The 144,179-nt window shown below is 42.4% G+C and overlaps 10 protein-coding genes across 11 annotated transcripts; 7 read left to right on the top strand and 3 right to left on the bottom strand.

The window, feature by feature from the left end:
* The first annotated feature begins 64,537 nt into the window (after positions 1 to 64,537).
* Positions 64,538 to 66,995, top strand: LOC143344403 (myrosinase 1-like). Its single transcript, XM_076770433.1, has 7 exons — positions 64,538 to 64,600; positions 64,811 to 64,926; positions 65,006 to 65,139; positions 65,368 to 66,044; positions 66,125 to 66,275; positions 66,447 to 66,688; positions 66,812 to 66,995. Exons 1-7 carry the CDS (start codon positions 64,551 to 64,553, stop codon positions 66,930 to 66,932), a joined length of 1,491 nt encoding a protein of 496 aa, XP_076626548.1. The 5' UTR covers positions 64,538 to 64,550; the 3' UTR covers positions 66,933 to 66,995.
* A 1,836-nt stretch (positions 66,996 to 68,831) lies between these two features.
* Positions 68,832 to 84,296, top strand: LOC143344387 (myrosinase 1-like). Of its 2 annotated transcripts, none has more exons than XM_076770422.1 (8): positions 68,832 to 68,937; positions 69,126 to 69,241; positions 69,321 to 69,454; positions 69,551 to 70,227; positions 70,353 to 70,503; positions 70,699 to 70,940; positions 71,021 to 71,134; positions 84,239 to 84,296. In XM_076770422.1, exons 1-8 carry the CDS (start codon positions 68,888 to 68,890, stop codon positions 84,279 to 84,281), a joined length of 1,527 nt encoding a protein of 508 aa, XP_076626537.1. In that variant the 5' UTR covers positions 68,832 to 68,887; the 3' UTR covers positions 84,282 to 84,296. The 2 variants fall into 2 exon arrangements, with proteins under 2 accessions (XP_076626537.1, XP_076626528.1); XM_076770413.1 differs by lacking the exon at positions 84,239 to 84,296 and adding an exon at positions 72,028 to 72,382.
* LOC143342719 (uncharacterized) lies at positions 73,788 to 79,735 on the bottom strand. The gene is made up of 10 exons (XM_076766893.1): positions 79,222 to 79,735; positions 78,679 to 79,046; positions 78,398 to 78,617; positions 78,037 to 78,256; positions 77,608 to 77,900; positions 75,420 to 75,908; positions 74,988 to 75,358; positions 74,705 to 74,924; positions 74,415 to 74,634; positions 73,788 to 74,272 (listed from the first exon to the last, which is right to left on the bottom strand). The coding sequence occupies exons 1-10, from the start codon at positions 79,730 to 79,732 to the stop codon at positions 73,957 to 73,959; spliced, it is 3,228 nt and encodes a 1,075-aa protein (XP_076623008.1). The 5' UTR covers positions 79,733 to 79,735; the 3' UTR covers positions 73,788 to 73,956.
* Positions 84,297 to 91,085: 6,789 nt separating the features above from the next.
* Positions 91,086 to 93,121, top strand: LOC143345117 (uncharacterized). The gene is made up of 3 exons (XM_076771935.1): positions 91,086 to 91,296; positions 92,032 to 92,283; positions 92,859 to 93,121. Exons 1-3 carry the CDS (start codon positions 91,086 to 91,088, stop codon positions 93,119 to 93,121), a joined length of 726 nt encoding a protein of 241 aa, XP_076628050.1.
* A 5,116-nt stretch (positions 93,122 to 98,237) lies between these two features.
* On the top strand, positions 98,238 to 99,303 carry LOC143340193 (uncharacterized). The gene has a single exon (XM_076761871.1). The coding sequence runs from the start codon at positions 98,252 to 98,254 to the stop codon at positions 99,074 to 99,076; it is 825 nt and encodes a 274-aa protein (XP_076617986.1). The 5' UTR covers positions 98,238 to 98,251; the 3' UTR covers positions 99,077 to 99,303.
* Positions 99,304 to 108,225: 8,922 nt separating this feature from the next.
* Positions 108,226 to 109,005, bottom strand: LOC143345111 (uncharacterized). The gene has a single exon (XM_076771924.1). It carries the CDS (start codon positions 109,003 to 109,005, stop codon positions 108,226 to 108,228), a length of 780 nt encoding a protein of 259 aa, XP_076628039.1.
* Positions 109,006 to 110,594: 1,589 nt separating this feature from the next.
* Positions 110,595 to 111,326, top strand: LOC143340941 (uncharacterized). The gene has a single exon (XM_076763385.1). The coding sequence runs from the start codon at positions 110,595 to 110,597 to the stop codon at positions 111,324 to 111,326; it is 732 nt and encodes a 243-aa protein (XP_076619500.1).
* A 602-nt stretch (positions 111,327 to 111,928) lies between these two features.
* Positions 111,929 to 113,110, bottom strand: LOC143345106 (uncharacterized). Its single transcript, XM_076771910.1, has 3 exons — positions 112,955 to 113,110; positions 112,479 to 112,881; positions 111,929 to 112,416 (listed from the first exon to the last, which is right to left on the bottom strand). Exons 1-3 carry the CDS (start codon positions 113,108 to 113,110, stop codon positions 111,929 to 111,931), a joined length of 1,047 nt encoding a protein of 348 aa, XP_076628025.1.
* Positions 113,111 to 114,399: 1,289 nt separating this feature from the next.
* On the top strand, positions 114,400 to 115,314 carry LOC143345100 (uncharacterized). The gene has a single exon (XM_076771896.1). It carries the CDS (start codon positions 114,400 to 114,402, stop codon positions 115,312 to 115,314), a length of 915 nt encoding a protein of 304 aa, XP_076628011.1.
* A 2,944-nt stretch (positions 115,315 to 118,258) lies between these two features.
* LOC143343281 (arylalkylamine N-acetyltransferase 1) lies at positions 118,259 to 119,564 on the top strand. Its single transcript, XM_076768033.1, has 3 exons — positions 118,259 to 118,393; positions 118,751 to 119,253; positions 119,326 to 119,564. Exons 1-3 carry the CDS (start codon positions 118,259 to 118,261, stop codon positions 119,537 to 119,539), a joined length of 852 nt encoding a protein of 283 aa, XP_076624148.1. The 3' UTR covers positions 119,540 to 119,564.
* The last annotated feature ends 24,615 nt before the right edge of the window (positions 119,565 to 144,179 follow it).

Here is a 144,179-nt window from a genome sequence, read left to right as displayed (position 1 = left end):
CAACTTTACGAGTACCGGCGGAACATCCAATTTGAACGTTGCACATGACTAAAATTAGGAAAGGGCTGCGCGAACAGGTACGATCCTCGGATAATTCAGAGAAAGAAAAAGGTAACGTTGAAAAGTCGGCCAGTGGGATACGTTTCGAGGTCGCCACGGGTCCTGACTGCGATGGCTCGCAATAAATAAATAAACTAATAGAACACAAATTGGAACACGCAAACGGACCTTATAGACGACGTCGAAGGTTCGTTCGTTTTATATTTCCAACTAATAAACCTCGTCGGGCCTGTGCAAAACGGATCGCCTAATTGCTTTGAGTTTTTACGGTTACCGATCGCTGGGTCACAGTCGAACAACGGGGTAAAACGGTGCCAAAGGGCCATTTTTCGGGCCCGGAGCATTCTTGGGATCGTACTGCGTCGATCATTATGCGATATGATCATTCTAACAACCCTTTACCTGTAGTATTTTTTTTTTTTTTGTGACAGAAACGAAGAAGGTATGAAATGAACTACGCTTCCCATTTTGTACGAACGAAGGAAACAAGGTTGAATTCAGAAACATCTTAACTATATCTAAATCCTAGGATTAAGAAAAGTGGGACAGTTTCAAGAAATAAGGGAGCGTAGTATTTCGAAAATCTCGTCAAATTGGGCCAGTTTAATGCTCTTACGTTGACAATACCTAAGTAAACCGGGTTCTACCGTGGTCATTAACCTTTATGGATTTCGCTTATCAGCCGTTCACCTGCAACATCTTAAGAGGTTAGACCACTACGAAAGAGGGTAAAGTATGTGAATTTTTTGTGGCCAAGCTATACGCCAAAATGAAACTCTGAAGTTTTTGAATAGTTTGGAAGTATCCGATTTCTCATAAAATTTGGTTCGTTCTATTTTTAAAAAAGGCCACAGGAATGAAAAAATGGCACATTGTTCGTTCCGGGCGATTCAAGAAGTAGAAACTCGATACTGGGCTCCTTTTTGTAAAACGGCCGACCAGTTTCCCTGTATTTACGTAATCGATGTCCTTACCTCGTTGAAAAGCGAAGGACGGAAGAGGCCGGAAAAGGGAAAAGGGAAAAGCTACGGCCACCGATGTCCAAACCGTCGTTCGATTCATTCCGTCATCGAGAAATGGTCAAGCGTGGACCCGGAACGTCAGTTGAGTAATATTATATTTGTTAATTGTGAAATAGAATCCTGCGGTCTGGCCGGATTCTACCTGTGCGGCGTGGGAAGTCGGCTTGATCTCTAGGGTACAGCAACCATGCAAGTTTTCGACTATTCCTGTCGAGATCTCAGATATTGTCTCGTTCAGTCACGGACGAAATATTGGATTGCAATGTACGAAACGTCCGATTATAACGAGTAAAATAACACTTTGCCTGCTTAAAGAAACACTATCGTTAATTAGAATATACAACCTATATCAGAAGTACGTGTAAGTACTTTAGGGAGTTGAATCCACACGCCGAAATAAGTAAAAAGAGTCATATAAATGACTAGCTTTTAACTTTAGGACCAAGTTAGTTACAGACAAAACTAAAAATAATTAAATTTGCTACAAAAAGGGTTCCATACACATTCTCGTTAGATTCGAAACGCGTAAATCTGCTCAAAAAAATAACGCTGATCTCCAAATGTCCAACGTGTCTACACCTGTTAAGTCGTCACGATCGGTATCTTATGTTCGTTTGGAGATTCTCGGATTTTCGTTTCAAGAATGTTTTGTCATCGTTTCGAAGATTACTATCTTCATGTAGAAAAAAAAAAAACTAGAGAATCTTTTCTTGCGTTACTTGGTCCATGAGACGTCGAATCGCGACGGACAGAGATCTATAACGCGAAAGAAAAATTCGGCAAAGCATCCGTATAGCTGCACAACGTCATTCAGAAGAGTACCGTCAACTTCCGTTGAATGGTTCGCTGATTTTACAGATTAATCGTCGATATTCGTCGAGATGGTCGAGGGTATGTTTCTTGATCGACGAAAATCCTATTACGACCGTATATCGAGGACATAATAACGCGACTCGTTCGAATACCCTTTACGGTGCGGTGGACTAGAGTAGCAGAGAACGGTAGAAGGGAATTACGTTTTGAAAATTATTGGAAAGCGCCTGAAAGCCCCCTGTCCATCCTAAATGCTAAGCTACCTAATTTCATCCCCCGGTGTCTAAATACTATTTCATCTTCGGCAAATCCCTCGAACAGGTAAAAATGGGGGTGAAGCGCGTCGTTGGATGTTCCCACGCTTCGGGTTGCAAAACATCGATGAGCCATGAGTGATGGATACGATTATAGACCTCCGTATTGAGTGTCCACTAGACGATGTACGGTAGAAACGATTAGTTCAGACTTCGTGGATGCTATTGTTGTTTCTCGTGCGAGATAACAATAACACACCTTCCCTAGAAAATTGCAGATAATTAGTTTACCTGCACGCAGCGATTCGAGTCAAGCGTCACGTGACACGATTAATACATGACTTTTCTTTCTGCTCCTTTATTCAGATTATCCAGGGTAAAAAGCATTTTAATATCAGGCAACAAACAACCTGAAATTCATGCTGTACGACGTGTTAGGTTACTGAACTCTAGATAAGGCAAGTTCCAGTCACTGTACAACAAATCCCGGGTTCGATCCATCACGATCATCTTCCGTTTCATTCGGGCAATAAAAGGTTGTCGTAACCCTTTCCAGGTATACGGATCCAAAGGTTTCTCGTAACAGAGACGCTCAGCCTCTTATGTAAACGACTATTCAAATATCGTTCTCCGATCGTGTTACCTGCGTAGGTTGAAAAGCCGTGAAATGTCCTTTGAAAAATGCAATTTTTAAGGAAAGGATGGGCGAATCACTGGACCCTGGTCCCGTGTATGCGTGCATATGTGTACCGTGGGATCGATTGGTCCTCACTCCTTTTGGAATGTCCGTCGATCTTGCGCTTTTCCAAATCTTTCCCTATATTTGAATAGGGAACAACCGTGGGAGTTTCACGCGTGGGTTATCGTTCCAGAATTTCGTAATGTCCTGGCTGAATTTTCGCAACCGTGTTGTGGATCACCTGCGTCGAGCCAGGTAACGACAAGATGACACGATGGATCCGTCGATTCGAGTGTGGGAACCAATAGCGATCCTATGTATCAGGATTTTCGTCGCGCTAAGTTTGCCCCCTTTCTCTTATCGTTTGTCGCGTTCGAAAATATTACTCTGAGAAAAATTGTGTCAGAAATTCCGAACTCTCCTCTAATACCTCGACTACTCGGAGCATATAACAAAAAGCTTATCTTTGTTTGAATTTGTCTATTTTTACTATTGTTTGTTTAGTGGCGTAAAAATGAGACTGTAATATCGAAATTTCGGTTTCGTTGTTTATTTTCTTTCTGCACACCCGCTTCCGTACCGGCGCGGCGCTTCTCCCTCGTGGGCGTCGCGTCGTTTCGGTTAACTCGACACTGTTTACTGTTGGCCACTTGAGGCTGTAGGTGGCAAACGATCCTTGGACGTTTCAATTAAAACCTCGGGGGCTGGTGGAAATGTGTTTTCGATTTTAAAAATAGAATGTACATGTATACGTCGACCGGCACGGAACACTGCAAAGTTTCACACGGCGTGTCATGTGGCACTGGACCTGTTTCCACCCCCTCACGTCCATCCGGTCACTTTCACCATCGGACGTGTCTAACTGCGTATTTTCTCAGCAAAGGGATGTATTCCGGATAGTACCGGGAGATCGTGGCTTAAGTTGCGTCCTACGAGAAGATATTTTGTCTCGTTTGGCAAGGGAAGAAAGGATCGACATCGAACAATGGTTTTTCATAGTTTGCAAAATGCAAATACCAAATGAAGGAAAACATCATGTTGTAAGAAGCTACGTGTTTTGAAACAATTGGGATACGTTTCCCATGCGAGAACCACAAGATGAAACATTTAATAGACGTTCGACGCGATTTTACGGTACCAAGAAACTAAGAAATATTTTATAGTTTTTAATATGGGCCAGCATCTAGGCTAAGTAGCACTTAAGAGAGAAATAGCAATAAACGACCTTAGTCTTCTCTTTATATTGCTTCATTATCGACGCGGCTATTCTTCGCGCGAGACGATCACCGAAGGATTTTTACAACCAGGATAGAAAGATCGTAAGATTTTACGAAGAGGCTCGATCCTTGCGAGATGGCTTAACGTGTAGCCTGTCACGGAAGGAACAAACCACATTTCGCCCTAAGTAAACACCAACAGGACCCACGGCTCGCATTATGCAACCTGATGTGACCGGACTACGGCTATTTCCTTTCGCTTCTTGGGTACCAATATACTCTTTTTTTTTTTTCTTCTCGTTCGACCGTGCTCTCCTATCTTTCCCTTTTCTTTCATGAAAATTGCGGATACACGCTCTTGTGCCGGATTCGTTTGTTCAAGCTTCGTTTCATCCCTGTGTAACGCTATACGGAAGGAAGAATAAACACTGGGCATTCGAGGACGCAGCGAAATTGCCACGATTTTTACTAATATGCCAAACAAATTACCCAAACATTTTCCAAATGGAAAAAGCGTTCTCACACGCAATCTGAAAGAAATTAATATTTAAATATATCCCGATAACTTAGTAATTTTTTATCCGTTTCGACGCTCGTACATTTCTCACGCCTTCGAGTTTTTGAAAGTGAAACAAACCGTTCAGGGGCGAGGCGAGATATCGTGGAAACATCTAATCTCTTGTCGTAGGTTACGAACGTTAAATAAAACTCCGGCCTTGTGCGATTTCGCACGCAACTACGGTCGTCCAGTCCAGCTCTCGTGGGTGTGTCGACCTTCATTTCCGCACACGTACGACCATATTTTCCTTAACAGAGCATGAGCTTGGGAAACGCGACGCGTATTGCTCATCTTCCATTATTATTTGAACGACGCATTAAACGAATAGGGCGATAGAATTAAACGTGAAGTAAATAATATACCTCGGCAAATGATACGTCCGATAGAACGAAAGGGGAAAGAAAATTGTTGATGCGTGTTTAAAACCGCGGAAATTAATGTAATTTACGAGCAAATGAAAGGGTAGCTTTGACGAATGACGCACGACGAGACATCGTCATTCATTAATTCAATCCTTTGCTGGTATGCACGATCGGTGGGCAGGTCTCTGGTATCGGAATGCTCTTGGCGATTAATACGAACGCGTCGGCTTAATTAAAATGTATACAGCAACGAAACGAAAAGGTGTACTGATTACCATAAGAATATATTTAACAACCCCGACAACAGAGTACCGTGAACGCTTACATGGATATTAAGCCTTCATCATTAGGTACGTTAGTTTGACCGACTCTTAACTCCGTTATGATGTTTGTTTTTTTCCATTAGGATGAATTCGTATGCATTCAGAATTAGTAAATTGATATACGAACCGGTTAATAGTAAGATTCTTAGTAAAATACAATTACATTAAATTAATTCATTTTTTGCCAATCCTCGTAGATCATACGCTTATCCGAACTTTTCCGTTTTTCATTGTTAGATCCCTGAAGCGAATCTGCTTTGTAGTTTGTTATTATTAAGCTGCGAAGGAGTCGAGAGGACACTCTTTTCCGAACGTTTCCGAAGAAACGTTCTTCTAGTTTCTACGATTACCCTTCTAGTTTACGAGCAACTTACGCACGAAAATGGTTCGAACGCCTTCTTTTTACCGAATACCACGAAAAGTTGGGCGCGATAGCGAAGCGAACGAGGATAAGGTTTATCAGCTGTACATCCGTGCACCGGTGGAAATACGGTTGTACGCGCAAGTAACGCGCGGTTACTCACGCTGCTCGTAAAGTAGACAGATAACGGGGAACTTTAGTCGCGGTTACAGAGGTGATTTAAATGGCCACTTTGCCTAATTGCGTTATGTTTACGATCCTCGGGAATCGTAGGCCGTGGCGATAACAGCAACGCGCGTCGCGGAAGCGCTCGGCGAAATACGCTTTCAGCACGATGGGCGTTTTCTATTGTCCAGCGTGGCCGTATTAATAAATACTCAAGTATTTTAAACACTATTTCAAATTGCAACAAATAACATACTTTATTTTGCTATTAGAAATCGTTGTTCTCTTAGCTTTATATACTATGCAGTATACAGGGCCGTTCCTGGAAAAAATTTTAACGAGAGATTCTAGAGGCGAAAATAAGACGAAAATCAAGAATACCAATTTGTTGATGGAGCCCTCGTTAAAAAGTTGTTAACGTTTAAAGTTCCGCCCGTACTGAAATTTTTTTCTCGAAAATACGCAGGATTTCGGAGCTATGTCTATTCACCAAAAATGATTGTAATTGAATTACCGCAGCCAAAAATAATTTTTTTCAGAATGATTTGAAATTTTTTAGTTTAATTATTTAATAACTTTTCAGCGAAGCTTCAATCGAAAAATCGATATTCTTGATTTTCGTCTTATTATGGCCTCTAGAATCTCCCATTAAAATTTTTCACAGGGGTGCCCGAACACTCTGTATAATTAATTTTTTCTTGGAAATACAAAGATCTGCTTTTGGTCGAATCTTTTATCTTCGCGTCGACGCGATTAATTCGCCTGTTTCGATTCGCTCGGGGCTGATTTAAACGAACAATGACGGGATATGTGGTGCGAGGATACATTTTAATTATCGACTCTATCCATGTTTTAATCTCGTCGACGAGGTGTATTGAAAGCCGAACAGGGAGGAACAGCAGGTGCCGCTTCTTGAATTCTAAAACGCTCGATCGACGCTCGATCGGCCCCAACCTGTTATTCAAGAAAATAATACGCTCTAGTCCACTTTAGCTTTCGAGTAAAGTTTAACTGCTTCGAATGAATCAATAAGCCGTGGCAAAATAGAAAACATTTTCAAACACGCTGTAAAGAAATTTGATTTCCCGATTATTTCCCTCGATTAGGGTGGCTAGTTTGTTCATTCTTACGTGCTTATTATTTAAAGTGGTGCATCGAACGGTGGACACCGAATCGATAAGAGCCGAAAACATGAAATTGAAAGGTCTCGAAAGAGTGGTAATATAAAAAAAAAAAAGAGAGAAGGGACTATAATTACAAAGGTTCAGAGGGCTGTACGGGCAGCTGTGCTCACCCTCACCTGCCCCTCTCTTGCGTTGCACCAACGGCGACATCCCAGGCAGGAAGATATCGTAAGGAACCAATAACTCCAAGCTGGCTCGATGAAGATACCCCGAGAATACACAAATACTTAACGATGAGATAATTCTCTCAGGTTATTGTTTGTGCTGCTTTATCGGGCCCGTGCTCCTTTACGTATATTTTTGATAACGGACAAATTTACCGTGGATTCCCTTCCGTCCTATCTTTGTGAAAGCAACGTAGCTTTTCTCGAGAGGGTAAACAATAATTTTATGCTTTCGAAGAGAAAAAGAAAATAGGTTTGGAGAAAAGCGTGCGCTGGAAATGCTGAATGAGTGGAACCGAGTAGTTGAAGAAAGTAAAATGGAAGAGGTTTCCTACGATTACGTATAATATAATAACAAGGAATTCGGCCGAGACCGAGCAGACGCGTTTCCCGAGGGCAGATTTTATTAACATATATTCTTACAGGTTGCTCGTAATACGCGGGACCGACTTCAGGGGTGGATTTATTACTTAAAAGCAGCGATACAAGTACGTGTTAACGTACGCCCTATTGATCCTTATATTCTAGTTAGAATATCTAACTAGACGGCAATCGTACAAATTATGTGCGTGTATTTTTGTATTTCCATCGAGATGCGACTACAATCTCTTGTGCAGATAATGTATCTCGCAGGCGGCTAACGGTCAAACTCATAAAGGGTGTTGGCGTTGACGAAGAGGCTACATAAATCAACGATCGGTTTTTCGAAGTTTATCGGTGCAACAGACGGCGCTGATGCACATCTATTGCCTAATTAGGTGGGTTATCCGAGTGACACGTACCGGTGTTTTAGACCCGTTGCACATCTGCGTAACTGAAACAATAGATAGGCCGATGCAGCTGTTTGAGAAATGAAAAAGGCACGCGATGCACGAGCCCTCAGGAAGAAGAAAGATCGACGGATGATGAAATCATTTCATTAACTCGCGTCCCTCGTTGCAGGGCAATTAATGTAAAGCTTAAATTATCCGCCGACACGTGATGTAGCCTTAATCGATCCACGGAAGAATAAATCTATATTTCCCGAGCTATCAGCGTTAATTGAAACCGAGCAAACGCACGAAACCGTTTAAAGGAAAATACGGAATTATTTTTCGGTTCTAGGGTTAGGTCTGGTAAACCCTACGAGTCTCTAGAACCGCCATAAACAATCCATTCATAATTCCAAGATCATATTCTTCGCGTTGGACCCGCGCTTTTCCTTTCCGCGTCGACGACGTTCAAACTCGCGTGCATCTGATGGTAGAAAGTGTTGGACGACGGCTTAATACGACGCGCGAGACATTTAATCGAACTAGGCGTACGGGTGCTTCTATCTGTCTTTCGTGCCGTCGGATTACACTTCTTGCAAGGTAGCGATCGTTATCGCGACTTGATACCACCGCTTCCATGGCAAATTACACGGTTAAACACGGCCCGAAACGAGAAGGAAGCGATCGGCACACCTTTAAAGATTCCAATCTCTTCGGTGTAACGAGTTGTGACATGCTCCGTTGCCTCTTCACATTCTCTCGGTCCAATCCTTTGCCGCGACAAGAGCGGATCCAGAGGATTCTACTACTTGATTCGTCGGCTCGGATCGGTCCACGCTTTGGAAATCGCTCGGCCGTGCGATCGAGGCCTAGGGATAACGTTTCACGCGTTTAATGTCGCTACAGAACACGCGGAGGGGGCCAGATAATTGCACGGTTTCGACAAATCCATTGTGTCGGACGTCCGAGCGGATTAACCCCTTGAGTAACATCTTTGTAGAGACCGTGCCGATGAAAAAGATAATCCGCGATCGTGCCTGATCAAAGGAGATTCTTCAGGAGACTCTTGAGCAGCAAAATTTACGGGAATATTTTCCGTATATTTCAGTCATCATCATTTCATCCTTCTGTCTCTTTTCCACAGATTACAGACCTGTCTGCACAGGCTGAAAATTTTTTTCAGAAGCGCATATACCGCGTAAGATAGGTCATCTTGGCCAGGTAACAAAATGCCTCTCTTGGATAATACGTGTAGGCGATATAGTCCTAATTCTGGATAGACGGATCTTTCCTTGGAAGATACACATCGGTTCGTACTGCGAACGGAAGGTTTTGCAGGTACGCAGTGCCTTACATTGTATTGCGTCACAGGCATCAGGTTCGAATTCCTGCTTTGCTCTGCGAGCTCCTCTTTTGATAGAAATCCTACCCGTTTCGCGAGATGGTATCATGCTCGTAGTTGTGTTGCAAGAAACGAAGCTTGAAGCGGAGGTATCGTAACATCGAACGCTAACGAAAGATCGGAATATTTAAAACAACTGATTTAACTTATCGAGTTGTATAAATCTTGTTTTTAATATTTTCACATTGTCTATTAATCCCAATTTTCATTAATAGAATTTATTAAATTAAAATTAATGTTTCGAATGGTTCATCCGGAGTTAATGATATTCGGAAATGCTTCGCCTTGGAAGGATAAAAGCCGGTCGACGTTTGCACAGCCAGAAATTAATAATTCAAGCAAATCTCGCGATAATAAATTTATTCCAGTTTCTAACTCGGCGTACGTGGTATCAATGGCCGCGTTGCCGCGAGGTGAATAGCGCGGTGGTCGTTCCATTTCCGATTGGAAGCGCAAGAATGTCTTTTACACGGACGTTACTTTGCGGTAACGACGACACCGGGCCCTATAACTTACGGGAAGCCTTGACTTTCCGGCCAATCTAAAGAGCAGTAACGACGCAGCATCCGTGAACTAACGGTCTGCTGCCTGTAAAGAGTTTAACTGGTGGGACGCAATAATTCAGGCGAGTCTATGGTCAGTGCGGACCAACCTGAAAGGGCTAAGATATTTATGGGTTGCAGCTGATCGCGGTCTATGTAGAGTTTTTCTTTTCGGAGCGAGGGTGAAACTCGCCTCAGTCTCTTCCATGACCGGTGTCCTTCTGTTACAATGAAACTTACACGTTCCCCCTTGCTCTCTTTAATTTCGGTAAGCTGCCGAAGAACTGACCTTGACGAATGTGCTCTGCATCGTTCCCATTATAGTACAGACTCTCGGCATTAAAAAACCGTAAAGAAAGTCTTACAACAAGACCGTATTTAGAAACAGACTTGTTTTACGAATATCTCGAGAATGTAAAAACGTGCGAATTTCAATATATTAGTAATTGCACAACAAAGGGTTAATTAAGTAGTTAATTTCGATAAGTTACGTAAAAAATGTTCTATCGAATGCGTTCTCCAGATTCTAAATACAAAGCGTGTGGGAAAGGAAGTATTTAGTAGTTTCTGGAAGCCATCCCTCTGTTTACACCACGAAGAGACTTCTCTACGCCATTGTACGGGCGCATGATCGCGTACGGATACAAACATCCAGTAGTCGGCGGTAATCCACCCTCGGTATTATCGTGACTCGTTGTTGTGACGCGTCTATTCGAAGAAAACCCTTTCACGGGGAAGAAAATTCTTTCTTCGAGAAACCTAACCGTTTGCTTCGCGGAACGTGGCCAGAGGTGGTGTTCCTCGACCGAGCGCGAAACTTTTATGACGTAATCGCATCGAGGGCCAGGGAAGAGAAGCCCAAAACCCCTTTGAATCGGGGCGGCGATATTCGGAGGGTAACTTGTGGCTGACGAAGAAGCGAAAGGGAGGCCGTGTTTTGGTGGAGGCGCGACAGCGTCGCTAGAGAAAGTTTTCTTTGACGGGATATCGTAGGTAGCGCTAATGGAACTTGGCGCAACATTCGGAGGTGGTAGCTCGTGAAACGCGATCAGGACTTAACCCTCCGCAACTTCCTTCTGCCCACCACCGCTGCCACAGCCTTGCTACCCATAATCCGCCTACGTCGAGTGGACAGTGCCGCTCGAGCACAATATCGAAGAAATCCCTCTGGTTGGCCGGCTTGTTACTTGCACCATATGTGGTCCAGACTCGTGGCGGTATTACTATTTTCGTCACGTGTCGTTACTTGACGCGAGATCGAGTTTCCCGATAGTCATACGGCTCCTCCGTGTTACCCCCGTGAAATTACCGTCTGCCTAAGGATTCTTCGATTGAACGCCACTCGAAAAGGAATTCGCCTCGTTTCGAGGAAAGAACCAATCTTATACAATCACACTGGATACAAGTTTTTTAGTATATAGCAATCGTATCTGTTCTTCAAGAACAGATTCTTATTTTTAATTTGTAATATGACTGGTGTATTTTAAAAGTAAAACTTTTTATCTGAAAGCGTTCGAATACTTTTGTGGCTCGTTGCAAGCGTTATCGATTCTTCGTTCCGACGCGCGTGCTAAACACGGAAAGAAAGTTTGCGTAGATTCGTGTTCGTTTGTCCGTTTCCCTCCCTCGATATTTCAGCTACCGATACGCGATCCTCCGGGATTCGACACGTTCGAATCACATGTTGGGAGAACAACCACCGGTCTAGCCAACAGAGGACCCGTTTCCTGTCCTCCCGTGGCGCGCGCGACTCCGTCGTTCGACCTGATCGGACGCAACGTGTTTAGGTGAAATTGATGCATCGCTTCCTTTTCCGAGAAACTGGAAAATTATTTTCACGTTCGGGCACGTCTTAAAACATTGCAGCGCACGGATAATCTCGTTGGACGCAACATGTTTCCAAGTATTGTAACGGTTTCAAACAACTTCTATTCGATTACGTTGATTTTTATTTAACGATTTTATTCATCAAACAAAGACGAACAGAATAGCAATACGTTTTTGTCAAACCTTATGTAAATGTGTAAACGAGTTATCATTTTTTATAAAGGTATTACTATCCATTCGATTTTCCTCTTCGGTGTACGCCTGTTTCCGATTCACGACCATTCCGTTTATCCAAAAAATTACAATTCCACGAAAGCAAATGTTCCTGTACCAACAGAAAAACAAAAAAATGCTACCAGTTGACTATGAACGGAGTGGGAAGCAAGGAACTCGGTCGCACGGTCGTTTCTTGAGAAAATCGGGTTCCTCGGAAATGGAAGCACGAACGTAGCCCCGGATCTACGCAATTCTGTGCCACATGCGCGCGAGCAACAAAAGGACAGGTCGTGGCGGAGTCTCTTTCGTGCTGGGTTAAAAATGATGCTGCCCCTGTCCCAAAACTGGAGCTGCAAGAGGACTCGTTACAGCACAAACGCCGTGGACAACAATAGACTTCCCAAATGGTTCTCGTTATTGGTTGCGGTGGTTCTGGTCCGTACGTTGGGATGGGGCGCGGCGCGGCGCGGTACGGCGTCTCCGGGTTAAGTAAGGGTTACGAGAACGGTCTACAGCGACTTTTTGCCTGTGCGCCAATAAATCAGGCTCGCGTTAGCTCCGAGTCTTGTACCACCGACGCGTCGCGTCGGTCCTATCGCTACCGTCTGTCGTTTCCCCTGGGTCTTTTCAGAACAGTTTACCAAAGGAATTCCACTTGTTCGATTCTAATCTGTCGTGAGACACGAAATCACTGTGTCCGATGACGTCTCATTTCCGCGATTACGCTCGAATACCGAACACATGTAGAGGGAGGAAAGTGCCGCTAAGAGATGTCTTACTAACTCGCGGAACTGGTTTCTTTCACTAATTAAGCTTCGCCGAGGAACGTAAGGAAATTCTCGACCCTGATGTTTACTATCGGTCCTGCTTTTCTTCACGTGTTTTCGATGCGAATAACAGATAGAGTAATAGCATCTAATTTCGACACTTTCGAATTCGACGTTTCATAAATTAGAACAAAACGGACCAATACGTTCGGACCAATAGAAGCGTCGTCAAATTTTTATCCGTCTTCTCTTTGCATCCCTCGATTGCTTTCACCGATTAAAATAGTAAAAACTACTTGGACCACCGTGCAACGAGCCGCTGAAGCAACGACATTGAATCAGGGAAGCTGGAAGGGTTCGGTTCTTTGGAGGGCCTGATCGCGATACGACGCATGACGTCGCGTAAGTCTTACGGAACACGTTGTTAAGGAAATAGACGTTGATGAAATAACATAAAAGGGCACGCGTGTAACTCGCTGGTGGATTACGGTGACGGGAAACGATGGGGAAAACCGTCCTTTCCGGTGAGGATCGGGAACTTTTAGTCTCCAACCTCCGAACCAGACGAATCTAACGGACGCATGGGCGTGAAATATAAGCTGGAAGCGCGTTGCAATGGCCTAGCGTGCATATAACCAGTATTGCAACATCTGCCATCAACCACTAACAGACTGACATGCCGACCACGCATTTGCGCAACTGTCGCGTCGTCGCTTCGTACGTGAACCGACCGAGCCGTTTAGTTTTAGCTGTCGAATGCCGATGATAATGACAATATTAAGTTCCCGGAGAGGTGTCACCCAGATGTTCCGCGCTATCAAAACGTATTATCGGATGCATCAAACGGAGACAGCGTAATAATAATAAATTATGCAAGCCATTGTAACACGAGCCTGCAACAGCGGCACGCGTGAATTCGCGTTTCACCGAAACAATTATTCCGACGTTGCAAAATAGCTGTTGAAATAATTATTATAACTAAATGTTGAAGCTTTTTTTGCTACCAGAAGGTGAATGAGACCGTATTAATTATTCTCTTTTACCAGCGCACGAAATTTTTTGCAAGAAAAGCGTTGGAGACAAATGTATCTGACAAAAATTAGCCGTGTGCGAGACGTAGGTTTCAGAGAGAGAGAGAGAGAGAGAGAGAGAGAGAGAGAGACAGACAGACAGAGTAGTTCAAGGAAAGATTCAAAGCTGTCTAATGGTGTCACCTGAGATCATAATGGATGGTGGTCGAGAATAAAGTCTTACTTATGTCATCTAAAGACGCCGTTTTTATGTATTTCTCTCAGCTTCGTAATGTAATACGACTGATAAAAAATGGATGTTCGTGATTCTACTCGGTGATCGATTCAATGATAAAATTTTATCATTCCTGAAATTTATGTTTGAACGCGATTCAATTGGTTCGTTTCGTACAAACCCTTTAACTGTTTAAAGGATGAGCTTTTCGATATCGTATTTCTTTAAATTGCTGAAAAATAATGGTTTTTTAAATTTATTTTTGCACCATTACACTCAGCGTTTCGGATAATTTACTGCGTTTTTCGAGCACGGTCTTTGTCGTTGCAAAACGACCCCACGAGACTCAAAACTTGACTTATAATTTCCTGTTCCCTTTCTTCTGGCTCCCATCCCAGTCAAAGGATCCGACTTTCCTCTACGCGTCTACAAGCTTTTCTTCCTTTCCCTTTTTTTTTTTTTGTCTTTTCCGAAGACTGTCGTCGAAGAAATTAGACCTGACTCGTGTTTCGACCATGCGAACATCCGGTCCATACGAATCCCTGATCAATGTTGGCCTCGTAATCTCCGATGTTCGTGGAAAACAGCATTTAGCTACAGTGGTTAACTCGTTGGCGGAATTAACGTACTGTAATTCAATTACATATTTTTTAACGCGACTGGATTTCTACGGTTGATTTGGTATGTGTGAGCGAGCCGAGTGGAATGTTTTTCTTCAGATCCATAATTATGTGAGATACCTACGTGAGATCTTGAGATTCTTCGATTCGATTCTCCGAATCGTGAAGGAAGCTCGCTTTACGATTTTTCCCGCTAAGACGATGATATTTCACAGTGGGCCCTGAATGGGTGAGTCTCCTATCGTAAATGTGAAGATCAAGTGTGCGAGATTGTCCCTTTTTGCCTTCACCTCGCAAATTCTTGCTCTAATCTGTGAGTAATTGTCCCGACACAAAAGGGAAAACGGAGCGGGCCTCGGGGACCTGACCGACCTGCCAACGTGCCTTTTTCCTTTCAGTGCATTTTTTTTTACTTTGGCGATCAGCCTTGACACCCACACCGACGATTAATCTTCAATTATGGTACCGCTGACAGCCGTACTCGTAACACTTTTATAGCCGTCTCGGAATACGTTCGCTCGACTATTCTGAAATTTATCTGCCCGGACGAGGTAGGAGGATCGTGCTCGTCCACCGTGAGTTTCTGTGGATTCTTCTAGGAAACGATTTCACTTTATTTTTCTTACGAACATCGGAACGAAACATATTGAATAACGATAATAGTGCACAGGTTGATTCGAAATTGTCGATACTTGAGGTCCATCTAGATCAGCGACGGAACAAACTCCGAATGACTTTTACATATTAGAGAAAATCGCTCTGTAGAATGGTAACAAATTTATTAACCCAAGCGATAGCGCAAAAATGTCTTCGGAATCCAATAAAAGAAATTCTTGCTGCGAAACGTCCCTTTTCTCTCGCGTTCCTTGCATCAGCGTGGCCCTTAATCATCCGTTGACATTGTGTCCTCCGGTTAAGGGAACGGGTATTATTTCGGACGTGGAGGAGGGGAAGAGTCCTCGGGCAGCAGGGGCGATCGGGTCATGGATGATCGAAGGACCGCGAGGCAGGTATCGGTCCTCGAGATGGCGTTATTTGTATCGGCAGAAATATGTGACATCCGAACGCAAGGATATTGATGCGCATCAGGAGGGGTTGTCATTGTTGTGCTGCCACCCCCTCGAAGCGCGTTTGCCCGAAGTCTTCCTCTCTTCAGCAGAAACGAAAGAACTGCACTTGATATATTGGAACTTTTGTACCTTCTCCGAGGCTTTGCGCGACACCCGGCACACATCCTTTTATACGCGCCTCGAGGATCCGGGCGCACCGCGATCCACGGATAACTCACCTGCCTGCCACGGTTTTCCTCCAAGTTAATGTACCGTCGAGGAGTTCCCTGACGCTATCTCGCATAATCATTCATCTTCTGTCGCCAGTTTTTCGAAATTGCAATTATACAAACGCATTCTGTATTTACTAGGAACATCGAAAAGCTGCAAGGAAAAATCAAGTTGGTTCAAATCGGCCGAACGAGGCAGGCAACCAGTGTGTGGAATTTGGTGTGCCAAACCAAATTTATCTCGATACGTTTCCGTTACACATATGTATATCGTGTTCCCATTCGAGCGTTATGATCTGCTACTCCATACTATTGGAAGTATTTTAAATTGTATAGTAGCTGAAGCGAGGCGTTATCCAATAGAGAAGGCAGTCTGCAATCCAGGAAACGACGATATCGTTGATCCCCTGTATCGAACCTATATTTCTTTTGGTTGTTTGTATTTTTTCCAATGCAAGAATTCTCTTCGGTCCATAAAATTGTTTCAACACGTATTGTTCGAAAATTCTTATTATCGCTAGAGCTTTTATGGGTGTATCGATTTACACTTTCAATTGGGGAAAAAAAACTATTTGGACCAGCAACTAGAATCGAATAGTAGATCCCCTCGTAAAAATCATTTCCACCTTTCGATGCGAACTTGTTTTCTCTATCTCCGCGTGGTTCACTAATGGTGAGAGGGTAGGCTGACGAGACGGTAAATCATTTCGAAGATCATTACACTCACCCCTCTTTCTTCGATCTGCCTACTGTTGCTTCGTTCGGTATCGTCCCTTTGACGCTGGCGAACGAAACGAACGAAACGGCCACGTCGTTTTTGCGAGAAACGTTTTAACGCCGGCATAAAACGCATCGTTAAGGCGAGAAAAAGAGCCGGCGAAGAGAGGGCCACGCGTTTCCCTTCCCGCCATGATTCCACACGGCCATCACCCGCGTTCGACTAATACAGTGGTTCTTAACCCGTGGTTCGCGGCCTTCAAGGCGATCGTAGAGTAATTGTTCGAAATTTTTCTGATCCTGAACTCGCCATTACGTCTTCTTCAGAGAAATTACAATATATTTTTTTAGCTAAGCTACTGATATGGAAGACAAAGGTAGGGATTGTCATCTTTGGAAATTTTCAGTTTACTAGAGTTGAGATTTTAATTTAGTTTAAAAGGGATTTATTTTAATTTGAATGTTAATATTTAACCAGGAGCTCCATTAGACAGTCAATACGGGTTCGTGGAAAAAGATGGTTAAGAACCACTGGGTTAATAGATGGATGCCCTGACGGTAGGCAGCGTTGGACGTCATTATGAGGCGGTTTCGCGACTCGACGGGAAAGCGCCAAGTCATTCGCGTACCTTACGGAAGCTACGCTCGAGATTTTACGGTCAACATATGGCGCGTGCGCTCTCCATCGTGCAGAAAATTATTTCAGACCTTCGGAGACCCGTAAGTCGCTGGCTCGATATTGCGAATTACACGGGATAGGGCGCGATTAGTGACGTAAAGGAGACGAATCCCTTGCGTAGAAATAAGTCGAAAGTGTGAAATGAGGTTTTTTCACGCGCGGCTTCGTTTTCCGAGAAACTGACCCTGAAACTTCCTCGAGTAGAAACGAATGCTCTACGGAGAAATTTGTTACGTTGGGATCCAGAATACAGATCGCATTATCGAAACGTGGTCTAGCAAAATATTTAAATAAAAGCCTTTGCGAGAGGAAATTTTTATAAATTTCTCGTTCGAAAATTGGCTCGAAATTGATTATGAATGGGTTCGAAAACATACTCTTTGTAAGGCGTAGCTTTCGGAATCTATTAATGACAGATTGTTGGCCAGCCTGAAGCGAATTGCAAGTCAGTCTTTCGTGTCCCGAGAGTATCGACTGATTCGTCACCGAGCGGGACATAGATCCGCGTCGATCTCTGTCGGGTATCGAAGGTGGGATCGTAGCACGCGAAGGATTTCGAGAAGGCCCAACAATACGACGCGGCAGCTGCCTTTAAGATCGCGCGGGTGCGTGCAGATCGACGTGAGTGACGTACGTGGCGGGACGGAATAAATAAGAGCGCGTGTCTCAAGATCCTCGATCGCGCGGGGGAGACACATTGTGGCTCGTGGCGGTCTTGACGTATTCTTGCTGGTCCACTGATTCCCTTTCCGAAGGGATCTACGGTAAACTTCTCTTCCGGTTTTTACCGGTCTCCTCGAAACTGGCTATTCGATGTAACGAATCTTTGGGTACCTTTAAGAAGGGCTTACGTCGAAGGCGAATACCAAAAAAAGTCTCCGGTTCAAATAACAGGAAATACAGTGTGTTCTACGAGTAGAAACAAGACTGAAATTTTGATAAAACAAAACGTCTTGAAATTATCGGTACAATGGACACCTTTTCCACGGGTTCGAAATTCAATCGATAGAAAGATCTTTCGAAAAATATGCACAGATGGGTGTTCTCGACGTAGAAGCATTCGAGTCGAAGAGAAAGAAGAACAGGCTTAACCAAAACACATTAATAGAAAGTGCAGCAAGCTCGGGGGTCTGAAGTAGCCGAAGAAAGAAAAGATTACGAGGAAGCTCGAGTCAGGACTGTTCGAAAGGGTCGTGGCCCGAGCAATTATATCATCCGTTCGCAGCGTGGAAGTCGGAATACACTTGCGGCGCATTCCAACGCCGGATAATAACCGATCTTCTTCCGTTTCCGATGACTTCGACCTGGCCGGGCAGTAGTCAGTCAGTCAGCTTCTCAGGTAGAAAACGCTCGCAGAAGGCAATCTACGGATTAGTTTGAGAGCTACGAACCACGGACCGTGCCGTTTTCCCGTTTTCGCATGGAAGGAGTTAGAGACAAGACGGTATATCCTCAAAGATGCTCGCCGCGATTCCGTCCGCGCGGCGGGGAACAGACGCGGCGAACATGGCTCATGGTAAACAGCATATAGGGTTATTCATTTTGCACTAATATCCGTGAAGCGATTTGTCGGACGTTTCGAGGTTCGAGGCTCGAGGCACGGGATTGCTGCTGCTCTCCGATGCGAACACCCTGAGCCAAAACGATGACTGCGGATTCGTCGTGAATCGTCACAAGTTGTACGCATAATGGTCGGTTTAAAACGAGCTACCAATCGAGTATTTAGACATTTTTAAGCCTCGATACGCTGCAGGACGAAACGACAGCAACGCTTGAATAATCAATTTCCTTTTTTTCCCGGAGCGTTTATCGAAATTTTAATATATCAAGAGGATGATTTTTGGAGAGTTTTTAGTCCAACCATCATATCATATTTCTATTCCTGAACTCTTAAATAGATTCTTACGTATCGCATGGGTTAGGTTGCCGCATTAAAGGATTAAAACCATAAGTTCTCGCTCGCCAACTTGCATCGGACACACGTTTGTTTCTTTGCGGACACCGGGAATTCAATTACTTTCGCATGCGGGAGAAATCACCGTAGCGTGGCATGTAAACAGTACCGGATCCAGAATAGGTCAAAGGGTAGGGGGGTTAAAAAATCATGAAAATTTTTCGAGGTTTCGAAAATCCTATCGCTAAAAGTAGCTCAGATATTTATTCACGACAAAATAGTTACTTTTCTCGCGACTTCCTTGACCACCAACACATATTCCCGACTTTATATTATGTATTTTAGGACCGTGAAACCCAGTATTATCGTTTCCTTCCTCTTGTCCGGCACTTACGTAATCTCTACCTGTTCAACCTTCATTTTTTCAATTTCTTTCCTCTTTGAAATCTTTTTCCACCGGGTTGCCACATCTTTCAGAAACCATTTGTCAGAACGGGGACCAGCTCAAGCGAGTATAATGCAAGAACCTAGCAGGCTTGGTTCGCAGAAACCACCCCGTTATACGATTCCTCCTCTTATTCAACGTCGAGTCGAGGTTTCCCCGTATTTTGCATTCGATCGTAACTAATTTCGCCCCTAGAGCCAGACGTATACATTTTTATAACTACTGTATCAGCTGCATCCGTACTTTCTGTTCGCGTTTCTCTCATATCGTCTTGCGATATTCTGCAAAAGAATGGGACTCGTAAGGAAGGTATATATGTATATGTATATAGTATGTATAAGCAACGAAACTTCCATAAGAATGCTCTTCTAGTTAGAATAAAACCAAGGTACACGAACGCGAGAACCCTTTCACGAAGTGCCAAAGTCATGGCTTTCGATCGGTGCACGAAATCTCGAGACGCATCCTCGAACGAGAAACGAATTTAATCCCTCCTGTTCCAGAAGAGACGACTCTCGAGAGCAGATGCGTGTCCCGGAAAGATTCGAGACTCGAGATATCCCGCCAATTTCTCCTGCGGGTTGTCAATATCTGTAAGGGCCATGACAATGGGTGAGGGGTAGCCAAGGTAGGCTCTAAGATACTCACTCAAGCTGAACAATAACATATTGCACAAGTTCGTAGGTATTCGGCGACGCGAGTGTATACGTGTACGTGTACGCGCGCATACACGCTCGAGAAAATCCTCGATGAACAAGAAAGGCGAACGAGGGTGTGTCCTTCTGTATCTCGGCGTACCTGTTTCCACTCGAGTCGTAACTGCTATACGCGAGAGAATACGAATGAGAGCGATTCTGATTTTTGGAAAGAGTAAACTGTTAGAAATTCGAAACGAATACGACGCTGTTGTCGATACAAGCGATATATTCAAGTTGGTTGTATCCTCGTGTTGTTTCAGAACTGTCGAATCGAGCATTAAAAGTCGTTCGAACGTTTTCATGAACAACTGTAGATTTCCAAACGGATGTTGCCTGCTGGCGATTGCAGAGTAGTTTGCACATTGTGCGGCTTCGTAATGGTCAGGGTCGTAGGTATACCAGGACTGTTTATCGCGTCGTCGTCGCAACGCGAACGTTCCATAAAGCCATTGAAAATGTTGCTCCAGTTTTACCTAACCGGTAGATTTACGACAGAGAGGCGTTAAGGGGCTGCTCTCGGTTTTCGAAAGGTCCTTGCGCGAAATTGCATGGGTCGGGACTCCGTATTTAAAGTGCGTCATCGTATTCTTGTAAATCACGTCCCGAGAACTTTACAGCGTTGCTCCAGTTTCGGTCGCAAAATTAGGCACGGTTATCCTCTACTTCTGGCCGCGACACGCCTCGACCATGCGACTATCAAAACGGAGAATGTAAAAGGCGGCTAGTTGAGCGTCGTTCGGCGTCGCGAGAGGAGCTCGGTTCGCGCGGACGTCGTTGGAGGGATACAGACTTCTTAGACGAGCAGGAACGATGGACCTCGTCGGCGCGGCGGCGTCCTCTTTTCAAACAAACTTGTCGGCAACAGACGTCTTCCGAGGGCACGGGCACGAGGCAGAAACCTTGGACGAATCGTTAAGATTGCGTTCTCGACGTTTTTCTCGCCCTTTTATTTTTATGCATGCGGCGGAGTAACGAGGGGCTTGTCAGAGGGTTCGAAGGGGTGAAGGGCGAGAAAGGAAGCGCGGGAGGCTGAGAAGAAGACTCTTGCGAAGGAAGAAGCCGAGAGTTTAATGATATTCCTGATTACGCCGGCACGTGGAGAGAGAAAAGAAGGGCCGTGGGAGGAGATGGTGTGGCTGGGGTGAGGTGGGGGCCGAGGTGGGTGGTGGCGGAGAAGCCGCGCGGGGAGGACGACGAGACCGAGACTGCTCCACCTTACCGTGCCTACCCCGTACTCATCTGAACCAACCACCCCCTGCTGCCCCCGACTCAACCTCCTCCTCGGCCGTGGTTCTCGCATAAAAAGTATTGATCTGAGCTCCTTCTTGGCCCGTGAGCCCCACGAGCCGAGAGGGTTGAATCCACCCTAACTGCTTGCCCTGCCTTTATATTCATCATCCCTCTAGCGCCCCGAGAACGGCGGCCCTGTCTTCCGAGGGTGGTCGGACTTCCTCCCTTTTCTCTATCTTTCTCGCTCGCTCCCTCCCTGGTCGTCCTGTGGCATCCTTCTCTCCACCACCCTACCACCCCTCCGCTTCGTCCATCGCGAGAAATCCAACTTGTGCTCGCTACGGGGGAGAGGCTATTTTTTATACCGTCTACCACCGAATGCCAATGAGCTTTTCTTCCATTATTTCTCGACGTCACTTTACACGAGACGTAAATTGGCGAGCTCTGATCGTCGGCGAACAGCAGCACGTAACTGTTTCGACGCGCTGGTCGTCGACGAAAAAGTCTCGAGAATATTTTACAGAAATGATTCGTTAAACTGGACGCGAAGATCGGGGAGTGGGACCGAGATGCCATTTTATCGCGAGAATTTGCGGGAATTTCCGAACTCCGGTCGTGTTGCCGGAGCAAACAATCATTAGCATCCGCAAAGATCGCGATTTCCCTAATTTCTCGTTAACTTATCGCAGAGGGGATTCGATTAGAATGCATAATAAGTGGCGTACCGCCCCTTCCGATCGTTTTATTTCAGGAGAAATTGAAGCGAGTCAGTCAAACTGTTTCCGAAATCGGGGTCATGTTTGCGTGGAAGAATTAACGTCATTAAAATCCTCGTCGTTTCGAGTCTAGTTTTAGGATTCAGGAAAATATGCAATTACAGTAGCTTCGAATCGGTAATTATTTGTTTCTGGACAACGCCAATGATTTTACACCTGTCGATGCACATACGCGTTGCATCGGAAATTATTCACAGCCAACAACACGCTCGTTTCCCACTAGCAGGTTCTCGCAAGATGTTCCCCGGCCAAAAAAACACATCCGGGACCGTTTTTTGGTCAGCGACAATTACAGACACACTTTCTTTCGAAGTGGCATTCGAACCCGTACCCTTTTCGACGTAGATTAACCGGGAACCCACCCCTTTTGAGACGCGGTCGTTGCTATCTTTAAAAACATCGGAGATCCACTTAAATATTTCGAAAACGTGAATCGTCTGGTGATTTCGAATCCTTTCGAGGGTTCTCGTCGTCGGACTCTGTTGTGACAGGTCATCTTTGTCGTCGTCCTCTATCAGATTCGTTGTTATTTATTTAAATCGTGTCGGTCGATCGGCGCCCACACCATTGTGCGCGTTTAATGCGTTCTGTCGTGCGAACAATGATGCGCTCGATTCCAAAGATTCTAGTAAAGATTGTCGCTATAACCGCGACAAGGTGGACAAAAATACTATGGAATTCGTATTTAAGGGAACACAAGGGAAACATGTTGAGCTGATATATAAAACGAAATAGTGAGAATTATTTCAAATTTCATTAAATTATCTTATCGCTTGATACTCGAGGAAATTGATGCTAACGTTGGAGTCTCATCCGTAGAAATACAAAACTTCCATACGCCACAGTTTATGGGAGACTATTTCGTTGACGAAACAACTTACAAGCAACGATATCTTTTTCGCGGAGAGGTAGCATCGCTATCACCAGATTCTCAGTTGTAAAGGAACCACCGTACAGAAATACATAAACGAGTTGCGGTGGTTTATCGCCTTAGGGTCGTCGCCGTTGTCGACGAAGGGTGAAAGAAGACTGAGACGAGGGTTGAAGAAAGAACGAGGGTTTCGAGGAAAGTAACGTCACCTTTTATTAAAGTTCCGAATGCAAAATGTGGTGTTCGAGTTGTTGCGAGATCGGAGGTTCGTTTTTTATTAACCTTCGTTAGTTTCAAGGCCCCGTGACCTTTTAATTTGTTCGCACCGCCTCCGCGCGACCCAACGTAAATTTCGGGAATCGATCGGTTTGATTAAACGGACTTGGAAACGAAATTAAATTACCGGCGTGTACGGTTTTATGGCTTCCGGGCTGTCGCGGTATCGACGCTCGGAACTTTTACCGTCGAAAATTTGTAATTTAACGCGACAAATCAAAGTCGAAGACAAATGAAATCTTGTTCCACGATGAGGATATTGAAACTTGTACCGTGGACCAAAATTCTACCGTTCGCGGGTTAAATATTAAATTGCCCTAGGTCGTTGACACACTTAATTTCGCAGGAATATTGTTGCGTAATAGCTACAGATTAACGATTTAAATGGCTGAGCGCGATACACCTTGCCGACGATATCAAGTGTAGCAGACGAGCCTGTTGCCATCGAACGGCAGAACGACGGAAGAAGGGTTGGTTGCTATGACTACGCGGAAGGGTTAGAATTCCGACCCCTTTCTGAATTCCGCGTAGTGAAGGGTTAAGGAGATTGGGTGAGCTTCCCCTCTCCTCGTCCGGGATATTCTCTTTTTTATTACTTCGAACATGGCCGCCGCCGCTCCGATGGTCTAAAGCATCCTACGAAGAGCTTATTTACAGGTGCACCAGTCTCGATAGGGATTACTAAAGTTTTCGCGAAAAAACTTTCCATTTTTCATTCCATTATTACAAGGACAAAGAGCTAATTGAAAATTATTAAAAATCGTAACCCCCCTTTCTTTCTTTCTATATAGATTTGCTAAAAATGTTCTATATTCGTAGATGAATGTGACCTATGGGTACACGAGATACACGTGATACACGATTATGGAACGACACCGCCACCTGCGTTACTTATTTCTGCACAAAGCGTTTCCGATAATCCCGATACGCTTCTCTCAGAAGTAATCAACGCGGAACTAAAAACGATCGAGCACTCCGGGAACGAAAGTCATTCCCGAGAACGTCGGGTTGCTGCAACCACTCGATCCCGTGGACAAAACACGGGGGCCCTACGTGGGTAGAAGCTTTCGTCCCCGCGGTCCTTCTTTACGCGGTTCCTTCCGCCCGAAAAAGTATTTTCGAATCGTACCTGCGCCTGTTCGCTTTTTCTCTTTCCGTTCGACGCGCGTGTCTCGTTCCTTCTCGCCTACCTTTTCAAGTTCGCGTACGAATTTATATCGCGCTACGTGGTGTGACGACCACCGACACGCAAACAGGTACGCCTGTCTGCGTGGGTGCGCGCTTTTGGCGCAGGGAGCATTCTTATTTCCATACAAAGCCGTACGATTTCACCGGCTCGACCTTTGAAGAACGAGAGAACGAGGGTTCCGCTGTCGCCCATCGCCAGCCTCCCCCGCCGTCAGTATGTCGATTTTTGAATATTCCAATGCTGGGAAAAATTATGTAAACCGTGTCTACTCCCGCAATATGTCGAGCCCTGGATGCTGAAAAGGGTGTAACGGGAGGCATGTGAAAGTATGCGAAACGGATCGTCCGTCTAAATGGACTGTTTAAAGTCTCTGTCCCGTGTAGGTACGCGGCCCCTGTTTACGTAAAGCGTGGGAAACAGGTATTATTTCCGTAAGGGATCATTTCTATTTCCGCTATGATCAAGGAATGCTAGCGATCGTTTCACAACTCTGCCAGATTCTAAAAACAGTTTTTCACGCGACAATTAGTCTAACGATATTTGTGTTTCGTCCGACTTTGATTTTACATCGCTTCCAGTGCCCACATTTTTCACCCTAATAGAGATCAATGTGGACTTTCCTTTGTCAACATTGTGATATTAAATGCAAGAACTACATTTAGATATGCGGGCCCTTTATCGCGTAAAGAAATTACCAACGATCACACGAGGCTTACACTGCACAGTAGTCATAATCCACTTTAGAATTTTATTTTACGTTCCATGGGATGATTTGTCTCTGGCATCGAAGTCACCGTTCATGATGAACGTTTGCCTTTCTAAATCAAGAGAAATCGAGTCCCGACGACTTGTTCGTCCTCGAGGACCAAGATGTCCTTCTCTCGATGTTCGGTGAGCCACGGATGGTTCCGGCAAAAAAATCGGAAGGCTCTAAGGGCGTGGCCAAGTATTTAGCGAGGGACTTTAGTCGGCGTCCACGAGGATGTCCTTCTCGGCCGAATAGTGTTAACGCCTCTGGACTCGGTTTTCTCGTAACAAAGACCAACTGCCGGCACGATTGTTCCACTCTTCCGGTCGGACGTCTAGCGTGTCCCTTCCTCGAGATCTGGTTTTCCTCCGTTTTCGGTTTCTTCTCGTCGCGACGCCGTGCCGCGCCGCGCCGCGCCGTCCCACCGATCAATCTGTACAAACGTAGGTCCACGACGGAAAGCAACCGAAGGAAGTCATAGTTACGCCCTGAACTGGTCAACTTACACCGGGTAGCCTCTGCGAATGCTCTGTACTCAAATCGAGAAAAAAGCGAGTTTAAGGCCGGCTCTATTATTGCGGGCTACGTTAACGCGCGAAACCAAGATCGATAGGCATCGGTGAAAAGGATTGTTAAGCTCTGAAAAGAACCGTTATGTTAATAGACGGAACGATTCTCTCGACAACGCCCTCATAAAGTTCTCGTTTGTCGACAATGCGAGGACGACAAATCGTTCGGAACGCGAGGACGCAGCCGCGAGTGACTCGATGGTCAGAAAAAGAACGTTTAGTTATTGGTTTGTAATGTACGACGTTTCGTGAATTAAAAGCCAATAGTGTTATTGTTACGTTGTGTGCGGCGTGGCGCGGCGTGGAGAAGATTGGAACGCTTTTCTCGGCTCCAATGTTTTCCGCGGGAATCAATTTCGTCCTCCCGCATCTCGGTTATCGCGATTACATTCCATCATGCCTCGATGTCGTATTTTTATTAGCGCTCCGATTCGTAAACACATTACAGGTTTCTCACATTAGCCGGTAGAAAGCGATGGTAAAGAGGGGGGAAAACGGAAGAACAACAGATCCGAGCTAAGAAACTCAAACAAGTCCTCGTTGCCGCATCTATCTTCCCCGAAAAGTTGGACCTTTCGATCATTCGAGCCGAGAGAATCTCGCTGGTACTGTACTTACGAAGATTCTTTTTCAATCCTCGAGTTCCCCATTTTGCCGCCTCGTCCGAACGCTCGCGTGAGTGAAAATTTTTGCGTGCACAAGAACGGTGAAATTATGTGCAACGCCGAGAAATGTACGAGACATTTGAAATGACATTGCCGCTGGAGGATTACGTGTCCTCGCTTCTGACGATTTACTTCCAATAATACGCGTTGCTCTCGTATTTGTCTTCCTCTCGTCCTTTCCCCCGTCTTTTGTTTTTTCTTTCGTGCATGACAGATCCCTTCGAGGGTGGAAATTGCCAGTATCCCGAGCGAGATTTATTATTGCGCGATATTGGAACTATCGCGATCGGTATATTAAATGTTAACTATTTGCGAGTCAAAGACCAGACGCGTAGTCTTAGAATTGTGTTTAAACGTTGCGTCATCGTCGTGTTAAGCGGATATTCTATTTTCGAGATGAACGTCGTTTCAATCGGGTGCGAAATTTCGTGAGGCCGTATATCCCGTCCTAGCAGCGATTCCGTCGGAGTTATGTAAAACGAAAATGTCCGGGGATCGAGCCCCACCTTCTCCGCACCATTGAGGTCCAACAATGAAGTTTTCTGCATAATACGGTGGAGTGAACGAAGGACCAAGATTTGACGAGTACGGATGGAAAAAGGGGATCGCACATATGTATGCCGCGGGCTCAATGCCCGTTTACTCAATACACTCCGAAACTTTGAATGGCTCTGGCCCAGTCGAATCATCGATGCGTTTGCTCGCTCCTTGCGTCCGATTCTCATCGGGCCTTCGAGCGAATAAGTTAATGAACTTTCTTATTGACATTTGTACCCGCGTCTCGGGAAAATTTACCTTTCTACAATGAAAGAACGCCCGTTCGATACGTACAGAAGTAATATTATAATACTGCGATAGTCGTTTGATCGTGTTAAACGCTCGATGCCAACTAAATTTAAGATACGTATAAAAGAGTTCCATCGACCGGTTAATTGTTTACCAACAATTTTAAAACACCTGTATATCGTCCTCGTCATTGATTGTAACCTTTGTAGCGCTCAGTTTTTGTGTCAGGTCGATCTTTATTTACTTCTGCGTGTCGAAGAATTACGTAACTTGTCTATTTCGTCCGCGTCACTGAACTAATAAGCGTAAATGTGAGGTTCGCGATCGAGAGGTGGAAAAGCATGGAGGGGAAAAAAGAGACATGTAACGCCTGTTGCTAGCAGTGGTGGTTGCAGCATGATAAAAACGATGAGATGGGAGCGTCGGTGGAGCTTGCGCAGGAATGAGAAGATGTTTACGAGAGCGTAGCTTTGTTTCTAGAGTGGTAGGTAGTTTATCACGAATGGTTGATTGTTCCTTAAATGTACGGTGACGGCTGCAATCGTACCTTTATTTTATTAAATTTCTCTCCAATTACAACCTTGTCGAACAGCGAATACTTTTCAAAATAACGAAGCAATCTACACGAACGCACAAGCTTCACCTGTTACGTAAGTTAGACATCCCATGAAATATACTATTTTCAGTTCCTGTGTATACAGTTTCAATAAATTTAGAATCCCGTTTTGTTAGATACTAACAAACAGAATAAGACGGCCATTATAAATCTGATGCTTTATTAAAAGCAGGCCCGTTTGACTTGATTTTATTTCCAAATACGATCTAGTCGTTAAGCGAATTCTTTCGACTAATGTTATTCAAGCTCATGAAACTCATAGGATGCCAAATCAATACCGTAAAATTTCAAGTGTTCGTAACTTGGAGTGCTACGTCGAATTATTCGTTTAAAGATAGTAATTCCGAGTTCCGAGCGATTCGTTCCATAGCTGGAATTAATGATTTTAGGAACCATTTACTTTTTTCCCGACAGGTCGGTGCTTTCAGTTCTACCAGACACCGATACCGTGGCGCGCGCGATACTATTAAAGAGCTTTTCCTTCTGCTACCGAAAACGCAGAGGGCCCACCCACGCGGACGAAATATATAAATCAGTCCAACGCATGCGATTCTCCATGCTCGGAGGACACATCTGCTCGAAAACTTCATTATTTTTAATAACTGTCACCGACGAAACGTTATTATAGACGATTTCTTTGAATAATTAATTTGACTTATGTATGCAGTTCCTGAGACAGACTAACGAGACTACGGAAAATCCATACACGATCGTGCAATTATTGGATGTGGATTGGATTTAATTTTCATAATTATGAATATAAAGAAGAACTCTCCGTTTTCCCAATCGAATTTCCAATATTTTCTACGTCGAAAGGTATCGTTCTAAGAGTGCAGATGTTCGATGACGGCAGCGGCATGGCACCCGAACCGGCACGCGTTAAAAAGCGTGCCGCGAAAAGACGTTGACCGAAAATCGAAATAATTTAGATCGATTTAGATCTTTAGATTTCCCTTTTCTTGTCCAAGAACGACCAGATGTGATTTCGACTCTTCAGGAGTGCAGGACAAACGACGCGTTATACCGCGTCCGTAAAAGCCGCGAAAATTGCAGATGCTATCTTGAAAAGCGAAAGTTTAATGCTCGACATAAGATTTTTAGAGATCGTCGATACCGACCGTACGGTCGGTGAAAAGTTTTCCTCGCGAGACCGCGACGCGCCATTAAACGGCCGGGATTAATTGAAGAAAGAAGATGGCCCTCGACTATAGCGAAAATATATGAAACTAGGGCGGAAGGGGGATGGTCCGCATTAATTGGTGCTTTACCCACTAAACGAGCCAAGTTTCGAACTGATCAAGTTTCTTCTGGATGACGTCGTCCACTCGCCGACCCTCTTCCGTTCCTTACAAGCAGTCTAATGAAAGAATAAATACTTGATGCGCGGCGGACCTAATTACGCCGCTGCTGTCGTGCCTGAAGCGACGCGACTACGGCCGATGAATCCTCGAGCGAAAAATTCGGGACACCGAGAAGGAGGCGAAAGGAGGATGCCGATTCTCACACTTTAGGAGGGGCTTGAAAAGGTTCGCGCTTTCGACCTGTAAATAATTTATGCCGTTGCTTCGCGTGGATCTCCTCTTAAGAGCGTTCGTGGCTTTAATTTTTCGCATAAAAAGCGGCTGTCCGATAAACGCTAAGCTTCACGAGGGTGTAGTACTTTCGTTATTTCGCAACCATGGAAACGCGCTTATCGAAAGAAATTTTCATATTTTATCACTCTCGAATCATTGATGCATCCACGATCTCGGATATTTAGACGAATATCTGGAAAAGGAACCATTACGACGCGGACGGAAAATATTTATTTACCGTGTGCCCGCGTGAGAATTAATTTCCAGTTTCTCTTCTACGTTACTACGGTATGATCAAAAGGAATATTAGATTTTCGTCCAAGCTCAAAGGACAAGAGCGATGGCCGTCGTAGGCACACGGAACCCTGGCACCCTTCATCGTTCCACCATAATTTCCGAGAATGAGATAAGCTACATCACCCTGGACCCTCTCGGACGATGTTATGGGGGCTGCAACCCTCTCCCTGACGCAACCCCCTCGGTTCTTCGCGCTGGGGTTGTATCCGAGAAGCTTTCGTGCAACTGACCAATGCGCTATTGGCTGGCCGTACTAATCAATAAATCGTTCTTTACAGGGACCAAGCCAACGCGCGCTTAGACACCCTTCGCTCTAACATAAGAACGTCTTTCCGGTTCACCATTATCGCGGACCAGGGAATGGAACCCACCCGCCATTCTGTCGTCCACGATAGTTCACTAGTCGTTCGTTCAATTTCAACCCTTCGATACTCGTGTCGTAGCCTAAGTAACGATGGACTCTAGTGCGCGAAATGGCGAGTTCATTTAGGACCAACATTTTTTTTACAAGTAAAACGTTACGTTACAACCCCTTTTTCTCGATGTAAAGCGTTGCTGAATGTTTACACGAACCGAATTTCTAAGTGCAGGCAAAAATAAATCTTTTATCTGGCGAAAGTAGCGACAGTCTTTGAAGACGCGGAGCAAAAGATGGGTAGAAAATAGCTTACGGATAAGGAAAAGTATTTGACTCCGTGAAAACATCTCCTTTCCTATCGTTCTGTTCCGTCTTTACGAAAACCCCGAGGCCATTGATCGATGGTGATGGAGATGCGAATAAACAAAAGTTTGCGGCAGGAAGAGGGTGGCTGGCATCATCAGTCATTGGTTTTGTCATGTGTGTTTCTGATGCCGGCAGTATATAGCACATCCTTCGAGAAAGCCATCGGCGGTATAATGCGAAAGATCTGCTTATACCAAGGCAGGGATAAAACGGACAGAACGTGTCCTTCTTTCGTTTCTCGAGTCATATCGAAACCAGCGAAAGTCCTTCGTATCCGAATATTAAACAATTATTTATTCTCCACTCGATAGGAAATTTTTCGAAGTTTAACCTTTCTTCCACGGCCCGGAAGTTGAAAGAATCATAAGGGGTGGTTTCATCGTATCGTCTCGCAGTTGCACGTGAGCTCGGTTTGCACAATCGGCTGCGTTTTCTTGGAAAGTGGAGGGTCAACAATAGATTCTGGCTACACCCTGCCAGGTAAAGCCATTTTGAATACGCATAACGATCGCTCATTGTGATCCCCGGTACGGTTCTACGGCGTTTCTTTTGAGGCTTCTGGAAAATTGCGGGAACATTACGCGATTCGAACGTTTCCGCGATCATTCCTGGGAAGAAAAAAAGAAGAAGGCATCGAACAAATCCGGCGAAACTTACGAGGTATACAGGCAGTCTGAACTTTCGTGTGACACGTGGGTGTCCTTAAAAAAAAAAGAAGAATTGAATGATTTTCCGAAACACCTTTTGCAAATCTTTGAGAAATTGTTGAAACGGTTTGAAAAGGTCGCTCGCGCGCATTCGTATAAATATAAGAAAGACGAGAGAGTGTTCGATTGTTTCAGAGGGCGGTCGTGTGCAACGTACTTATACATAATTCAGTGAATTCTTGCTTCTTCGTTAGCTTTCTATTTTATATACCATTTCAGAATTAAATTCTTCCAAGGTCTGTAGACGATGGAAGATTTATAATAATAATGTCAAAAATCAAGATAAAAATTATTCTTGTTTCACAAGCTATTATTTAATACCGAAGTCTTTCTAACGTAACACAAGCTAATGCTCAGGAAATCCTTAAAAGTGTAGCCGGTAAATGAATTATTCCGATCGTTATCAGTATCCGAAACATCGATCGAACACCGCTGCACAAATAGGACACGGGCTTCCAACATTCCTGTTATTCAGTTTACGGGTACTATCGATCGAAACACCATTGGGCATCAGCTTTTTCACAAGAAATTTCGTTCGTTTCTAACCGTGCTGCTCTGATCGCGCTACTCGAACGTAAAACCGATCCGCCTACATATGTACATATGCGATTGAATCGCGCAAAGCGAATTTTACGTCGACGGAAGCACGTTTGTCTCACGTGGAAAGGCGAGTTCCTCCGATTTTAAGGCACTAATGCACTTCTGATATATACGAGTAGTTGCCCTCTCCCGCAAACTTCACCCCGAGAAAAACGTGAAAGTTTCGGCCTTTGAAGTTTCCCCGTGGACTTTGCGAGCCGTCTGCGAAAGCGCGGGCAAAGGAAATAATGAAAATGGCGTCTGCCAGGTTTCTCTTTTGTCAAAATGAATGTCGACGGGATAGAAGGATCGTCCTCCGAGAAGAACAATCGCGTCTTCCTAATTCATAGAGGACGAAATCGATTGAAAATAGGGTGAGAGTAGTCTCGCGTCGGAACGCGAGAACGGCTGGTTATATGTATACCAATAATACCGCAAGTTTTCATATTCGGCAGAAAGTAAACGGGTAAGTAAACGGTGGAAGAGGATTCGACTTGGTATCCAGGGCAACCGGACCCTATCTCATCCTCCAAAGTCCTAAGAGCGTTTCTAGATGTCTTCTTAAGTTGCCGGAACAAACTTGGACTCGGTGGAACAACGTGTAATGCCCAGAGGGAGATGGCGGAACAGGCGAAAGAAAAAACAGGAAGCGAGAAATTTACTTACAAGAATGGATCGGTGTTCGCCCGGAGCTACTCTTATCGCTTGATATAATGTCATTCTGCCCTATTCAATCACTTTACGATTAATTAAACCCCTGGGGACTTATTAATACGTTCACTGTCGCACGACATTCCCTTTGAATAAATAACGAGCAACGAGCTTTCGAAAGAAGAATCGAAATTTAAATCGATCAAAACTATGGTCGCTCTTGGATCAATTCTTCGTTAATAAGTTAATAAGTTTTAGGCATTTTACGAGAGAAGAATCGTACAGCTATCGAAAAGAGAATAAAATGGCATACACCAGATTGATTCGCTTAACTTATTTCTAAATAAAGTAGAGACAATTGTAAAACCGGTACAGATACGCGACGAATGTATTACGACATTCTTCGAAAACATTCATGGTTTGCTTTTACCCAAAGCAAACGCTGAGACGTTTCTCATCGAGAACAATTACAATCCTTCGTTAAGATAGCGCGGTATAAATGAAAAATAAATTAAAGTCTTTTCTTTCGGAAGACAAGGGACGAAATAACATCCATTCGTTCCCTCTGCCGAATACAATTATATCGCCGGGTGCAGAACGTTTTCTCTTAAGAGGGAAGACAGGATGAACTTGATAGAACTTTAATGAAAAAATAACAAAGATAATTACGCTGGTGTAACTGCAGAGGTAAACAGTCAGACTTCCACAGCTGAACGATCTGCCGCGCGAATAAACGTATACCTGTGCATTATCGAAATGATTGCGTCGCAGAGGTAAGACTCATCGAAATAAACCTTATTTAGAAAGTATATTAATATTCTGTTCTGGCGAAAGAAAAATTGTTTCGTGTTGGTAGCTGAACGAATATCGTGTGCATCTGCTCGATCCTCGGGAGCAGTATGATCGGTCATCCCCCGAGCGTGATCTTGTCGGTCAGTGGGCAACGCACCGTTCCTCCGTTTCCTGTGCACTCCGGTGGTGGCCTTCCGAGTTTTACCCTCTTTACACGAGCGCAACTGTGGAGGTCAAGGGTTTAACAGCTGCAGGAGGAGAAACCATTTTCACGTAGCTGACCGCTCCACGACGCGACGCGACGGGGAGCCACGAAGAGGACCGAGCGGCAACCCCTACGTGAACGTACAACCGGGGTAAATTACGCGAAGGGTAACGTGCGAGCAGGGGTTATTACGCCAGCAATGGCGAAATTGCGCCATTTTATAATAGTCTGCATGTTTCTGTCCATAAATCATTCATAACGACGATGATAGTAATCGTCCGTTCTATACACCTTGTAATTTCTTTTCGTCCAACATAATGGCGTCGCTTCGCTTTGTTGATGCAACATTTAGGATCGTCGCGACCCGTAATATTGATCTAAGTATTACTATTCAATTCAACGATGTAAAATTGATAATACGGTGCGACGGTAATTTGTCGAACGGGGATGAATTTTTAAGCGCTCGTAGGCTTTTTTATTTTCTCTTTCTCGTCGGTAAACGTTCAAGTTGGTTCGAACTTTACGCCGTAATTAGTAACGACAATCGCTTCCGATTTCCGGAAACGTTCTCGCACCCTCATCTTTATTTTCACTTTGCCCCTGAATCTGTGGAGTAAAAAAAAAATCTCACCCCTCGGGGGCAAACGTGACGACAAGCAGGGGTATCACGATGAAAATACCAAGAACGGTCGTGTAGCAACAACAATTGTTTCCCTCCGGGCATCCACGTGACATCAATCCGACAAAAAGCCGCAAGAAGCTGGTCTCCCTCTCTTTTACCCTCCGCGTGCGCATAATCTGCATATTTTTAACGGGCTCATTTTTATCGTATTTTACGTACCATGAGTCGGCCTGCCCATAATAACATACAGTCAAAGACGAAATGCTTCGAACGTGTTATCTTGAATAAAAACTGCACGTTAGAATTATCCAAGGTACGTAACGGGGAGGTTGCAACGTTCAATCGTTAAACAAACATTTTTCAGGTAATGTATTTTCGTTGCATTCCTGCTACATCTCTCGCGCCACGAATTCAACGTATTCAACTTCATGCAAATGCATTTCGCATTGTGCAGCTTTGAAAGACAACCACGCGGTCGACGTTTAATGACCAACTGTCACGCAAATGCATCAGAACGATCACGCGCGACCCATAAATTGATTCTTACGCCGATTCTCACGCAATATACCATATCGAATCGCTACCAAGCAGACCATCGAGACGCGATATTAACCGATAGAAACTCCCCCTTATTGATTATGCGGTGCTTTACCCAGGCAATAAATTACGTTCGTTAATCTATCGAGCGGCGCGCGAAACATGCGACTCTCAACGCTTAATATCTTTTTCTTGTTCGATCGTACGAGCTAACGAAATTTTTAGGAGAAGGTAAACAGTTTGTGGGAAAATGATTGTTTTCTTTAACTTTCACCTAATTGCTTCACACGTGTAACAGACGTGTCTACGTTTCTACGTATTGAACTTATCGACGTTTGCTAAATATCATTGTTGAGTAAAATCTCTTGTTAGTATGGCGTGTCGTATTCAGCATATGAATGGTGAATGGAATTAGATTTCTTCAGGACCAAAATATGCCATTCTAGCAATCGATTAAACTGTAACTAGGTGGTTGCATGGTAGTTAGCGTGGATCGTTGAAAGGACTTGCTGCGTGCGAAACGCAAGTAGTCGACGAGACTCGCCGCAAAATCCTATTTTACAGTCCAGTATCGGCACGACAAAGAGTTTCTGGCCGCGGTCGGGCGCAAAATTACGCCAAGTAAAATGCCGGCCACCTTCTGTCAGAGGTGGCCTTCTGCCATTAGGTGGGTATTACACTGACAGTAAGAAGCATTAAGGATCGCGAGAATACCTTCTCGTTTGGCTACTGGAGCGTGGGCACGGGGAGACTAGCAGATTTCACAGAGGGATCGAAGGAAGGCGTGAGTGCAAGGTAGGAGAGGAACAGAGGACTTTTCCTTCGTGAGACGTCCTTGTTTAGGAAACACGGCGATCCTTGAACGCGCGGCTTGCCCTCTTACTACCGGCCGTCCTCATTGTTCTTCCATTATTGACAGCAACCCAGGCGTATACTTCTTACACCTAATCCTTTAATCTCTCAGGAAATGGAGCTGTTTGTAGCAAACAGATCGTAAAACCATCATTGTCCATTTTCTTGCAACGGATGCAAAATCGAGCTGCCCCGAGAGCTCGACACACCCGCGCCCCGACCTTCTTTCAGGTTTCGTAATGCCAGTCTGATCTGGCGCGCACTCCAGCAGAAACCCTCGAATCGACACTCGTCGATGAAAGACAATCTAAAGACCAACTATTATAGTATTTCCATTTAGATGTAACACGAATATTTCGAGTAAATCCTCGACGCATTTTCATTCACATTCGCATTTTCACATAACCGATAAAGGAAAGAGGAATTACACAGATACCAAATCGAGATAAGAGAACCGCGCGTATTGTGGGCGGAAGGAGTTTTGTCGACCGATCGCCATTGTTACGTCACAGGTTCGAATTTCTGCGAATACGAGCGATTGATCGCGGATTGTTCCCAAGTAAGACGAGAAGGGTCCGTGGCATCGTCAGGTACGTCCTCGTCTTGGAGAAATTTCGTAACCACCTGGGCCTTCTAAGACTAAGTCGCGCGATACGCATCGTCCGGCGGATCTTGGTCTTCTTTGGTCGAACAAATTCCTACGCGGGACAAAAAGTTGTCAATAAACGGAGCTCGTTCCGAAGTGGTTAAGAACCGGGCTACGGAAAAGTACTTTGTAGCGTTGCGTAACCCTGCCCACGATTCCAAAAGTAACACGACACGCGCGTAACGTTACCGCGTGCGAACCACAATGAGGAACAAGTAAAAACGCGAGCAATTTGAATCGAACCGGTACGTCCGTGACCCTTCGCCCTTTTTCCCTGTCGTTTTCCCGGGAAAACCTAGTTTTTATCGGCGGGGAAAAAAGATCTCCAATACAGAGCCTCGCCTTTGATGCTGATTACGTTTGACAGCTTCCGCGTACGCTCCTCTACATATTTTTTCTCTCTGGAGAACCCAGCCAAAACCATTTCTGAAACCCACTCCAGTTTTTCTCTTTTAGTTTTCTTTCTTTAATTCTGGTTATAGAAATGTTTTCAAGGAATATAGACTTTCTCGTTGCTCTCGTATTTGCTCGCAATACGTTCAATTTAGCGTACAACATGCAGAGACTTGAAATACGTAATTATGAAAAATCCAACCGTTGTCTCAAAACACGAAGAATCATAGGCGTTAAATAGGTTATCGATATTTATTTGTTGATGGTATCGCAGAAGAATATACGCGAATTGATGCGAATACGGACTAGTATATAATAGTATTGTAAAAGCAAATGTCTGGAAAAGTCGTTGTAGGATCAAGAGAATTTCTTACAATTAGTCGATTCTAAGATATAAACGTCCGTTTATAAGTAAATTCATTATTGTATATTGTTTGAATGTAGGGTGGTATTCTTTCCAATTTCTACAAGTCACGATAGCTTTAAAACAGTAAATAGTTACATTTCTTTAAAATACGGATATCTCACTGTAGAGTGATAACTATTATGTTGTCGGTGGTGGAATAAAGGAGAAATAAATGATACGAAAATAAAATTTCTATCGACGTATTCTTGCTTCTTGATAACTTACGCGTAACTTGATAATTGAGTATCGGGGATTCCGATGGAGGCGTGCTGTTCCTCCGTTAAAATTATAACCTGGTTTCTTCTGGCGGATTAGACGAGAGAAGTTGGTCGAAAAGTCGTTACCGAGAGTGGTTTCGCAAATTATCGTGGCCACGCAGTCATCGGCGGGCATATGGCGCGCGTGCCTCGGAAGCGTGTCGAAGATTGCCTGGCGTGTGCCGTGCTACGTAAAACGCTTCAGAATGTTTCACCAACCGTGAACGATAGAAACTGAACGCGGCCCACGGGCCATCTTTTTGTCTTCGATCAACGGAAGCCGTGCGCGCACGTAAACGCTACGAAAGCTCCGAGAACTTTTCACCTCGATCGATATCGAGGCCCTTTATCGGGCCTCTACAACTTCTTTCACGTTAGATAACGGCAAATTGCATATTCGCCGCTTAAACCTGCTGCCGTTCTTCTTTGTGTATCCGGTGTCATTTGATAATATTTCGTACGTTTCTATTCGTCCCAAGTATCACGTTCGAACGATTACTATGCTGTATTCCAAGAGAACTTGAGACAATGTTATCGAACGTTACAACTCCATACTTGGAAAAAATTCAATCCTTTCGCTGGCTCGCAGGGTTTGGAAATTTTTCAAGTTTTACGTTAAAGCGGGACGAATGAGGCTCCGAGGGGCAAGTGTTTGCGCGGGAACGTTTTGTGTATCGGATTATCGGGACAACCAAGTGCACGCTCGCGAAGGAAAAGGGAAACGCAGCCGGTCGGTCGACCGGGCGCATTCGTCGTCCAACGAGATAAACGACTGTTTATTTGTTCCCAAAGGAAGGTAAAGTCCAAGCCTTTTTAGCCGTGTGTCGAAACATCGGCATTATACGCGGAAAGGAAGGACAAGAACCGACGGGGCGTGCAATGATTTCAGTGACTAGGGCCGGTTCTCCGTTTGCCCGGAAAATCATCGAATCCTCCGTTGGTAAATCTTACGACTCCTCGTCACTATACTTTGGCGAGTGTTCGTGAATGCGGAAGGTGATCGGACTCGCGGAGTTTAAATGAAATTACCGATTGAACCGGTCGCCGCGCCGGCCGGCCGGCCGGTGACATCAATGGGGACTTGGAGCCGGATATTTGCGAGCTCGTCTTATTCCAATTCGATTTGCCCGCCGCAACGACCCGTCTTCGGGGCACGTCCGACTTTCGCGAGGATCAAGATTAATTGTTATTCTTCGTGCTTCGTGCAACTACCGTCGGGGTTTCGTTTACTGTTCGTAAATAGCTCAAGGATAGACTTTTTTTTTATGAATAAGAATGTTTTGTTTGCTCGTGGGGTTCAACCAGTTCGCTTAAATCATCGATTCTCAGCTATGGTACGAGTAATTATCTCTTCTTGTATTTTTCTTATAATTTTTTGTCATATCGCATAAATCGAACTAGATATAAAAATTATGTTGGTTTCTTAAATGCAGATTTAACCTACTTGTTAAAAGCAACTATTTGTCGCGAGATGTTCCTAGAGGAACGGAGAGCCACTGTAGCGTACGTCTTCCTTTGGAAATCCAGAGATTTCACCCGGTGGCTCGTAATGTCGCTTTCAGACTTTAACTACCCTTTCTCGGGCCCAGCGCTGCCGCGCCGCGCCGGTTCGAATTCTTCAGCAATTCACAGTAACCACGGTCCATGATGAGTTTACGAGGGAGCGTTTTTTTTAACTCCAAAGCACCGGCTTTACGATATTTTGACGGGGTACCCGGTAACGGAGTTCATTGTGTCTTTGACAAAAATTGTGCGATGCCTCTCGTTTGGCCGAACCAGTGAATACCGTCGTATATTTTTGTTAATTGTATCGTTTTTACATACATTTAAATCCTTCGACGTCTCGCTTTTCCCCAAATTTCTGTTAACGCGAGGAAATAGAAACGAACGTTTAAGAATTTCTGCGAATCCGAAAGTCAATTCTCTCGGTATAAAGTGCAGTTGAATTCATCGATGGAGACGCGACGAACCAACATACGAATAGAAGAATGTTTTTTTCTTTACAATTCAGGAAGAACAAATTCGCGTTGAAAGATTAGACAGAGCACGGTCAAGATTTAAGTAAGCAGTTAAATGTAAACGAACACGACAGCTACCGCAATTTTATTCTTCAAGGGCCGTCCCGTGTCCATAGTGTTCTTTTTTTCGTAAAACGCACAGTCCGCCCTTTGTCTAAAGCATTCGAGCGCACTGGCAGAGGGAGGAGGGCAAAAAGGAGGACCGTCTCGGCAACAAAAGGAGCCAAGGGCAGAAAAGGGAAATTTATGTATGTACCGTGGCGCAACAACGCCATCTGCGTGGAATTCCGTCCGGTCCGTCAGTTTTTCAGTTTCCCGAAGATTTGGGTCAACCGGACAGTTGCGAGAAACCGTCGCCCCTTTTTGGGGTTGAACCGACCGACCGCCGTGCGCCGTGCGCCGTGCGCCGTGCGCCGCGCGCCGTTCACCTAATGATCCTCGATTTCTCGGTGAGTTAAGGTACAGCCTTTTAAAACCCGCCGAAAGTAAGCCGGTGCCGTGAATTGTCCATTAACTATAATTATACATGTTTCTTCGGTCCTTGGATTCTCGGATTCTCGTACGCGCGTCGATCTGATCACTCTTGTATATGTATACTTTCACGACTTTACAACTAATAGAGCGGACCACTTTCCGAAATGCTCTTCCCTTTCAGAAGTTGCATAATACTGAAATAGCAGATAGGAGAGGGGGATGCTGGGAAATTTTCCAGATCCGCCACATCTACCGTTCTTCTTCCTTTACCGAGGCCTTGCTCCCGATCACAATCTCTCGACGATAAAGACGTGGACTGTGCCATCGTTGCAGTGACAAGTGGAAAATTTGCGTTCATCGACGAGCGCGCGAATCGCCAAAAATTTATGGTGGACAGTCCGATGACGGAAAAGAAACGGAAGGAAAGGAAGACGGCTCCTTGGTCTCCAACACCGGCAGAACATTTATCTCGAGTGTCACTTTACCCAACTTTCACCGACACAATGTCACTCGGTTTCTTCCTAGCTCGCCTCCTTTTCTCTTCGCTCTTGTCCACGTCGAAGGGTGTCCTCGAAAATCGTCGTAATGGAGCTTCATTCAAGCGGCGGAGTACGTCATTTGCATTTCTTGCGATTTATCTTCGTCGTGCCTCGGTGTTCAGCGGGAAGACACTTTTGCTTCTTTGTCATAATAGGTCGCGCCGATGCCACCGGCGAGACCAGTGATCACGAAATTCTCTGACCGAGTCTTCAGAAACAACGTCAAGTCCAATTCTTCGGCCAAAGTTGCAACTAATGTTCGTTCTCTCGATGCTCTGTGCCTTATAATCCAGGTTTATCCAAGGACGATTATGTTGGATCTACCGGATCTAAGTTCTGACCATCGTTTTAGTCGAGACAAACACGCGTACACGCGAATCACAAGTATCATTATAGTATAAAATTATATTGTACTCTTAATTTTCTCACTCGAGTCGTTTAAACAGAGACCTTGGAGCGTTAGAAGAAATGAAAATTATCACATATCGAAGAGCGTTCGGTGTTTGTCGCGATAACGATCGTGAGCGAAACGATTCGTTGGGACGTAAAATTCCGAGTGTTCGGGGCAGCCTCTTTTTGCAAAATAAATGCAAGAATGTTGTGGAAAGCGTGGCAAAGACGTCGTTTGGCCACGGCCACTTTGCAATGATATATCGGTCGCTTCATGAAGAGGTGACCGACTCCAAAGCATTGTGACACCGGTGTAGAGTCATGACGAGCGACCTAGCTCCGCGTTAGTTACGCGTTAGACAATTCGTTCCGTGGAGAGCGACCGAGATCGCTGCCTTCATAAAACGCAACCCTTTTAGTCGCCGCGCCGGTACAGATGAAGATAGAAATCTTCGGGTTTGGGAGCTGTACCGTGACCTGGAGAATTTAAATGTTCCGTAGGACGACTATGTGTTAGTAGTTGACTATTTAAGGGACGATTGGCACACCAATTTATAATATTTCTGACAGTTTTTCTCGAAATTTTCCATAAAATTTATAAAAACACGTCGCGATCACGAGGGCTGTTTGATAGGTAAAGAGACAGACCTTGCGATTTAAATAACATAAAAATTAGGGTTCTTTCTCAATATGTATTTCGTCCTTCTGTATCAAAATACAAGTTTTATGACAATTGCCACGAGACAAAATGGAAAAGTAGTGTGCGAGAAACAGATGTATAAGGAATCGTGTCGTTTGTGCATTTGCATAATTTTCACGTAAGAAGAAGAAAGGAAAGACAAGATACGAACGACCGAAATCGCAGAGAAGCAAGCAAGGCTAAGGGCACGACACAGGACCCTCGTTCTGCAAAATATCAAAGGCTCGGTAGGGAAATTTAAAGGCTTTGTATAGAAATAAGAATGTATCGACTGCCCTCGACAACCACTCAGTCGGAGACAAGACTGTCGAATCTTAAACTTGTCGCGACGAAAGAAAAATGCGGGAATTTATTTTTCACGATGAGGAATACGTTTAGACGCTTCGTTGAATCGTTTGGTGTATACAATATCGTTTATATTAACAAATAATATGGCAAACATGAACCTATAAAATAAACAAATTTCATGTTTATTTTTACGAAGATCAATTCTTTAACTAAATTTAATCGTCATCCAACTATTGTATTCTTATAACCTTGAATCGAATCTACAACTCTTACTACCATCTATCGAAGAAACCAATATTTATAAAATTACGGTTTTCCTATTTTCCTCTTTTCATAATACATATCCCTTCGATTTAGGAAAGTAAGTATATTGGTGCACTTTACCGACGATACTTGAAGAGGAAACCACATTCTGTGATTTTATCTTTAGTCTTTGACAGCCAGCACAACTGAAGCATACTCTTCACCTAATAGCATATATTTCCGAATTTTCAGGTCGGTATGGAAGTCAGATTCGGCCGCGAAAGTCCATAAGGTGAAAGCACAGACGAGGTATACGAGTAGACTTTTCACCTTATGGACTTTCGCGGCCGAATCTGACTGCTATACCGACCTGAAAATTCGGAGGTGATTTTAGCGTCCTCTTCTCACGGATGGCGGTCAGTTGAGAAACTATTTACTGAATTTGTACTGACGGGGAGACGGCTGCAATGTGTAGATTAATAAAAAAGGCAACCCAGTATTATCAGACGGCAGTCTAGGGGCAGAAATTTTTCGACAAAAAAAAATTTTCTCAAATCGTTCTAACAAAATTATTTTCAATTGCAAGGGTCAATTACAATAATGTTTGGTCAATAAACATACCCCCGAAATCCTACTCATGTTCGAGAAAAAATTCTGATGTAAAGTCTACTCGTATACCTCGTCTGTGAGACAAATGCCTAGACGTGACAACTAATGCATTTTTTAGGTCCATGGGATTCTAGAGCCCCATTACCATGTCGGTATCACTCGCAACCTTACCAACGGGCTATAGAAAAAGATCGCAGCACTTAAAAAGGTAGGAAATTAAATGAGAGGAATTCCTTTCTTCTTCAAAAAACTGAAGCTATACCACAGACGAGGTATACGAGTAGACCTTTCACCTAATGTATTTTTTCGGCCTATTTTTCTGGGACTCTAGAGCCCCATTACCATTTCCTTGTCGCTCGCAACGTTATCAACAGATTTAGTAATGAATGCGAGAAGAAGTGAGACAGAAAATGAAATTACAGAAATTTTATTATTTTTTAACAGAATGAAAGCTGTACGGTCCATCATTGGATAATTTATATTATTTTGCGATTTTAGTGACGTAGTTTACGTATCTTTGTTAGAATCCTGTATAATTTACTGATAAGAAATGAAAGATTAAAACTTATACGAAAGAAAGTATCGTATAAAGGACAGAAGGTCGAAGAAATGAATATGTGATGTACGACCTTGGTTCTCGACAGAAATTCAAAGAAACTTTCAGTCTCCTCGAATTTGTCCATATTTTCATACCTATTGTTTGCAATAATTATTAATTAACATCAGACAATAGTTGAAATAATGCTCGATAGCATGGGTTGTATAAATAATTGTTTTTAATACCATTTTGCGTAGAATATTCATTTTTCGGTCAAAGGCACAGTTAACCGTTAATTGATTGGTGAACTCGCCAAGGACAGTCTTCCCCACCCCTTGAACTCTTCCGCCTGAGGCTAAGTTACACTGCCGGTGCCGAACTCTTTCTCTCTCGCTCTTTCTTTTCTAGGCTGGCGGCGGTGACGGAACCTCGTGGATCTGCGCTCCACCTTTACTCGCCACTACTGACCACTGGCCGAGCACTGGACAACTCTAGTGACCAATACCGACCATTAGTGACCAGTAGTGACCAGTAGTGACCAGTAGTGAGTGAGTTCTGAATCTCCCCTGTCTAATTTCTTTTTCGAGCTTCAAGCGTCTGTTGGGCTTGAATGTGGGGTTACATCTTGCTTTTACTTTTCTGGTCCCGTTCCATATTTTACTACTGGTTCCTTGTTTGGTTTGTCCGATGTAAAATCTGTTTCATTGACCACTATCGACACAGTGATGAGTGATATCTCAATCTCCAATTTCTTACTTCTTTTTCGACATTCAAATGTTTACTGGGCTTGAATCTATCGTTTTGCCTCGCTTTCATTTGTCTGGTCTTCTTACATATTTTACGTCTGGCTCTTTGTTTGTGAAAGGGGTTTGTTCCTCTATTCTATTCTGTATATGTTGTGTTAACTAATCGCAAATGCAAACTTTTTTAGTTTCAGCTTACTTACAGGCCATCGTGGGACGACAACGCAAGGACATCGATCGGTCCATTTATTTTATTTCAGGGCTTCGTGTTCCCCAATTTATTATATTTAACTAATCGTAAATGCCGCCTGTTTTAGTTTGTTTCAGCTTACTTACAGGCCATCGTTGGACATCGCGGGACATCGTGGGACGACAACGCAAGGATATCGAGGGATTTTTATCTCTAAGGCCCTTAGGATAAATTTAGTTTTAAGGCCGCGATACCAAGCAATTATTAACTTAGCTTCTCGCTCTCTCGATCTTTCGTTTCTTGAAACATGATTCAATCCGAAGATCTGCTGTACGGTACAGCATCGCGTCGCGCCGCGTCGCGTCTCCCATAATTTAGCTTCACCCCTTTTTAAACAAAATAATTGCTTGGTACATTTACTCTATTGTATGCGTCTGCGTATATGCCAAGTAATTCTTTACCAACTAGCTTCTCGTTCACCGGTTCCCTCGTTTTTCGTTCCGATCACCACTGCTTCCATGTAGAAAGCAAGTGATCGGCCGTTTAGCTCGTCCGAAGGGTCAGTTGCCGTCCTCTAGCGAGACGATCCAAGGGAAAGGGTATTTCGGCCGTAGAGGGGATCAGGGACTGTTCCTGTCTACGGTAGCCCCGACACACGCTCCCTCTCTCTGTCAGACATCCCGAGTTGGGTCCAGTTGGCTCCCAACAGGATGCGTGGGAGAAATGGGGAACCTCTGTGTCGGGTGCGTCGATTCCCTTCCCCTTCGATCGGACTTGCCAAGAGGCAACGAGCTGACCCTTTTGACCAGTTACTCGGTTCGGGTGTCGCGTCTCTCGTTCCTTGCACTATTGCATGGTGCATCGCGTCGTATCGCGTCGCGTCGCGTATCCCACAATTTAGCTTCACTCCTTTTTCAATAAAATAATTACTTGGTACAACTAAACTAGAAGATCGAAGGAACATTGCTTCCTTTTATCTCTCTAGTTTAGTAATCTAGTTTCTAAGGATGTAAAAGGGAGATCGATGGAACTTTGATTCCATCTATCTCCCTTCGGGTCTCCACTCGCAGCAACCTCCACGTGGTGAGACCTGGTAATCGGTGTTACCCACGATAAAAAAGCTTTTCTATCGTGAGTAACACCGAGCTAATGGCTGCGAATTTAGAATTGTTTCTTGATATAATAAACGAATTTAGATTTATAGTTGGGCAGGTGTTTGGTTAGGCATTATGTTAGGCAGGTTATTTTTATTTGAAGAGAAATTCTTTTGAAAACTCTTTCAACTCCCTTCGTTGGTTGTGCATCTTACATTAGTTGCACTTTCGTTTGTTTCTTCTTCGACCAACGATCGTTGGCCACGGAAGACCTTAATTAATGGAGGGTGGTTGGGAATCGGTTAGTGCGGGTCTCGATTCCCAGCAACCTCCACGTGGTGAGACCTGGGTAATATTATTTACCGTTTAATTAATAATCGTAATACTCTTAGCTGGGTAATGCAATTATTAATTAAAAACTAAATAATATTAGCAAATTGACTGCGATCCGCTTTTCATAGGTCATCATAAATATAGAGCTTCTTCGCTAGATTAGTCTTGATTCTCATTGATTCATCAAAGATTCTAGAGTATTGTCAGACGAGGTATACAAGTAGATCTTTATCTCAATGTATTTTTTTGGCCCATTTTTATGGAGTCTCGAAACCCCATTACCATTTTCGTGTCATTTGCAACATTACCAACAGATTTAGAAATAAAATTCAATCCCTGCATAGTCAACTCACATGTATTTATTGCACACACTACAGTTGTCAGCCCATCAATACTAATTCAGTGAATAGTTTCTCAACTGACCGCCATCCGTGAGAAGAAGCCGCTAAAATCACCTCCGAATTTTTAAGTCGGTATGGCAGTCAGATTGGGCCACCACCGACGAGGTATACGAGTAGACCTATCACCTAATGTATTTTTTCGGCCCGATTCTCTGGGGCTCTAGAGCCCCATTACCATTTCCGTGTCACTCGCAACGTTACCAACAGATTTAAAAATGAACAAAAGAGGAAGTGAGACAGAAAATAAAATTTCAGAAATTGTATTATTTTTTAACGAAATGAAAGCTGTACGGTCCATAATTGGACATTAATCGATTAATTTCATTGGAATAATCAATCGATTAAGGTTATTTAAAAATTTCAAGATTATTAAAATATCTAAGAATGTATCTCATTGATACGTACACCGCAAATCTTCTATTTTTTATTTTAAATTGTAATACATCATTTATTTAAAAAATAACTCAGCAAAAACATATTTGCGACTCGAAATCAGTATTATCAAACCGCGCATCGGGGGCCCCAGGAACTCCTTATTCCACTTTCGCACACTATGCCCAATTGCGTATACGTGAGCTCGTAGAGTTTCGGAAGAGGCGAGAAGAACAGACTGATACTCGCTTTCCTCCTCGCTCTTGCATCGCTGACGTCGCTTACATTTCTCAAAAGCAGGCCTGGCATCGCCAATCACCACACGTTCGAATCGTCAGTAAACGGCAAAAGCCATCGTGACTGACAGACCTTACATTTCTCGAAATCTGACCTGGACGCTTTTTGAACATTTATTGACTTTCCATACGAAGCGACCACGCACTATATATGTATATAAAGTTATATAGCTTTCGCCGTATACCTACTTTCTAATAATATGGGAAAATTTTAAAATATAAAAAAATGTAAGAATACTGTAGAATTTTTGCAATGGAGAATTATTGAAGGAAAATGAATTGATTATATCCATATGTATATTTCGGACACATCCCTCGCAAACACGCTGCAAACAATGAGAAGAAAAATGCCAATCTGTCTTTTTTAAAAACCCTGCAACTGGTCTTTGGCTTGCAACTCGTGCTCTTTATTTAGCAATTATTATAAACGTAGACTCATTAAAATTCGTAGAAGTAACAAAGTCATAGTCATTTAAAGGGAAGAGTACCCAGCGGTTAATAATCATATCAGAAATTTTAAATGCGTTTTTCTTGAAACCATTTTTTTGAAACTGGCTGACATAATATCACAAATTCAAATTGATTAATGGATTTGAAATTTATAGAAACATGCCTGTAAATATAAATTAATTGGAAATAAAACAAGTTAATCTACATTCAAAGAAGAAAGGCTTGATGATGAATGTAGAAGACTGAAGGTGATTTTTCAAGTGCTTGAAATAAATTGTACATAAAACAGTTAACTACAATTTATCCCTATCTTCTGCAATATAGAAAAATTTTATATTGTATATTTAATTTTTATTTTGATTTTAATTTCAAGCTTTAGCCTTTGGATGACTATGTGGGGCAAACAAAACACGCATGCTGTTGCTAGGGGTCGTGTCTTTTTATTTCATACGGAACCTCGCGACTCTCCGTTATCCAACTAACGCGTTTCGCGTTTTCGATCGCCTCGCTCGCGTTTCTGGAAAACAAAAACCGATCCCCTATTTCGGGGGAACGTCCATGCGTCGCCGTCCAACCATTGTTGCCGTGGCGAAATCGACTTTTTCACCTTCGCCTTCGAAAAAGATTAAGTAAAAGAGTTTCCTTCATTGAAAGAAGAAAAATTTTCCAGTCTTTTATTTTAATATGATTGATTTTAACGAATCAGCGTTTTTTAAATTGCTAAACAAAGAGGACAAATAGGACAGTATTTCCAAATTTTTTCAGATTTAAAAATTTAAAATTACATTGAAATTCATTCGGTTGTTTAGACTCAATCGCATAAATAGTATAAATATATGAACGCACGTCCATAAGCATAGTAAAAAAATGTCTTTTTTTTAATAGTTAAAATATGATTAGGGAGTCTTGAAACGTGTATTTCCGTAAAAAAAAATTTTGAAATTTTTGAAATTTTTTTTACATTATGGTATTTTGCTTATATGCGCATACATAGGTCGGAAAGTAAAAAATGCCTGGGCAGTCGAGATTCGATATCGCATGCCGTGATGCTAGGTCGAATTTCAGTTGTGTTGAGAGCAAGAAGGGTAGACTCACATTCGCCGCCTTTCTCGAATCTCCGAAGCTATACGAAACGCCAGAACTCATATACAAGGTGGTTGTGCATTGTGTGTGTAAGTGGAGGGGCAGTTTCCTTTGGCCACAGGCTTGCCGTCTGATAATACTGCACTGCCAACTCACATGTATTTACGCACACACTACAGCTTTCTGCCCATCAATACTAATTCAGTGAATAGTTTCTCAACTGATCGCCATCCATGAGAAGAGGCCGCTAAAATCACCTCCGAATTTTCAGGTCGGTATGGCAGTCAGATTCGGCCGCGAAAGTCCATAAGGTGATTGGTCTACTCGTATACCTCGTCTGTGGGGCCACTTTCAGTCCATAAGGTGAAAAGTCTACTCGTATATCTAGTCTGTGGTGAAAGGTCTACTCGTATACCTCGTCGGTGGTTGCATCCTCCTAATTCTTTTGATTTAGGAAATTGCATTGTATTTACCAAATTTTGCGTATACTGTGATTTATTTTATATGTTCCTTGGAAAAATTGTTTTTTAATATAGATATCGTCCGTGTTTACAGATGATACGTTGTCATTGATATTATCAGTCGTTGGTAAGACTGTACATCATTTTAATATAAGATTTCGTTCTTCGACACGGTGTGGTTCGCGGGATTATTCAAAGGGGGAGACACGGCACGTTACCTTGCCAATTCGGTAGGTCGGTATTACAGCAGCTATTCTCTGCACAGAAATGGTAATACCATCAGTTGCTTGCTATTGCCACACATCATTCTGATTGTGTAAAGATAATGCTCAGCTATTGTATATGAAACAATGCATGCTGGTATTTATACAGTAGGAATGATAATCGCGAAATTACAAATTCGCTAGTTTTCATTGCATTTCGAAGATTTTAAGCAAGTGCTTTTTAAATGTTTTCCATCCATGTTGTGTATACTAATTTTAAAAGTATTAAATTATTTTTTAGATTTATTAACAAGTACGTTCATTTAATAACAACCTTCTTCGGATGGCACTTTTGATCTTGTACAACTAAAAGAAAGTTCTGTGTGTTTCTTTCGGAAGCGACATTGTTTAAAAAAGAATCATATTCAGAGGACGACTATAACGACGATATTATGTTATCAGCGAAAAAGACCACTTGGAGTTTGACATATTAGTAGTTAACTGTTGGTAATGGGATGAGGGATTTGCAGGATCGAAGACATTTCCTTAAAATATGTATTTCCATGTTGAACTAGCAACTGAAAAGTATTAGAAATCGAGTTTATCGATATATGTAGAATTCATTTGACGAAGGAAGTAGAGGCCAATTTTTCCGAGCACGCGCGACAATACGTGTCGTTGAAGAAAGGAACGTGTACGGGTAAAATTGTTCGGTATCGTTCAAAGGAAACGATCATTGATAATTCAGTTGGAAACGATTCGACCGTCGGAGCTATATTTACGCGAACTATACGTTTGCTCGAGCCAAACGGAGACATAGTCTCGAATCGATATGGTGATTCCAAGAAGAAGTATCGTAGAAATGCCTTGACACACAGTGTTTTTGCGATTGAAATATTCAAGCACCGTCGACCGTTATCGTTTGTCGTCTTTCATTTCGCAGATTCGCCACGCTCGAACGATCTACTTTGCATGGTGACGTATGTTTTCACCGAACGCTTTTGTCACACGCACACGCACGAGTCTCGACGGTTAGGGAAACGGGAATTTCGCCTAGCGGTTGATGGATGTCTCTCAATACCGGAAGTTGTAAAGGAAAATTGGTGTTTCACCTTGCTACTTTATTTCGTAGCGAGAAACAGAAACCACCGATCGAATTGCTGGATTGGGATTTCAATCCACGATTTTCTCTCTGTTACGTAGCTTTTACTTTGACAAAATACAATAATCGAAATATTGTATTCGTCACTGTTTCCGTTCTAATATTTATTGTAATTCTCGTAAACCAAATATGTATGTATATACGTTCTCCTTTACTCTTACGTATGGGTTGAAGAGTAGTTATCCGCAAAATTGAATTTCTTGTTCGTTCAAAGTACAAGTATGGGATGACTAAGAAGCACAACTATTCCTGTTGACTAGTAACAAGAATTTAAAATACATTAAAAGAGAGATAGCGGCGCGGTCTAAGTATTATTAAAGGCTGAAATTTGAATGTTCGTTGAACGTAGTTGGATAGATTATCGGTACAAGTTTGAGCGGATAGACGGTATTCGTATTTTCCCTTGTTCAGCTTCGCAGGCAAAGCATAGTTTGCAACTTCCTGTGCAAGTAGTCGATACATATTTATTTACAGGACGCGTAGTATCTGAATAAAACGATCGATCTTTTCCCCGAGATACTTTTGATGCTGTTACAGTCGATCTTAATGTCTTGTAACGAAATCGATATACATACGTGAACGGAGTTTCATGTTATGAATTTTTCTGGTTCAGCGTTTCTCAAACCTGGGTCCGCAGCTTCTCAAACGAGTAACAAACATATTCGAACCGTCGATATCAATATTTCATGGTAACGTTAACTCTACTTTGTACAATTTTCGTTAGTCGAGCACTGTTTGCGAAACAGAAGAATTACTTGGTAACCCGAGTTGGCCGTTTTGCATTAATTTCTCCTTCCTACGAGCCGAGAACACGCAATGCCTATATCCCGACTAGGAGTTTCGATGCTATTTAGAAACTCCCTGAGAACGGGAACGAAAACTTCCATTAGGTTCTTCGCGAAGGTGAAGTTTCTCGCGAACTTACATATTCTAGAGCTGGCACGGAATTACGAGTATAATGTGTACTCCTGTTATGTCGTGTGCATTTTCTAACAGCTTGCCACCTAACCATCGGTTGTTTGACGTAAAAAAAAAACAAAAAAAAGTAAAAAATATAGAACAAAGGGTTCTCATACCGTGAGAATAGGATTTGCCTAGCGTGTCGTTGTTTCTACTCGAGCCGATGTCCAAACTCGTACTCGCGTTGGTCCATCGCAAGAAAAAGATTCTAGACGCAGGCTGTCTCTCGCTAGTCGGAGCGGCTAGGATTCGTACAGATGACGCGTTCGCGCGAGCAGCCACGTTCGTAAAATTAACCCGCTGTCGCACACGTTTATTCCCCGAAGCCCGTGGAAAGGAACCCACGAGGGCGCGGCGGCGCCAAGGGTTTCGACTTGGTTTCCACAGCCGGTCGATAGGAATAAATACATTTCCGATATTCCTGGCCGGCCCGTGCCCGACATTATTAAGAGCGGCCATTTAATAACTGCTTGATGAAAACTTGAGAAGATTTCTCCTCGGATTGTCGAGATTAATAACGGTCGATATGTATCCGGATTCCCGAAGGAAGAGTCCCGTGGACCGGAGGCGAAGAAGAATGGACACGGACGGGAGGAGAAACGAGTCGGAGAAGCCACTCGGAAAGTAATTTGCTCAATGCTTGGCCGAACAGGAGAGACCCGTGTAGAAGCCGTTGGGATACGGGTTCGTAGATGAAGAAAAAGGAGGAAACGGGCTGGCTGGAAGGGAAGAAAAATTCAGCCAGCCGCGAGGGAGGAACGAGAGAATCTGTGTAGAGAAAATCGTCGCGGCGCAGCGCTCACCTGCGAGAAGGAAAATGCAAAATGGCTTTATAGGGCGTTCCGATAAAGAACCATGGCCCGGCCCGCGCTCCTTTTCGCGCCTGTTCTCGACAACGTCTTCGTTTTCCAAAGTAAATGAGGACGGTGACGTTCGTTGAATGCGCCGCTGCGAAAACATAAACAGCCCCCGGGATCGCGATAAAAGGAGAAAACGAACGAACTGGAGGACTGAAAAAGAGCTCATCTTAGCTCTTTGCGCTTTGCCGCCTGGCCCCGTGGACTGAGCGCGACGACAAAACCACCGATGGACGGGTCTAGTTCTAGTCTCCGACACTCGAGACGCTTTTCTACTTTTCTATCGGTTCGTGTTTCCTTTTATTGAATCGGGAACGATGCACTTTAAAAGCCGAGAGTGCGCCCGCGCCCGCGCCCGCGCCCGTGCCCGCGCCCGCGCCCGCGCCCGCGCCCTTGCGCGACGTCGTCGCTTTTGATCGGCCACTTGGCCCGTTGCGAGCTCGTTGCGCTTTTCTTCTCTAATAGCCTATTAAAAGTTCTCGTTCGATGTCTTTCTTTCCTTCTTGCCTTCGTCGCATCTCTCGCGATAATTACGGGCCGCGCATTCTTTCAATCTGTGGCGGTTTTATCGTTTTTCCAGCCCGAAATATACTTTTATCCGCTCTTTATTCAGGGGCTTTTACAAACATACTTGAAAGGATTTGCAAGAGGAAACGAACAAGGAAGCCAAGCGATAAGGGAGCTTAACGAAAATAATACGAAAGAGAATTGCAATTGCCGAATAAAAGGAGAAAGGGAAACCGTTTAAAAAACGACGCGACGGGAAACACGACGGGGAGCAAAGAAACGAGGAAAAACAGGAGAAATTTAACCATACGGCGTGAAGAATTTGTTCCCTGCACCTGTTAATATTTTTACTGCGCGTCATATTGTCACACGGCAGGCACCCCTTTTACCACTGAATATTAACCGTAAAAGTTTCTCAGGAAGTTCAACAGGATTTCGCTTCGGTCTACGGTAGCGCAACGTGCGTTGACATGCCAGCGAACAGAATAATCTCATTACGAAACTGAAACTTCAACTCTGGAATAATAAGGGGATATAAATGCAAATGAAAATTATGAAAATGAACGATTAAACAGCCATTTCGGATACAAAACTGTCGAATGAGGTTCAAAGTTACGATCGACTTCTCCAATAATGCCGCGCGATTCGGTAAATGCAGAGGAGCTGGAAAACTTTTCACAGATGCTCGATTATGTACATAAATATAAAGGGTGCACCGTCAAAAATAGAATACTCTTTCGTTGAAACGCAAAATCTCTCTTCGTACCGAAGAAATAATAATTATTCAATTACGTAAAATAAAAAGTAAAAGAGATTAAAATTACGTATAATTTATAGTTTTCATTCTTCTCGGTCCAAGTAAAATCCTTGAATGGATGAAAGAAACGGTGAATGGTTTCGTTGCGTAGAACGCGAAAAGCTCGGGCTGCGTAGTCTTCCCGCGATTACTGTCACTCACTTTTACCCACGCAATCAGGAACGGTTTTACCGCGCGCGCGCGCGCGCGTATCACAGACGTAGAACCGCGGAACACCATCGAGGCTGAGAGGTTCTGTCAAGCGTTCGACAAATACGCGACGTGTTTGCCGTCATCTCGCGTTAAAATTTGATTACTTGTCCCCCGCGTTGTCTGCCGCTTGGTCGGCTTGCTTGACGTAAATCTTCCTCGGCCCGTCCCTTTGCTTCTAATGCGACAACTTATGAAAAGTCTTTGCGTTTACCGCGGCTTTATCCGTAATCTCTTTCCTCCGCTAGCCGACCGAGCGAAACGCAACACGACAAACGCGAGGAGAACGATCCACGACACGCTCTACGCCATTCTTAAACCTCGTCTCATCGATTTTTCGCCACCGACGATTGAAACTAATGCAACGTGAAGCGAAACGCTTCGACGAACTTGAAAATGTTGCAACGAAAGAGAGAGGGGAATATCGGAAACCGACGAGTATGTTGTGCCACTTTTCGAGCATTCGAGCAAGTATTTTCTAGGTGGGTTAGGTTTCAGATTCTTCTTTTTACAATTATCGAAATACTATCGCACTGTCACGGCATCGTCAACGATCGATACATTCTGATTTATCGACGAGTTTTAAATTTTATTCAATTAAAGGAGTTGATCGTGTTCACAGATTTGTAAATATACATATGTACGTAGATCCCATCTCTTGCCTCTACCTAATATTTTCGAGAACAATTTGACGAAAGTGTGAGCAGTCAGTCGAAAGAGTGGATATCATATTCAAATGAAATACAGTAATTTTGAGAATGAACGAACGAATATACACTTACGTGTAGCCCGCAATATACAGCCGACAGCGTGTACAGGCGCACCCTTGAACGATATAGTAGAAATTCTGTCTCATGCATTATTTAAACCAGAAAAGTCTCGTTTCGTGCGTTCGGTGCGCTTGGGAGAAGTCGATTCTTCGTGTCTGCGTTTTCTTTTGTTTCCAGTCGCGAGCATGTGCTGCGACAGTGATATACGCACGCATGCACCGCTAATGCACCTGTAGATTCTTCGTCCGTAGGTGTAACAACTTGGATTCCCGAAAGAAGAGTATTCCGCTGGAACAGCGCGGTTTTATTAAAATACGCGCGAACCAAGTACCGTTGTTTATTCAAAGATCCAAGAACCGATAATCTTTGCTCGAAAGTAGACCGACTTGAAATACGATACGATACATTTCGCTCGTACTTGATTTTAAAGTAAAATCGTTTACGATATAATTTCTCTGAAATTAAAAATTGTTTTCTTCTATACGAATTTTCTATACACGCGCACGACCAACTTTTATTTACATATAAAGCGATTTCAACGCGGTTGAAACGGCGAATAATGGCTAGTATATCAATATTAACGAACAAAATAACCCGATAAATAATGACGAGCGACAAGTTCCGGCGCAGTTGTAAGGGACACGGTCATTTCCAGTTTTACCCTCTTCTCTCGTATCCATTTACGTGCCAGAACGTAAGTTATTGCGCGACGAGTTCGCATTCGAATTGCCACATCAAACCCTCGCAAACGTCAAGATTTTCCGCACGTATATCATCAGAAATTCAGCCCGCTAATATTCAGCGCCAAATACCAGTGGCACTTTTTATGCAAAGCGTAAAATTCTTCTAGGGTGAAGTGGAATCACGAGGGGTGACGCGTACGTTCCAGTTCAGCCACGTACGAATCTTATATGAAATAAACATCGGGTACCCGTCATCTTCTCGCGCGCGTCCTTTTCCTTTTCTAGTTTCTCTTACTCGCTGTCATTGAATTTTCATCTTTTTTTTCGAAACTTTGCTCTTTTCCTTCGCCTGGATACGACTCAGTGTTTCATCGTCGTTGCGTAATTTAACGGGGTTAATGGCGAAGGACGATGCAGTTTATAAAGGCAACAGTTTCGTAAACAGGATACGCGGCGCGGCGCGGCGCGGCGTCGACCCTCTTTCACATTTATATCTAGTTTTTTTTTATGACGAAAATTTATATAGGTATAAATTATCCGCGTATCTTTTTAGTTCCTGCGAGTTACGCGAATGGAAAGGATACTTCGGGTTTATATGTGGATAAGAAAGAGGAGAACAAGGAAGTGCACTTAACGGATAAAGGCGTTCCTATATTTTTTCTCGTGGAAATAATTTATTCCCGTATTTGTATGCTACAAAGCTGCCGGATAACCGACTTTTCGTGGAAATCATTGTCCAACCATAGTTTCTATTCCCTTCGAAATATTAACGGCGAATTACATTGTGCATCATCGCGCTGCAAAATAATACAATTCGACGAAAATATTTGCAGTAATCAACGCGATCGAATTGTTTCTATTGACCGCAAATACTCGAAACATCTCTGAGAGGAACCGAATAATCTTTTTTTTGTCCCGGAGTTAGATCCGCGAATGCGTTTAAATTTATTTCCTGCGGGGCCGGATGTATATTGCGTCAGATTTGAAAAATCTATCGACGATCGAACAAACAAAAAGTTGCACCAACTCGAAGATCGATGGCTTTCCGACAAAGTCGGCACGTTAGCATTCGTAAATTTCGCCAAGCCGATTACAATGACAAAATATATTTGCGATCGCAACGATATTTTCTTAATAACAGCAAGATAGACGAATAAAAGTTGAGATTTCACGGTGTGTCTCCCAAGTATACATATACCTACATGTATTAGGATTGATCCTTTCCTAAGAATGCCATGCCCGCGATGATCATCTAAATCGAAGAAATGTAAATTCGACTTTAAAATACTATTTTTACGGTAGATCGGAATAAGTAAAAAGACTAAATTTATTACGAGGAAACCCGCTTAACACGGTAAATAGTGGCGATTTGGTTCGCATCGGAGCTCGAACCAGCGATTCGCTGGTTTATCTTATTAGGGGAGGAAGACGCGACGCAGTCGTCACGATCTTGAAATCCAGAATGTAAATTGCGTCGTGTCGACAGTAAACGAGATTGGATGCGGATACATGCGAGCAGTTTCGTTTCCCCGCTTCGGAGACAGCACAATCGAATTCTAGTTTCGTGTGCACGATCGAACGGTGGAAACGTCTCGACTAACGAACGTCTGCCAGCCACCGAAAGGGGGGAGTTTAATAGGCGCTGGTGGTTTTAATTGTCATTGCAGCAGAAAAACAGTCGACCCCTTTTTTTGGCACGATAATTCAAAGCCGGTCTCGTACGGTGGTGTTTTATCAATTTTCAGGTCAGGTAGGCTCTAGCTTCGTTTCGAAGGGAGAAAATTTTGATTCGATAAATGTTGTCTGTTATTGTAATATGTAGATATTCTCAACTTCGATGTTTCTACGTTGTAAAAGTGCTCTGGTTGTTCTTTTCAAGAGCTGGCACGTGTTACCAGAGTGCCAGCGAAAATAAGGCTGGAGAAGTGAAAAAATATCGGACAGAATCGTTTTAATCTGTGGGTAGGAGCAGCCGTAACTGCCATCTTATTGGTCCTTCATATTGGCCTTTCCTACAGCCGCGTCTAAACCCGGAGCTCACGGTAAAACTCAGGATCGATCGTTCTTTGTTCCTGCAGAGAGATCCCGGAGGAGTCTCGGTCTAGCGGGATCTAGCAGGTTTCTTTGTTGTTCGTGGTGCTTCGCAATATCGTAGAAAAATAAAGTATCGACATCTTTCTTGATATAATCTCTCGTGCTTTTGAAAGGAGAAGAGTCTTCCACTTCTACCCCCATCAGTGTACACTTACTGACTTCTCTGAAACTTTAAACGAATCCAGTTTGATCCGTGAGGGGTTTTTCTCTACAACATATTTCAACTCGTTTGAACCGAATTTGTACTGCATTTCGATCAATCTCGTTTTTACGTTACAAAGTAGCATCGATTCAACTTTAATTTCAGAAATACGTAACAACTTTTAAAACCTATCTACATTCAATTTGCTTCTTTTTCTGGGAACATTAAAAGGAAACAGTTGACCGGTTAAAAGCAGAATAAAGCCACTGTCGATCACAAGTTTCCTCTATTTAAAAATGAATAACGAGACGCTAGACTATCGCGGACACGGGATCGTTGTCACCGTTGAGATTCTCAGAACGATTCGAAAGGTGCGCAGGTCGATCTGGCAGGGAACTATGTTTAAGTGGTTGTTATCGCGTTTGAACACAAGCTGCCAGGCGCGTTCCTGACCCATTCCACCGAAGGTCCTGCGGGATGCAATAATACCATTCCCTGTGTGTGAGCACGTACCACGGATACCCGACAGCAGTGCAATGAGAATTACATTGTGCATTATCGTAAACGCCTCGCCTCGTCCCTTTGCGAACATCTCCCAGATAATTGTCGCGTTGGTTCAACGGCGAATTCAATGGGATCGAATCCTGCCGCGGGACAATGCTTTCTTTTCTCGATTAATTTTTCCGATTGCCGGCATCGTTCACCGTGTTTTGCGCTCCTCTGTGCCAGCGTTTCACGCGTTTCTACGTTTCCGGGTCACGTAGACGAACCAGGACGTTTTAAAATTGAAATTCGTTCGCTGCTCGTACGCGCAGAGTGCACCGCGCGATTCGATTATCTGCGTTTGTTTGAAAGCTTTCGCGAACGCGTTTCTCGAGACGCGTGCTGACCTGCGAAGCAACGATCTCTTCCGAACAATTATTGTTTTTAGTAACCCCTCAGAGACCAGGGTGACTATCTTTCAACAAAAAAGAAACCCAAAACAAATTAATTGGATACTACACCTAATAGGAAAACCAGAAATAAACGTTAAACTTATTATTGTACCAATTATAGAGCCGGGCCAAGATTTACTTATTTTAATTCCAATTTAAACGAAACAGAATGTTACATGTTGAATTGAATTCCGTTACAAGTTGTAAAACGCAATATCGAGCAATGTAATTGCGAATAAAACTAGCGCAATAGCGGTTCTGCAGGGATCGTATGCGCGATACAGCGATAATGACTGAAATTTCAATAGCAAGTCCCACATAGTCGACATTAGGAACGTTGCTGGTATCATCTAGGGATACGCGAGTACCGTGAATATTAAATTTTACCGCTTACGAGCTTCTATCAGAGGCGAACGACCAAAAGTCACTTTAGCTCAACTTTAGCGTATCGTGGAAACTGATAAAGCGATGTGATTCAATTCTCTCCGTGAATCTCTGTCGACTCGTTTGCGTAGTTTACGCCACTTTTCAAACGAATAAAAAAATTCCAATCGTTTCTTTATCTTACAGAGAATTATTAAATATTCATGGACGCGTCGTGTACAGTCGATTGATTTCATTATCATTTTACGTGTTCTAAAATTGTCGTTTCATTTCGTTTTATGCGTTGTTGGATATCGAACATTTTAATCGAACGTTATGCAACAGATACGTAACAATGATATCGTATTAAAACACATTGGTCAGTATGCAATTGGTATAATAATGTTACAGGAGTTATTGGAAATTTCAAAGTCGTTTAAATTGAAATTCCTAATTCTAATTTTGTAGATTGCGCTTTGACTATTTCATTGATCGAGCAATGCAGTAGTTATTAAGATTTAATCGCTAATGCTGCACTCGGATAATTCATTCGATTTACATACTGTACGTTTCATACTATTGACGAAATATGCTGGCACCACCGATGTAGCATATTATCGATAAAATATTAATCCGATTTATAAAAGCGAATAGATAGTAGTAATCGTATCAGCGTCTTTTTAATGAATATAAATGTCACTTTGTTATTCGAGATATAAATAAATAATTAAAGTTAAAAAGTTCCATTTCCGAGAGATGCTATTTAAATCCCAGGCGGTTAAACCAGTACCGATACAGTTGACAGTACATTGTTTCGAATGTACCACGCTGGACTAGAAAAGTATGTTTGCGCTGGTTTTAATAATTCGCCAGGTAGCGAAATTCTTGCTTGTACGACTTGAAACAGCATAATTCTCGACTACGGTAGAAAAACTTTTTTATCGTGAACTTTTATATGTATATTCTTTTATGATATTATCGAAATTATTCCTATCTATTTTGCGCATTCTTAGCATCGTAACCGAATATTCTGAATTTTGTCTATCTTATTATACGTATACTCGGAGTCTTATTTATCGCACCATTTTATATTACATGTGTTCCAGCCGGTTAAGAAACTTTTCCCAAGATAGATAGAATTTCTAAGGATTAATTAATTCCAACGATGCGTTTCACCGCGAACACAATTTCATAATCCCATTATAAAATTATTCAGAGTTGTTTTATCGAACTCGCAAATCGTCTGTCGCGGAAAAAGACGGGCCAAAGCTGCGAAAGTTTTTCCGTCACAGCGTGCAAACCAACGCAAAACAAAACGGAAGTTCGATAACAACTCGGCGTTCTTATTTTCCGTGGTCCCATCGATCATCAATAATTCATCGCTTGTAATCAAATTCCCATTGGGAACCGCGGCTTTTTGTCACTCCCGCGTGCATCGAGGTTCGTGGAAATCGTACAGAATTCGAGAGACGAGAAGAAATTGACAGGAAGTTAAGGGTGGTGACGCGAGACAAGCACCGTCAAGAATTTCTCGATGCTCGTGTTTGCGCGATTTTATTCCTCGTGGGTACCGTAATTCCGTGACCGGATATCCCGACTTTCGGCTACCTTTTGTGCGGGACCGCCATCGACGAATCGGCGCGTCGCGGCGCGTTGAAAACGCGAAAGACTCACTCATCAGCCTTTTGTGCCGTGCGAGAAGCTTTTCACTTTACCGCGAGGAACCGAGCATTCCGGGATCGACGACCACCCTCTCCACCGCTGGCCACGGAGAACATTTTAGCCAACGACTGTTGGCGTCCTGAAAACCAATGCCAATGAAAACAAACGCAATGAAAGAAACACAACTCGAATAACTTTAAACTATTTTTCGAATATTTTACAATGAAAACCGCATATCGGAACGTTTACGGAACTGAAATCGATAATAAACCACAGTGTGCCGCAAAATGTGGGATTCGGTTCGTGAACGAATTTAGCGACTCGTTTGATTTAATTAAAAGACATTTGTCAATATAAAATGGTCTAAACGCAATCAACGAGTCTCGTTGAATAGTAAGAACAAGTGTTTGAATTTTTTAGACCAGTGGTTTCCAAACATTCTAGAAGGCACGTTATCATCGATTTACTTTTTCACTCGTCTTTTGTACCGTCCTCCCTCCTTTAGACTGCTCTTCATAAGCAGCTCATCTTCGGGCGTGTTCGAATATGCGATTTGCGATGTGCCTGCAGAAACCGCGAAATGACAAACCGTGCGATTCAAGATTATTCCAGTCGACGCGATAGGGTGAGCAACGCGACTTCGCGACTCGAAACTTCTTCCTCGATAACGGCGGCCACAAAGTTCGATGGAATTTTACCGTCGCGCCGCGCCGTTCGATTGAATTTTCCTTTCATCCATGAAAGGTTAACGCTAATCTAAAACTACTTAATCGATTATTTATTGGGAGCTGATGGATTCCTGCATTATTTGAGGATAATAAAAGGAACATTACGCGTTTGAAAATTACCACAAAATTAGAAATTAAAACTTACGTGACTTATCTACACCATCATAGAGATATCTTTCCGAGGATGAAGAAACATTCAAAAAATAACTTCAGGAAGGGAATTTTCAGAGTAAGAGAAATGCTCGAAAGTTATGGTAGTCTGTTTAGTTAGACGGTTTGAAATTAATTACACATTCCAGCTAAATTATTTCAGATTCCTAACACCGTGATAAAACACTTTTTGTTGCTTTCTGCACCTTGATGTTTCGATGATACGAAACGCCAGGGGTTCCGCAAACTTCAAGGGTGAAGAACTTGAACCGTGCAGCGTCGTCTCAGACACTTTCAACGAGACTATCACTTCGTTGGTGATTTCCGGCAAAGTACAGCCTCTCCTGCTGTAATTAGAAGTGCCAAACATCGTAGATGCATAATCACATTGTCGGGTTACCGATAATCCCAGCTTTTAAAACAAGAAAATTAGTAGCCTCGAAAATCGAAAATTACGTCTTTGTAGTTTAATAGAAATTTGGTACATTTTCTTCGAAGGATATAAATACGGTTTTACAAGAATCCATAATTTATTTATCGGATATCCATAACTGACACTTTAGCTTAATTAATTCTATTAAACTGTTTGCGTACAATTCTCGATAACTTGTTTGCTCCTTGTTTTTCTTAATGGCAGATTATTAATAGGTCAATTATCGACGGAATATCCATTAGATGTTAATTGTAATCGAACACGATGTATAAATGGGCTAGCGTCTTTTAAAATAAATAAATACCGGATTCGGTGAAATGACCGAGTGAAGAAATTGTATAGTGCGAATGGGAGAGACAAGACAAAAGATAGAAGGAAGTCTAAAGTGTCTCTGATTTCACTTTGACTGAATACTGTCGAGGCATTAACATTCGCAGCGTACATTCAATCAGAACTCTCGTTGTCAGGGATACGTAATAACACCTATTACCGTCTACACGTGCTTCCTTTGTTTAGCGTGGCTCGTGAGCACGAGCCAGCGAATATCGCGGACGTGGAGGAGTTTCGTCGCGAAGAGTCGAGGGATGGGGGTAGCGGGTTCGCGACACAATAAACCATTCCACGGAAGGCAAAACACAAGCCACGGCGCCGCTATAACCGAAGCCCAACGTGCTGCTTCATTATGCGGTGCGACGTGGCAAAGTGCCAAGGCCTTTGATAAAGGGGGTGGCTACGTCCTACCAGATTCTCGCTCCGTTCCGCCGCCTCCGCATTTCCGCCCTTTCCTCGTAACATGGGGCTGCTGTCCACCCTCTGACGCACATTCTTGACACGCTCCCTTCCTCCGCGGAGTCGAGTTCGGAGAAAGAACGGAAAGCTGCTGGGAAAACACGTTCCCAATGTATGTTCCGTCGTGGCGCGACGTTTCTCTGTTGCTATTCGACCTGGCTTCCGATCCAAACGGGTGCTCGCTGCTTTCTTCAAGCGCGCACAGTTTAAGCAGATTTAACTTCCTGGAACGTGGAAAAGCAGCGTGGAAACTGGAAGGCTGTTGCACGAGCTGATTAGCCATTTGTCGAGAACCGCTACGGGGAATTGGGTTTAAGCTACGAACGTGACCGTTCTGTTGTTTTTTCAACCTACAATCAGGGCAAACAGGATGTAACTATGAATGTTGTTGGTGGTTACCGGTGACAGGTAGTATATACATAGTAAGATATTAACAATGTTACAAAGTAAATAGTCTTATTGAACAAAATCGTTTCGATTAATAGGAGATCTTGCGTTTGAAGGTGTTGATAAATGTACTCGAGTTGACTTGATTGTAGGTGACGCGGGATTCGTACGGCAATAGCCACTTGATCAAGCCACTTAATTAATAAGAAAGCAAAAGTAAGTTCACCTGATAGCTAATTTTCGTGTAAATAAGATACCTCCATCGTATCGTAAATCGACGAGTAAAGTATCGCTGATTTGATTATCATGATGGGCAACGTAAATTTTCCATAGAGACGTTCAATTATATTATGTAGGTAGAACTTTTATTTAGATTGTGTGATAATATGTATACATATGTATACATATACATAGAATTATACAGGGTGTTCGGACACTCATGAGAAAAATTTTAATGAGAGATTATAGAGGCGAAAATAAGACGAAAATCAAGAATATAAATTTCTTGATTAAGGTTTTGTTAAAAAGTTATTAAAAAGTTAAATTACAAAATTTTAAATCATTCTGAAACAAATTATTTTTCGCAGCGATGATTTGGTCATAGATTCTTCTAATCTTGAATGCAGTGTGTCTATTGATAATCAGGCTTCGTTATTACAGGTTATTTAGTTTAAACTTGAGCTTATATTATCTTTTGCACATTCTGCGTTGATTGCATGTTTACGAGACTTTTTATACATATTGAAAGTAAATGATATATGAAGTCTGAATTAGAGAAATTTCGAATAAGCTGTTAATACAGATAATTAATGCGACGATAAATCTCTATTTATGAGCAGACGTGTTATCGCTGATGTATGACTGGATTTCATAGATTTTGACAATGCGAATATAACGTTTCTTGATCTTTGATTGAATTCGACATAACGATTTTTACCATACTTGCAATAAATTCTGGAAGGAAATATACATATACAAATGAGGGGTCACTGATGGAATTGCTTTTATCGTAAATCATATACGATAATTTTTACTTATCCGCAAGAACATTTAAATTCAATTTTATAAGACAATTCCTGAAAATTACACCTTGTTCCGTTTAATCCAGTTTTCTTTTAAACTTGAAATAAATTATTTGCTGTTTTCGCTCAAGTTAAAGAATGTAATAATAAGAATCGCGACTAGACAGATTCGACAGATTCGTTTGATAGAATTCTCGATTAAACAAGCCTGGTTATTCGTTCGTATATACATATATGTATATGTATAAATGTAACAATGTCGCATTATATACGTTTAGCGTACAATACGAATGTAGGAGCTACGATAAGGGTAATTTTGACTGCAGCCCATGTGCACGATAATTGGGAAATAAAGCCCAGCTTAAAGCTATCTTCTAGTCCGATCATATGTCCAAGTAACACGTTGATGCGTTCAATTCTCGTAATTTCGAACCCCGTTATCGTTTCGCGATACACGTGAAATTGTCAGATTTTTTTTTTTTAATTGGTCGTTTATAGCCGCATAAACCACTCGAATGGGTCATTAGAGATATCGATATCGATTGATTATTGATATCGAGAAATAAAATACGGAATGAAAGGAAGGGCATCTTATTCGCAAAAAGAAAGTTTATCGTACCTTCGCCTATTCTTCTGTCTCCCTTATTGTATAACCTTGAAGCCGAATGTTTCGCGGAGATTACCTGCCAGGATACGTGTTCCTTGGTGGCAAGATTTCCTCTCCGAGCCCAGAACGTCGAGAATCCTTCAAAGTGCCAGAGAATACATCTTAAACGCGTTCGTTTGTCTTATTCGTCTCTGTCGGTCATCTTCTCTTTGTTATTAGAGTTGTTCGTTCTGAATTTATTGTCCTGAAAATAAAGGTGAATGCTATAAAAATGCATAGTAACGAAACTTTATTCTCTTATATCTGTTAGGATTGGGAAAAATTTAATTATGATTCGAGACTGTAAAGTAGCGTCTAAAACTTTCCAATAAGAGAGCGCTTATATGTTCAAGATAAGAGATACTTTGACAAGTAGTATGGTTAAATCTTGATAATTTGAGCAATGATATTCAATTAGTAAAGCAATGTGTAAGTTATAAAATTGTCTAGTGGATAGTATGCGTTTGAATCGCGAATGTACTCGAATAATTTCCATTACGATTATATATCATACAAACATCATTTGTTACTTATTATCTATATATTTGATAACATACGTCAGTTAAATATATATGACATGTACGATTAAAACAGTGTCATAATTTCTAAGCAGATATGTTCGCCACTCTGTCGCTGAGATTCTGCGTTTTCCTCTTCCTTGCAATGTGAGTATATTTCGTATAACAAGGAACAATATAGAAATAAAATGTTTAGAGTCTCATAGTTTTCTATTATTTAAATATGTTGAAATTATTATGTAAGTGGTTCTCCTACACTAAAATTTGACCGTGTACCGGAAATTCATGTAGAATTACTTTAACCCGAACTGTTGCTCATTACTTTAACCCAAGTTTCTCTAAACTTGTCCTTTCTAGCGCCGCAAATGGCGAATTTGCAAAGAGGTATGAGGAATATCTAAGCTTTCCAGCAAACTTCGTTCTGGGAGTTGCGACAGCCGCATACCAAATAGAGGGAGCTTGGAACGTGAGCGGTAGGTTCCTTAAATTCAAGTTTCCTGCTTTCGAACTGCAAACTTTTCTAATGTTGCCCCTCGCGTCTCGAAAATGCAGATAAAGGAGAAAGTATTTGGGATCGATTCAGTCATTACAAGGACGGCCGTATCTTTCACAATGATACCGGCGACGTCGCTACAAACTCTTATTACCAGTATAAGGATGATGTGGCACTCGTCAAGAAACTTGGGGTAAATAAGCTTCGTAAATATAATGTAAATTACCATTTTACGTCTAATATTGATATAGCCTGACATCGAATTAAACGAAAGTTAATATTTATATTCGTGCGAGGAATGTTAATACATATATTAGTGTTTGTAGACCGATGCAGTCCCTCTAGAAAAAGAAATTTTCTCACCTGTTGCAATAGCAGTAAATTCTGTGACGTAGTGAAATTCTATATTGTTTGTCGACAGTTCACGTCATACAGATTCTCCGTGAGTTGGCCCAGAATATTACCGACAGGATTCGCGAATAATGTTAGTCAAGATGGCGTTAATTATTATCACAACCTCATCGACGAGCTATTGGCAAACGGTATCGAGCCACTGTTGACGTTATATCACTGGGATCATCCTCAAGTTTTGGAAGAAGCAGGTGGCTGGTTGAATTCGGAAATGGTCGACTGGTTCGGTGATTTCGCGAGGATCGTGTACAAAGAGTACGGTGCAAAGGTGAAACGATTCATTCCGATAAACGAGCCCACCTCTATATGCATAAATGGCTACTCTACCGGGATCGATGCACCCGGGAAAAAATTGCACGGTATTGGAGAGTACTTGTGCATCCACAACACAATAAAGGCACACGCGAGAGCTTACAGAATATACGAGAAAGAGTTCAAACCTAAGCAGCAAGGCGAAGTCGGATTCATGTTCAGCACGTTCGCTTTCATGCCCCAAGATCCTAACGACGTGTTGGCAGCTGAGATTGCTTTTGAATTCAACGCTGGTTGGACTTTGCATCCGATCTATTCTCAGAACGGTGATTATCCAGAAATCATGAAGAGTATAGTGGCTGAAAAGAGCAGACAACAGGGTTACACGAAATCTCGTTTACCGGTGTTTGAGCCCGAATGGATCGAGTACATACGGTAACGAGCAATTAAAAGACTTTAATCTCTTATATTTGTCTTGCTTTGTTTTAAATCGAGTGTTGTTATTTTTGTATTAGCGGAGCCTCGGATTTTTTGGCGGTAAATCATTATACCACCAGGCTAGTTAAACTGGGTGAGTCAGGAATAGTTCCGTCTCATGAAAACGATCAATCCTTCGTACAATTAATTGATAGTTCTTGGGAAACGTCAGCGTCAAACTGGTTAAAGGTGAATATCACGAGAATTGTTTTTTATTTCAAATCTAAGGGTAGATATATGTAGAGCTTCGCAACAGTGGTCTATTTATTTTTTGTAATCATCGATCAGATACATAAGACAATTATTGATATGTACTTGAACCGTGCACAATGATAATGTGCGATCGTATTTATGTAATAGGTTGTACCCCAAGGTTTCCGATATGTTCTTGGGCAATTGGCAAGTAAATATGGAAATCCACCAATGTACGTTACCGAAAATGGTTTCTCTGATACTGGACTGCTCAATGATTTCGATAGAATTAAGTATTATTACGAATATCTGAAAGAGATGCTGTTAGCCATGTACGTTGACGGTGTTGACGTTCGAGGATATTATCTGTGGTCGCTTCTCGATAATTTCGAATGGCGACGGGGTTATAGGTAACTTATTCGTCGAACTAAAATAATTATTTTTACTGCAACGCGTAAACGATAATGATGCGAGTTTGGGTATATATCAAATTTAAGGAATTATTTTGTTAATGTTAATATTTGAATTCGCAGCGAACATTTTGGCATCGTGTCTGTCGATTTCAACGATCTAAACAAAACACGTACCCTGAAGGATTCTGCTGTTTGGTGGCAAATCGTTTTAGCCGACACAAAACTTGTACCTGCAGAGTAACCAACTAATTCAATCTGTCCAGTCATTGACCATAAGTCCAGTTACTCTAAGATTATTGTTCCTCTTGTTCCTAAATATTTTTACGCTTTTACATACTCGAGCAAACATTTATACTATCTATACTATAAATTTAAAAATAAATTAAAGTGTTTAGAGAATCGTTATACGATGTTATGTCTGCATGTTGGATTTGAATCATTGTCCTCGCACGATGGAGTAATCTTTGTACAGATCCCACAGCATCCCGAGCATCCAACGCGTAATAGTTTTCTATCTATCCAGAGAGGGGATATTCGCTGATCCACTTTCTTCGAAAACTGTCGTAAACCTGCGCCATTTGGAGTATTATGGCAAACGTACAACGTGTCTCGTATCGGAATATCGAGAAACAAAGCACCGAATAAAAGGAAGGACGACGTTTTCGCGAAAGAAACAAAGTTTTTCGCGCCTCCCCGAATTTTTCTATCCCGTTTATTGTATAACCGGGAGCTGAATGTTTCACGGAGATTACCTGTCAGGACTTGGATCCAGATTACCTGTAGCCGTTTTTCCCGCGGTAAGATTATTTCTGTGAGCCTAGGAGCATGAGAAAGAATACCTTTGCCATAGAACACGCCTTAAACGCGTCCGTTTCTGTTCTTCTTCTCCGCAAATTCCCCTTTTCTGCGTTGTTGCGAACGCTTCGACTTTACCACTCTGTGAATAAAGCTGACAGCGATGGGAGCACAAACCGCAGAAAATGTCATTATCTTGTATCCGTCAGAGTGGGATGAAGTTTAAGAAGGTTATCGATGGAGTTCCGAAGATACATACTCGTAAATGGTAAACAAATATGATTTCGCTCTTTGGCCTAAACACGGATACGTTAATTTTACATGGAACAGCAGTATGTATTCAGGTCGTCCCGAAAGTTTCCGCAGTTTTCAATTGTTCATTCTAAACAAACATAATTTAATATTTAATATTCAAAATTGAGATCGCTGAAATTAATAAACTCTTTAAATGCACATCGGATAGGATAATTTTTATTTCCTATCACCGGATACAATATTTCTATTAGATATTTTAACGGAGTACGAGCGTGAATATGACATTAGATATTTAAAGCTGAGGTTTTGTAATAATAAAAGTATGTAATATCAAACCCAAATATCACAAAAATTACAGAAACTTCCATGATGTAACAGAATAAGAAGGCAATATTTTTAATCAGACGATAAGAGGATGGTATAGGTTTTGTGAAATTTTGATAATGCAAGCAATTACTAGCAATTATCGAGAAACTGGATGGTAAATGCGAAAAAACACACGGTATATAAATTTTGAAAATATAAAAAATAAATGAACCCTGATATATAATAGAGAGACTTTACTTAAAAACTGAGAGTGAAACTGTAGTGACTTGAGAACTGATCTGTTCAAGTGACTTTGCTCGACTAAAAATTTCGGGATTGATAATCTTTCTCGTTGAACCGATCATGTTTCTTTTTCTTTTCTTACATCTTCAGAGCGACTTTCCAAGGGGCGGGAGTATCGGATTCATTCTTATTTTAGCGCTATGACGGCGAATTAAATTATCATGTAATTAGCGACCACTCGAAGCGCAAAGAAAAGTCGAGTCGTTTCTCAAAATCAATCTTCGAATCATCGAGAGTCAAAAGGCATTAATATATTTTTGTTTTATTCGAGGATCCGTCGTTTCTTTTAGAAAAAATTCCTGACGGAACGCAGTTTCTACTATTTCACGAATGGTGAAACGGTGGTATAATACGTCCGTTCGAATTGCGGAAGTATTTGTAAATTAATCATGGTCACAAAAAATTATACGCGATTAGATATCATGTTAATAAAAGACATCTTTCAAACTGTATTATCAACTGATTCGATAACATATGGATCAGAAATATATAAATGACTCCAACGATCGTAGCTACTTTCACAGTTTCTCAGTCAACATGTTCGCCACGCTATCGCTCACATCGGGCATACTTCTCTGTCTCGTGATGTGAGTACTTACTTTCTAATCGATCAAATAAAAAAGTATTTACGTGTCAAAGTTTTTAAAAATTTCTCAATTTGGAGAAGCGAATAGAAAATTTCTTCGGTGATATCTAACTTTGATAGACGATTTCGATTTTAATTGGAAGGCTTTTTCGCACAATGCTTAAGTATCTGTAAACGTGTTGGTTGTAGCGCTGCAAATGGTAATAGCGTAGAGGAGGATGAGAAATATCTAACGTTTCCAGCAAATTTTCTCCTGGGAGCTTCGACAGCCGCATACCAAATCGAAGGAGCTTGGAACGCGAGTGGTAGGTCGGTCAAATTCAAATGTCCTGCTTTGGAATTGTAAACTTTTCTAACGATTTTCCTTCTACTTACGAAATTTAGATAAAGGAGAAAGTATTTGGGATCGATTCAGTCATTACAACGATGGTCGTATTATTAACAATGAAACGGGCGACGTCGCTGCGGACTCCTATCATAAATACAAAGAAGACGTAGCCATACTAAAGAGACTCGGGGTAAATAAATATTGTTTCTGGACAGAGCGGTAACAGTTGTTAACTGTTAAAATAATGCCAGAGGAATCGAAACATTTCTATATTGTTTGCCAACAGTTCACGTCGTACAGATTCTCCGTGAGTTGGCCCCGAATATTACCGACAGGATTCCCAAATAATGTTAGTCAAGATGGCGTTAATTATTACCACAATCTCATCGACGAGCTATTGGCAAACGGTATCGAGCCACTGTTGACGTTATATCACTGGGATCATCCTCAAGTTTTGGAAGACGCGAACGGCTGGTTGAATTCGGAAATGGTCGACTGGTTCGGTGATTTCGCCAGGGTTGTGTACAGAGAGTTCGGTGCAAAAGTGAAACGATTCATTCCGATAAACGAGATCGGTGCTTTCTGCAAGAATGGTTATTCTTACGGGTTCCATGCTCCCGGGAAAAAACTGCACGGTTTCGGCGAGTATCTTTGCGTTCACAACGCATTGAAAGCTCACGCGAGGGCTTACAGAATTTACGAGAGAGAGTTTAAACCAACGCACAAGGGTCAAGTCGGATTCATGGCCAACTCGCACGCCTACATGCCTAAAACTCCGGAGGACGCAGTGTCGGCGGAGGTCGCTTTTCTGTTCAACACTGGCTGGACCTTCCATCCGATTTATTCAGAGAAAGGCGATTATCCAGAAATTATGAAGAACATGGTGGCCGCCAAGAGCAAACAGCAAGGTTACGCGAAATCTCGTTTACCGGAGTTTGACTCCGAGTGGATAGAGTACATACGGTAACGCGCAATCATATTTTCGTTTAATAGTTGGACAATTTACACGACACCAATTATGTAATATCCGTTCTATTGACTTACCAAGATCGTATTAAATCGAATCTTGTTATCTTTTCTTACGATAGGGGAACTTCCGATTTTATGGCGGTAAATCATTATACTTCGAAACTAGTTGAACCTGGAGAGGAAGGGGAGGTACCTTCCCATGACAACGATCAGGGTGTACAATTATCCGTGGACGATTCTTGGAAATCCTCAGCCTCCCCGTGGTTGAAAGTAAATATTACCCTGTAGAATTGTTTTGCTTCTGTCATCAAAAATTTAATAATCATTTTGTTCAAAGATTCAAGAAAGAATTTCGTAGAAGATGACAGTTGTATGAAAAATCATGCATAAATTAAAATGGACCGATCGTATTTACCGATTATACTTTGATAATTAAGGTTATTAATGTTTTATTATGTTTGGTAGGTTGTACCACGAGGTTTGCGATACGTACTTCGTCAGTTGTCATCAAAATATGGAAATCCACCAATATACATCACCGAAAATGGTTTCTCTGACTTGGGAACCCTTAACGACACCGATAGAGTCGATTACTATCGCGAATATTTGAAACAGATGCTTCTGGCCATACATGTTGATGGCGTAAACGTGCGAGGATACTATCTATGGTCTCTTCTCGATAATTTTGAGTGGGAACGGGGGTACAGGTATGACACTACGTTATTAACACTATGCCAATACAAATTTACACGTGTTTGTGTAAATAATACAATATTTGAATTTTTAGCGAACATTTCGGCATCGTGTTCGTCGATATCAACGATCCAAATAGAAAACGGACCTTGAAAAAGTCTGCTACCTGGTGGCAGCAGGTTACAACCAATAAGAAAATAGTCCAAAAGTAAGTTATTGTGTGTTTGATCATTGACAGGACTCGGATGTATACGTATATGTACGTATTGCCTTTCGGAAAAAGAAAATCGCAGAACAGTAATTTTCTCTCTAATATTATCCATCATTTTTATACGTAAATTTTGTATTCGTCCGTTTAATCATTTACATGAATAACGTAGAAATTAACTGACGAACGAAAACGATATATCGTAATAATTTATTTAAACGTTATTTTATTCGGTCAACGATACCTGTTATCGGCGTTAATAGCGTTTAGCGTAATTCTTCTGATTTTCTTCTTTTTAAACGGAAAACACGTCCAACGATTTTACGAGAGTTCATTCGCTGGGCGTTCATCCGTTCCACGTTTAAACCCCATCCGTATTGGAAGATCGAATTGGCCGAGGGTGAGATAAGGCGTTAGGTACGAAGGGATAGAGATAAGGGGAGTTGTAAATGCCCGAGTGCCTATCTCGTTTGTACAGCTTCCTATGCAGTCGGCAGACAGCAGAAAAAGAAGTGCTTCAGCGAGCAGAATCTCCTGTAATTATCTGGAGGCATTGTGCGTGTAGCTTCGGGGGATGCTCTCGAAAACGTACGAAACAATCGAATACAGATACGCGACGGCATACACCAGGGATCTCTTTTCGAACGACACGATCATTTATAGGGAAGATACGTTTCATTCATCGATAGTATCTAACCGAGAAATGCCGTGATTCGTACGAACTAACAAAATTTCAAATCGATACAAGTTCGTTTAATTCGATTTTAGGAAACAAAACGGTACGTCGTTCCTATTTTACATAAAATACTGCGACTCTATTTCTTCCGTTAATCTATGCTATCCTTTTTCGGATATTCCGGGAGGAAATATCAATATTTGCATACTTTTAACAGCAGATTTACACAGAGCAGTGCGTTCACAGCCCTAATTGGTCGTAGCATGGCGCGGAGCGTCGCTTGGAATAAAATCAGTGAGGCCTAAAGGCGGTTTGGAGATCCTCAAGAATCCTTGTTCCCTAGAGTAAATATTACGTGTGTATAATATATGCAGAGAGTCCGGAAATCCGTGCTTTGGAATCCCATGCGAGGGATTAGCTATCCACCAGAGCTGAGGAAAAGGGGGAACAGCGGCCCGAGAAAGCGACGCTATATCCGGTTAATTTTATTACCGGTGCTGGTAGAAGGAACGAGTAAACGCTTCGAATGACACGAGGCGCAGGAACGAGGACGACATGGACGGACGGACGAACGAACGAAAATAAAGGGGAATTACGGGGAAAGAAAGTACGTCACGATGAATGGTAGGCGCAAGGGATGAAAAGGGATGATTGTCGCATTAAATATTTCGCGTATATGTACATATATACGCTCGTTAATCTCTTTTGTAACGATTGCAGACTGGATTTTTACTTGTCTTTGATATCGCGCAACTGTCTCTCGAAGGAATGCTTTGCTCGAAAAATAAAGTTACGTCACTTTTATCTTTCTTATCGTCTCGACGTTCTCTAACACGGAAATAAGATATTTAAAGCGTTATTTAGATACTACGCGCGCGTCACTTGATAACTAATCTAGACTTCCGTGTTTAATGTTATTATACCAGTTCGTACTTACTGCATTCGGTTGTTATCCAAATAAGAGGATAGTTAACCGAAATAAGATTCGATACGATAAGACGATAATGTAGAAGCTTACGTTAGGTAAATATTACGATTGTATGGTTTGCTTATGGTGTTACGAACTTCCTCTCACGTTACACGAAGATGAGTTATTCTTTTGTTCTTTTAGATATAGGATAAAATTCTCTTTGTCCCCACCAAAGTGTCCCGTAACGTGTACGAAAACGCCGCGTTACAGAATTCCGCGGTTCTATAGAAATTCGGAATTTATTATTCTCTTTAAAGTCTAAAGCACCGTGAGAAGTCTTTTCCGTAAGAATCGTTCTTCCCTCGTTATCTCACGAGTCCGTAATAATCGGCGATTCGATAAACGCGAAGAGACAGCATCCACATGGAAAGACAGTCCTTTGTGCCGCGCCGGTATGAAACGCTCGGTAAAGTGTGCAGCAGAAACCGAAGAACGGCGGAGAACAGAAAGAAAGAGCGGAAAATCGTCGAGACGTCGACGGTGTAATTGTAAAAGTTCGCGGTGACGATGTACGAAACAATAACTGCCGGCAAATCATATGAAACAATGGTGGGAGCAGATTGTATCTTCCCTTCCTCGCCTCCAACCTCCTTTTCCCTCAGCTTTTGTGTCCTCCGTTACTCGAGCCGGGTTCGACGCGTTCCTGACAAACAGCTTCGCGTCACTATCGTTCTATAACATCGTGATTCTTAAAGGCGTTTGCCTTTGCCGGATCGAAAGGAGCTTGAAACCGTCGGGAATGAAGGAGGCAAAGGGAGATGGCGCGTTATCAAGCTGAGAAACAAAGAACCTCCCTGTAGCATCAGCTCCGAGAACTGAAAGAAAGCACTTGAAGAAAAGGAAATCTCCTCCTCTATCGTTTTCTGATAATCTCCTTGGTACGTCGCGATGAAAAGAGTTTTGATTCCGTCCGATTGTGACCTGGCTGAGACCAGAGGACTGGTAAGTATCGGGAAATGTTAAAGCGATCGGTGATAGTGGAAATTAAATGCTCCTTCTAGTCGAAATTCACAGTCTACGGTATACGCGTATATCAGTTTACATTTTCGAATAGGCTAAAGACTAGCAAAGCCAAATTTAAATACTTAGGCTCTAATAAAACGATATCGAAACATAATCAAAGTGTTAGACATCACGAGTAGATACACGTGAAAGTATATAAATTGAAATTAATTTTTAATTTATCGATCTAACGTTAACTGGACAACTCGTTTTCTGCTTCTTTACGTGCAGTCGTCGCTTATACGCGTACGCGAGAAATTTTATAATTAAACCGAGTGCATTTGAAACCGCTATGCACGTAACGATTGTTAAAAATATCACAACGTCCATGTCAAATCGTTGATACCAAGGTACCCAAACCAAGTCTGTATGAAGGTGCTTAGCGCCTTTGTGACGGATCACAAATTCGGTCCACCAAGCAAGGTGCTCCACTAAATCGTAGGGCTGATCCTGAACGAAACTCCGGATTTCAAGCATTCTTTCTTTGTACCTGGAAAAACCATAAAAAAATCACCGTAAGAGAGAACGTTCTATCATTCGTATTTGCGACGAAAAGTTAATTAATAAAAAACTAAAAGTTCATTTTATTGCCTGTATCGTATAGCATTTAATACTGTTATAGTAATACTTAATTTTTGTTCGTTATGATATCCTGAATAGTAAATGCCAATTCATCCTTCGTCAAAGTCACAAGTTCTAAATATTTCCCAACACCAAGGGCTTCCATCCTCTGCACTTGATAGTCTTGATCCCCTAACACTGGGAACCCTAGTAAAGGTACCGCGAAATGAACAGCCTCTTGGCTGCTTTGGACGCCTCCTTGGTACATAAACAGCTTGATATTTGATTGTGCTGTATCAGAACAGACATTGATTGACATTGATTACAAATCGTAAATATTCGATAAAAATTACAGCTGTACCAAGAATAGTTTGTTGAGGGAACCATGTTGTGGTAAAAATATTGTCAGGTTTTCCTGGAAGTTCCTTCTCTATTTTCCACAAGATTCTGTACGGCAACTTGGCGAATACATCCAGAAACATTTCTATAGTTTCGTTAGGCATAGACGAACTTTGTGCATTGGTACCAAGGTTGAAGTAGATAAAGCCATTTTTTGCGCCTTCTACGAAACGTTTCATGTCCTGCGACCAAAAGTATCAGCATAAATTATACAAGTTTATCCGACGAAGGATACTGGAATATACCTTTGGAAGTGGGACCGTCTTGTTAGAAATGTGGAACGAAGTGAATGTTAGCAAATTCGGAAGTTTTAGCTTGGCAGGTGTTAGGACTTGGTCATGGTTGACAAATATAACGCTGATGTTCTTCAATATGTTTATCAGAGGCGGTATATTGGTTCCGAAATACTTTTCAGCGATCATCTGTTGATGGGGGAACAAGTCACGATAAATTACGTATATGTAGCGCCACAAAGTGTAAAAGTTTCGCATTCTTTTCCAGAATGATAAGTTTGATCCTGTATTCCTTCCGTTTTCCCACGTGGATTCATGCGAAGGCAGTATAAGTCCACCTAGTGCGTGCTCTTCGATGGAAGATAACGACAATGGGCTCAAACCTACGATAACGTAAAGCATACTGACTCGAACGAGCGGTGATAGCATTACAGTAAAGAATACCTATTAGAGGAGCATTAAATCTGTGGGCGAATGCTAATAGCGATGAAACGGTAAATAGTTCCACTATAACCACATCGAAAGTTGCGTTACTGCAAGGTTCGTATAGCTCTTTCATCTGCCGATTAGTGAATACGGCGTCTACAAATATCTCGCTAAATTCGCATGCGTTTTCGTGAATAAACGTTAACCAAGGCACCCCTTCGAATCGTTGACGAACGAAATCGTTATCTTTTATGTAACCGTTAGAGTCTCTGATGTGGATCTGTGTTATGTTCGTCACGTTTAAGATGGACATAGGTTTCGTAGTGGCGAGCACAATTTCATGACCACGTCTGTTCAATTCCAACCATAATTTTGTGTACGGGATTTGATGACTATAGTAGGGCGTCGGAATTATCGCTAGGATCTTTGCACATTCGAGCTTCGTCACGGAACACAGACCATGCACGATCATTAGTATAGTCACGTTAATGAACTTCATCATGTCGCGTTAAGAAGAACCGTTATTAAAACTAATAACGAAACTACCGAAGGTACGAACGATTTGTCTTTACGTTAACAGTGAACTGTAGAGAGAATGACTGATACAATCGTTATCGACGAAAGATTTCCAATTTTTTTGCATTCTAATTACTTATTATAAATGTAGAATTTCAAATCTATTTCTGTACGATGAAGTTGACCTCGTTAAAATTCAGCGAATATCATTTAACCGAATTGCATAAAATGATTAATGAATGAGACCGTCAATATGTTTAGATATTTGTGAAATTTAAGGGGTGACAATTCTGTAAAAATTAACTACCAGCAATTTATTGTATTTGAGAAAACGATAGAAAAATTGCTATGTGAACAGACGTTTTATTAGTATTTCAAAGGCAAATGTTAAATTTATTTGCCGTATACCTTTGAAATTTGTAATGAACATTGGAATCTAGTTCTCGCGTAACGATAACGTTTATGCATACGTATCGATAGAAATTTGTTTGGCATCCACGTTTCAGTTAGCAACCATAATGCACATTGTATTGTTGAATTATGCAAAACTATTCGAGCATATATTATATGTTAAAACTTTCAAAATTTCAGAATACATATATGGCAGCTGGATAGATTAGAGGGTTGATTTATTTCTTAGATACATAGATTATGACTGTTATGTCATGAATTTTCTAACTCATTCTTCGTTAAAGTCACAATTTCGAAATACTTCCACATGCGAAGAGAGCTCAGAATCAATAATAGGGAGATTCGAATGCGTAGCTACGTTTTGCCTATTCTTTATTTTAAAAACAGAAAGAACGGACATGACGGGAAATCGTTCCTTTCTGGGCATGGAGACCAGTTGGCTTGGCTTTACCAGCCAACACGGAAAGACTTTCAACGTACAAGAATACTTAACGAACAGAGTGATTGAGATACAGCAACGTTGAGAGAATTTTGATCTACTTTACATTCGACTGCTGTTGATAGTTGAGACCGATGATGGGTGACGGTATTGAATTTGACTAGAAAATTAACATTTTGGTTTCTATATTTTCCTTAGAACGTTATCGGAGCCTTATCGATTAGCATATGCATTTGGAAGTAATAAGTATCGTACTATCTTGAAAATAATTGAAATCATCGATGTTTAAGAAAATAAGTCTCGAGCATTTATTATACGTATACTTTCTGACCAACGAACGAGTATTTTTCAATTTCCAATTATGTACTGCGAAGTTGTGCAAGTGAAAACATAAAATGAAATTAGATTACGATAATAGAATTTTTTTGAAGAAAATTTATTAAACTAGACTTTTCTAGAAAATGTTGACAGGTAACGGAACTTTCCTATCAATCGCTCAACTTGAAGAGTAAATGAAATTGAAACTCGAACAAGCCCAATCGACTTGTGACCGAGTAAGGTTGGTTCGCGAAGAAACAAGGCAATACGGAAATCACCCTTTGAGCCACGGACATTTTATTTCTAAGATTATTCCATTTAGTTATTGGACACATTGTTTTTTTATATAATATTTTCATATTAAATTATATACATAGAACATACATACGTATTGTAGAACAAATCATTACATTATGGTTAGTAGATTTGAAAACGAATCGTTATTACAAATTAATATACACATAACTATTTCACTAACGTAAATTAATCGTACACTTCTTGTTCTGTCGTTAAGTGATTAACTTGTTTTCTGCTTTAGATGTACAGAATTAATACGTCTTTGTTTACAAGTACGCAAGATAAATTTAATAATAAGTCCGAATGTACATGAAACTAATATGTAGGTTAATATTGTGAAAGATACGACAATGTCCATGTCGTTCCGTTGGTACCAAGGTTGCCTGGTCACGGTGGAACGAAGATGCGGAGCTCCTTTGTAACGAATCACAAATTCTGTCCACCAAGCAAGGTATTTCGCGTAATCGTATGGCGTGTCTTTAGTGAAATTTCGGAGTTTCAACATGTTCTGTTTGTACCTACATATACATATAGTGACGGTAAAATTGCCACGAAAAAACACATATATAATACATATGGCAGATGTCGATAATAAGAAGAGTAGCGTATCGCATTTCTTTAGCCACTTTCTGTTCAAGAATAACATGTACTTACTCTTTGTTGCTTATGATCTCCCGAATGGCGCTTTCGAACTCATTACTATCCACAGTAGTGATCTCTAAACACTTTCCGACACCGAGTTTTACCATTCTTCTCACTTGGTAGTCCTGGTCCGCCAATACCGGAAACCCTAACACAGGCACTGCAAAATGTATAGTTTCCTCGGTACTTTGTATACCTCCTTGGTAGACGAAGAGCTTGATGTTCGGGTGTGCTGTGCAACAAAATTATAAATGCTCTTGTAATTTAATTCACGCGTGGGACAAATATATGCGCGCTAGTCAGTAGAATAAAATAAAAGTGTATGTAGGCATAGAATGTGAAAAAAGCAATAGACATTCCATTTTTATTGTACCAAGAATAGTTTGTTGAGGAAACCAAGGCGCAACGAAGACATTATCTGGCTTCTCCGGGAATTCCATTTCGAACTTCCATACCACTCTGTATGGCAACTTGGCGAACACATCGCGGAAAATTCGTATAGTTTCGTTAGGTAGAGACGTGGACCGTACATTGGTGCCGAGGTTGAAGTAAATGAAACCATTTATCGCGTTGTCCACGAAATGTTTTAAATCCTGTGATCAGAAGAAACAATTGTACAAAATAATATCTTTATACTTGATAGATGGAATATACCTTCGGCAGGGGTATCGGGTTCTCAGAAATCTGTAACGTGGAGAACGTGATGTGGTTTTGTGGTTTCAATCGAGCGGGCGAAACAAATTCATCGTTGTTGACGAACACGAGGGTGATGTTCCTTATTATTTCGATCAAAGGTGGTATGCTTTTGCCCAAGTATTTCTCGACCATCGAATGCTGACGAGAAATTGTCTCCCGGTAACAGATGTACACGTGACGCCATATGCTCACGAAATTTTTCACTCTTTCCCAGAATGTTAGATTCGTTTCGGTATAGCCGTTTTCCCATGTAGATTCGTGAGAAGGCAACACAAGCCCACCTAAGATGTACTCTTGAAGAACGGGTAATCCTAAGGAGCTCAACCCTACGGTCATATAAAGACTACTAGACTCGAGACACTATCGAACGACGATGTTTTAGAATTTTAGAGTAAATGTATTAAAACGACTAACAAACTTTGACAAGGATCGTACAAAAATTTAAACTCAAGTTTAATTTTTTACGAATAGACGAGCATAATAAAATTATACGTAGAATACCTATAAGAGGTGCGTTAAATCGATGAGCGAATGCATAAGCGCCAGGCATGAGAAACATCTCTGCCATAACCACGTCGAACGTCGCGTTGCTATTGGGCGAGTACAACTCCTTTGTCATTGGATGTTCAAATGTGTTTTTTAAAAAACCATCACCCAGCATCCGTATGTTTCTTTCCATAAATTTTACCCATGAGATCCCTTCGTATCGGTAACGAATGAAGTCTAGATCTTTGAACAACTCGTAACTCTTTTCAATATTGATCTGAGTAATATTCGTCACATCCAAATCGCGAATGTAATTTGTGGTGATGAATACAATCTCGTGGCCACGTTTGTTCAGTTCCAGAAATAATCGGTTATACGTGATTTGATGACTGTAGGATGGCGTTGCGACAACTACCAGAATTCTGGCGCATTCAAAACGTTTAAGGATACAAAACATACACAAAATCGAGATTACGATGAACTTCATGTTGACACGACGAAACGAACCGTTACTAAAATCGATCATAAGACTACTAAACAAAAAACTGCAATTGCATTACCGATATGATTACCAAGCTGTGGGTGTTATCGCCTAAATTACTATGTGCATATATATTGTCAAGTATCAGAAGTAATATAGAGGCAAAATATATTCGAGAAATAAATTTTTCAGGAGTTAAAAGTTAAAGTTAATTTTTTTGAAAAATATTAATATCAAAAGCATAGAACAAGTCGATCAGCGCTTAAGAATATTTTCAGTCCATGACGATGCTACATCATTTTCATAATCGTCCAAAAAAGTGAGCCAATCGTTTCGAGTTTTGATACCATTTTGCACCGATTTTTCAATTCTTCAATCGATACGTAGTCTAAAATTATCTAACAATTTCTTGTCTTTACGTCTCATTACTAATGTGATATATTCACCATTGGATAGGAATTTCATTCGATGATAAAAAATACAATCCAATTCTTCGTTGGCCTTACACGCAAGCTCGACTGCTCGAAATCGATTTTTTGGCAGACGCTAATATCGTCGAACGGACGGGAAATTTAATTTCACGCCGCGAGTGAAATGGCCTCGGCGAAAGGGAGGATATTTCGAAAAGGACGGAGAAAAAGTTGGAGCAGTTTTCACGAACATCAGAAGGAATTTGGTCGTTTCGTGCGAACCGGTATTCCGGTGCGCAGCCTTTTCGAATTCATTTGCCGCTTAAAATTGCGCAGGAAATCTGCGCATGGATCCGCTCCCGGATTGGAAAGCCATTCGCAGCTCGGCTGTACGATAATTCGACTACTCCATTACGGCGTGTTCCGTCCGTGTACCTTTCAATTCGGTGCACGGTTTCGCGAAAACGGCCGAGAGAACGGAGGGTAGAAAGGGGTTTCGCGATCCCACGTACACGCGACGCGTCGTTTGCCCACGGGCTCATCAACATGTACGAGACAGTTTCGATAGTTTCGAATAAATACAATTCCGAAAGGAATGCCGCGACTCTGTACCGGTCACCAGCATATAATGCGTTCGATCGAACAGAATAAAAGAGAAACAAATCGATACACGAGACTTATTTCGTTTATTTAGTGTTAATAACCGCGCGGGATTAGAGAAATGATTACTCGCAACGTCGTCGTAACTAATTCGCAGCGATGGTTCTGATCCTCGAGGAGATGGCCTCGAGAACGACCGATAGAGACAGCTCGATGGGATGACGATGGAAAGACGAGCGGATTAACGGAAAGAAAATCGATGGCACGGAGGTTATCAGGATGGGAAGCGTGACAAGGGAGGGGAGTAAAAAGTGTGAGAAAAAGGAACGAGGCTCGAAAGCTCTGTAAGTACCGGTAGTCGAGGAGGCTTCCAGAAGTTAGATCCCAAGGAGCAGGTTCGGGTTAAAAAAGTGTTTAGAGTCGCGGGTTATGCTCGGTTGCTCTGGCAAATGAGATTGAGTGAAAACTCCTAGCGAATCATTTCAACCGATCCACCCGCTGGAATGTATCACTTCGGTGTAGACGCGCGTGATTAATGGCTTTCCCATGGAAAAGAATCTCGTTTACGTCGGGAGAAAAGTACGAGGAAGCTCAAGGTACTGGGTTACAATTGATTCAACCTATTCGAATTTCTGTTTTCCTTCAGTCAACGGAAGACTTTGGTCAGAAAGCGCAACAACTTATTCCGAGAAGTGGAAAATCGCAACTTATCAACGCGTTCTTGACATTAATTTGCATTGCTCTCCTTCTGGTTGGGAGTATCGTTACTGTCGCGAATGTTACGACCATTGCTCGTTTCACATTTTATGTATGAAATTCTTTTTTCTTTTTTCGTTATCTTGTTGACAAGTTTGATGGGACATTGATTTTTGGTATTTCAAGTTTTTCGAGTTTCAATTTCCTGAGCAGCACCGAACACATACACGCGGTTGGAACGTTTACGTAGTTTCAAATGAACCAGTCTAAGGGACGAACGCTGTACGTTGTAAAACTAAAAAGCGATTTTAAAATGCTCAAAAGTCTTTTACTTTCTCCATAATATTTTCATTTACGCCGTTAGCAATTTTGACGGTTCTTTACTATTATATATCCAGTGAATCCCGTAACGTACCGTATAAGAAGAATTTCTTCTGATTCCAAGTCCCGGCGAAAGCCCGAGTCCCGGATCGTTGCGTTAAAAAATTTACGAAATATCTTCCGTTGCAATATTAATCCCTCAATTTCGTAGACGTGGCGCAGAGCTGTGGCCAAGTACGCAACTGAATTATCAGCGTAGCGCAACGCCAAAAAGTCTTCGCCTCGTCATTGATCAAATAAAAGTTTCACGCGCAAAAACGGTTGATAAAGAGGCAGCGGCGGCCGACGGAAAAGACTGTAGCGAGATGCGCCGACGGGGCTGAGGATAAAATAAGTCGAAACCGGGCGTGCGTCCGTACACAAGAAGCCGGCTGAAACAGCGAAAGGATCAAAGTATTGGTGAACATGATAGAGGAGCGTGTCCCGGAGAAGCAGAGAGCCAAGGCTAGCTCGTTGCTCACTCAAGAGACGAAGATGAATGGCATCAGCTTGAATCCCGACAGAATCCATCCACCTCCGACTTACCAGCCTGCAGGAGTCATCTTCTTCTTCTGCTCTTCTCCTTCCTCGCTCGTTACGATTAACTTCACCTGGGAATTTTCACTTGGACTTTTTGCTAGCCTCATCGCACAATCATTCCACGAATTAAGATAACATGTTTCGTCGAGGCTCGTGTACGCGTTAAAGTTATTTTGTCAAACTTGCAGGAAAAGTAATTTATAATGGCCAGTTAAAAAGTCTAAGAATACTGCATAAAATTAGGAATTGTAAAATTGCTCGCATACGCGATACGCTGAGATTTTCGTAAAATGCCTTCAAATTGGATTCGTTCGACATTTTCCAGCGAAAGTATGTCCGAGCGAACTATCAGAAAGAATTTCTCTGGAACGCTTCCCTGGAATTTACTTGGAGGAAAAATTGGAAAGATGTTCAGTTGATCGGGGAATGCAAATCTCGGGGGCTTTTAATTAGCTGCCCGTCCCCGTTTAAATGCAGCCTAACTTGTTCCGCGACAGGTTCTGAGATTCAAGTCGAAATTGAATTTCGCCCAAGAATGAGAAGAGTTCTTCGTGAAATCGAATGAGGGGCCAGATCTCCTGACACCTCGTTAGTTGGAAAATTTCATTGAATATCAACTACGACGAGAACGTTCGCCCTGGATGTCACGTTGCGTTATCTTCCCCTGTAAAAAAACGGCAGAATTTATATTAATATAATCCTAAGTTAGCCAACTGCTGTCGATACTACGAAATCGTATCTTTTTTGTTCGTTTAAAATACCCTCGTACAAAAATGTCTAGTTAGCTGATGGAAAGCTACAGAGTAGAGAATCTTTTAACGTTCAGCCGAAAAAAAGACCGTGATGTTTGAAATCTGTTGCCTTAGAGTTTTATACCATTTTTCTGTCTCATTACGAGTAGTTGTTCAATTTATATTTCAAACTTGCCTTGCTAACTGTTTCCTAAATGTATAATGTAATACGTTCATCCGCAGACCTGGATACAACAACGTGATACATCTACCAAGCATGATATGTAGCCGAAGGCAACTAGAAATGAACCAATCCTTCCGCATCTCATCAAGACTGATGGCAGTATAAAAAGATTTCAGAGGCAAAAGTGCAGCTTTTTATCGCGGAAAACTACCCCATTGTGGGATCTCTGTCAAATAAGTTTACTATCTTACCCGTGTGTAGCGAGAGTCGAGCAGATTTCTGAAAATGGCGCGGGGAAGGAATGTCGGATAACAAGGAGGAATAGAGTCGTATATGGTCTACGACAACATGATCGAAGAGAAACGAGATGATTCTCGAGGGAGACGCTCGGTCGAATCAGTTTCCGCTGACTTTTATTATATTGCCCTTCACCGCAACGGCAGATACGATAATATTCTTGATTGTCTAGGGTTTCCGAACGAGATTTTTCATTGTTTATTCAATATGTTTGAAAGCTCACCAAAGTAAAACTTATTTTCCCCAACAAGTGACGTTTTCTGTAATTTCGAAAGATTTTCAAAGCGAAATAGTACGGTCGTTCTTGTAGAATTTCAAGTTTTTGTTTCTCCGAGTGGATTTTCTAAGCCTTTCAGGATTTAACTCCAAAGTAGCGCAAATTATTTATGCTTCTCTCAATTATAGTATGAAACACGATTAGTCATATAACCAGGTGATTTAAATGTCGCATTAATAAATTTAATTAACTTCGCTGTATTTGTTCGATAAAATTAAATAATACACGGCTCCCTTATCAGGTTAATTAATATGTTCAAACAAATAACAGTTTATCCGAATAACTGTTTATCGAGTGAATATTACAAATAAATTGCCGCGCAGAGTTTCTATACTTCATCTACTATTAAAACAACATTCTGTACCTTTTGCCTTCTTCTTGCGATTATCGTTAATATCATCTTGTAGACCGTCGCGTCGGTAAAAATAGTATCTAATCGCGAGATTCCACTTACAGCACTTTAAACGAGCTGAGATCGATACCTCGAGAGATACGGTGATGCCCAGGCCGGTTTCCTCAGAATCCAATCAAGCTTTAAGGGGTTTCAACGTGACAATTCCGGAGATTGTACCATGGTAATTTCAATTCGTCGCTTCAAATCCTTGATCGTAACGAATCTTCGCGTTTAATTGTTAATCGTGTCGATATCGTGTCAGAATCTCACTTTACATAGAACAGAGCGAATGTTCCATCAACTGTTCGCTTAATAATCATGAAAATACGTACGAACTTTGACATTACGTAGTAGTTGGCGCAAATCAAGAACAAGTTAATTAAAATATTAATTAAATATTATTATTTATAATTAAAAGCAAACGTCAAGATACATTTAACAACGTGTAATGTTATAAATTCGAGTAAATAAAATGAATTATTCAAACTTCTTTCCTTATTGTACCAATAATTGTTCAATGAGCATAAACGGAATCAATGGAAACTATTCCTCTTTCATCTCTTTGCTTTCCCTTCCATTTTCTTTCTTTTACTCTTTTATTTCTACTTTCTTCTTTGATCAATTTGCAGGTGCCTATATTTAATTGGATCATTAATTCGTTCTCTTTAATTGATTTCGTTTCTGATTATCGTATTCGTCTATATATGTAATTACTTTTCGGATTCATATCACCGCGATCACTTTAGAATCAGAAAAAGGTGCAAGTTGCCTAGTAATCGAAGAAAAATACGAATCGGTTTCTAAGTAGAAACCGATACGAATAATAACATAGTAATCGAGAAGTGATAGAAATCACTTAGCAAGCGGAAAGGACGGATGTTCGCACATTTTACCGTGACGTTCGATAGTCGGAATTATCGACAATGTACGTCATGAAACAGGAGGAACTAAGTTCCTCGATAAAATCTCCGGAATCCTTGCCAGAAATGAGGCCATTCGAGTGGAATCGAACTTTTGTATCTCCTGATTTCCTTACGCGATTTATATCCTCGATTTCTCGCAAAAGAATGGAATGCGTTTCACTGTTCTCTATTATCTTTCTTCTTTGCGACGCCGAATATCGCGAGCTGTGAACCGATAGAACCGTTACCGTCAAGTGTCCAGGAATCGTTCAATTTCATAACTCAATCGTTACCGTTCGTGCGCGAAGCTACCCTCAATGAACCGGATAAAATCAAGTCCCACGCTATAACCGTAACTTTCTCTACCTTAAAATATTACAAAGATGTACATTAGAAAATCTGTACAATTAACGGTTTCTTCTAGTAAAACTCGAGCGTCTAAATTCACAGTAACGACGAATAAACAAAGGTGTGTAGGATGGAAACTGAATGTAACAAAAGATATATTCTCCAGGTGGATAGTGGATAAGAATGAAAAACACCATCAAAAGTTAAGATTATAGTATTACACCGGGTAGATACTATGTTTCCATTCAACAAAGTTACTGTCACGGAGAGCCATTGGAAGCGAAACCTGCATATGCGCTTTCAACTGCATTCGCATGATGCCAAGCTATTTGCTAAACTTGGCTCAACATTGTTTAGGACCGCGACGACGGTAGATGGAAACCAGAAATTCGAGAACGACGACAGTATACAGGGTGTTCGACCACCCTTGGGACAAATTTTAATGGGCAATTCTAGAGGCCAAAATAAGATGAAAATCGAGAATATTAATTTGTTCGTTAAAAAGTTATTAATGTTTAAAGTTCTGCCTGTAGAATGACAATCTGCGAACAGTAATTCTCACCACAGACAAGGTATAGCACCAGTCCTTATATTCAATGTATTTTTTCAATGGGCTCATTTTTTTGCGGCTCTAGAGCCCCATTAATACGCATTGTTTGCATTTTGAAACTTTAAATCCTTCAAACCGTTCAGAAATTATGACGTTTTAAAGATTCGCATGAAAATTCGGGTAGACATTTCTGGCCAGAAATTAGATTTTCGGTAAGGAATTTTTTTCTCGAAACTGAGTAGGATTTCGGGGGTATGTCTGTTGACCAAAAATGCTTGCAATTGACCCCTGCAACTAAAAATAATTTTTCCAAGACGATTCGAAAGTCTTTTTTTCACCCAAAACTTTCAGCACTTACTCAAATTTTGTTCTCGAAACTGTGAGTAGGAATTCGGGGGTATGTGTATTCACTAAAAATGCTAGGATTTTAAAAGTCTACTTCTACGCCGATAAATTTGACGAGTACGGTCTTCGAGAAGTGAAACTTTACGGTTGCGGTTTAACGGATCGCCTGAATAGCGTCTCGTGCTTAGCTTACAATTAGTTTTAAACGCAAACTGAAAAGTCGGTGTTATTAACACGGTGAGAAAACGTTTGAGTGGAACGATCCTTTGGTGCGTTTATGTTCAAGTGGGGAAGTTTCTATGCGCGAAATTCCTGAGACCGTAAACGAACAAGAATAAATAAGAGACGCGGTAAGTATCAGAAAATCGATGAACTAAAAGTAAAAATGGGGGACTGCAGCATCGAGAATGGGAAGTTTCTTGGAGAATATCGGCGTTAGGCGACCGGTAAATCGCACGGGGTGCGAAATATTCAAAGTATGTACAGAGATTTGACGTATGTAATCGATAGCAGTGGGATTGTTGGCAGGGGCAGACGTCCTAATGTATTCGGCGCCTCGAGTATCGACGTACACGTGTCGTTATATATACAGATGCTCGATACGATTCTCGACGTCGTGTCAGGGTTGCGAATCCGACTGCGAGAAATACATATATCCACGGGGGTTGGCTCGCGTTATTTCGTAAGAATGGCTGTCGTTTTCCCGGCTGGTGCGTCGACATCCGAGCCTCGACGTGTGTATACGTGTACGTTGAGCTCGATCAGCGCAATTTTTCTGTTCGGTTGGCTCTACCGAGTTTCGGTGCCGGGAAAACGCGAACACTGAAACGGGAGGACCGGTTGCGGGGGATAAATCGCAAGCAACGTTTACTTTTAATTTCATTACACCGACACGGACTTGGCGGCTTTAATAAAGAGCGCCGTTCCTCGTAAAAATTGCTACGCTCTGTTTTCCCGCGGACTTGACTTCCTTATTTCTGCCCGTACAGAGCAATTTTTATCGTTTCGTTTCATCTGCTTTCGCTTTTCTCCGATCATTCTCGAAACGCAGTTACACAAATGGAATATAAACCTTTACCGAAAAGTTTCCGAATAAATGGACAAAAATGGGTTAATGCACTTTAATTACGCCACTGTCTGTCTTACACTATATTGCGTGCATTCTATTGATCGATTTCACCAAGGAATTTGACATTCTAAATCATAACTTGTTGCTGACGAACCTCGGTAATTTAGGCATTCGTGGTACTGCTTTAAAGCGTATATCTTACGCTTCGCTCGCAACAAGTTACGATACTAATCCAGATATTTGAGAAGATAATTGCACATTGAACTACAGTGATCTAATTATAACCGAGGATAGGCTTTTTTATCTGGACACGAATTTAGTAGCTTACGGAGACGTTATTATTACGTTTAATAAAGGTGAAGTCGTCAATTTCTGAGGATTCCTGCTGACAAACTATGGGAAATCATGGTCTTGGCACGAGCAAGAACAGTCTGATTAATGGATATCCTTTAACGGGTTTCCAGCAGGCAAGATAAGCAGAAATAAAACACGGCCCTCAAGATAAACTTTGATAAGACCTAGCAGCTTGTTTTGCAATGCTTCCCGATATATCGATAATATCGTTGATGAAGAAATCGCGTTTTATTTATATTTATCTTTCGAGCTGTTTCCCTGTCTTTCGTAAGATTGATGAAAACTCATTAGAGCGAACCCTCCTCTAGAAAACATTGTGCTTTACATTTTCTTTCGGGTTCCGAGCGTTTATAGCTGCCTTTCGAAGAGGCGCGTAATATATCATCCTGCCGCTTAAAGGGAACCGTAGCTTAAACGGTCGTAATAAATAAGAATAAACGTTGATGAGATTTCTCTGCCAATTTGATCATTTCTTCTCTGGTCCTATGCAATATTTCTCCAGTGTATATTATGCAGAATATTCTCTTTTAATATTAAAAATAATTGACGATACGCGGTATCTATTACCTTGTTTCGCAAAATATTGCGCACTTCATAACCTTAATTTATTAAGCAATAAATGCATACAAATAGAATTTCAACCACGATGATTTATGATCCTCTGCTATCGTCCTGAAACTAATTGCATTTCTCTACCAACCCTTGCAATTCTTCTTCATTTCTCGTTAAAAAAATGAGTTATTAATTTTACCGTTTACAGACACCGTAACTAAATCCATTAATTATCATATAAAAATTTCTCATATTATTCCATATTTAAAATTCTCTAAAAGCATTACTAATGTTCGTCCGTGCCTTGATTCTGACGCGACTCCTTTCATTAGTTCGAATCGCATTCCACGATGGTACAAACAAAGGTCGAAAGAACGAGGATCTTACCGCGGACAAGACGTCGGGCCGTTTCATGGAGTTACATTCCATCCAAGATTTTCAAATTACCGGATTATCTCGATGGAAGCTGGCGTAGCAAGCATCTAGAGCGCTTAGCGTCGGCTTGCGGCGAGCGCCGCGGTTTTCAGCTCGATTATGTCGACGCTTCTGACGCTTCCGTTCCTCTTCCTCTTCTTCTTCTTCTTCTTCGTCTACTTCTCCTATTTCCTTTAAACAGAGCAGGAGAATTATGCTCGTGACTCGGCGGATAGTTGAAATTCCTTCGTCCCATGAACGACATTTTATTCGCGACTAGAACGATCCCCTGTCACGCATACTGTTCGAAGCAGAAATTCTTAATAACTTCGCGTCGAGATATTTTAGAAATCTTTTCGTGCAACGTCTGCATTACACGAGGCGAATCACTGAAATGTTAAAGGTTAATATTTTCGAGATATCAAATTCACGAGGCGAAAACGTGTGTCGCAGATCACAGTTTTGCTGTTCGACCAAACCGCATAATCTAAAAGTAATTGTTGTCCGTTGGAAGAATCGAGTTCACTTTGAAAACCTCTTAACGAATTCGGTTAGAGCAGTTACTTGAAAATAAGAATTTCGCATCTCGTTCGGTTTAATGGATATTACCCTGTAACAATTTTAGCGACCTATCCTGCATAACACGCGATATCGTTGTCATTTTTCATCATGACCAAGAGACAGGAGTTTAAAGCGATAGGAAATTCGATTCGACCGTAGTTTAAACGTCTTTCACGAGGTGACCCTAGGAACTGGGTCGAACTTGATGCTCTTTTCCAACCAGCAAGCAAGTAAAGGCTTGCAAGCGAGATAAGAAATTGGTAGAGAGAAATATTAAATGGTTTAACGAGTGGTACCTCCTTTATGATATTGTATTTCTAGAAGATGCAACAACGCACTCGGAGAATGCAATTGCAAATTTTTATTTAATAAAGTTACGTAATTTACTTCGACATCGAAAACGCTTTACGATGTTTCAAGCCTAACAATTGCGAGATTGTATTGAATAAAAGTCCGTGTGACTCGCTTCGCTTGCACAATTTCCTACGGTACCTAAGCTTGCTTGAGAAAAACGGCCCAAGAATGGTAATTCGCGCCGCTTCTAACGTTCAGCTGACTGAAACGTCTCCGTAACAGACGTGAGATAATGCACCACCGAAAAACGATCCCTCGTAAGAAACGTCGATCTTGTGTCAATCGCTGGCAACTAAAAACGGAAACACTTTCGCGGGTGCAATGATCTCGAAGCCGTTATATCACTCGATTTTCTACCGATCGATCTCGACGTAGATTTTTATTCACCGTCGTGGAAAGTGCGAAGTCGTTCGTGCGGCACGCGTCTCGCGGACACAATTCGTCCGCGTTTTAGCGAGTGTTTCCCTTGTCTCTCCTCTCAACGACCGTCGGATCTTATTCTAAATCCTTTCGTCGAAAAAACGAAACCGTACGACGAGTTACTCGAGCAGAAAGCAATTTCGTGACGATAGAAAGTTCTGTCATTGATACCAGGAGCGACACGAACTTTTATAAAGCACTCCATCGTCGTTCAAATAAGGAAAATTTCTAGCAACTTTGAAACGTTAAATATAAATATTATTTATCCTGTTGTACGCGCAATTGTATATTTACTAAACGGTATGTCGTCTCTCGTCGATTAAAAGCATCTGATACCTGGGATTACAATTTCCTACAAAAGTACATACCATCGAGCGAAGCGAAAACATTTAATCGTTTGAATTTCATTTTACGGATTCGGTAAATACAGTTAACCCGATTACGCGAAAATTCAATTAAAATATTATTTTTTACCCTACGTAGCATCGCTTTCGTATTATATGTATACGGTATGGTGTAGAACTGTTTGAACAATGCTTGCAAACAGTAGACTTTTTCTATCGCGTCAGACGATCGTTTCAAGTTAAAAATACAAACAGTCTTTTAATTACGTAAAAGCATTTAAAAACTGCACGAACTTTTATAACTGCTTCGTAACATTCTGATCGACTGTATCTATGCGTGCAATTAATTCGAACACTTTTAAATAAATTACGTACCTTCTTTCGTTTCGTCGTACGATCTAACAACTGTTCGAACTTGGAACCAGTTTTATTATCCCGAGCAAATTCTGAGTCGAGTATTTCCAGTTCCAACTATGTCAGTCCGCGAAACGACCATGCTGAAGTCGTTGAAAAGCTCGATAGCCCGAGGTTGTTGCGAAATTCGTTCAGTCTCCGTCATCTGCCTCGACATCCCTTCTGCCGCGAAGAAAATTCGCAGTCAGAGTTTGAGTGGGAGGAGGCGGATAAAGCAGTCTCTGCTCAAGTTTAGCAACGAACGATCGACACCAATATCGGTGAATCAGAAACATCGACGATATGTGGCGAGGACCGGTCCTTCTTACCATTTTCATCTGCCGTGGCTTCACCGCGCCTTTAGGCCACGACAAACTGCTGCTGTCGGTGCGTCGTCGGAACGTTCGCGAATTGCCTCCATTAGCGATCGCTACGGAGATCGAGGATCTATTAAGCGCAGAAAACGCTCCGGGAAAGGATCAGGCACCTAAATCGCGTATGAAAAATGCATCCGGTACGTTGTTTACCATCCAACTAATTAAGTAATTATTAAATCGAACCTTTCAATGTCGAAAAACTAACATTTCATTTTAATATTAGCCAGAAGTTATATGTAAAGTGAACATAAATTTTGCTTAATTTTATTTCTACTTACGACGAAATTAACATAAATTGTAAAGTTGTTGATCGCACGCAGCACGAAATTTATGATTAAAATTCTCCTGTGTTTTAAAGTTTATAATCGATTCTACTTAATGAATTAACGAATTTTCATTAACTGATTAAATTCGTGGTTTATTTGCGTCCGAGAAGAATAAAATAAACAACGGCGCGGCGCGGCGCGGCGCGGCGGTAGCTTTTCAATTATCGCATAAAGTTTGATGCACGTTACCGCGATAGAATTCTACTAATAATACGTTTCGTTTCCAAGCAATCTCGATAACGTTGCAACAAATACAAAAATGTACCAAATTGTCAACAGCCGAGTGAATTTAATCACGAACAGTCATAATTAAATTGAATAGATTCCCTGGAAATTAATTTAGGGAATCTCTTTTCAGCTTTCGTTTAAAAATTGTTATTTTCTCGTTTTGCGTCCGAATTCTTCCACAAAAAGGAACGAAAAACAGAAACGGCAACGCATTCGGCGACAAGGATTCGCAGAGAGGAAGCCTTAAGCTCTGTCTCGAGTTTTTGCGAGGTTGGGGGCTATCGTAAGCGATAACGAGGAATAACATGGTGGTTTTAGGGAAATCAGACGAGGGAGGTTACTACAAGACGTACGGCAGCGACGCCGAGGGCGAGAAGGGTTACATGAAGGCAAGCTACAGCAAGGGTAATCATGGTTATAAGACCCTCGACACCTTCCACAAGCAGGATGGCGACAAGTACGCATTCGAGAAGCACACTGCCTACGGCGGAGCACGAGGTGACAAGAAAAGTAGCCACCACGACGATGCCGACTCTCGTTCCAGGAAAAGCGGTGATCACGAGGGTGCAGGTAGAGCGAAATTGTACAATGTAAAGCACGTAATTGCACAGCAACCACGGAGAACAAGGGAACCTGGGAAACGACGTTCCTTCCTAATTTGCAAATACGGGAACATGAATTTTTAATTGAACGAGACTTGATGGTGCTTGCGAGCGACCGGTTGCAATTTTACTTTCAACGAGAGACAATAATAAGTTTTATAAGAATATTATCGGATATTTTTCAATCTTGGTGGCGTGGTTAAACGAGGACACGCGATTGTTTGCGATATCCTATTCCACGAATCGTTACTTGAACTTCGATAGATACTCCATTTATATTTTCCGGGAATTTCCTTCGTCCTTGATTTGCAGAAACTTTTAATTGAGCGGTACTCGATGCTGTTCGTGGCACGACAGAATAACTTACGAGCGGATAAAATATAGCAATGTTCAAAAAACACTATGTAACCTTCGATGGAAAAATTTTACTACATCTAATAAACTTCTTAACGGTTCGAAAAAGTTATACGCCTCGAAATTAATGCGATCACCTCGAAACGTTGTTTCGTGCTCGTTTACGAACTGCATTATAAACTTGTCCAGGTACCATCGTCGATACTCATTACGCGGCTGATGAGGGGGATCTCGACGATCATGGCAATGAACACGTCGAAGCTAGTGATCACGATAGCTATTCCAGCAACGACGGTGCTTCCTATACGGATCATGGACCAGAATACTCGAGTTACGGTCACAGTGAAAGCTATACTGCTGGAGACGGAGACGATGGTTCTTACCAAACCCACAGCTCCTACTCGACGAACTACGGCGACGAACATGGAAACCAGGGAGACCATTACTATTAATTCTCCACCCACTGAATTGGTCTCTTGGGTTATCCACCATTTTACTTCGAGTTGCCTCTATGATAGAAAACTTTTATACGCTGATTGTTTTCCCGTAATTGTGTATAATAAGTCATCGACCTTTCGCGATTAATTCCTAAGTCGACTTGGCATTTTTCAATTATTTTCTTTGCATATTGAATAAACGTCAAATATTTTATAAAGTATTGTTTTTTATGGCTTTAAAAACGAACGATTGCGAGAACAATCAAACAACAATCGTAGACGAAACTACTCCAAGTCACGTCACAGGCCAAAGATAATAGCACCAACGATCGTTTTGTTCTTTGATACGATTATGATTGGTGTATTGTTACGGTCGAGCGTCCATGGCGTACAAGAGAAGCAATACTGTTATTAAATTTTACACGATAGATACATAAATATCCCAGTTTACAATGTTACGAAAAATCGATGTACACGGTGTTGCAATGCAATTATATTTCAGTATAATGTGGCTTGTTAAGACTCAGCGTTTCCATCAAACGTTGTGTTCCAGCCACCAACGTTTCGATTGTTACTTTGCAATAACACGAGCACAAATAATTTCTGAAATACATTGCGTACACTGTGTAACGAATTTAACGCGTAATTTTGATGCTGTTTAAAGGTGGTGCATTGTTATTACGAAATTTAATGATATCACGCGTGTACCGCGTTGATGAATCGATCTAAATTGCAATTAGTCGATCGAAACCTAATGTTCGTCAGAGCTAGTTAAATTAGCATTGTCCATCTATGATCGATAATGGGGAGGTAATTTATTCCCGATGGGTAATAAGTACTAGGCGTGCGTGTGTTCTCGGAATCTAACATGTTTGTTAATCTGGATAAGCAAACAATAAACGCTTTCGACCTTTAACGTTTAAAGATATTATACAAATAAGATGCATTTCGCCATTCAAAACAATAAATGAAGTCGATGTCTTGATCCTACTGAAAAGTATTTCTACAAAACTGTGACGGAAGCATTAAAAATAAATGATTATCGTGTAAACTTTTTGAGAAATCTATGTGAAACTTGTTCGGGTATGTAGCGTCAAAGTGAATGTTCAAATAAACATAGAAGACAGCATAAATTATAATAGTTGATACGCTCATCGGATAGAGGATGAGATGCCCTTTAAAATGAGCGTTTGTACGAGTCGATAGCTTTATTAGTTCCGGAGATATAGCGATTTTAGTTTCGCGTCGACGTGGTGGCTAGTTCCGGAAATACAAGGGTCCGAAGATTGTTTACTTTTTCGCAACGGCCTTGTCAAGGCCGTTGACCGCACGCGCACATTGAGAAAGTAGGTCAGTCGGCCAGACGGTCACGAGTCACGTACGAGACAGAGAGGTCCGGCGCGACGCGTCAAACGGAGACAGAGATAGTCGAATTAGAAAAATTATCCCTTTACATAAATTACGATATCTCGAAAACGGGAAATCGGATCGACAAAAACCAAAAGCCATTTTAAAGGGGAAGGTTTACCGCTTCTAATAATGCCTCAATTATTGATAAAGTACTTGTAGTTTCGGAACTGCACGCGTCTAAAGTTTTAATACTCTTAAGAAGTATCGAACCTATCGATTTCAAATTTTGTATACGTACTCGTGCGTATTTCTTTTAATAAATATAGGGTTAAAATTCCGTTAGCATCATTGAACGTGGAAACTATAGAGCCCTAGGACGTCGTTAGCATGGGCTTGGTCGACCTACGAAGAACTCGCTGGTGTTTGTTAAAAAGTACGCTCAGTCACGCGACCATCGCATCAGACTAGTTGTGGCAGCGTGCAACGCTTGACGCCCAAACGCCAGAATTCGTACCGGTAAATTTTGCAATTATTTATAACGAGGAAACTTTCGTGACGCCCACGGACAGGGAATCGGTTCGTTAATTGCTTGGGATAATTATTGTTAAACGCCACGCGTGACAAAGGATGATTCAGCTGTCATCGAGGCCTCTTGTCTGATTCGCGGTAGACTTATTGTTTGCGCGACCGTTGCACGGAATTCATCCAACTTTTCCGATTGATTCTCCTCCGACATTAACCGGTTAGTTAATTCTATTCACGAGCAGAAAGAAGCGTTTGTAACCTTCGTTACGTGTGACTTTAAAACTTTTTTAAATTGTAACATCTTTAATCGATTCCGGCATAAACGTATAGTTTATAGGAGATGTAAGCAGTGTCGCACAGTTTTCGAATTTTCGCCTCTCTGTTCGTTCCGGGTTAACTCAAAACGTATTGAACCGATTTTGATTAAACCACCACTATTCTATTCCGAACACAGAACGGGGCGAGTGGTGCAACAGGGTAAGAGATGATTTTACGTGAAAAAATAAGTGGAAAATTTAGAATGGAGTCTTTTTACACGGTACTCCGTTTTTCGAGATAATTGAAAGCTATTTTACTATCGCTCCTCCGGCCAACGTGGGTGAGCGAAGAATCAAATTAAAAAAAGGGTATAAAGAAAAAACCAAAAAAAAAACAAGTGTCGGCAGAAATTACTTGGACGCTGGCGAAGCCACGGTTAACAGCTACCAGTAAATAAAATCGTGTTTCATTGGGTGATAAAAGAGAAATTGCCAGCGCGAGACCAGTAGCACTTAGTGGAAATGTTTTCGAGTTATAAGGAACAGTTGAAGGCCTAATTTAATAGCCGGTGGCCTCTTCTTTTCCAAACGAAGGGGTGGATACTTCTCAACGGTTGCGAACCGCTAGCGTCCTTCGATCTGCTTACAAAGCAATCTCTCCATCTGGAAGGTCCAAAGGGAACGGCACCTAATCTAATCTCCGTTACGACGATGCCGAGTCCAAATCGAAGTTGGCAGAGCCTCCGGTATCCGGTTTTCTCCCTGTCTAAAGGAGCTCGATGGAACGCTGTGCAGTAACCAATCTTTATCTTGATTATGCAGCGCCAACGCCGGAGGAGCCAATCTCTAGCCGAAGAGCCTGCCAAATAAGGTCGTAAAGAGCCCGAATCTATCGATCACCGTTTCAAACTGCGAATTCGGTTCTCCTGATTTGCAATGGAGATTCGAGGACGACGATGCGCCCCGCGGAATAAGTAGCTCGAAAGAAAGGTCGATTTTGTATCGGGTTCACGGATGCCCAGCCCCACACCGTCTGGTTATTTCCGGATACTTTGTGGGAATCTTAATGAACGCGAACGAGCAACGTCCGGAAAGAACTAGACTCGAATCGTTAGCCAGTGTGGTATCGAATAATTTCCCGTTCGTCAATTAACAGATTGGAGCAGGTCTTTCTTGTTATCCGTGGGTATAAATTTTCTTACTTTACAACTGTCCGAAGGGCTTTCTGATACTATCGGGAGGGACTGCTTGTCCCGAATAAGATGAATATCGAAGAATAAAAATGATGTTAAAAACCGTGAAAAAAATTAATCGATTGCTATTCTAGTTACTTTTATATACATATTATTATTATTATTATTACGATAAAGAAGCACTTTATAGTTTGAAGAATACTTATAGGAGGTTCCACAACAGTTTTCAGTAAAACAATTTGCATTTAAGAAGTTGATATTTTCGAGCTAATCGCTGCTATACACACAGTTCCAAAACTAATATCATAAAGATATCGAATAGCCCCAAGATTTTGCAAAGTTGTAAAATAAAAAATAAATTGCTTTTGGAATATGGCGTTGTAAATGCCGCGGCATTTACGAGTCTAGGGGAAGATGAGACAAATTTATGTCACCGGTAATAAGATTAGTCTTCGATATTGAACAGTTTATCGGTGATTCGATTTCCGCTATTATGCTGTGCAGGTTCACCGTAGACGTGCACAAATAATTAATCGAAATATTAGAATTCGAATTTTATTAATGAAAATGGTGTTTTTTAATAGTTAGATATGCTCGGCTTAGTTAAAGGCTGTCAAAAAGCTGATTTGATACATTGAAAAACTTAGTAAATCGCTGCACAGTCCACAATTCCAATATTACAAACGTTTGTCACAGTCATGCACTGATTGACAAAAATATAAAGTACTGTTTCTTAACACTATAATAGAGTTTCGGCGATTTCATTTTAGAAAGTTCGTGTACCGAACGATTCTAAAAACTTGGAAGGGCTGTAATCAAAGAAAACTGTTACGTTGCTTAGTCCGAGCTATATTCTTGTCTTTAATTTTTTTAAACAACGCGTTAAATTGCATATTGCGAAATAAAATCATTAAAATGCTTCACCTCGATCCTGTACATATAAAATACATTGCAATAACAATTTTGATTGTACAGTACCAGGAAGACAAGGTGATTTATCGATCAGGCATGCACTGTTCGGTCAATTCGTCTCACCGTGGATTAAAAAAGCAATCAGTATGCGCTAATACGTTGGTCGAAGAAAAAATATGGACAAGCGTAACTAATAAAGAGAAACAATTTTCTATGGAAAAGTTTACACAGTAAAATCTAATCGTATTATTGTTTGCTTCGACGAATCGATGCGTAGCCAACGCGTACTTAAACTTTCTTATTCAGCTCGGTTATGCATCAAGATTCCTACTGCTTCCTGATCCCCTGTAACTGTCTCATCTTGTTCTCACTTGATGGACGTTCGTATTTCTATTTGTCATTTTTAATGCTTCCATGACGATTGTTATAAGCTCTCTTCTACGCTCTAGGGATTCTCAACTTTCGCTGGCTCGTGACATCCTTTTTACGAGGAACATTATCGAACCCGCACACGCCAATTCTCATGAAATTTGTGGAAGAGCACTTATAAATAGAATACTAAACTACCTTTGTAATTTGTTTGACTCGTTTAGAAGCAAGTGTCCCCTAAAACGCATTTCGATCGACGTAAATTTTGCTCAACCAGATTCGAGCGTTTCCTTAAATTCTCCGCGTCAGAAATACCGCTTTATTATAAGAACGAGAAAGTCCGTGAAAGGTCCGCCCCACCTGAGTTGGCTTATCGAGTCGACGCGACGCGATGCGACGAGACGCGACGCGCGGATGAAAGTGGAGTCGACGGAAAGGATCAAACTCCCCGTGACGAAACAATCGAACCGTGGATATTTAAGTATCACCCGTAGCGGCGTCGGTCATCAGTCCGATGATCGCATTGAAACCAGATCGAGATGCTGCGGCGAGTCCTCTTCCCTATTGGCGTCGTTTCGTGTTTGCTGCTGTTGCAAGCGTGTCACGCGCGAGAACCGAACGTTTCGCGCGTTCGTCGTGATGGCCAAATAACGACGGAGGACAACGTGCCGGAGGATTCGACGACGACCGTTCAGAATTCGAGCGATCAGGATTCGGCAGCTACGGGTCATCAGGGTCATCATCACGAGTCGGGCGGCGGTCACAGTCATCGGGCGGATCATCACGAAGAGCACGCCGCGGAAGGAGACAAAGGATACAAGAGTCATCATCATCGCGATAAGAACGACAAGGGTGAACACGATAAAGAACATCACTCCGGCCACCACGAGGAGCATGGAGGCCACAAGAAAGGTCATCACGACGAGCACGAGAAGTACGGCGAGCATCACGAGGGCGAGAAGGGACACAAGGGCGGGAAATTCGGGGAGAAGAAGGGGCACAAGAAGGGGCATAAAACCAAGGGCTACCACAACAAGTTCCACAAGGACGAGTACCACAAGGAGCACAAGTTCTACGACGACTACCATAAAGGAGGCCACCATAAGAAGCACGGGGACTTTCACGGGCACCACGAGAAGAAGGAGGGTCAACACAAGAAGGGCGGTCATCAACATTCCGGTTATCACGAGGACCATCAGGGCAAGAAGGGACACCACGATAAGGGCCACGTTGACGAACAGCATAAGGGTCATCATGGCAAACACGGTCACGACGATCATTATAGTCATCATGATTCTTACGGGAAGAAGGGTGACCAACAATCTGGGAAGAAGTTTGGGTACGGCAAGGGGCACAAAGGCTGAGCGGAAGCGTTCAAGACTGATCAAGTACGACGCCAGATGGATCGTCTTTCTCAAGACGGTCCAATTCTATTTTCAATTTAGAGCTGTTAGAATTACTTTTAACCGAGTATCGAATACAAGTTTGTTATATTGTAAATGATGCGAGTCTAAGCGTGGAAACAACGATTCGTTCATCGAACGACAATATCGTTATTCCCTTACGAGGAAATAGTAAATTGATACTTTTGTAAAAAAAACTAATAAATTTTAAATGAAATGCGTGCGAACCGAGACGAACGAAACGTTTCGCGCGTATCCTTATTGTTATACGTGTATTATTACGTTATAATTTACATATTTTCGCGTTTAGCGCCCCGAATATTTCGCAAAACGAAGGCGAAGGCGAAGGCGAAGTAATGCATCGTCAGGACGATATATTATGCCCGGCATTGTGTAAATACATTATGTAAACGCACGCGTACGTATAGGTGCTTACGAGAAAAACTATACACCGTCTCGTCTTGCTCTCTTTTCACCTTTCTTGCGGCTGGGCAAATAAGTTTCTCCGCGGCTCGTACTTGTCTCATAATGTCCACATTAGTCAACGCTAAGCATGCTGTTACTTTTTATCGAGTTTTCAATGCAACAAGTTACCTTTCACTTTTTACTTTTTCACTCGCAATTAAATACAATACTTTTGTTTGTCTCGAATAAAACACGAAAGCGTAACAATACTCTTTACGTGGAATTGTTTTAGACATCAACAGCGTTTAAAAATGCTAACAATTTCTGTCGTGAGTCGGATACTTTGTCGTTTAAAGCACAGTTTTTTGTCGTTTAGTAATATGTACGTCTAGTTTTTGCGAACAAACAAACTTTCGCGCGAATTGTTTCGAAAATATTTTTACGCGATAAACGAATTGCTCTTCGAAAACGTTGTTCTCGACTATAGCGAATACGCATACATAACTGATTTTAATCACGTACCGAGAAAGTCAGTAATACGCCAGTGATAGAGTTTAATCGGTCGCGTCGCCGATTCAATTGATTTTCGGATATTAATGCGCTGTTCGATGGTAACGCGTATTGCGATTTAACGCGGTTCAATTTGCAGATAAATAACACATGTTCGGCGTATTTTCATGGAAGGACTGCTAATAATTATGTTATTCCATTATAACACGAACGATACGTACTTCCTACATACGGCTTCAAATTCGCGTCTACGTGTCATTTGTGCAAACTGCACCTGTTCGCGATGCGGATCCGATGTGTAACAATGACGTCCGAGTATCGTATGCACGTGGTACCTTGATACAGAATAAAATTTGAAATCGTATAATATTGTGCAGAGTAATTTTTCATTTTACTTGCATTGGGTACCGAGTAAATTGTTAATGAACGTGACAACACCCCCGTGAGGCTCTCGCGCGAGTATCTTCCGCAATCGACGCGCGCACCCTGTCAGTTTATCAATTTTCCTTGATCCACCAGCTTATTAATAGCTCTACCGTTTACACGAGCGTTTCCATCGCGTTTCTTTCTGTTTACCTATCCGCCTGTCTGTCTGCCGTATAATTCCACACCTTCATGGGCTTTATTTACACCGGATAGCGGGTGGAACGCATCGAGAACACGTACTGGCGTTTGCTCGACGCCGCGTCTACATAATGACCAGAACGAAAAACAACGCGTTCATCGAAATTTGATGAGCAATTGAGTGGAAAAAGGAGAAACGAAAAACATAATAAAAAGAACCTCACACGAATTCCACGAGTTCGCTTTTAATCGAATGGACGTGGACACGCGGTTCGCGATGTAATCCGAACAATTTTACTATTTATGCGAGAGCATTCCGATACATCGGATGCCTGTTCTCGCGTCATGCAATAAATGTTTTTCCATTGTAAAGCATTTCACCGTGTCCGGTTTGTGAAATTTAATTTGATGCCGTCGCGGGTCAAACAGTTGGCGAAAATTTCATCAAATTTATTCAGAATTTTCAGTGAAAAATTAATCCTTTTAGTTGGTTCTGACGGGATCAGAATAATTGCGAATTAAATGGTTCGTTGTTATTGCGTATCGAGCTTGCATAGATTCCGTTATCTGGATCGATTCTCGATCCAAGTTCATTACATTTAGATGGAAATTTTAAGAGAAGATTAGTAGGGAGTTTGCAAATACGAGGAGGCAACAGATTGAAATATCGTGTTGCAGTATACGAGAAAGAACCAGAAAATGTGGTAGAGTGAATGATAAGAATGGACAGAAGGGATTTGGGTCGCGTGCTGCAGGAGCTGGTGTTACGAAATTCAGAGCTCAAGCATAGATACTACGTACGTACGAAGGTGTGGCGGAGCGAAGGACTTTATAATATGTATACTAGACAAGAGAAGCGTACGATCCACTTTTGTGTCACGTTGAGCCAGCCGGATTCATTGAGAAGTGGGATGATGTGGTTATATTTACTGGCTGAAAAAGAGGACAGATGATACGAAGCCTGAACGTGCTGCACGCTAGGCGAAACAGTTTTAGTTAAGTAAAGTGGTAGACAGAGTATCATAGTTACGCGCAGAGAGCATAAGTAGTTGGCGTAACTACAGATTTTGGCGACAGTAGAGAATGTTAGTTGGAGTAGTGTTTCTAAAACTTGGTTCGTCTATCGACTCTCTCGATAAAGGAAAACATTTAACGTAGCTCCTAAAATAGAATTGGTTTATCGATGAAAAGAATATGTAACGAGAGCTGGTGAATCTCCACTTTTCGCGTATCTTCAGGAGCCTGCTGACGGCACTTTGAGAAACACTGTGTCTTGGAGGATATCAAAGTTTTAGACGGAAACGAGCTGTTTGGAATTTGATCGTTCCATAGGACGACAAATTCCATGGGGGATCGAAGGTTACGCCAAGCATTTTCAGGGATGATTGAGCTGGAATAAGGGTTTAGTTTATTTTAACAGGAAAAAGTGACAAAACGTGAAAGTATAGGATAGGCGAGAAGAAGAGATGATTTGATATACCGTTCTCGCCTGTGTGACGAAAAGTTTTCGAAAGAAATCCAAGGTCTCGCCAGGTATTTTCAGAGATGATTCAGCTGGAATAAAGGTTTCGTTTGTTTTAACGGAAAAGAATGTGACAGATTGTGAAAGTATACAGGGTGCCCATCCACCCCACCCTCGTGATAACGTGAAATCGGTAGAAAAGATGATATTTTGTGAAGAAAATTGATATAAAACACGAGCAAGACGTACAGAATAAACCTTCGAGTCTAAAAATTAGGCAGCGTTTACTCATTTTCGTTACGCGTAGAAAGCAACTTTGTTTTTTAACAAATATGAAAATTTTTAAATCCTGAAAGCGATTATACCTGGGAAAAAGTTACGTCTACCGAAAAATATCTCCTTTGAAACAGAAGAATGTAGATGTAAAAACATTTAATGAAACAATCGTCGGTAGCAGAGATAAAATTAGAATGTAACGCCTTAGCGTGCGTGTTTCGTGATAAAAAACGGCCTGACGTACACTGTCGTCGACGAATTTTCCAGCTTCATTTTGAATTTTCGTCCGCGACAGAACGTTGAAACGTACATCTCGCGTGCTATACATATTTTCGTATTCCCGACGCGCCTTTTCCTCCGTCACAGCCGGAATTTACACGTTCCCTTTAATTTAAACGCTTCCCATTGTCCCTGGCTCGCATACCAAGTTCTCGTTACCTTCAACTTGCGTGCCGGTGTAAACTCTATTAGCAGCTTCGTTCGCGACTCGATTTCATTAAAACAAGACTGGTTACTGGGTATCGTGAAACGCTCGCTCGTCTCGAGCACACCTCTGCGAATTATCCAGTCGCGACATTCTCGCGATATCCAGAGAATTAATAAGTCAGATTGGTTTGGGCACGGAAATGGCTAATTTAACCGTGTCTAGAGAACGCCGACGTTAGATGCTTCACGATGAATCATCTACGATGGCGTGTCTCAAACGGAAACATTAAGGTTTAATTCTTATGAGATGGAACGGAACACGACCGATTATAGGTATCGTTTTTGGATTTAGACAAACTTTCAGTCTAAACCAGCTATTTCCAACCGGACCTCGAATAAATATTTTTAGTCACAGAGATCCAGGAATTAATAAGTCCATCCATTCTACGTACACTTTACGTATCTCGGATTGTACATGAATTACCGGGAGTGTAGCGTTCTTGAATCAGCGAAAACTTGTCACAGCATACGAAGGTGAAAAAGGGATCGTTGAAACTTCGGTAAGCTGCATCTGTCGTCTCTTGCGATTAAATCGATTCGATCGATACTCACGCAGTAGTAAACAAGTTTTAAGTTTTTTAAGGAATTCCTTGTAAGAAGAGGAAATCGATGTCGAACGGTTTAAATTAAATGAAGCAATCGCGGCGCTGCAGCATCTTCGTTAGTCGAAGAAGAAGATAAATTACCGATGTGCAACTGATCAATCCCACGGACCGGTCGCAGTCGGTTAAGTGGACAAGAAAGCCTTTAATCAAAGACGATCGAATTTATCCCAAGAAGCGTAGAGCACTTTCCTTGTTTCCGGTACGCTAACAAAAAGGTTTCCTCGATTCTGCGAGACGGAAGAACAGGCGTCCAAGTTGACAATGATACGTTGTCGCGGTTCAGAAATGTAATTGTCACGCGTTCGTTATTACGACAAACATTTTTCTTCTTATTGTTAGAGAGAGAAAAAAAATAAAGAATAATTTATAAAATATCTTGGAGATTTTTCCTGTGATTACATCGATGACAACAATTTTGAAACAGTCGAGTATAAGTATACTTTCGGTGAATCTATTCCGTGTTAAAGTCACGATAATTGGACCAACTTTGACGAGCATAGGACCCATCGTCCGCGAATGCCGTCGTACTCCGATCGACAAATAATTAATATTGTATTTTGCTGAAAGAAACGAAGCACAATGAGAATCCCAACTCCATCGAGGAGCGCTCGTTCTCGGTCCAAAACACAGATAGGTTTCTATTAATTTTCCCCGTTGTTCGTATCACGCCGCGCCGTCGCGTCGCTCTCGAGACGCGTGCATCGATGGCTCGAGTATTCTCATTAATTTGGCCGAACGACAGGATTATTGCACGATCGATCCAAGGTGCGAGCGGGCCTGGATGCTCGTGGCACCCTTTTAACACGCCGTTCTGCACGTGTATGCTTTCTCCAGCACTCTGCCGGGTACGGCGAGGCGCGGCGCGGCGCGTCGAGTTCCTTCTTTTCTTTTGCCAGTCGCGCGACCACTCCAATTAGATTAATTAAGCCAGCCACGCGTACGTGCATCACGGAATGGAACAATGGCCCCACGGTGTTTCGGCGAGGGCTGGGGCGGAATTGTCACACGCCAGAGAATTTCAAGTAGATCCGCTCGCTTGTACACAATCTCCGGCCGAGAATGGGTAACCGTGATCGCGGCCGACTGCAACATACCTACCCCATCCAACCCGCCCTGAAAGAAGCGTATAAAGCTCCGTTAATCCGTGTCCGGTGCACCGGAATCCAGTCTAGATAGAGCCACAAATGGCCACGGCAATTTCATTTGCCGGGGATGGAATCGTTAATCAAACCTGCGCCGCGTCCCAACGAGTTCGAACCGCGCTGCTGGTCTTCGCTCCGTCTCTGATACGATACATATTTATGTATTGATGATATTCGAGCAATTCCATACCGATCCTTATAATTACACTTTTATTCGTCATATTACGATACGTTTCAATTTTTAACAACGACCCAACACATGTGCATATTCATTTATTATCCTGTCCTCTTTGTCCTCTTTCACCGCCAACGAGCATTACGCGCCATTGAGTCTCTATCGAAACTGAAAATTGCTCGGATGTAATTATTGATTTCATGTCGGCTTTTAGCAATTTTATTTGTTACATACGCGTATAATTACGTCATAATATCGTTTTCCTTTTTCTGTACAACAAAAACTAATTAAAATTTTGGTCGTTTCAATACCTGTGTATATTAGATGAACCCGTGGATCGATGATTTACAGATAATAAGTGATTTTCAGGACACGCGTTTCATTTAGCGACGTGATTAATATCGAATACTTGTCGAGCAAATGTGATAAGAGAATTCATTAATAAGTAAAGGAATTTATAATAGGCAAGCAATATGATTTCAAGCTGCGGTGTACGCGGAATTTCTGGCGTATTAAAATCCATTTTCGATCATAATCATAATTCACGCGGGAGCTTAATGGCGAGAAGAGTGGAATGTAAAGACTGCATTATCGAATAATTTAATATTTTACTGCATTTCTGGTCCGGAACCGTTTTCAGTCTATCAATTATTCGATCGCATTTAGATTTTGATTCTACGGTAAATATCAGTTTATACTTTGCAGAATTTTCAAAACCTCCCTGTTTAATATATTTTACGCAACTGTAACTTTATTGCTGGGAAAATTCGTGTCAAAGTAATCACATCTCGTAACTTTGAAATTAACAACAGTGCATAAATAAATTTTTAACTAAATAGAAACATTATGCGTGACAACGAAAATATATATCTGTAAACAAATATGCTATTATAAATAGCAACTAACGATCCATCTTATACCCCCAGTTCTTCGTATCATCGTATTCATCCGATTTCCCATAACGATAATCGTTGTAATAATAATCCTCAGGATCATTCTCGCTACTGTATTCCATATAATCGCTAATATCGTGTCCCTTTTTATAATAATTCTTCTTTCCATACTCTATATCGTGGTCATCGTGAATATACTCTTCTCCATTATGGTGTCCATCCTTTCCATACGCAAAATCGTCTTCTTTTCCGTCGTCTTGCTCGTCAAAGTCAGATTCGTAATCACTGTCGTGAAATTCTTTACGTTTCTCGAACTCGTCGAGTCTGTTCGTTTCGTGGTGACCGTTAGTACTATGTCCCTTTCCATAGTGATCATTCTCGTGAAACGATTCACCATCTTCCTCCTTTTCGTCCACACGATGCCCATCGTAGTAATTGTCATCGTAATTGCGATGCTCGTCCCCGACGTCGTTTACGGCGTATCTTTCATAGTCTTTGTTCAGATCGTGATAATCTCTCCTAATTTCTTCGACGTCCTGGTAATCATTATAGTTCTCGTCGGCGCTATCACCGTGTTTATTTTCGTGACCGGAGTGACGATCGCTGCCGCCGCCCTCCTCGTAACGATGAGAATGAAAGCCAGCCTCTGTTTCCGGATCCTCGTAATTTATACTCATCGCGAAGCTGCCGGGCGCCAAAATCGCCAAGAGTATCATGACTGCTGGAACTCAACGTACGACAAACATATCGGTTTCCTTTAATTTTCCGCTGGCCGCGTTCCCGCCTTCAAACGGGGTGCAAATGTATATCGATGGTTCGGTGATTCCGCCCTGCAGATTGGAAAAGTATATACCCATTTATGTGTCAAGTATACAGGGTCTATCGTCACATGTGGGATCCGCTTCATCGTCAGATCGAAGACAACAATAAAAACAATGAAAAGAGTAAATGTACTCCGCCGGAACTCAATGGTTCTTAACCTTCCTCGCGAAATTCGTTTCTTTCGTACAAATCGAAAATGCAATGATAGAAATTTATTAACTCTGAACTTGCCTGTCGACGAAATGTTTTTATAGGATATGTTTCAAATACGATAATAAATTGAACCAATTGAACTATTTGTTCTATTAAATAACATTTGAGTTTCATTTTAGTTGAGAATTTTCGATCGTTCAAGTTACGCGTTTAATCGATACATTTACATTCAAGTCGTATTATCATGCACTCCATTCCGTGTAAGTAAGTGGAGATTGTACTTTCGAGATTATCAGGAAACGTAAACGTACAATCTTTCTACATATTTACCTATGAATCAGTTACACGTATTCGCAGTATTTGCGCAGTGGCCACGATGTAACCAATGCGAAAAATTAGTTCGCAAACGATCTTCCGGAATAGTTATTCGACTGTTTAACGAGGCAATTGGCAAACTCTGGATATTAGAACCGTCGTAATAGCTGCTCCGGCCAATATGATAGGGATATGCCATGATCTAACTTTTATATGTCGTTCACCTGTGGCACCTCTATGTCTCGTCGGTGATAGTTGGGAAAAACGTGCAAAACGTTGCTAATGCATCGGGAACGTCTGTGAACGGCGAGTCAGGCTCGATTTCTGGCCGAAATCGCGGTGGAGAACACATTTGCTACGCGTTACCGTGAATTCCAGTGTTTTGCCACCTCGATCTTTTTCGCTAAAACAATTATATAAATTCGATTGGACGACACCAGTTGTATTAAGGTTATTTGTCACGGATACTTCTTATAGACAACGGAACCGTGAAGGTTTTGTAAGCTGGTAGACGATCGGGGAGGAATCGATAGCGTGGAAACCTTTATACAATTTCGATCTACCAATCTTGATGATTTATGTTCAATTTATATTATTTTGCTACGCTAACAATGTACAATAAATCGTAAAATAAACTCGTTTGGAAATTGAAGGGAAACGCCAAGTAAATTTCCATTAAAAAATTATTATGCAATAATTCTTGTCGTTTCTATGGCAACAATTTTCAAATTTAATCTCTTTACGAATTATTTTAAAAATTTATTTCTGGTATCCAGCAGCGTTGCGTGCTTTACGGTACCCTCGTGGCATATAAATTGTAATAAAGATGTCACGAAATCTCTCTGTCTCTTTCATCGTTTATAAAATGATTTCGTTATAGAATATTTTATCTGGTTTAAACATATTTATCGAGAAAATATGGATATTTCCACGAATGTTCGACTACAATTGTTACATTATTTATCGGACATTAATAGTTTCGAACAAATGAACAAGGAACACATTGAATCGGTAATCAATTTTGTTTGTAGCACACGTTACACGCATAAATTTATTGTTATAATATTTAAAATTTAACCAACTTTTAAAACTTTTACGAACTCTATAATGCAGAATCGTGTACCTATATCGAGGGGTGTTTACATAAGATAGGACAATATTTTATTATCGATGACACTTTAATTATTCAAATTATGGTACGTGATAAATTTCATCGCAGTGGCTACAATAAATCAACGACACGATAAAAAAAACAAATGAAGCAACAAAAGTAATAAAGTATCAGTACATCCGCGGGATCTTTCAACGACCATGATACCCGTGGCCGCCACCGCCACCACCACCACCACCGCTCGAGAATCCATGCATCTTGCCACCATGATGTTCGCTTTTTTTGCCATAATCGTCATGATGCGAATGATGCTCGTCGTATCCGTGCTTTCCGTGATAGCCCTTATGATCGTCGTCGTAGTGTCCCTTATCAAAGTGCCCTTTCTTTCCATGATGGTCCTCGTGATGGCCGGAATGGTGGTGTCCACCCTTCTTGTGATGACCGTCTTTGCTTTCGTGATGTCCATGATGATTCCCGTGTTTCTCGTGGTGTCCACCTTTATGGTAGTCGTCGTAGAATTTGTGCTCTTTATGATATTCGTCTTTGTGGGCCTTGTGATGGTAACCGTGAGTCTTCTCGCCCTTCTTGTGACCCTTTTTGTGCCCGAACTTGGAGCCCTTGTGTCCGTGCTCGTGCTCGTGATGATCTCCGTGCTCCTCGTGTTCGTCGTGGTGGCCCTTTTTGTGCCCACCGTGTTCTTCGTGATGGCCCTCGTCGTGATCCTTGCCGTAATGTCCGTGATCACCTTTGTCGTGATGATGGTGGCCCTTGTAGCCCTTTTCGGCCTTCTCGCCGTGTTCCTCGTGATGGTGGCCATGATGGTCGTGGCCGCCACCCTCCTCATGGTGGTGGCCGTGATGACTGCCGGCCATCACGAGGTCCCTTTTCTCCCTAGCATCTCTCGCCGTCGACTGGCAGACAAACGCACAGATCACGGCCAGAACGATGCACAGGCAGAAACCTTTTGCCATACTGGTGCCTTTTGTGGACCAACGAGTGCTATCGACTGATCACGTCGCTTTAACGCAAAGCTTATATACCGGCTGTCCGTCATACCGGCGTTTTATACGTAATCGCTTTCGTTCCTTCCAGTGCACGGAATCCTTATTTCGTAAACGTCACCGACTTGTGGCCCATATCCCTTGTCGTCGCTGCGCCGCGCCACGCCGCGGAGGTTGCTCCCGATAGAACAGCGACGTTCGTTTCGGGCGTCGAGCAAACGATCTGGCTGCCCACATTGCACAGAGCTATAAACTTTGTCCCTGAACGATGCCCGCGATGCGAGAGTAATTCCTCTTTTTGCCCATTAAATGCATTCTACCAATTTTATACGATACTAACTGTTATCCGCAGCTTCGACCGCATTTAATCTTACACACGAACAATATATGCGAATAAAACTTGGTTCGAATGGAAATGTTCTTAAATTCAATTTTCGATCAATTCTGTTGTATATATATAAATGTAGAAATTCTATTTTATTTTTAAGAATTTCTACATTTCATCGTTATATACCCCGTTTCTTAGCGTAATTATTTGTGAATTAAATTAATGTTACTTTGCACCAGACGTGGAAAGTACAAAGACAGACGCCTGATAAAAAGTCAATCAATTTGTAACCGGCAGAGTACGGTGCAAGATATATTACAAAACAAAGCTGGTGGTTCGTAGTATGGAAACAGCGTTTTCACCGTTCAACGAATCTGTTTGTGCAACCATGTTTTTCGCTTTCGTTCCTAATTAAACCTTAACGTTCCTTATTTTTATCAGGAGTTTCTATTTCCTTCGACGAGATTTCATCGATACAATAACGTCCGATCGGGATTGATCTAAATAGACTTAAATGAAAATACATCATAATGATGTTCGACGAGATTCTGTCGATAAAACGACGTCGGATCGAAATTGCATTAAATAGACTTTAATGAGAATACATTGTAACGACGTTTGACGAGCGCAAGGACGAGATCAGCCGTGTCGAGAAATTCTATAAAAGAGGCACAGCTGTTTGATATATTTTGCGGTCGACGAACAGGGAAAGTGTTTCGCGTCGATAAATAGAACATTATCTATTTTCTCCTGCATAGCGGCTGAATATTTTGAACGTATAACGAGCAAACTATCTGATTTGAAATGTTGCTGTACGTTAATAATGTAAAGCAAGTTACCGAAATCGTTGCCCGGATTGCATCTCGAGATCTCGACATCGAGTCGCGCGAGTCGTCACGAAACGACGCACAATCGCGCAAAAACCAAGAGGAAAGAGACAATTGTTTACAGACCGATAGAGCAGCGTCAGTTATATAGCCGGCGATTTCGATCGTGTTACGCAACGGTTTCGATCGACGGAAATGGACGAATTACTGACTAAGCGGGTTAAGGAGACGTTACTTTCGCAACGCGCGTCAACGGGCCAGAAAAGAGCCGTTGCTTCCTTAATATCGATTATTCCCCGTCCAATATATAATCCGAGCGTGGTGACCGGATTAATCATACCGAAAGCAGCGCCGGAGCCGAACGTTTCGGTACCAACCGGTCCATTTCGCGTACAACCGTCACGATGTCGCGCCTCGCGATCTGCTTGCTATCCGCGTACATCGTCGGTCAGTGTTTGACGGCTGGCCGCGAGATCGGCAACGAGTACGATGACCTAGCGGCAGCCGCGTCCCATCATCATCACGAGAAAGGTGGCGGAGAGGAACACCATTCCGACCATCATCACAGTCACGGGGATAAAGGCGACAAGGGCTACAAATCATCCCACCACCACGAGAAAGGGGAGAAGGGCCACCACGACAAAGACGGACACCACGGGCACTACGAGGAGGACGACGGCCACAAGAAGAGCCATCATCACGACGACGGTTACTACTCCGAGCATCACAAGGGCGAGAAGGGTGAAAAGGGACACAAATTCCACGAGGAGGGCCATTACGGCAAAGGGCACAACACCAAGGGGCATCACGAAGTTCACAAGCTAGACGAGTTCAAGAAGGACAAGGAATTCTTCGACGAGCACCACGACTCTGGCCACCACGAGGATCACGGCGGCCACCATCACGAGCACGGCCACAAGAAGGGTGGACACTTCAAGAAAGGACATCACGATCACGGCGATCACGAGGATCACTACGGGAAGAAGGGACACTACGAGAAGGGGCATCATCATCACGATCACAAGGGCTACAAGAGCGAGGGTGGCCACGACGAGCATCATGATCATCACTCCAAGCATGGCAACAAGGGAGGACACGACGACCACAAATCCTGGGGATTCAAGAAGGGCCATTAAAACCCTCGATCTTTGTATTTCACCGAAATAAACGTACTTTTGGGATTCATTTCGATCGATCGTACCAAAGATTTCCTATATTTATTATCGTTCCGCTTGTTTTTAAACTAGACTCGAAATATATCATGCATCGTTAAATGCTACTATTTAAAAACTTTAATTTAGCAACACGTAACTTGTCGATCGACTCTGCTTCTGCAATAGTTAAATGCCTTCAGCTTTTTACGCTGGACATGCTACGTTACACTTGTCGCTAGAAAAAAGTAGGTCAGTAACACTTTCCAAGACGATTACCTCATCCGATCGAGCCGTAGAACGGTTCTTACTCCAACAAAAACATCTTACTTTCTTTTTTTTTTAAGTACATCGATTCAATTTAACCCTACGATACATATAAATATATTGAAAAGTACACCGAGGCTATTTCTAAGTCTCAATTTTGTGAATATACTAAACAAAAATGTAATATAAGGTACAGGAAAATTGTATAGTTGAAGAACTTTGCTATAGCGTTCCCCTTTAATGCCCAACATATGTATGTTACAATAAACATAAAATAACAACAGACGGAGAGATCGAACTAAAATCGATCGTAGCAGCTATCAACGATGATCGGAATCATTTTCAAACTTTTGTACTTGATTCGAATTTGAACTTTTATCGACACTGTAATTCTCGCGATTCGCGTGATACGATTTTTCAGCTTCTTCGTTCGCGTGACCCTGATCCTGACTCTCTCGATGCTCTTTAACGTAGTATGCTTTCTTGCCGCGATCCTGGCGATCGTTTCCTGAAGAGCGACGACCACCTTTCTTACTATTACCTTCGCCTGCTTTGTAATCTTCCTCGAAATTCTCGTACTTGTCGGAGAAACCCTTCTTATGGTCATCGTCGTGGAAGTCCGTCTTCTTCTTGTACTCGTCTTTGTAATAGACATTGTGAAAACCGTTGGTTTTTTGTCCCTTGTTATGATACGACGAGCGTCCATAATCACTTCCCTCTTGGTCATTCTCTGCTTCTTCGTGGGAACCATACGTTTCTGCTTCGTCAACGTGCCCCTCGTCGTGTTCACCACTGTTACTATAGTACCCTAAAAATTTTCCATACGTCGTACGAATCTTCATACTTTCATTATCTTCCAATAAAACTTACCTTTCTGGTTTTCGTTATTATAAACACCACGTTCGCCTTTCTCAAATTCTTCAAACTTTTTATAACCCTTGTCAGCCTTCTCCCCGTGCTGAGAGTACTCCTCGGCTACGTGCTCCTCACCGTCTCTAGCTTCGGAGGACCCTTCGTCGTCGTGATATTCGCCTTTCGAACCGTAACTACCACCAACGTTCATCTTTGTTGAATGATCTACATCATGAATTTCTTCGTCGTCGTTGTGCTCGCTGTGCTCGCCTTCGACGCTATCGTAGCTGTCATCGTGCTCTTCCTCGAATGCATTATGCGTTCCATCGTCCGTACGAGGATGAAAACGAAGGACCTGATTTTCAGTGACGGGCACCTCGGTGCGTTGGACCGATCGTTGGTCGATAGTTTGTTGGTGAGTCTGTTTGTCAGCTTGCGAAACATCCACGGAGGATCAGGAGCGGCGGCATCGTTGCAGGAGCAGCGTGTGCAACAGGTGCAACGGCGTCGACGACGTAGTGCACGGTGTCCGGTGCATGATAGTAGCGTCCGCTTCCGTGATTGGCGTATCGCATGTAGTAAACCGGAATACCCTGTTGCTGGCTATACACGTATCCAGTGGCCGACCTCTCGAGGTCCGCGACTCTCATCTTGGTGATAGCCTGCGTCTCTGACGGGGCTGCTGCTGCATCAGAACCAACCCGCACACCACGATCACCGAAATCATACCGCTGTATAGTCTGGAATCTCGATACTCGAGCTTGCGTGTTATTTCTCGTCGCTGCACTGGAATCCACGCTGGTGTGGTCTGTCAATCGCCGGTATTGCTTTATATACACACACGAGAACGTGATTCGTGGCAGCGAATAAGGGATCGCAGAGTGGAACCTGGCATTCCACGGTCGAGCTCGATAATTCAAGTACGCCGTGTTATTGACGGCATTGCTCTACTTGCTCGGCGTTCTCTGGACCCGAGATTTGCGTAACGCGTAAACCAGAAGACCGGACACCGGCCGATTACGGTTATGGAGGTTTTTCAAAATTATTTTCTCATTGTCAAATGGTTGCATACTGCGTTTAGACGGTTCGCTTTACGCCGAAATTATCAAGTCGACGTTTCAATTATTATTTATTAACCCCTATAGACGTAACACGATTCATGGAGAGTTTTAAGAAATCGGCTCTTATAGTAGTAGATAGCCTTATGGCAACAGGCTAATTTATAATAGAGATAGCGGGAGAACTTGTAGATAAATCGAAAGAATTTTAATGTTGTGCAACCGTGAGTCCAAGTAGAAAGTCTCTGCTACAGAAATGCACAATTGATACATTCAAATGAACAACAGTTGCATAACATTCCCCATTTAATACAGAAACGTGCGATTTTACTTGAAAGATAAAATGCAATACTTTAATAAGCGTTTTATCACAATATTTCGATTCTTAAAGAAACGTTTCCAACGAACATGTCTAAAATAAAGAATCATTATCTTTGCACGAACGAACAAAACGCTAACCGATAGATTTCCAAACTCCTCCCAGGATTTCGTAACCTCAGCGGCCATCGTCCTCAAGGCCGCGTAACCAGGGATCATCGAACGGTAGATTAAGCCAGAGTCTTGAATCACAGTCGATCTGGCACGAAAATTTCACCATGGAATCGTTCGATCAGACTTACAATTAGTCGATACGTCCCGCCGTCTGCCCTTCCAAATGCATTTTGCAGTTGTGGGCGAGAGGCGATCGCGTCGAATCGCTGGAACGGCCGTCGCGACAATATAAAAGTGGTGGACTTACGGTACCGTGATTACAGTACATCTGAACGCGTTTACGCGAACCGGTCCGCCCGTAACAGTTGTGCCGCATCGTTCAGGTGGGGATGAAATTTTTAGAAAAGAACATCCGAGCAAATTAGACGAGAGAATACTGGAGAGAAAAAATGAGAATCTCGAGGGGAGGATGGTACGTTGTTTATGCGATTCTTTGCATTTACGTGCGTTCAACGATACAAATCGATGTCACCGACGACGACGACGACGACGACGACGACGGCGGCAACGATCCAGAGATCGACGCGAGACAGGATTTCAGGGGCACATCCAGGGAGGAGTTTCCTCCAGAGCCAGTCTTCGAGAGGAAACTGATCCCCATAAAGTCGCCTCGCATGCAAAAGTTCGTTATGTTGCCCTTGGAACCAGACGCTGAGATACTACCGGCTCATTATACGAGCGTCAAGCCCCCTGGAGTCGATCACATGGAATACAAGTACGCGGAGACGCAAATTCTCGAGGCCATCCCCACGATTCAACTATCGGGGAAGACTGATCAAAGCGGAGGTACCATAAACCAAACCAAGAGAGTGGTTACCATCGAGAAAGGGCAGGAGGGTGATGATCGCAAGGAGAAGAAGAAGACTCGATACACCGAGGCTGCAGGAAAGAAAAAGACTCATTTCGAACGCGATAACGATTCAAAGTCCGAGGAAAAACAGGCTGGGGGGCAAGCAGGTTCAGTCTACGGGAGATACAACGACGATAATGTGAACCGTAAAGCCGCCGGTTTTCGTAATGTTTATCACAAAGATGAGTACAAGAAGGATCACGATTTTTACGATAACGACGATCACGGCGGACACTCGAAGAAACACGGTCGCTATAATGAAAAGCATATTGCTGTCGAGGGTACGTTCAAGAAGGGTGACAACAAGGGTTCGAGGTTCGACGAAGCGGAACTCCGCAAGGAGGGAACAACGAAGAACTCCCGGGCCGAGCAGGAATCCAAAGGTCACCACGCTCGTCGTGGTTACGATGAATTCTTTAAAAACTTTCAGGGTTTCGTGAAACATACCGGTTGAAACGAGGGTGCAAAGTTTGGCTTCGTCGCAGCGCGCTAACTTCTTTCTACCGATAGAAATCTAATGTACAACGTACGAAGAAAACTGCAGATTGTACTTTGTTTTTTAATAAATTCACACTTTCTCGTAATTTACTCATTTAATCGAATACGCGTCAATATTATTATAGCCTATAATTCAGCCTATTAATATTCAAATACCGAGACTGTTAATAATTATAGGTTCTATGTTGCGTTATAGGTGCAATGTATATCGTGATAATATTAATTATAATTAATACGTATTGTAATAAATACGAGGTGCATATTCCCTTCGATTACGCGATATGTTAAAAGCATTTATCTCTGTGAAGATAGATCGATTTCAAGATGCCTGCTGCTACACAAAAGAACGAGACGTTCTTTTATTAGAAAAACACCCGAAGAAAATATAGTTCCCGTATTCAAGAATTGGAACCCCAACGTACAAAACAGTCCTTGTACACACTGTAACTTTGCAACAACAATTTTTCTCTCTCTGAAACAAGACGCACTCCAACCTCAAAGAGAAATCAATTCTCCTCCGAGTTTTATTTTCTGTCGACTGCGTATCCGTTTCTTTTTTATGGCAACTTTTCCATCGACTGCTCGGGATTTCTCATTTCGAGTGGCATCGATCCGACGCGAAACCGGGATCCAGAATATATGTATGGTGTATATACTTTCATATTTCCCCGCAGTTCATCAGGACGTATTGTTCGGTTCCCTTTCCTTGTTTCGATCCCACGCGGTACCCGATGATTCGCTTGCCTTGTTTCGCGCGTCAGCAACCGAAGGTTGGCTGATTAATGGATATTAATATGCCGGGCATTGTTGCGCCGATAAATTGCAATCTTTCGGCCTCGTATCGGACGAAACGAGAATAAAAGGCCGTAATTGTTGCAAGCACCGCCGTGTTGTGCACCTCGCATTCTCGTTATCCTTGCCCACTCGCGATTATTCATCAGCGCCTTTAACGGCGCTTTTCAATTTCAAAATAAGACCCGCAGATGTTTAAAACGTTCCATTTGAAAACTCTTGTATTCTATTCGCGCATCGTCGTTCCAGCGAGCCTCGCAACTCGAATTCTGGCCTCCGAACGACGCGTACGTTCTTCGCCTAGAGATTCCTTCCTCGTCTCGGTAGTCTCGTTTTTCTGAAAATGAGAATTTTCACATCGAGCAACGACAAGCCTTCTTGCCTGTCAACGGTGAATGGATTACGATAGCCTGTGTAGTGTTGTTCGTAAATTCTGCACGGGAGTGGTCTCACAGTCTTCTGTGTGATTTATCGTAGAATGCTATTCTCTGTCAAAGTTATGTTCTATACGTATCCTGTTTTATTGAATGTAGTGGTAAATCTTTCAGATTTACGATGCACCGATTCTTGAAGCAGGATAAATTATTTCGCCAGACTATGGTGATATTCATAAATTCTGTTGTACAATGCGACAGATTTCGGAGTTGCGTTGCACGTATATTTGTAGTTTCCACACTTTTGCTTTGCTCTCTTGCATCTTCTTCACTTGTGAGAAATCAAACGTTCCACCGATCTACGGATTTACCCGAACCTGATGTAAAAATGTCAAAATTCGATAACAGGAGACTTTTATAAGAACGAAATTGGATTCGAAACTGTAACGGTAAGAAAAGTAGTTTCGGTAAAAAGTCATCTTCTCGGCTGCCAATACTATTTATTTTCTACGCCGAGTATTTTACCAACTCCTTTGCACTTTCTCCATCGAAGACGCATCTAGGCGCGAGGGTATGTATGATTTGTTCAGCACGGATATTCCACGTATGCGTACGTGATCTACGATATATACTCGCGCTTCTGGATAATGTGAAATCATGTACGTGTACGCACACCGTTTCGATGGATGTACTTAGACGCTCGCGTGCGCTCGTAGAGACAAAGATGGGGCGTAAACGTGTGGATCGTTCGCGTGTTGGTGCTCGTACACAATCGGAGGCGGTGAAACGCGGCGCGAGTAATACATAAATCAGCTAGTCTGCTAGCTGCCATATCATTTCGTACAACAGCTATGAATGAATAGAGCCGTGTTTGAATTATCGTTTCGCTTGCTCTTCCGGTATACACTGCAGCCCGCGGGCTCTTGAGCTTTTTCGCGCATCCAACAGCTTCTACAACGTGCAACAACAATCTTGCAACTATGTATTCGCGACAACTATTCCGAGTAATAATAATTCTGTAACCCGTTTCTACACCAAAATAACGAAGCCCATTAATCGTTCCAGATGAAAAAGTCTAACGAGAATCTCATAAATACATTTAATGGTTAATGCCGGTCAACAAAATATAGAAATATGTTATTCACACCTGTTTACGTTTTAAATTGTTTTTAACGCGTTTTAAATAATTGGACGATACGCGATATAGTGTGTGAGCTCAGTGTACAAATAATAAATACAGAGTTCGGTGAACGTATTAATACGAGATCAAAGAGCAATTGCCACTCAAATTATCGATATTATTATACAATTTTTAATTCTTTCGGTGTATGATAATTTGCCCTCGCTATTTACTTTGTGGTTATTGTACGACACGTTCGTGCAACGGTCGTTTAATGAATTTGCGACGGATATCGCGATTTTAATGCAACGTAACGTATCATCGTTGACTATTGTTAACGTACACTCGGGGACATTAATTTATTCCCCGCTACAATGAATAGCACATAGTCGTGGAATTGTGCATTAATCAAATATCGTAATTGAATTGTCGATACAATACGTGAATCTCTTCACTCGAATGTACAACTAGAAGGATCGTTTCCCTCGTGGACGTTTCAGATATATGAATTACTAAGCGAAACTCCAAGGATATCTGTTTTAATCATTTTTTAACAAGCTAAACATAAATCGTAAAATGTTATTTTATCGATAAAAGTGACGGGACGAAACGAAATGACTACGTTTCTGTTGAAATCGTTCGTGACATCTGTTGTCAAACGCCTCAAGGATGCCTCGAATTATCATAAAATAAGAAATAGAAAAGCTAATTTTCATCTTACGAGAAGAAATTTGGAAGTAAAATGTCCCGTAAGTTCAATTTTACGTACGTACATGTATTAAAATCCACAGAATAAGTGGCATTTAAGATCAGTACGAACGTCCATCGTTTTAAATAACCTCGAACAAGTTGCAACTACATACATATGTGTACCGTTGACATTTCTGTTATGTTATCGACGGTATACAAGATAGTGTATGTATGTTCAGCTCTACTTCCTTCCTCTGCCTTTACCCTAAATTTTCAGTACCAAAGCACACATCCCGCCATCTGTTTGGTCAATCGATCGATCACGATTATAGAATCGAAAACAGGACACCGTTAAAACGCAAACAAACTTCCATTAGGCAGTTTTGCCCACCTATAAATCTCTCGCAACCTTCCAGGACGGTCCAGTTTATACGACGCGTTTGGCCTTGCCCCCCGATTACGATAACGTGGTGGAATTCATGTGCGAAGAGTATTACAAGGGTGAACCCATAGTTCATAATATCGGCATGAAAGGCACGGAGGCGCCAGAGTGCTGGCGGCAGTTGATGTACGAGCAAGTACGAGCAGGTCTTTCGATCATCGCCGTGAACCAGGATCATTGTATCATAGGGGCGGCCCTGAACGCCGTGATAATCCCATCGGAGTGGAAAACTCTGCGCGAGTTCGCGAAAACTTGCGAACCCGTTCCCATCAGACGCATCATTGAGTTTTACAGCTACGTGGCGAAGGAAGTGAATGTTTGGGAACGTTATTGCGTCTGGCAGGTGTTTGAGCAGAGCTGCGTGGCAGTGTCCAGCGATTTTCGAGGAATGGGAATCGCTAAGAAGCTCATCGCGGAAAGTTGGCACCTGGCGCGCGATTGTAGCTACTCGTTGTTTTTAATACAGTGCAACAGCAGGTGAATTAGACCCCGACCTAGCGAATAATTTTAACGATATTAATTATTATACAGAGTCATTCCCGTCTGTAGATACTGTGCAAAAATATGCGAAAACTTTGGATGGGAAATGATTTGGAGTATACCGTTCGATAAGTACGTGCACGGCTGCGAAGCTGTCTTCAAGCACATTAAGGAGCCACATACTGTCAGTCAGGTATTCGTCGATCGATTGAGAAAATGTAAACCTTACTGCAAGACTTGCAAAAAATGCGAAAAAATAACGTATCCACCGAAATTAGAATAAGTGCTTTTACCATTAATTTAGTTCCTAGTCCTCGTAATTACATTTTCCATTATTAACAAACAAACGAATTTCAATGTAATAACAAATGTTGCAAAACATTTAATTATTCTTAAACGTTGGACACTTTTAGTCAAATTCTTTCCTATTACAAGTTATTTCGTTCACTTTGTATCATAAAATACCGACGAAGAAATATTAATTGGCGGGGTTCAACGACTCGAGTCACCCGGGGCACGAAATCTCGTCGATCGACGAGAATAAAGCGCGGCAACGTACAAATTAAATTCTCGATATTTGACTTGTGTGCTCGTCTCGACTCGACCGTCGAGCTTCCAAGTTAAACTTCTGCGGCGGTGGCGGCGGACGGAATTAGAAATGTCAGGAGAGTTCCCGTTCGAAGCGAATTTGGTCTGTTAAGTTCGGCACGGAGAATGGAGTTTCTCGCAAACCGTCAATTAAGTGAACTGCTGGCGGATCGCGGGTAAAATAATTGTCGTCGGACGCAATGATTCGTCCTCTGTAACGGTGCGGCGCGGCGGCGCGGCGGCGCGGCGGCACCAACGATGAAATAAAACCGATCCGCGACACATAAATCGCGCGACGTGTATTTTTACTGTCGACAGGCTGAAAAGTGGCCGGCAAATTGCCGACCGAATTGATCTATTGCCGGTTGAGTAGACTCATTTGTAAAACAATTTCAGACGGACGCCCGATCGTCCATTACCGGCCTGTTATTGGCGGAATTCGGAAGCGGTGCTGCAAACACAGCCGGCCGCTATAATTTAACCATCTGATCGTGGTCATTTTATGAGATTGCCTTTGATTCGCAAAAAAGAAACGCGCGGTCATTAATATTACATGTCAGATCATTTTGGGAACGATCGATCATTTTTCTTCTAAATAAATCAACTGTCATCCGATTAAAACTCCTCTTTGCAAGGCAGTAATAACGGAATAAAGAGTACCAGAAATTTCAAGCGATAAAACTGCAAAGTAAAACAACTAGAAAGTGTCGCTCAACGAAAAGCAAAAGTTTTTACGGTCGAAATAAGTAATTGTTATAATCCTTTAAATTCTCAAAGCAGACTCAACTGTTGACGACAAACTGTATGATTTATGATCTTGTCTCGTATTTAGTATCAAGTCCATCATAGGCTTCCAAGCTGACGTTAATCCAATATGCAATATGCGAGGTCTTTATTCCTCGACTATTTTCAACGTATGCTCGGTGGACAGACTCTTTTTATCTCTTTTGAAACGAGAGCGCAGCTCGCTAGACAATTAAAGGAAAACTTGCACAAAGAAGTAGAATAACTGAAATTATGAACGACACGTTTCACCGACACAGTCGAACGAGAAACATACATGTACATAGTATAGCGTAACGATCGTTAAACGTATAATCGTAAAACTTAAATTGTTTTTTCTCTGACATTTTAAGATGATAAAAATTACACCTGAAAGATATTTCCCAGAACTTTTAAAGAACACACGCTCAAGAAATAATAAAAATAAATGATAATTGTACCAAGACCATGTGGCGTGGTCCTTACCAGCAAAAATAAGACAGAGTAAGAAATAAATGGTATTTTTCTAATCTCGTTTATATCCTTTGAATCTCTTCTTATCGTGTCTGTAGATAAACGTTTGACGCGTGTGAGCGAATTAATTTACCGACAAGTCGTCGACGAGAATAACGGTAATAAAATAATTCACGAAAAAATCTCGGTAAATGTTATATTATTTACGTGTTCTCGAAATGTCGAGCAGTTAACAGCAGTCTGCATCGTTATTATTACAAAAGTTTGCGTAATTCTCCGCTGTCGGGTTCATCGCGAAGCAATTTTATGCGCCGAGACCGATTTTGAATGCGTAGCAAGATGCGGCGAGTGAATTGCGAGAAAATTGCATAATAAAAGTAACAACGTGATAGACAATGTTAATAAACTTGAAGCTCGCTCGAGTAAAGTGCACACCTCGTGCGCGCGGTAGTACACGATGTAAAGCAAAACTCGTAAATTACCCGAGAATACCGAGGCAAGGTTATCGTTAAATCGGATTTAAACCCACGCGAATCAAGTGCAAATGTTTACTTGGATTGATATACAGAGTATTTGCGTTATTTCTATTTCTCTTGTAAATGAGTACAAGTGGAAGAGAAAAAGCAAACTATGTATTTATACATTTTCACATCCGAATGAGTTTAAGAGAAACATTTCTAATCGTTTCTAATAAATTTATCTTAGCTCGATATCTTAGCTAAGCAGAAAATAGAAATCTGCTCGGTGAAGACGAAAACACGGAAATGCCTCTCCTTAATAAGAGTAACGATGATGGTTCGCCGCTTTGTCCACGCTTCGGTCGACAAATTTTCCTTGTTTTCGACGCGGCGCTCTTCTCTTCTCGTCCTGATATTTCGCCAGCCTTGATTGCCAGGTGAAACGAGGGCGAATTAAAGCGAACGTCGCAGAAAACGAGTTTCTTCTAGGCGAGTGGTAAAGCGGTTCCCTCCGAAGACTCGGCGAGACAGAATTAAATCGACACCAGAATTTGACACGGTCTTTTCAACGAGAAAACACAATTTCGCGGCGGAGCTCTTGATCGATTTTTCATCGTTTTCATTTTCTTCGAAGACCATTTTCCCTTTAGCGATACCTAACGTATCGCAAAGAACGTTCGTCGTTCCTCCACCGCGTCGGCAAGACTCGGAGCGAAACAGGACATTTCATCGTTCAATTAGCGAGTTGCTAAATGTTCGAGATAACGAGCATCGCATTGTGCATTTCCCTTTATGTCGCGCATTGTTCTCGGTGGTGCGATTCCAGACGCGGAAACGGAGCGATTAAATTTTACGTCGTCTTAAGAGTTCGCTGTCGTCATTTCAGAGGAAACGCGACGTTACCTGTTGACGATCCGCAATCAAAGTTCCATTCGCGCTGCAATTTTCCATTAGGGACTCGATAAATAAGGTAATCGATACACACGACTCATGAAATTTATCAAATACTTTCATTCGAGCAATTTATCGCGCAATAAAAGTCTAATAGGCAGATATTCAGGCAAAAGCGTTCTAAATGCTAACGAATACAGTTCGGAAGACACCCTTTTCTCTCAAGGATGGTATGATCCGCGAACGACGTTCATTCTCAGTCGATACACGCGTAGTTCGCACGTAAGCGCATGCATTAAATGCGTTTCCAGTGTACGTCGAATCAAAATCAAATCGAGTTTGGAACGTGGTCGGATCCAAGAAGACGGGCAGAGGTGGGTATCCCCAGACCAAGACGACGTCGGTCCCCCTAACTCACCCCGAAGTTTCTCAACTGTAATTCCGACTCGATAGTTGCCACGGTATTACGGAACTACGCGCACCTCCCTAACTCCATTAATCATTACGGCTTTGAGATCGGCACGGGATCGTTTTTGAGAGGAAGACCGAACGAACAGTTGCTACGACTCGAATCCTAATCCATCTTAGACGGTATACTTACGTCGATCTTCCTTCTTTGCCGGAGCCAGAGTCCCTGGCTGACATTACGACCGAACATTTACCTTATTTTAACCAGATAACTAACAGTTCGTTTAAAGCAAAAGGAAGCCGTATATACATATTTATTGGTTTTCGAGAAAAGAGCTCGTAACACGCGGTTCAGACCACATGGTATATACACCTTACCCTATCCATCTTGGATTCACTCGCTTACTGAGTATCTGTACGTCGAGGAGGACATTGAGAAACGGTAGGAACAACCGAGACACGGTTAAATGCTCGGTAAATTGGTAGGGATAACTATGCGACAGAGGGAACGTACGGTAACTTGGTTCACGCTACCCCATTTCCTTCTAGGCACGCATCTCGTTCTCGAGCTTGTTGGTGCGAGACGTAGATGCGTCGAATCATTATACCATCAACCGCGTGGTGATAGCACCCCTTTGAAATATCTAACCCAAACGCGACCAATCTACAATATTTACCAGTATTTCAATTTTAAAGAAAGAAATTCTTCAAACAGAAAACTGAAGTAATTTTGAAGACTTTGAATGTTCCCAGCGAAAGCGATTCTCCTCCTCGGAGTACCGAAGAACATGCCTGCTTGACGTTTGTCGGGGTTCCGTGCACTTGGACACACCGTGAACGAGCTTAATCTGCATAATTCTAACTCCGATGTAGCGGGTCGTTCTGTATTTCGGCGAACACGCGCCTCTATCTCCGGTAATTCCACTAATATCGGGAATTGTTTGCCGAATTGAAATAGTTCGGGCAGAGACTTCCTTCCCCGCCCGCTATCATCGTGACCATGCGTGTAGGCATCGCCACAGTTCCATCTAAGCGAATCTCCCTTCGAAATTGTTTCGCGTAGAACAGTCGTCGTGCTGTGTTAAAGGATCCTCCGAATGGAATTCGCACGCATTAATCCGTGTTCGTTGGATTTGCCGTTATTGCCAACGGAACGGTCTTATCAAAGTTAACATTCCTTCGGTAGATGTTGCTCGCTTTGCCGTACGCTAACTTTGTCGCGTGGAAATTAATAATTCCAAATCCACGTCGATGAGTATTGGAACAGAGCTTGACGAATTCGAGTGAAAATAGCTATGACGGTTCGAACGGATATTAGTAATACGTACCTATTGCGGTGAGATCGATAATTATTTGACAATGTGACTTTAATCGTTCCGCGTACGATGATAGGGCTAGTCACCTTTAACATCGTTGGCTCTATTATATTATCGATGCAGTTTTCGAAAGCGAAAACTTTTTTTGTTTTCTTTTCTTTTTCGATCGCTTTGCACCAAGACAAAAATATTACTCGCGCGACGACGTCGTCGATCTATACAAGCGAGAGTAACTCGAATGTTTATCTTTATACGTCAAGATAGACATTCGTGTTTGCACACTATCTGTGTATAAACCGTTATAACTCTTCCTGTGAAATGTAGCAGAAGAAACAGATGATACATGCGAAGTATGAGTTATGGACCGTTTTTGTATTCCAAGCACCTTCTCCCGGCAACTCCGGGACCGTTAATAAACATTATTTCGGAAAGAGACACTTTCTTCAAAAAGAATATGAATTATCGACCTTAAATACATGTATCGGAAGTTGAACGTTTTGACGTTTTGCAGTAGAAAAAATATTTCAAACGATAATGTCGTCGATTTTGACGACAGTTAGGACGGAGTGCGTCACACAATTCTATCGTTAAAATCTTCGTTCTGAACGAAAAAATGTGAAATTAATCGAATCGTAGACGGAAGTCGAATCGCTTTAAGCTCGTTCAGCACGTACGATGATTCCTCTGTCAATTTGATTGACAATTCCTCCCGCTGTCGCGTATCTGCACGTGATTGCGAGCCACGAATAGCACCATCGTGTCGCGTCGGCACGAGATAACCCTCTCCCAGTTACCGTAGAATTTCTTCCAGTTCTATTCTCGTTAAAATGTCTACATCGGCCGTTCTGTCACCAGCTGGTGCAGACAATACTGACCGACGCGACGCGACGATCGAATTGGATTTCGCTGTTTCGCGGCTCACATGCCGCGCTATCCGTTTCCCATTCCTTCCTCTTTTTCTTACGTCCAACGTATACGTACAGGTATATTATTCTTCCAGTTTTCTCATTTTCCACGACACATCCGAAACTGAACCGTAAAACAGGATACTACTATTTATTTCGTCTCTCGATTTAAGGGAATCGTTGAGGAGCAAATCCGTTGGCGTGGCAAATCAGTGAAAAATGTATAATATTTCCAAAGTTTAAGTAACTTTCCCATTTGTAAATGGATCGAGAGAAACGAAATGGGAGTGTTTCGCGATGGTCGCGTGTGCTGTGAGCGATAAGATGCCTCCGTTGACCGCAGCCACGTTTTACGATCACTGGGGTCGATCGAACACCGCCATCGAAGCTTGGCAATTGGAGAAACTCGGGTCTCGGTTAGTTTGGAAAATCATATCGTTGTCGTGGCGTGCAACGTGTGTCGGGCATCCTAGTAATTAGGGCTCCCTTGCTGGCAGCGTGCACGTCCATTTGGCAGATGAACCTAACTCAGCGTGCAAGGATCCATTAACACGTATATTCGCGCCAAGGAACGTATAGTCGCGGTAATATATACGACAGTGTAACATCGTACGCACACGTGCGACCCCGGCGTTGCATCCGAACGGACCGTCAGCTCGAATGCACACAGCAAAACGAACCCACCGAACACGCGTATTCTACGAACATTGCGGCAACAATTAGGAGAGCCCTTTGCCGTCGCGCAAAATACATACCTACGTCCGTTCGCGGAATGCATGTGTTGCTTATACAATTGTGACGCGTACATATCTACGGCCCGACGACTATGCTGTCCTGACTCCTGTTACAACGCTATGCCGCGCATGTTGCGCCGCTCGGTCTCGTAAATCGTATTGTTTACACAGAGAGCTATTAGCCAACGTTGGTATTCCCCCCCCCCCCTCGCTGTTGTTCTTAACTTTGTACGAACCCCGCTGTTCGATGGAGATCCATCCGACCACGGTATTTCTCATTCCATAGGCTTGATGGGCAATGTTAAATGATCCACGACCACGTCTAATGCTTCCAATATACGAATACCTATTTTTTATAATATATATATAAGATCCGTTACCCCGTTCTTTACGCGAAATGTTAAAAAGTGAGGATTCCACGTACGATGTTCCTTTACAGTGCATGTTTGCACGCGTAACCAGACCGCCTTCCTTCATTCCGTTGACCCAGAAATACTCTTGTCACTCGTTTAGCTCCCCACCGTTACGGATACGTACCTAGGTATACATATACGCTTTCGCTTGTCGCGCGTTCGAATCGAAATCGTGCCTCAGTTTATGACGCTCGAGCGACAGTAAAGAAGGGAAACTAAAACAGAACGACGCGTATTCCGATCTGGGTGCACGTTTCGGCACGAAGATAAAACCGTGAACGTGTGGCCTTAAGCGGATCCGAAATCCACGTTTTCGTTTATCCTTTGCTAATGTTACGACTCCGAAAGAAACGATTGCCGAACCGTACAATTATTAGCTATAGAATTTTCACGCGATTAAATTTATTTGGAAAATTCCGATGCCATTCCCGATTATTCGAACTTATTGGAACAAGCCAGTTTAGAGTCTAGATCGATCTAAAAATCTTATATTTCCTTGTATAATGCTATAACGAATACCGATAAAAAAAAGAAAGTAATTAAAATAGGCTTTAAACTTAAAAATATGCCTAATTTAGCCAGATAGGCTCCGAAGTATCGATCTCTCGGGGCTCGAGCCACGGTTTCAGTCGTAAACGTTAGATCCCTTAGCGTTTAAGGTTGATCCTTAAAGCTTCGAAAGCTTTATTGTACATCATTAGTAGATACCATACCTGGGCTTGGATAGCGTATAACTCGAGGGGGAAAAAAGTACACAGGGATTCGAACCGATGATCTTTGAATTGCTGGTCATCGATCTTAAATACCGTACCACTGTTTATCCGTTACTATTTCCGATTCTACAAGAAATTCTCCAGGAATTTAATAAAATAAATACTGAACATTCATCGAGCCCTTATTATTAATTATCATAAATTTTAGCGTATCGTATCTGTCGGAAAAAATAACGATAAATCAATCGGTCGCGTGCTTTTGGTCGGTGCACCGACGGTCCGAGAATTGTTTAAACTTTATCTGCCTCGAGCAGCCGCAGATAATCGATAATTTAGCGAACCACGATGAACAATTCAATAACTTCTCTACTTCCGCCGGCTATTACGTTCGTACCGCGTAAACTTCGCTTATATAAAGATCCCATTTTAAACTTCATCGTCACTTACACGGTACGTTAAATCGTCCGGCTCGAACGATTTATTCCGCTGCCTAGGAAAATCTGATCCGCCTTATCTACACAATTTTACGCCCAATTAATATTTACGCCGAGACACTTTTCTCCTCCGGTAATTTAGCGATCGCCTCGATCGAGCTGGAACGCGACGGAAAATGGAAACAGCAGGGATGAAATTCCCTCTCCCAAGGTTCCTTTGGACAGTGAACGATCTCGCGCGATTATGGGATCTTTCGGACGAGATAATGGACCGACACCGAATGGCTAGAGACATTACAAGCAATGCAAACGTTCCTACATAATAATCTGTCTATCCATCTGCCTAATCGGATTAAACTCAAGTAGCCATTCAAGAACAATTCTCGCATTATACAAACGTGACTCTTCCTTTGAACAGAATGACGAAAAAGATAACCAAATTAATAGTTGAATGGGTTTCAACGTCTACTTGATTTTTCGAAGATAATATCTAGCTCGTACGCGTATCGATCGATCGTGTGTCGGACATCGGTCGACATCCACCGGATGTCTCATCCGAAAGAGCTCTGACGAAGGAAACAAAGACGTTCGGTGTAACTGCAACGACAGCGTGTCGTAAATACCATGCGAGTCCATTTAAAGTTTTTCAATTACTTTGATATCTCCCATCGACGGTGGCACGGCATCCTCGTGGAGCTTGGAGCAAACCAGCCACCCCTTCCGGGAAAACGTTTCATAAACAAGCCTTTGTGCGGCCCATTCGAAAATTGAATTGGAAAGTTCGCTCGGTCAGCGTGGGAAAGCTGAAAACGCCGCGACGCGACGCGACGCGTGGGACGACGCGGACACATCGACCCTCGTCCCGTGATACCGTCAATTTTCTGGACGATTTTTCCCTCCGACGAGCGACCACCACGATGACGCGCAAGCTTCGTTTATTCGCATTCACTCGACTGAAATTTCATTTATCGCAGCCGCTCTCTGCAATTTCGTTTAACCCTCGAACGGACGACTCTGGGTCATCTTCGACCCGTCTCGTATATAACGTTTATTTACAGTCAAATACCCGTATTTTTCGAAATACCATCGATAACGATTCCATACTATACTTGGAACAGGAGGTGGCTGCCGCGTCCGACCATTAATCACCTTTTCTACTTGCGTCCAACGTTTATTTCTTTTATTTTTACTAGTTCGTAATTGAATCTTATCACTCTGTCGACGCCGTACAAATTCATCATTTTATTAGAACCTAATAAATAAATGGTTCAACGGGAAGGAGAATCGTCGGTAACTAAACAGTCTCGTGTAGATTTGTACGCCGCGGTTTGCTCGCCGACCGCAAACTGTTCAGGAATAATGCACACTCTGAAGAAGGTCTAGACACCACGGCGACAGTCTTGGGGTGAATCAACCCCTATAAACACTCACATCGTCCTTTTCTAACAGAGCCGAGCATCGTTCAAACTCACGGACTGGACGATCTTTAACGCATTGCGTACTCCCGACGCCGTTCGTCCGTTTCAATTTGACGTAATGTTCGCCTCTGGTCGGTTGCCATTATTGTCAACAAGGCGAAGCGTTTATTACATTTGTCCCCGACCTTCCCAACCGTGCACGTGGTCGCACACAGGGGTAACATAATTCATCGTGCTGGGGTTGCTGAAAATTCGCCGAGCCACATTCGCTGACGCTCTGTTTGCGCTCGCGCGTTGGTGTGGTAATCGCGAGTTTGGTAAATTCTATGAAACCTGACGTCTTGTGCGTCTCGATGCTCGCCACTGACCACGTTTTATTCGCTAACGAAACGCCAAGTGCATAGTTACTTGCGATCTCTTGGATATATTTTCTCGAAAACTATCATTGGAATCAATCCCTCGACGCGACGTACGAATTAATTACAATTTTTCGAATGTGTTCTATTCAATTTTTGACAGATTTGTTCGTACGATAACAAGCTTGACAGTTTTGGCTAAACAGTTATTGGCTTTCCAGAGCACAGCAATTTTTCGAACGTTTAGCGAACGATTCGAGGTAAACAGCAGAATACTCTTGGCTCCAGCATTACATCGTGCAAACGTCCCTTATGTAAAAGACAATACCGTCGCGGCGCTGTTTTATACCATTCTAACGGCACCGCGGAGATTATATGGGCTCTAGCTGCAATTTGCAGATCGATAGATTTTAACGCACTTGGCAGACCTCTCGTAGAATTGGAATGTTTCCAGCGGGAACGGTCCAGGAACGTTAGCCCGCTACGTAATTGGTATTCTTGACGCAGAAATTCATTTACGGAGTCAACGAACACGAAAGGAACTACGGAAGATATTTTTTTAATAAAGGACCAGACTTTGCGAACGATAAATTCTTACTTTATTTCGTTCGTTGTATTTAAATTCTTTACCTTTCGAGCGCGATGTACCATTTCGAAAGGCGAACAGTCGCGATTGGTGCAACATGCCGGGCTTGTACGTACGAATTTTCCTACACCAAGATTTTTCGCAGACTCGTTGCAATTTCTGTCGTTCGAAAATATTTTGGCGAGACAAAGGTTTGCTGTAAATTTGCCCACCGCTTCAGAGTTTCTCTCTTTACTTGCGCACTTTGCTTCCTAGCAGTTGCGTTTCGGGTAATTTTTAAAGCAACCGAAAAAAAAGGGATGTCGTGCGTATACATAATAAAGAAAATACAACTTGGAATAACTCATCATACTTTCAAGTAGATATATTTTACGATTAAAAGATGATCGACATTGTTCTTACGAACAGAATGAGACGAATCGAAGATTAAATAATTTAAATATAAAAGACGTACCAAATAACGTGTCGCGTATGATTGGTTTGCAGGTCTGATCTACACGCGCTTTATTCGAATCCAGACACGGTAAACTTTCAAGATAAAGCACGATAAGGAAGTTACGAGTGGCTGAACGAGGGCTAATGCCGAATTTACTTACCCCTTCACGTGCCCGGCTGCTTTCTGCGATTTTTCCACTCGGTTCCACCCTCCAAGCCGCGGAATACCGGACTGGCTCAACTGACGGACATAATTACAGTTGATTTACCTTTGCCGCGCTAATGTAACGGCAAATATTTACGAGCCGTCGGATTTTGCAGCGCCTTCCACGGAAGAAGTAGCAAGTCTACCTCCGTTTTTCGCCGCTGAGATGCATTTGTCGAGGCCTTATTTACATACCTTCTCGTTATGCGAGTATTTTAATGAAAATAACCCCGACTTTCCGTTACAAATCCTCTCGTTTCTTATCCACTGACCGTTATCGCCTCCTTTCGCGCGTCCTTCCGTTTCGAAGAAAACGAAATTTTAACGATAACGTATTTTTTCTTCTCTCTAAATTTTTTAGAATAATATAACAATAAATTTTATGAAAAATCTCAATCCTTTTCTCGAACAAACGGATTTTAAAAAGTCAGCTCGCAAAACGAATAAAGGGAAGGCAGAGTGGAACAACGCTGTCGTGTTAGTCTTTTTCTTACCTCTTTCTTTCTAATGCTCTCTTTCATTTTGTCTTTTGCTCACCTGGATTGAAGACACATAACGCCGTGTGTGTTTATACGTTCCGACGGATAATCCCGCTGTTATCCGAAAGTCCTAGCCGAGGCTGCATCTACCGTGAGAAGCATCTGTTCTGGAAACGAATTAAAATAAATCACCGCGAGATGAGGGTCGACGCGATACGTGGCTCGGGTTAAAAATCTTGCGATGCCGTTCAGCGAAAGATACTTCATACTCGCGGATGACGGATATTTATGGCACGACATGAATTACCACCTCGTATGTCGCAACACGTGTCGAATTTTCAGGAACGTTAGGATCGTTAGGTCGATGGTTCGAAAAAGCTTTGTAACCAAATAGAAATCTCCTCGAGAAACGCATAAATTATTCAATCTCGTTCGTAGACGCGATTAGGCTTGACTGTTGCTTATATTCAGCACGGTCCATGTTGTCGCTAAAAATTTCACGCTTCTTGCAAAAGCTTAGGAACTGATTAAAAAGTTTGATTACAATGTTCAGTTACAGGAAAGTGGCAGTTCTGCTAAGTTCGTCACTGTTTCATTTTCTTTGTCTCTTGTTATCTTGACGAAGTCGAAGAATATACTAGTTCACTGAAAGTTCTACTTTGCATAATTTATGTGTAACGAAACGTGTCGAAAGAATCTTCCGTTTTAGAGTACCTGTCTCTAAGGTTGTCGCAATGTTTCCTTTCTATCGCGACTCTCCGAAGGTTGGAGCGAAACATTGAGCGACTCAAATATTCTAGCGTTCTTTAAACCCTCTTTCAACCCCCGACCAAGGCCGTTTTCCGCCTCTGACGCATGCCGCTGCAACGATTACAAGTAAGGACTCGCCGACTGATTGGAAAGTTTTCCGCGGATCCTTTCGTGAATAGTCACCGAACGCGCAATCAAGAATCCTTTCACATGGACTGATAGAAGTGCACTCGATCCCCTCGTTCGTGTTGTATGCAAATCTGCACTTGATTATTTCAATTCATCGCTGTCGGGATTCTTCACGTCCGACGATAAATCGAGAACTGGAAAGCGAGTTTGTAATTTATGCCGGTTGTACCACCAAACGATTTGCCAGACGAGCCTCCTGTCATTATTATTATTATTATTGTTGTTGTTGTTGTTGTTGTTGTTGTTGTTACGAATCGTCTAATTTACAAAAGAGTAGTTTCGCCATTATTGTATTACACCAGCCTCCGTGTGCCAACGATCGTTACAAACTAAAAATTTTTATATTTTCATTATATCTCTGGAAGAATATTACGTGTAGACGATGTTGAAATTTTTAATCGGATTAGTTTGAATGGCAAAAGTTCGAACGTTCCAAGATCTCGTTCATTAGTACTAGTAGATAGATTGAAACGATTGAGAAGTTCCGATGTTTTCAACAGTTCCAAAGTTACACAACTCCCGACTAGCTTTTATAATAGTAGTCGATTACAGAGATCAGGTTCTATTTTCGTTTTCCGATTACTCGGCAAATATTATTTAGGAAAAACTAGTTCGAGTTTTAAATAAAATTAACATTCTTCAAGGCCTGTAGCATAAACATAACCGTTCGATCTTAAGGTAACGAGAGCCCTAAAGAAACGGTCGCAATGTTATCGCGTTCATAACGCGACGCGCCGTCGTATTTACCTATGGAAATTGTAAATTGCACCAACGCGAGGAATACGATGCAGATTGGCCGAAGAAGATGATAATGCGACCAGTAAATTTCTATCGTGCAAGATAAACGTAGCTAGCTGCCGTAGCTAGGGGTAGGATCCGTATACGTTTCTAACTGGACGTTCATTTCAATTTCACGGCATATTCAGCGAGCCCACGCTGCGCAATGGATCGTTTCCTTTATAGTATCGGACGACTGATTCTGCAATTTTCAGCCGGTTTAGCGAGATCCCGTTTCGTATTGCAAATAGATTCGACCCGATCGTTTCTGTTTCGACGGGCCAGTGGCTCCCGATAATAATATCGGACATCGAGCGGACGTTTTAGAACTCTGTCGAACAAAGTGTTCCGCAAGATCGATTCGAACGTGATCAAAATGAAAATACACTAACCACGAGTACGATTATTCGTTGATAGAAAAATCGATATGACATCTGTATCTGTGATGTATCAATAACAGATTAAAGTTTCGAATCGTACAATATTTTCTGAAACAGGCTACTGCAGCGAGAAATAATTAGTCATACTTTTAAAATAATCGTCCCAAGAAACGATCAAAGAGCTAAGGTAAAGTTCGGGCAGGTTCTAGGGGTGGAATCCCTCCTTCACCCAGAAATCAAGTTCCCAGTTCACCAAATTATCCGCTTCTGGTTACCATAAACTGAAACTTAACGTAAGTGGTGCTAAATCATCCAGCCCGGCATGTATATTCCTGCGTTAATACGGTCTTACACTCTCGTCGTGCAGTTTATCAAATTGTATAGCGTTGTAAGCCACGCGATGTACACCGGGACGAGTCCTGGGGGAAATAAACTTCGCTACCCCCAGGGGAAGTTCTGCTTTCGTAGGAAGAATCTCGAGTTTTAAATAAATTAAGCCTTCGTTTCTAACCTCGGGTAAGCAGGCGTCGGTCGTTCCGGCCGAGGCGAGCGTTCCGGCTGAATAATATATCTTCACGGTCGGCCGGGCAACGAAGAGAGGAGATCCGGCGAACAGGGGGTCAAACGACGAAAGAATCTACGAACGCGTAAATAAACTCTCGATAAGCGCGGATTCTCTCCGACGTCATGATCGGACGTTTAGACAAGTTGAGTGGCAGTAGAAGCAGCCTGTCTTGGCAAGAAGCGCGGAGGAAAAAGAGGCAACGAAGGTGGACGGGGTTGGAAACGGACAAGAAGCGATCCGTAGCTGCGGAGCAGGGGTTGCCCCGTCGAACTTTCTCAATTAAAAGTTAATTACCTTTTGGCTAAGACCACAGAATTTCAATCGACAGTCGAATAATTGTTCCCTGCGTTTCAACTACTGCCGAAGTAATTAACAGTGTAAACATTTACTTTTGATTCCGGTAGCGTTTTTCGTTCTCCTTTCTTTCATTTCGCTGCTACCTTTGTTCCCCGCGGATAGCGGGAACGTCATATCATTCGCTGTTTACTTTAATAGGTGGAGACGGGAATTCTACCGTCCAATTGAATTTAGTACCAGGAGCCCAGATATATCTCGTCCTCGATGTCGTTGCTCGTTCGAGTTAAGATACCCAGGATAACTGATAAAAACATGTAAAATTGTTTCGTTTCGAGCAGAAATATTATTCACCGACGAAGAGTTCAGATTTGAATTCATAGTAGATGCACTTCTTGAGTCGCGCCCCAATACAGGGGATGCGAACCAGAGGATGCAACGAGAAGTTAGCAGACACCGTCAAGATGCGTTAAATTGAATGGGAATTCCACGGAGAATGGAGTTCGTGGTGGCAGCATAATTCACCCGGAACTCACAAGCCATCGAGCTGTCTCTTGTACTTCTCCTTGTCCTATGGCCGACCACGAAACCCCTTTGGAAGCGGACGGCGATGCGACGCGATGCGACGCGACGCGACGCGACGCGACGCGGAACTCAGGATGTAATTCCGGGACACGGCACTGGCGAGGATCATTTTGACGGGGACGTTTAATTAATAGCCACGGGATCCAGGACGCCTCAATTATAACGCGATTAATTATATAATCGTCGGGAAACGCCGTAGATTTGCGCTGATATCGGTCTCCGGTGTAACCCGTGCCGTTTTCGTCGTTCGGTTTCTTTTTTTTCCTTCTCGTCCCACGTTGGTTCGGATCCCCTTCGTTTTTCCGTCGGACGAAAATGGATCTCGAGAGGAACGTCCTCTTTACACTTTTTCATCCGACGAGATTTCTCGGCCGTAGATAGGTTTGTTCCGGGGACGACTGGTCGGACGTAAAAAAAAACTGGAAGATTGCGAAATCACGAGGTGCCACGAGCACAGGCTACGTGGTCTGGATTCGAGACGCGTCTTCCCCTGCTGTCAGTTGCATCGCGGTTTCGATGTTGAGCGAATATTTGCCAAGGTTTGCTGCTTAACGCCTCACCGGAACTAATAAAACCCATAACTGTTTCTTTTTAATGTAAAATTCTCCTTCTTTTCGTTAAATTTGATCTTTTAACGTTATTTAATTTGTTAGGGTTCTCTGTTAATTTGTACGGCAATGAAGATGTATCATAGAAGCACTTATTCCTTTATCCGTTAAGTGTAATTCCCTGAGAACCGTGTGTGCGTGAAATGCGGTACGAGGGTGTAATGCACGCCGCGAAACCGATGCGACGCGCGACGGCTCGTTCAATCCTGATGCTAATCCAATCCCTTTTCTATCGGTCCGGGTACATATTGTGCTGTTGTGGTTCAAAGCAAATTAGCGGTATAGCTCGTACTGTTTCAATGTGTGTAAAGAATAATCTCGGTTAGAGAGTGGCGCGTTTGTTCCGAGCAATACCGTCGAGAGCAATGGCGGCTACAGAGCTTAAGCTTAAGCTTAACTCAACATTGACTTCAACGAAAATCTATTACTAAAATTCGCAGACGCTTCGAGCGATTTTTCCATTTGTTAACCAATGCGTTTTCGACTTTTTGTTTAGGTCACCTTCGTCAACGATACTTATTTTGACCGACTATTTCTACAAATAATTTAATGAACAAAACTATAATTATCGATTCATTTATGTGATTCGTAGGGAGGGAATTTTCAAATTCTCGAAACGTCGATGTTGATGTTCTAGAGTTAAAAGGGAATCACTCGCGTAAAGTAAGGTTTCTACTTTGCTCGGTTCTACTCGTCAAACGTTATGTTCCTCTAATGAACCGCGTTATTGCTCGACCCCATAAAAAGGTAGAATTCTTTCCGTCGAGTGGCGTGAGTTCCGTAAGTCACCATTTCCTGTCAGACTCTGCCAGCTGTCGACGAGAGGAGGCTAGGAAAGTTCGGTACAGGGAAGGAAGTGAAGCGCCAACAACGAATAGGTGGGTACAGAGACAGAGTGAGAGAGACCGAGGAGTGAGAACAGGCAGGAGAAGTCTTAGACGAAGGCGAGAACGGAGGTTTAAGTAGGATTCTTACGTCAGTCGGATTCCACTTGAAGTAGCAAAGAGAAAAGGTTGAATGGAATCGGGCGCACTGAGAGAACGACAGAAGGGCGGCTCGGATCCGGTGGGCGGTTAGGGGAAGAGCAAACAAATCGATGTGCAAGTGCATTTCTTGATTTCATCCCGGGCTCTTTCATTGCCCACTCCGCGACACCCGTCCTTCCTTGTCCATCGACCAACTTTTAAGTCGGATACGTAATGCGTTCTTATTACAGATTTTCTTGAACAAAGCCTTCATTGTGACAAAAACCATGATATTACGACGCAGCTTATTGTAAAATTACTTTTACATTTTTTAGCTCCAATAAGGTTCCGGTGGGAGCTACTGCTTAACAGAGACAAATATTTCTACCAGTTTAAACGTTTTGAACAAATATTAGGGCTACCCAATTTTTAAAAAAATTATAATTATTATATATAGTTTTTCATATATATGGCTATATACATTAATATAAGATTGCATCGTTTCGGTCTATATACGTATATAGTTTCTGTAGAGTGGATGTTTTGATAGCGAGAGTTCGGACGACATTTGTCAGGGTAAGTTTGTACAACTCTCTCCATTATCCACCGAAGAGGAAGTAGATTCTCATCAGTTATGATATTAGATGCGATTTATTATTTAACCTGACTTTTAAATTATTCTTTCGGGAAGCGGTAACACGACACAATATGGAGACATTATAAAAAGCTTCCTAGGTTTTATATACACCTTGAAAAAAAACCTGTTGCGTGCGGTAGGCAGACATGCAACGCAGGAAATTAATGAGAGGGCAAAGTTGATGAAATATCGTTCCACAAACCATCGTACGACAATACTTTTACCAAAACATGCAATATCGACTACAATTAATGGTTTCTAATAATGCAAGAAGCATCGTAAACAAAAAGCATTGTTGCACGGAACACGTACTTGTAGCACAACATTTTGCATGTACAAGGATCATCGCAGGTCAGTCGTATTAATTAAATGAAGGATGTAATGGGAATTTTAATCCCACGCAAAACTATCTCATTGTCTCTTCGGACTAATATTCTGTAGAAGGCAGGGCTTTTGTGCCAATAGATTCTTCCAGACGGTACACACTAGCGAACTCTGCTCATTGTCGCTCTTGGTATTATTCATGATACCCCAACCATTCCAACCGTAAGGTTTGAATTTTAGGATGTTCTCCTCGCTGACAAATATCCGACGATGACGAATAAAATTCCTAAGGATTCGTATTGAAATTTTCAATAATCCATTGATAGCAGAAAAATCTTTGTTGTTAAAGGTGGAATAGGACGTTGGACTCTCCGCGGAGCAGAGGAAATTGGCTCTAATTAAGAGGAGACGGTGCGGCGCGGTAGCAGCTTGATATGTTTACGCAGAGGCTGCTTTTTAAACACGACCCGCTTCAGGGACCCTTTGCCGGGTGAGCGCTGTTTAAACGATAACTCGATTAAAAGAGCCGGTCTGAACCGAACAACGGCATTTAATTAACAAAAGTGCTCACCGAGAGCTGTACCTCCATCCCAATTTAGTCGACCCCCACTCACCACCCCTAGAGAGTGGGAGTTTCTCTTCGAATTCTTCTATAGTCTGCCACTCCTTCCCCAACCCGCCACCCTTTTCTTTATCCAGGCTTTTGTGTTCCTTTTCACCAACGGCCGGAGAATAATTGCGAGAATATAGTACCAACGAGTAGTCTTGCTAGATTTGCCTTCTCTTAGCCTCTTCGTCGTTTATTATTTCCCGTTCTATTTCAATTCCGCTCCCACCAATTTCCACTCGGGCTTCTTGACCGTTGGAAATTCGCACGCCAATCGTGGAATATCGAAAATATTCTAGCACAAGAGTGGAAAGCTTTCTGGTATCGAAAAGCTGCCTGCCTCTCTTCATACATTTCTCACGAGAACGCATCCTTCGTGCGCAGCCAATTTTGCAGAAATTATACAAAAACATTTACCCAACTATAAATTAATATCTTGTTGGACCTCTCGAACCTATTGGCTAATTACTTAAGGAAACTCATAAAGTTAGAGAATTTTTTATATAACTTTGCAATCAATGTTACCGATTACGACGAGCACGACAAACAATTTAAACGGTAAGAATTATTTTTAAAGATCAAACGTAGACTGTCAGATTCAAAGGATTAAAGTAATTGGAAACGTGGCGGTTGGTCGAAAATAGACGAGTCCGGTGAACGTTCGAGTCGTATCTGGACTCGAAAAAGGACAAAGAGACGTTCAAAGGTTCGTTTCCTTTTCGCGACGTGGCTGTTCGCTTTCAAATCGTTCGAAAATTAAACTCGCGATTATTTGCGCTTCATCGGGTGTTAAAATTCCTGTCAGAGAGGGCAGAAGGAAAATTTCGCGATACAAGCACGACACTCGGGGGATGCAGGCGCGTTTGAGACATTGACAAATCGGCAACGGGGCGCACACATGGCCGCGTTCATCGTAAATGCTGCTTTCAACGTTTAATTCCACCGACGAGTAATTTGAGAGCGACGTTTCTGGAGCAAAATGGTCTCTTTTTTCAAAGTCGACTTTATTCGGGAATCAACAATTTATCCGCACGTAAATATACACGCGAAAGTCAAGCGTTTCACAGGACTATGTTTAGAACTTCAATTTAAAATTGTTTATCAGGAAACCGCGAGATTTAAAAATTTATCTCGCTTTGATTTCAACGGTCTGCTTTCGGTGGAATTAAAAGCGTTTAAGTGGTTCTCTGCGAATGTAAATAGGCCACGTATCAATATTAAAAATGTAATTTCTGAGCGGCGTATATTTAGAAGAATTTCCGTATGACTGCAGAATGTTAAATAAATATTTGTTTGATATAACGTGGAAGATCCTTCAATTTCCAATGGACGCACAAATTCATGTATCGCATAATGATCCTTTACCTATGTTCGCATTCGGGTTAAGCGTTTTTTAACAAGCAATAAACTCTTCCTGCAAAAGTAATCTTCTGACAAACTGCACTGTATTTTACGACCTTGCAATCTCTTCGATAAATAACTCTTTTTTTTATCGGCGTTCACTTTTACGCCGGTCTGGATTTTGCGCCAAAACCGACGTACATGCTTTTTAGGTCGCCATCCTTTTTCAGCCATCCCCGAAGATTGCGAATATAAACGCCTCGATGCACTCTTGATTAACCCCCGATGTTGCTCGACTAAGCATCGTAAGGCGGTTTTCGACCAGTTCACCTTGCTTCTAGTCTCTTGCAGCCGCATTAAAAGTCTCCTTCTTTTCTCGCGGCAACTTCTCTCCTTGGAAATCTTTTTTCCACGAACGATAACGCCGCGCAATCTCGAACGACACTTTGTCATGCGAGATTCGAGCGCCCAGGGAAATATGATGATCCTCGGACACCGACGAGATAAATCTCCTCGGACCAACAAGGACTTTACGAACGGTAACACTGTGCTCGGTTCTTTTTTCGTCGCTGTTAACCGAATGGCAAATCACGTTCGATAGTTGTTCACCGATTCATTGGGTCACGCTCGCTAAATACATGTACATATGTACATATGTACTCTATCTCGAACAAAATGCGAACGTATACATTACTATTTCGTCGACGGCCGCCTTTAGACCGAACTGCAAGGAATGTTGATAAGCTTACTACGCAGAGATGCGCAGTTGGTTAGTGCCTTTGATTGGACATCGTATAATCTTCCTATAGACCCAGGTAGTTGGACCTTCATAAAGGAGATTATACTACGATCAGATCCACCAAGTAAATTTCCAATACTTTGCAGTACCTGCCTCTAATTCCTAGTATCAATTAGCCAGGTAGCTGACAGAATCGGTATTGGGGTCTAAAGGGTATACATATTTCATGACTTTATGCTTTAGAATTGTCTCGGTTTCCGCCCGTTGTGCATTCTACGTTCCAGAGCCCAATTCTTTAAAGAATTTCAAGTCGATATAGCTTCTTAAAATACGAACGAACATGTACAAAGTTTCAAGAAGCTATTGTCAACAGGGTTTAAGAAAAGAAAAATTCATAGAAAGCGCCTCTTTTTAGCGTTCCAAACTAAAAGACTCGCTTAATCAGAGTAAAAGTTAAGTTTCCACTCGGATCGAAGCACGAAAAAAGAAAGCCGATGGAAGGAAGATAACCGCGGTCCAACTTTGTTCTTCGTTGCGCCGGTCACCACATGGAATTTTAATTAATAATCAAGAGTTTTCGGCGTATCTGAGATACCACGTTACGCTTGAATTTATGCTGCGTAGTCTCTCAGAAGTTTTCCCATCTTCTGGACAGCTTCGTAATTTCGCGTACACATAAATTTCTCGTTTGTTCCATGAAAAACTGATACAAGTGCCATTTAATTGCCATTGCTCTACATCCCGATTCGATATCAAAGTCGAATATTCCGAAACAAGAGGCAATGCAAGGTACCTTTCTTTTTTCTCGTGGAATTTAAATTTCGTGAGTAAATCGTGTCGGCTACTGTGCTCGTTAAAACGATACGTCCTTTCTCCACAATTTTCCACGACGTACGGTCGCACGATTTTACGAGCACGTGAGTGGCGAGCGCTCAGAAGCTTCACAGAAAACCGCGGTCGATGCATTTCGCCAAACGAATCGACCTCGTTCGCAGTCAGCGAAACGGAAGAGGAAGTCAAAAAGGTGTTTCGTGCTTGCAGTTCGCTCCTATCACCGAAAACGCAAAATCCATTTCAGCCCGATTAACAAACTTTTGTAGGTTGAGCGATACATGTGTTTTATGGCATAGTTGGTCAGTGCTGCAGACAAGTACGCGATGGGTCGAAGCAAAATGCCGGGGCTAGAGTAATTAGCGTACGCTTAGAAAATATCAAAGATACATCGTATCCCGAGTTTACGGAGCTTTATGATAATTAAATTTCTGAGAACAGTATCGTATAGTATTGATTTCCTTAGATCGATTGGTTGTAACGAAGAATAAAGTGGCCCTAAATTCAAAGGCATTGGTTGCAATAAAAACGTTTGATTAACGCTGCCTTAAAAGATATTGATAAAATGATCTCCAGATGCTGGGTTACGTTCGGATGGTCAATGTTCCGTAATTTTCTCTAGCCACGAGGCAAAGAATCGGTTTCCGAGCCGTCGAAGCGCACCGTATGTTTCTTGGACTGGATATTTGGTCGTGTCCAGTCGAGCTCGCGTTAAAATTAGATCACACTGGCTCCGTTATCCTGTATCAATATAGCGCACCCCCTTACGGAATCGAACGGGATATTAGTTTACAATCAGTTTGAAACATCGTTTCGTTGTCGGATATCCGGTATCCATCCTAACCAAAGTTTCCACCGACTCGGCCGGAATACGTATAGATAGTCCTCACGGAGCAGACGTTGCGCGAGAGATCCCGAGGGACCTTGTTACCACCAAGTTTAAATGCTTTCAAGGTGTCGGTACTGACCCAGTTTGGCCGGGGCGACATTGGTCTCAGCCTCCGTAGAGCGCGATGATGCCGGGATAGTTGAGTACGCGAACAACGAAAAGGCGACCGATCGATGGATTAAACCCAAGTTTCGGACGTGTAACCTTGCAAGAGGGAAAAAGGATTCAGATTCCAGCGACGTAAGAATCACGATTGATTAACACAGGGGTTTCCTAATGCTGTTAGATTTAGGTTCGACGGCGTTAGCGGTAGAATCGACTGGCTCCGAGCCCTTAGATAGAGGAGAATGCAGATCAGTGGTCCGATCCCAAGCACCGACCGATAAATACCGATTAGCAACGGCCGAGCAACGCCGGCGCGGCGCGGCTGGCAAACGTTCCGCGATTTCAGCCTCGCTCGAAATTTTTCAGCGAAAAATATACCCTGGCTGACGGTAATTGCGCGGCGAGTTCGCGGGGGGAAAAACGGCCGGTCGGCCGGCCGGGCGAAAGTTCAAGAGTGGCCGATTCACCGGAGTTAACGGAGTTTCGTTCCTCTTTCGATGAATGCTGGCCCGCCGCCGCCGCCACGCCGTTGAAATTGTTCGCTTCGAGTGAGTCGAACGAACCCCCAGCCCAGGCTGAACAGCCGCGAAGGCTCCAGCGATTTTACGAGCCCGTCGAGTGCCACGGCCAACTTTCGGTCGTAAGAACGGTTTGTTTGAATCGCTCCGAGGGTGGAGGAACCGGAGGCTCGCGGTCTGATTTCTTCGGCGAGTCATCGACAACGAGAGCCGATTTCGGCCGGAAAACCCGGCGAACAATCACGCGTTAATTAAAAGGTCCGTCGGTCAACGAATTATTCCGCGGAGATTGAATCATCGGGATTATTCATTTTTCGGCCAGATTTCGCGCCGCGTTAACCTTCGCTTAATTGCTCCAGACTTTTCAACGTTCTGATTCTAGCAATCGTAAAATAAAAAATGGGTCTGTGCTTGTCAAAATTCGTTTAAATGCGGAAGCTTCTGACAAACGATACGAAATAAATATTATCTCGGGCTCGAGAAGAATTGAAATTTTCGAGCGCGTGTGACTGTTCGTCGAGGGACGTTCGCAGGAGAGAAGCAACTTTCCTAACACGTGGTTTTCCTCGAGCAAAATACCTATCGCTTGTGTTCCCGACGAGGACGATTAATTATGTAGGTGCACCGCGGGTACGAAGCAGTATCGGTAAATGAAAAATCCACTCGAGCCGGACGTCGACGTGTACTCCTCGCACAACGGAGCGGGGCTGCATCGATTGCCAATCGAATTAATAGCCTCTACGGCGCTGCTGTGCAACGCTCGGTACAGACGGGCAAGCGCACGTTTATGGACAAGTACGAGAATGATGCGTGTATGTGTGCCTCCGTCTCTATAGGTGTGTGCTATTAAACGCGAAAGACCGCGTGTTCGGAACACTTTTTAAAAGAAAGAGCAATAGAAAAAGGACGAGAACTCGAGGTTTATACCGTCTCTGGAATAGAAAACAGCGTAAACGCGAGCCAGAGAAACAGCAAGGAAAAGGCAGTACATACGATGCTTCGTGAACACAATTTAAAAGCTTCTAGTTACGATCTGCAGAGATCTTTAATTACTTTCACGTTCGATCTGGCATCGCTAACTACGATTCTTCGACTGTCCTTGAATAATTTTTCGTGTACTAAGCGCGTTCCTCGAGGTATTTTCCAATATTTCCGAACTCTTGCTACCGGAACGTAAACATTTTTTTCGGATAAAAAATTCTCTACGATATTTACACCTACGTATTTATTTAGATACCAAGAACTGGGGAGGTTTTAAATGCGCCCGTACACGATCCCGTGCGGTAGAAAGGGAGCTGGCTTTTTATTTATAAAACGGTATGAAAAATATCAGTCGTTAATGCTAGAGAAGGGAATACGTTTGGACGTGGAACAGCGACCGTGGCACGTTTTGCAACAGGCAACGGTACCATGTTACTTACTTAATGGGTTGTGTGTTAAGCGAGCCTTCTGTCCGGCGCAAAACCGAATCCGCTGTTCGGGATAATAAATCACCCGAATCCGCGAGCCGTGGCCTCTACTTGCACGATACACGCCAGAACGAATGGCGTCCTTTAATAAACGAAACAACACCAACGTTCTGGAAAGGCAAATGATAACGTTCACCGTCATCTGCATTCCCGCTTTTCCCAATTCGACGACCCCGACTCGATTTCGAGTGCCTTCTTCGACGAAACTAATCGCGATGGAGGAATCTTCGGGAGTCGATATCGCGTCGCGAACGCGAAATAATTTAATCTCGTAAAAGTTCGTAGCCGTGAAACGGATACTTGTGTTGGCCGCGCAAAGTTCCTAGGAATGGCAAATAAGAAAGTTCTCGTCTCTAATTATTAAGAACGTCGTGCAAGCATCGTCAAATATCCGTGCGCGCGCGATTCTTTCAGTCGCATTCGCCGGGTGTCCGGAAGTTTTCTTCCGCGCGAACGTTTCGCCAAGTTTCATAATCAGATAGGAAACTTTCGGCGGAGTTAAAACGAACGGACGAGTTTCTTGTCAAACTCCCTTTATCGTCGTGGAAAACCGATTCGTGGATCCCAACTGCTCCCTCCCGCCTCCCACCTTTTCCCTCCCATCGTTCGTATTTCCCGTCGAATGCCTCCCGTTCCAATACGCGTCCGGAAACTAACGCTGGTAACGAAACGCGTACTTCAGCCGCGTCGCTTTGAAGTTAGATTACCCGTTGCTCGCGGCAAGGTTAAACTCGTTTGATCTTTCCCGGCCCGCGAAATTGCCGCTAATATACAA

This window comes from Colletes latitarsis, chromosome 1, assembly GCF_051014445.1.
Source record: "Colletes latitarsis isolate SP2378_abdomen chromosome 1, iyColLati1, whole genome shotgun sequence".
NCBI lineage: Eukaryota > Metazoa > Arthropoda > Insecta > Hymenoptera > Colletidae > Colletes > Colletes latitarsis.
This window is presented reverse-complemented; position numbering and strand designations above follow the sequence as displayed.

Coding starts and splice junctions, on each gene's coding strand:
- LOC143344403 (XM_076770433.1), top strand. CDS start 64,551: ATGTTCGCCACTCTGTCGCTGAGATTCTGCGTTTTCCTCTTCCTTGCA. Junction 64,927..65,005: donor GGGAGCTTGGAACGTGAGCG/GTAGGTTCCTTA, acceptor TCGAAAATGCAG/ATAAAGGAGAAAGTATTTGG. Junction 66,045..66,124: donor GAATGGATCGAGTACATACG/GTAACGAGCAAT, acceptor TTTTTGTATTAG/CGGAGCCTCGGATTTTTTGG.
- LOC143344387 (XM_076770413.1), top strand. CDS start 68,888: ATGTTCGCCACGCTATCGCTCACATCGGGCATACTTCTCTGTCTCGTG. Junction 70,228..70,352: donor GAGTGGATAGAGTACATACG/GTAACGCGCAAT, acceptor TTCTTACGATAG/GGGAACTTCCGATTTTATGG. Junction 70,941..71,020: donor GAGTGGGAACGGGGGTACAG/GTATGACACTAC, acceptor TTGAATTTTTAG/CGAACATTTCGGCATCGTGT.
- LOC143342719 (XM_076766893.1), bottom strand. CDS start 79,732: ATGATCGATTTTAGTAACGGTTCGTTTCGTCGTGTCAACATGAAGTTC. Junction 79,047..79,221: donor ATTTAACGCACCTCTTATAG/GTATTCTACGTA, acceptor ATATGACCGTAG/GGTTGAGCTCCTTAGGATTA. Junction 75,359..75,419: donor ATTTAATGCTCCTCTAATAG/GTATTCTTTACT, acceptor ACGTTATCGTAG/GTTTGAGCCCATTGTCGTTA.
- LOC143345117 (XM_076771935.1), top strand. CDS start 91,086: ATGTGGCGAGGACCGGTCCTTCTTACCATTTTCATCTGCCGTGGCTTC. Junction 91,297..92,031: donor GCGTATGAAAAATGCATCCG/GTACGTTGTTTA, acceptor TGGTGGTTTTAG/GGAAATCAGACGAGGGAGGT. Junction 92,284..92,858: donor CGGTGATCACGAGGGTGCAG/GTAGAGCGAAAT, acceptor AAACTTGTCCAG/GTACCATCGTCGATACTCAT.
- LOC143340193 (XM_076761871.1), top strand. CDS start 98,252: ATGCTGCGGCGAGTCCTCTTCCCTATTGGCGTCGTTTCGTGTTTGCTG.
- LOC143345111 (XM_076771924.1), bottom strand. CDS start 109,005: ATGGCAAAAGGTTTCTGCCTGTGCATCGTTCTGGCCGTGATCTGTGCG.
- LOC143340941 (XM_076763385.1), top strand. CDS start 110,595: ATGTCGCGCCTCGCGATCTGCTTGCTATCCGCGTACATCGTCGGTCAG.
- LOC143345106 (XM_076771910.1), bottom strand. CDS start 113,110: ATGAGAGTCGCGGACCTCGAGAGGTCGGCCACTGGATACGTGTATAGC. Junction 112,882..112,954: donor TCGTCGACGCCGTTGCACCT/GTTGCACACGCT, acceptor GCTGACAAACAG/ACTCACCAACAAACTATCGA. Junction 112,417..112,478: donor TAATAACGAAAACCAGAAAG/GTAAGTTTTATT, acceptor GAAAATTTTTAG/GGTACTATAGTAACAGTGGT.
- LOC143345100 (XM_076771896.1), top strand. CDS start 114,400: ATGAGAATCTCGAGGGGAGGATGGTACGTTGTTTATGCGATTCTTTGC.
- LOC143343281 (XM_076768033.1), top strand. CDS start 118,259: ATGACTACGTTTCTGTTGAAATCGTTCGTGACATCTGTTGTCAAACGC. Junction 118,394..118,750: donor ATTTGGAAGTAAAATGTCCC/GTAAGTTCAATT, acceptor GCAACCTTCCAG/GACGGTCCAGTTTATACGAC. Junction 119,254..119,325: donor TTAATACAGTGCAACAGCAG/GTGAATTAGACC, acceptor TCCCGTCTGTAG/ATACTGTGCAAAAATATGCG.